Source organism: Cornus florida, unplaced genomic scaffold (assembly GCF_030987335.1).
Source record: "Cornus florida cultivar Cherokee Brave unplaced genomic scaffold, ASM3098733v1 CherokeeBrave_3.0.0_Hap2_Chr07, whole genome shotgun sequence".
Classification (NCBI taxonomy): domain Eukaryota; kingdom Viridiplantae; phylum Streptophyta; class Magnoliopsida; order Cornales; family Cornaceae; genus Cornus; species Cornus florida.
Window position 1 is genome coordinate 14,406,631 of NW_026775577.1, and position 144,179 is coordinate 14,550,809.

Genomic DNA, 144,179 nt, shown 5'->3' on the forward strand with positions numbered 1-144,179 from the left:
TTTCAGGGCAGTTTGCCACCTACGTGGCAAAATGGGGACTATTTAAACATTCTCCTTGGAATTGTTTCATACAAAGCTCTTGACTTCTTCTTTTGAGACCTAGCTATGGTGATTGAAATTACCTTCACAAAACTGATTTTCCCAACAAATTTTGCATAGGTGTACTCTTGACTCCCTTGATCTTCAAAGATAAGATTGGAACCATTCAACCTTAGAGAAATTGTGAATAACATATAATGAATAATAATTTCATATTTCATATACCGGACATATACCAAAAAAATAATAAATGTATATTCAGTATTAGTTCTATCGATAAACAATCATTTTTTTAAACTTCAAAAAAATAATCTAACGACAAAAACTCCCACCATATATTTTGAAGAGGTCAGAAGTTCGAATTCCATTAAGACAAGCACGGACCTGTTACACCCCTAAATTTATAATTTTTTGTATTTATATCCATAAATTTTTGAAATTGTCCCCACTGAAATTATAAAAAAAAACCCTCTATATAAATTTACCCCCTCGTATAAATTCCTGGATAGGTCCTTACTTTTAAACCAACACCAAAAAAATTTCTTGGTATACGTCCGTAGTTTGCATGTGTCCAATAATAAATTATACAGTGTTCTAAAAAGTTCAATTTTTTAAAAGTAAAAGAATTATAATTGTCTTATTTTCATATATATATATATATATATATATATATATCATTATCTAAGGATTCAAAACAAAAACAATATTTTAATGTTTGCAAATTATTTTAGTGGCGGCTACGCATGTAAACACATCCCTAGCTAATTTGCAAATCAAACTTAGTAAATTCGACTTTTCTCAAAAAAATTGTTGAGATTTCAAAGTCCAATTTTAATGAATCAAAAGATGGTGACGTGGCTTGACACGACACTTCCACGTGGCAACCAAAAATGCCATAAAAATAATTGAGTGTGATGAAAGATATTGAAAGTTGAAGCAGAGAACCAAACTTAGATTTTCTATTAGTAATATATTGCGCGCCAAAGTGGGTGACGAAGTTGGAGTGTTTGGACCGGTGTTTGGGATCGTCCGTTGAACTGTCCAAGTGTTGTAAACATTATTAACCTTTGAATGTCTGGCTTTTTCATCACTGACTCCAAGAATTTGACCATTGAAATTTAATGGCAGGACATTATTATTAGTTTTTTTATCTTATGCTAAAGCAATATTGCATCATGATTTTCAAGTGTTGAATTTTAAGTCACTTTTTACTTTGTTTTATTCTCTCTCTGGTTTCATTATTTTTTTGAATCTTAAAGTGTCCGAAGTCTCTTTTCAAATGATCAGAAAGGGGCAAAGAAAAAGATGAAATAGTAGAGGGAATTCAAAGATTCTATTCCACTCTGTTTTAGTATATTGTGAGATCTAAAGCTCCTTGGAATTCACATGGATTGATTCTTCTTACCAAAAACAAAAAAAACAAAACAAAAAAAACAAAAACAAAAACAACAACAACAGGTTAAGAGGTAAGAAAATTTGGTAGGTATGAAAATTTGACATTTTAGACGTCTAAACGACAGAATTTTCAATTTTGTACTTTTGAAGGCTCCTTGAATTACTTTAGGTGATTGGAATCACGTGTTAGGTTGCAAGGTTTCTTATGTGTCCGCAGGGGTGTGTGCCTCTTCATAGAGCTGGCTGCGGGTCTGGTCTTCTTGGATTAAAATGCTCCAGTCGGGTGGAAAATTAATAGTGGGATCTTTTTTGTCATTCAAAAAAATAGTTATCAAGAATTTAGAAAATAAAAAAAATAAAATGTTTATTTTTAAAAAATTATAAAAGATAGTTCTTTTAAAAACATTTTTTTTTTTTTTTTTTTACTTGCCAAACATTACTCTCTTTTTAAACATAGTTAGATTTCACCCATGTTTAGAGGCGGACAATAATATATATACATATATACGTTAAGGGTCTGTTTGGTTTGTCTCCTATGTTCAAGAAATTGTACAAAAATTTTCTTTGATTCAGTTTTTAAGAAGTGTTTGATTAATCCATAAATTACATTAAAAACTGTTTTTTTTAAAACACAATTATAAAGAAAGTATAGGTACAGTTCCCAATGGCTCAGGATGAAGCTTTGAGCATTAAATTGATGATATATACACACATACATACATGTACTTATATATTATATAAAGAAGATATCTCCCTCTTTGGTGCGTGTGTTTGGTGTGTTTTATGTGGTTTCAAACTTTCAGTTGATCATTTACCGACATCTGAAATGATTAAGAGGGAATAATCAAGTAAAGTACACGTGCTTGTTTGAGTTGTTTCTTTGAAGCTAGAATGAACAATATGAGACCTTTTTGTAAAGAATAAAGATAAAGTGAAGCTAATTAACATACTTATAAATTTGATTCTCAATCCATAAAGTTTAAATATATTTGTTCATTATTTTTTCTATATATCACTTAAGAAAAAATAACTTGGACCTGCTGAAAATTTTAAAAGTTATGAGAAATTCTTTATTACATAAGTTTTCTATTACATCTATTTTTTTTTTATATTTTCGTGTCCTATTTATTTTGGTTTTATTGGATTATTTTTTCCGACATGTTTTTTTGGGCTTCTTATGTGCTTTATTATTGAGTCTATTTAATTAGACTAAGCCCTTGGGCTTTTGCTTATCTAAGCTGATTTTTCAGCATATTATGAATGTCCTATTCTTAATTTCTTGTGTTCATTTTCTTTTCTTTTCTTTTCTTTTTTTCTCCCACTATTAACAGGTCTTTACATATTTCATAAACGGCGAGCATAGTTCGATCGCGGTGTAATAAATTCGGACGAATATCGGTGTAAACCGATTGGTTCATGAAGGTGTGTAACGATATAAAACTTTAAATAAAAATTGTGAACCGATCAATACGTCACGTAACAGCTAATACAACAAATCATGGTGGCGAAATGAATACTTGGTACATCGCATTTTTTAAACATGCTTTTAGAAGACATTTAACTCAGAGCTTGTGATTCAAGTCCTCAACCAAATAAATTGCATCAATAGATGCATTTAAGTGGGACCCAACCTACATCAATCCATGCAAGATTATCATAAGGACTTTAGTTGATTATCATAAAGAACAATTAGCAAATTTTTTTTTTTCCAGTAAATAATAAAAATTGTTAAATGGGCCGAAAATTTTAAATTATATATTTAAATTGGTCTATGTATTAGGAGTCATAATTGTTCTTTCCTATAATTAACATTATCAGTATCAGCCAAATTTTATGCAACACAAGGATAGACACAGTTTTGCCTAAAGTTGGCAATGGACTAAATTGGTTGGATAGGGTCTGAACAAAGCTACCAGTACTCAAAGCTCTTTTTTTTTTTTTTTCCTTGGCAAACGAGGGGATGGGGAGACTCAAACTACAGCTATTCGGAGAACTAAACACCTTATCAACTAAGTTTCGGTAATGTATATATATATTTTTTTTGAAGTACGAGTTGGAACACCTTATCAACTAGGCAATGCTTTTTTTTTTTTTTTTCAAGTAGGAGTTGGGTCAATTCTAACTGTTATAGATAATGGGTTGACCTCTAGGTGCATTGACATTTGGGCTTTTAGGGCTTGAAAATTTCTTTTCAAGGATTTTAGAATTTGGGGCTAGCTTTCGTGTGGATGTTAATCAATGGGCCGTTATGTTCAAAATTGTCCAGCCCATACCTAAAATCAATCCAGAACCAACTCATAGGCCTTTTAAGAAAAGTCCGAGTTTGAACCATATTGACATATACATGCAAAGGCTAGCTTTAGGACTTATTTGACTACATTTATGTGAATTTTGATATATGTGATTATATTTATGTGAGTTTCTTTTATGCAAATTAACCGAGATTTTAAAGTGACTAGCTTGTTAGTTAATTTTTTTTACTATTTTATAAAAAAAGGACTTTCTTTCAAAAACTTTCTTTTACGCATTACTTTTGAAAATGAATCTTTCTCTTTTTTAATATTTCTAAGAAATTAGAAGAGAAAATTAAAAAAAAAAAAAAAAAAAGTCTTGTTCCACCCCTTTTCAGCAAACTGTATAAAATAGAAACTTCATTTTAGATTATGAAAAGAGGAGTATTATTCACAGTCGCGCAAGTAACTATCCATTCACAATCACACCTCTTATTGGCTGAAAAATCAATTATAGAAGATATAATTAATGCGTCTTTTCCTATTTTATTGAAAATATGAAATTTCTACTTTTAGAACTAAATTACCTTTTTATATTTATTCTTTCTCTTCTATCTTTCCACGTGTACACCTATATAATCTTTGATTCTTTCGTTGCTAACATATCTTATTCTTTCCTTTTTTTTTTTTTTTTTTTTTTTTTTTTTTTTTTTGTTTTTTCAATTGTTTTTAACTATTTATATACTCGGGTTTCTCACTCTATCTCCCGTCTATTCTCTAGATCCATATTAAAGAGAGAGAGATTTTTTTTTTTTTTTTTTTTTTTTGTGTAGATTGTTTTTTTCCTTTTTTTTTTCAATTATTTTCTTTTCTTTGTTCACACACATATATAGTAATTTACTGTCAGGGGCAGAGCCAATTAAGGCCCAGAGGGGGCACGTGCCCCTCACCTTGCTCCAACTTACTATACATAGGTACATATTTTTGCTATATACATATATTTATATGAAAATTTTAAATAGTGCCCCCTCTGAAATTTTAAAATTATTCTACTTTCCTTTTGAAAAAAAAAGTTACACATATTCCTCTTCTTGAAGTATACTATATATTTTTCTTTTTCTAATTTTTGTTTTCTTTTTCAAAAAAATTCTTTTTTTCAATTATGTATAATTATGTATTTTTTTCACTTATTTCTTTTTATCGATAACAGTTGTGATTGTATTTAATTAAAATATTATTAATTAATCTTTTGATTCTTATATTCGTTACTATATTTTTTTTGCACTACAACTATTTTTTTCTTGTTTTGATTTTAAAAAATTATAATTCGTAATTATCATATTTATTGATTTATTTGTTTCACATATTAATTAAAACTCAAATTTTATAATATTACTTCAATTAAAACTCAATCTCATAATAGTATTTCAATTAAATTACATAAAACCCAATAAAAAATCCATCCAGGTGAACATATGGTTAAAATATATGTAACAAACAAAAGAAAAAAAAAGAAGAGGAAATAATATAAAAAGTTAATTTGGTCCTATAAGTTGAAATTTCATAGTTTCAATAAAATAAAAAAAGAAGCATTAATTACATCTTTTATAATTAATTTTTTAATCAATAAGAAATACAAATATGAATGAACAGTCGCTTATTGTGAATAACACTCCTCTTACGAACGAAAATAAATAAATAAATAAATAAATAAAGGGATTGGTATTGGCAATTTATTGAGAATCGATGAAGGTTGAGTCTTCCGTGGTCCACCTACCATTGGATTGCTTGATTGGGGAGACATTTCACATGCCATTACTGCCCATGATTATGACACCCTACCGACCCCCAATTACAATGTTCCAGAGGAAAAAAAAAATAATAATAATTACAATGGTCCAGCACGTTTTCTTTTTCCCCCTAAAATGAGACAACATTTTGAATGTGGTCCTAAAATTTTTGACCTTGTCTATATTATTAATTAGCGAAGGTGATGGAAATATCAGATGGCAAAATCATAGCATGGTTAAATCGGTAGTTGTGAATGGTCGGGTTGCTATTCGATTTTGGAAGTTCGTATTATTGTGGTAATACTTTAATGCAGGCGAGCGTAAGATACTGACACAATTATAAATATACAAATTTATATTAATTAGGTATAAAAAAGGCAATTGATATATGTAGATTTAAAAATATTTCTATAACACAACTTATTTTAAAATCGTGATGGCCGCAAACTCATTAAAACTTCAAAATTAAGTGTGTTTACTCTAAAGTAGTATCCGAATGGATAGTAGAATGAGGATTGTTGCATCAATAGTCATAAAACAAGTACCGTATCATCCGAATAGATGAATTATTCCTCTTTTGGGAGCTCGTATTCTAACCTTACACCCCCCTTCTCTTAAGAAATCTCAAAGGGTGCCTCATTCGTTATCCATGTCATTCAAAATAATTGCCAACATAAATCCTTTTAATTTGCTTTTATGACATATTATAGTAGGTCAGGCCTCCCACATGCAAATTTATTTCAGTGTTCGGACTACGGATCCAACAAACCCATAACACAAATCCTTTGTTATAGGTAACGTTTGCCTATATTCCACTTACACCCCCTTTACGTTTCATAATTTCGTCTACACCCCCTGTCAATAACCACAGTCTAATTTCCTAACAGAATTGTGTGATTTTACTTTTCTGCCCATAAATTATGTATTAAAATTTATAACTTAAATGAAAAGACTTAAACACCCTCTATTTCTCTCTCTCTCCAAACTATTTCTCTCTCTCTCTACACACAAACACATAGGTTTTTTTTTTTTTTTTTTCTCTCTCTCTCTCATTCATCTTCATCTCTTTATCTCTCTATAATACACATCAACATTTACTTATTATATACAGACAACAGCTACCTCTTAACAGAATAGGGGAATATATATATATATATATATATATCGTTTCATGGCCCTTCACTCTTCCTCCAAATATTGAAACAACATACACCCTGACCCTTGTATATATATATGTATGCATGTATGTATCACCAGCAAGCCCTGAGTCCGTGACTCAATAATTTCATAGTGTTTTTAATTCAAAACTGGTGAGAGGTTCTTCAATAAAATAGTGTTTTTAATTTCATACCATCGCCACCCAACAACCACCAGCGGTCCAGCACAACCATCTCCACCCCCTATAAACACCACCAAATCTTCATGTCCATGGATATTTGAAGACCCATTTGTTAAAGTGCTCAGCAATATTCAAGGACTAGTTGTTCTTATTCACTTACATATGTACATTAAACGTTCATGGTATCAGTCCATTAATCAATTGCACATACCAGTGTAATTACAAAATAATAATAATAAATAAAACAATTTCATTCCAGAGAAGGTGGGTGAGTATTGGCGTATTTGGTATATATATGTTGTGTATATGTAACGCATGTTATGTTGAAATATATATATATATATATATATATCAGCCGCTAATGGTTTGTTCTAGGGATTGCACTTGCAGCATGGAAATTGGGGGATCATTGACTAACACCCTAGTAAGAAATTGGGGGATCATTGACTAACACCCTAGTAAGAATTTAGAGCTTTGGCGATTGCGGGTTCGAGGATTTTGAGTTCCAATTGATAATAACATATGGAATTCAGTTGAGAATGACCTTCAAACCTTCTAATTTTAACCTTCAGACCTTCGATTTTCTTTATCTGATTTCAATGCTCAAGCTTTCATGGTTCATCATTCCAAAAAAAAAAAAAAAAAAACGCTTTCATGGTTCACTCCTCTGTGTTTTGATAATCCCCTTAAGTTGTCGATCAATTTTTGAAATGAAGCTCTGTATACGATCTCTATATTTGTATACCTGAAGCACAATTCAGTCAAAGCTCAGCCATGGTCACCGTCACTGAAACTGATCAGTACCTACACTTACCCGATGGATCGCTGAAGCTCTGTACTTGTCTTCATCTTTGGTTGGACTTGTTTGATCTCTAAAACTTTCCATTGCCCACGTTTTCACATTGATGGAGGGTCTGTCTCCGCCTTTTAGAGCTGATGAACAGTGTTTTTTTTTTTTGGGGGGGTTCTCTCAAGCTATGTATGCATCGGTAGAATTGCTTTTGAAGATAAAAAATAAGAAGAAAAATATAAGGGTAGATTTGTAACTATGCAATGGTCAATGAGGTTAAAAATGTCATTTCGCCATTGTGAAGGGCAAAATTGACCTTGTACCAATTTGTTCATGCTAACACCGTCAGTTGCTTAACGGCAGGGGGTAATTTGCTACATAAACCAAAACCTTAAGGTATGTAGGTGGCATATTGAAACGTAGAAAGGGTGTAAGTGGAATATAGGCAAACGTCAAGGGGTGTAGGTGGAATTAATCCTTTGTTATATTACTATGGGCAAAGTGAAAAAAAATACCTCAAATATTTTAATTTTTGGCGAATAATACCTCTATTGTTTATTTTGGATATATAATTTCGTTAAATTTGAAAAAAGATGAGTAAAGAATGACTTATGTTGTGTATATAAATCCGTTAAATTTGAAAAATGAGCAAAAAAAGGCTTGAAGTCACTGTTAAGATGTAAAATTCTGAAAACACCCTTAATGTTTACATTTTAGGTAAATAACACATATATTCTTTATTTTGAGTATATAAGTTCGTTTAATTTGAAAAAAAATGTGACAAAGAAGGGGTTTATGCCATTATTCGTTAAAAAATTATTCATATGTATTACACATGACATTTTTAAGATATAAAATTTAAAAATACCTTTATCTCTTTCGATAATGTTCTTATATATATACCTATGGGCATTGGATAGTGGTATGTAAATTTGACATTCTAGGTATCTAAATGATGGAGTTTTCAATTTTGTACCTTTGGGTTCTCGGTTTACTTTAGGTGATTGGAATCATGTGTTAGGTCGAAAGGTTTCCTATGTGTCCTCAGGGGTGTGCCTCTTCATAGAGTTGGCTGCGGGTTTGGGTCTTTTTGGATCAAAATGCTCTAGTCGGGTGGAAAATTAATTGAGGGATTTTTTTGTCATTCGGAAAAACAGTTATTAAGAATTTATCTTTTTAAAACAGACTTTTTAAACATAGTTAGTTAGATTTTATCCATGTTTAGAGGCGGATAATAATACATGTACGTTAAGGGACTTGTTTGGTTTGTCTTCTGTTTTAAGAAAATTGTACAAAAATTTTCTTTGGTTCAGTTTTTAAGAAACGTTCGAATAATCTACAAGTTACATTAAAAACTATTTTTTTTAAACCCAATTATAAAGAAAGTGTGGACTTGTTTGGTTTACAACTATAGAAACAATTTTTCGTTCTCAGAAAATTGAAAATTGTACAAAAAAACTCGTTTGATTTAGCTTTCTGAAAATTCAATTATAAAAATGTATGTTTTAAGAGAATTATAAAAGATTGTTCTCTGAAAACAATTTTATGTTATCTGAGTTTTTGAGAATTGTTTTTAGAGTTATAAACCAAGTAGACCCATGTTTTCATAGACAACTGTCTTTTATTATTTCTCTCAAAAAATAATTTTTGTTTCCTAAATTCTTTACAACTGTTTTTGGAGTGACACCTTAATGTTTAGGTATGGTTGGTTTGCAACTTTGAAAATATTTTTCAGAAACTCAGAAAATAAAGAACAGTTTTTAGAGAACTATAAAAGACCATTCTCTAAAAAGTTTTCACAAAATAATTTTCAGAAAATTGAGCCAAACATAATTTTTTTTGTACAATTTTCCATTTTTCAAGAACATAAAATTGTTTTAATTGTTAGAGCAACTTCAATGGTGTGCTATATGGGCTGCCAATTTTTAACTTTGTCTAAATCTGGTGCCAAATGTGGCACAACAAATAGCTACTGCTATTTTAGAAATAGAAAAGAACGTCTGCACACAGAGAGAGGGAGGGGGGGGGGGGGGGGGGGGGAGGGTTCAGATATATATATATATATATCTGAACCCTCCCCCCCCTATATCTATATATATATATATATCTGAACCCTCCCCCCCTATATATATATATATATATATATATATATGCCAAATGTGACACAACAAATAGCTACTGCTATTTCAGAAATAGAAGAAAACGTCTGCACAGAGAGAGAGAAGGGGGGGGGGGGGGGGGGAGGGTTCATATATATATATATATATATATGAACCCTCCCCCCCCTATATATATATATATATGCCAAATGTGGCACAACAAATAGCTACTGCTATTTCAGAAATAGAAGAAAACGTCTGCACAGAGAGAGAGAAGGGGGGGGGGGGGGGGGGTTCAGATATATATATATATTTAAAAAAGATCACCAAATAGGATTTAGTTTGCAAAACAAGAATTATAAACCTTGATTAGTTGATTTAGAAAAAAATTTAAAACAAAACCCATACATACAAGTTAGCAGTTGCAGAAAGAGCTTTTGATTCTTGTAGATTTTGTAGTTTGCAATTGCAGAGGAGAGATGGGGGGGCGGGGCGCAAGAATGAGAATAAAGATGGAGCCGATTGGGGAGGCTGAAAGGATTTACCCTATATTTTGATAGGGTTTGCTTGTTATGTAAATGTCAAGTTTACCTATTTATTTTTATATAATTTACATTCTTATCTTTTACATTGGATTTGATAATTAAGTTTTTTTTTTAAAAAAAATTAATCTGGCAAATAAGCTAAATAAAATACAAACACTCACAAAAAAAAAAATGGTTATTGAAAATTAGTAGTTGAAAATGGTATTTAGGGATGATAGGTGGAAAAAAATGATTGTTATGTCAAAAAATAACATTTTGGATGAAATGCATAATTAAAGTAGAGTTGGTAAAATATAACATTTTAACACTATAACTTCTCTCAAAATATAAATTTGAAATACAAAAATAGCATTTTGCATTGGAATTTACAAACTATATAAATGACAAGTTTACCTATTTATTTTTATATAATTTACATTCTTATCTTTTACATTGGATTTGATAATTAAGTTTTTTAAAAAAAAAATTTAATCTGGCAAATAAGTTAAATAAAATACAAACACTCACAAAAAAAAATGGTTATTGAAAATTAGTAGTTGAAAATGGTATTTAGGGATGATAGGTGGAAAAAAATGATTGTTATGTCAAAAAATAACATTTTGGATGAAATGCATAATTATAGTAGAGTTGATAAAATATAACATTTTAACACTATAACTTCTCTCAAAATATAAATTTGAAATACAAAAATAATATTTTGCATTGGAATTGGTCTTACAGACCAAACTTCATTTGAGAGAGAGAGAGAGAGTTTTGGGTACGGTTCCCAATGGCTCAGGTTGAAGCTTGAGCATTAAATTGATAATATAAACACACATACATACGTGTACTACTGTATTATATTGAGAAGATATCTCCCTGTTTTGTGCGTGTGTTTGGTGTGTTTTACGTGGTTTCAATTGATCATTTACCGACATTTGAAATGATTAAGACGGAAGAATAAAGTACACGTGCTTGTTTGAGTTGTTCCTTTGAAGCTTGTATGAACAATATGAGACCTTTTTGTAAAGAAAAAAGATGAAGTGAAGCTAATTAACACCCCAAACACACGCACAAAACAGGGAGATATCTTCTTAATATAATACAGTAGTACATGTATGTATGTGTTGTAAAGAAAAAAGATAAAGTGAAGCTAATTAACATACTTATAAATTTGATTCTCAATCCACCGAACTTACAAAGTTTAAATATATTTCTTCATTATTTTTGTTATATATCACTTCAGAAAAAATAACTTGGACCACATTGCATAATGTTGAAAATTTGAAAAGTTATGAGAAATTCTTTATTGCACAAGTGTTCTATTAGATCTATTTTTTTTTTTTTTTTTTTTTAGTGACTTATTTATTTTGGTTTTATTGGATTATTTATTCCCACATATTTATTGGGCTTCTTTTGTGCTATATTGGGTCTATTTAATTTGGCTTTGGCTTATCTAAGCTGATTTTTCAGCATATTATGATTGTCCTATTCTTAATTTCTTATGTGCTTACATAGCATGTCTTTACATATTTCATAGGCGGTGAGCATGATTCGCAGTTGCGGTGTAATTAATTCAGACGAATATCGGTGTAAATTGACTGATTCATGAAACTGTATATTAATATAATTTTTTTTTAAAAACTAGAATAACAAATCGATCAATACATTACGTATCAGCCAATACAATAAATCATAGTGACCAGATAAAGACTTAGTACACTTTTTGTGAACACGCTTTTAAGAAGACATTTAGCTGAGAGCTTGTGATTCAAGTCCTTAACAGAATAAATTGCATCAATAGATGCATTTAAATGGGACCCAACATACATCAATCAATGTAAGATTATCCGCTGAGGATTTTAGTTGAAATCATCTTGCCATTTAGCAATTTTTTTTTCCAGTAAATAATAAAAAATGTTAAATGGTGCCAAAATTTTAAATTATATATTTAAATTGGTCTATGCATCAGGAGTACTCATAATTGTTCTTTCCAATAATTATCATTATCAGTATCAGCCAAATTTTATGCCACACAAGGATAGACACAAATTTGCCTAAAGTTGGCAAAGGACTAAATAGGTTGGATACGGTCTGAACAAAGCTACCAGTACTCAAAGCTCGGTTTTTTTTTTTTTAACTCGGCAAAAAGAGGATGGAGACTCAAACATAGGTACATTTTTTTTGTAAAGCTGAACAATTTATCAATTAGGTCACTTAATGCTTCTTCTTTTTATTTGTTTATTTTTTATTATTATTATTTTTTTAATGTAGGCGTTTGGTCAATTCTAATAATTGTTATGGATAATAGGTTGACCTCTAGGTACATTGACATTTAGGCTTTTAGGGTTTGAAATTTTCGATTTTAGAATTTGGGGCTAGCTGTCGCGTGGATGTTAATCAATGGGCTGGTTATGTTAAGAACCGTCCAGCCCATACCTACAATCAATCCAGAACCAACTCATAGGCCTTTTAAGAAAGCTCCGAATTTGAACCACATTGACATAAATACCACACAAATAAACTTGGCAAAGTGAAGTGAAGAGAAGAGAAAGAATGCTTATGCAAAGACTTCACGACGTATCTGGCCGTATTTATATGAATTTGGTTATATTTATGTGAGTTTCTTTGTACAACTCAACCGAAATTTTAAAGTGACTAGTGAGTTAGTTGATTTTTTTACTATTTTATAAAAAAGGCTTTTTTTTCAAAAACGGTCTCCTTAGCATTACTTTCGAAAATGAATCTTTCTATTTTTTAATATTTCTAAGAAATAAACTTGGACGTATACACACACAAATAAACTTGGCAATGTGAAGTGAAGAGAAGAGACAGAATGCTTATGTAAAGACTCGCTTTAAGACGTATCTGATTGCATTTATGTGAATTTTGATGCATCTGCTTATATTTATGTGAGTTTCTTTATGCAACTCAACCGAAATTTTAAAGTGACTAGTGAGTTAGTTGATTTTTTTACTATTTTATAAAAAAAGGCCTTTATTTTAAAAAACTCTCTTTAACATTACTTTCGAAAATGAATCTTTCTATTTTTTAATATTTCTAAGAAATGAGAAGAGAAAATTAAAAAAAATCTTGTTCCACCCTTTTTCAGCCAAACTGTATAAAATAGAAACTTCATTTTAGATTACAGAAAAAGAAAAAAAAAAAAATGAAAAATGAAAAAGAAAGGGGTTGGTTTTTTTGTTGTTCTCTTGCCTTGAGGAAAAAAAAAAAAAAAAAAAAAAAAAAGAAAAAGAAAAAGAAAAAGAAAAAGAAAAGAAGAAAAGAAAAGAGGTTTTTTTGTTGTTCAAATAAAAGGTGTTGGCAATTTATTGAGATTCGAAGGAAGTTAAGCCTTCCCTGGTCAGGACCTTCCTATTGGTGAGACACCTTCACATGCCATTAATGATTAATGCCCATGATTATGACATCACCATACCCACCTCAAGGTCATTTTTTTTTTCCCCCTAAAATGGAAAACATTTTGAACGTGGTCCTAAAATTTCTGACCTTATTTATATTATTAATTAGTGAAGGTAATAGAAAAATCTGATGGCAACATCGTAGCATTGTTAAACCAGCAGTTGTGAAGTCAAGTCTCGTGTTGTTCGAGTAGTTGGATCGATATTTAATTTTAGAAATTTGTGTTATTGTGATAATTTATGTGAATGAGTGCGAAATACTGACAGAGTTATAAGTGTAAAATTTTACATTGATCGGTTAAAAAAAGACAAATTCTATATGTAGATTCAAAAGTATTTCTATAAAATAACACATTTTAAAAACGTAATAACTGCAAACTCATCAAAACTCTAAAATTAAACATGTTTAATCTAAAGTAATACCAAAATACGCAAGTAGAATGAGAATTGTTACATCAATAGCTATAAAACAAATACCGTGCTATTTGGGTAATTGAATTATCCCTCGTTTCATTCTAACCTTCCACACTCCTCCTCCTAAAAAATCTCAAGGGGTGCCTTTTTCGGCATTCCTGTCATTCAAAATAATTGCCAAACATAAATCCTTTTTATTTGCCTGACATTTTATAGTAGGCCAGGCCTCCCACATGCAAATTTATTTCAGTGTTTGGACTGCGTATCCAACTAACCCATAAAATACATCCTTTGTTATATTACTGTGGGTAAAGTGAATAAAAAATACCTTAAATATTTTAATTTTTGGCTCTATTATTTATTTTGGGTATATAATTTCCTCAAATTTGAAAAAAAAATAAGTAGAAAAAGGTTTAAAGTCATTGTTAAGATAAAAAATTCTAAAAACACCTTAATATTTACATTTTAGGCAAATAACACCCATATCCTTTATTTTGAGTATGTAAGTCCGTTTAGTTTGAAAAAAAAAATGTGACAAAATAGTGTTTTATATCATTGTTTCGTTAAAAAATTATTCATGTGTATTACATATGACATTTTTAAGATATAAAATTTTAAAAATACCTTTATCTCTTCCGATAATGTCCTTATATATATATACACACATCAATCATATTTAATTAGTTTTTTACTTAATTTTTATTTATTTAGTTATAGAGCGATAATTTAGTGTTTTCAGAATTGAATGTTAAAGATGTTTAGAACGTATAGGAAGTTTTATACTCTGTATGCATATTATAAGGATATTTTTTGCCTGCAACCCTATATTATATATATATAAGAGGGACAATTTAGTTATTTCACATTTAGTTAGTTTTTTACTATTTTTTTATTCAGCTATAAAAGGACACTTTAATTTTTTCAACATTCGGGTTCTTATTTGTTCCAAAATTCAATGTTAGGAACATTTTAGAATGTATAAAGAGTTATACACTCTATATATATATTATAGGGATATTTTTCGCTCATGACCCTACTATATACTCAAACTCATGGTCCAAAAAACTTGAACTTTTTAAAAAAGGAAAAATAAAAATAAAATATAAAACAATAACAATAACAATAAAAAAGTAATTTTATAATACTCCCTCAATTCCTTATTTGTCAGTTTTTGTTTAGATAGTTATAGTTACTTAGTTTGAATTTTTTTGAAAATATAAAGAATAGTATGAAAAAATAAGGTCTATTAATTTTAACTTTTTAAAGTAAACAATTAATTTAAAATATTTTAAAATAAGATAATAAACTATTAATATTGAAAAAATATATATTAATAAAGAGATGATAGCATATATGTTGATCTCACTAACTGTATATGGGGACAATCTGTATATACAGAGAGATATATACGGAGTATATGACAATCCATTTGTGGAGCAGCGAAGGTGCAAAGAAAGAGAATGACAGGTGAGCAGAAAGGACTGACAGATAAAGGCAGTTGTCAGAGTGAGTAATGATTGAAAGGTTGGTGTTTTCCACGTTAGCTCCAACACAATTGGAAGAAGAGGATCCAAGGAACTTTATTTAATTTTTAATTTTAATTTTTTTTTTTCCTTGATAACTCACACAAATTTGTTCACTTGAAAAAAACCACTAAAAATTGTAAAATTCAGTATTAATTTTATTTTAATTTTTTAAAATTTTTTAAACTCTTTCTTTTTTTTTTTTTAAGAAAAAAATAATGTCTAAGAAATTTTCATGCTTACACTAATTATGACTTAATTATATATAACTCTTATGACATGAAAGAGATTATATCATCTAAACAACTACCGTTAGTGCGTGTGTGTGTCTATATATATATATATATGTCACCGAATTACACTTGCATATAAAATTAGCGATTTCCATCTCAAATTTGACCCATTGTTGAATCTAGCTGCTTATATATATATATAATATAATATAATAAAATTTGCATGAACTGAAGTGATATTTGTCATTTCAGATTTGACAGAAAGTGGACCTACTATATTTAATAGTATTTATCTGTTTTCCTGAATGTGAGCTGGTTGTTTCTTAAGTAGTTCCTTTATCACCGACCTTTCACCTTTCAAGCACTTGTTATGTAAGTGAGCATTACCTCTTCTACTGGTTTTATTTTATTTTATTTTATTTTTTTTCAATTTTGTGTTACATTCCAATCATTTATTGACAAAGAATAATTTCAATTTTCAACAAGTTTCAGTTCTGATTTTTTTTTTTTTTTTTTTTCCATTTCTTGTATGCTCTGTTTTTTGACAACCCTTTTCAAGCTACTCTGCTACATTTCATTTTTTTTTTTTAATATAACATGGAATTTTTAATTTTTAATTTTTTTTTATGCCTCTGTAGGGTTGTGAAATTTGTGAGAATTTTGATGTTGGATTTAATGGGAATCCGGATTTTTAATATATGATCTAAATTAACAAAATCAAAGTCATGGGAGAAACATGGTACACATTGCTTTAATCTTCTTGAAAAATTAGGTGACAATGAATCAGAGTAGTTGAAGGTGCTTTTATTTTTGTTCTTGGTAAGGTGAAGATGCCTTTACCTTTTTATTCATATTCTTATTTTTAATTTGATTTTCAATGCTTTACTTTAGTGGAGAAAGACATCTGCATAAACTTTGTTGAAATTATTTTAAAACCATTTGAACGAAAAAAAAAATTATTCTTCCAAATTAATTGCTTTAAGCTTACATGGAACATAAACTTTCCAACTCAACTTTAAAGTTTGTTTCTATATATTTTCATTTTTTATTTTTTAAAATTTATTTCAGTTGTAGGAGGAATTCAGTGGCCATGTTTCAACAATGACACTTTGAGTGAAGCCTTGCACTAAGCTGGTAAGGTAACTCAAATGGATCCTTCCTCTTTAATTTGTGTGTGTGTGTGAATTTCATGGTTTTCCTTAATTTGTGTGTGTAAAACATGTCAGGTGTGTGTTTCAAAAGTGTGAACTTCTTCTTCTTGTAAGGGTGAATTTCATCACTTATATAAATACATTTCATTATTACAGTGTATATAGAGAAGTTCCAGAATGGGATTCTTCAGTTTGTTCGTCGTGGCATTGATGCCGGTCCTGGAAACACTGTTGATCACTGCTGTCGGCTTATTACTTGCACTGGAACGTTTGAACGTCTTGGGGCCAGTTGTAAGGCATAATTTGAACAATGTGCGTCATCCATCATCCCAAATCTTTCTGTTTAAGTAGTAGTAGTGTAGTGAAGTTTTAAATCTTAAATTCGGTTTTCGTTTTTCTTCTGACTATGCCATTCTCCGACAAGGGATTAGTATTTCACTCGAATCATTTTCGAATTCCATGTCAAATTTGTTAGCATTCTTTCGGTTTTCTGCAACTTTTCTAGGTAATAATAAGTTTACCTTCAACAAGAGAGAACTTTATTCGCCTTTTTGTCTCGAGGTAATGGGAGAATCAAATACTGTATATGTTTCTGCAGTTGGTGCTAGCATTGGAAGTTAAGCAAGGAATAGGTTTCACCATTCTTTTCGAGTTTTAGAACAATTTTATTAAAAAAAAAGGCCCTGCCATGGTTATGCTCTGATGGTTGATTCTAATTCTATCACTGCTATTTGTGTAATTATCTAGATTATCTCTTAATTTTTGGTTACCATGACTGGAGTTCATTCTTGGAAGCTATTTTGGTGACTATATGTATATATGTGTGTGTGTGTGTGTGTTTGTACTCTGGAGAGAGAGTCTATAAATTGTTTTTATTTTTATTTTTGAGGGGATAGATTCCCCCTGCAACTTCCTGGAAGCTACACACAGTGACCCACACACAGACTAACAAGGGTACTTCACTTCATGATTGTGAACAGCTTGTATTCTATGTGTTCACTCCTGCACTTGTGGCTGGCAACCTGGCTGATACAATTACAGCCAGCAGCATAGTTTCTTTGTGAGTTAGCTTCCTGTTAACTCTTTAATTTCTTTCAAATTTTTTTTTTTTGGGTACGTAAATCACATGCGCACACACATCCCTATATGTCCCCATTGTGGACTCGAACTCTCAATAATCTTCCATTTGGGACAAGCCCTTGGCAAAATGAACGAAAGCCGATATAATGTGATTTGGAGGGATTGTGTCAGAGTTCATCCTTGTGATTTGGAGGGCTTGTTTCAAAGTTCATCCTTGTGATTTCACTTTTATTGATCATATAGGTGGTTCATGCCAGTCAATATCCTTCTCACATTCATTATTGGTTCAGTGCTCGGATGGATTCTTGTAAAAATCACCAAAACTCCTCCACATCTACACGGCCTTGTCATCAGTTGCTGCGCTGCAGGTAAGATACAAATCTTATAAAGTTTTCCCTCCAAAAAACTAAATTCTGATTCACTTTTACCATATAAATTCACAATGACTCTTTAAGTACTAAGATAAAATGTAATGAATAAAAATGGGAGAATTACTGAGAGATGATGCGTTGTTTCTTTTCTTTTCTTTTCCCGGAAAATATAAGAGTAAATGAGTGCATTATGTAACAGCTACAGCTATTCCTCCTACTGTAAATGGAGTGAAAAGATTAACATTTTTGGGAAACAATAATTCCGAAATGAACTTGTCAACTACAACTTTGTTGTGGGGTTGATCTGGACAGGAAATTTGGGGAACTTGCTTCTCATCATCATCCCAGCAGTCTGCGACGAGGCAAATAGTCCATTTGGAGATTCATCCACATGCTCTACAGATGGAGAGGCTTATGCATCCCTCTCTATGGCGGTAAATATCTATGTTTCTGGTCATACAACTAATTCTCTAAATAAAAAGCCTCTGCTAAACCTCTCAGATTGCCTGTCACTTTGAAAAATATTTAGGAGAGAGCTTCAACCGGTGCACGAATAGATTCTTTACCAAGTCTCAATGAATCTAATGACATGGGATTCTTGTTTGTTTACTTCAGATAGGAGCTGTTTATATATGGTCTTACATATATAATATTATACGAGCATATGGAAGTAAGAGCAACACAGACACTGATATAAATGACCCAACGAATAGCATTAAGTCTTCTGTTGGAACCTCAGAAGTCTCAGAGAGCAACACTGAAGCATTACTTTCAAAGGATTCCCCAAGGTCCGAGGACTATGAAGCTCAAGCTGAACTAATGCATATTGGATCCGAGGACAAAGTAAATGCCTTTCATCTATCTTTCATATCTGTGAGAAATTTTTTCTTATTTCTGCTTTCTTCTCATTATGGCTATGAGTTTTTTTGATATAACAGATCATGATTATTTAAAAATTATGAAATAATTATTGCTGCTCTGGTTTGGTTGGGATCAAGTCTTGTAATTTTCCATCATAATATACTACAAAAATATCATAATTGTTACCAGAATAACAGTTATATCTAGTTACATATATCTATATAATATAAATATTAGAACAATCAAAGGTCATGTACCTGTTTAATGTCATTGCTGTTCTTTGTAGTGTCCTTAAAAACTCTGTTTTAATATCAAAGCAATTAAGAGGACATATTTAGGTCTGAAAGGAAGTTGTCTGAATTGTATCAGAGCAATGGAATTGTTCTTTTTTCCACTTTAATCCTTTTATAAAAGGCGAGAATAATTATATCATCTAATTTTTCATGTTTGTTGTATAGAGTATTTCCGAGATAATATGATTGAACATTCATTACTGCTGTAAACCTTTTAACAATCTTTTAACAGGTTTCAATTTTCAAGAAGATTAAGGACAACATTAAAATTTTTGCTGAAAAGATCAACTGGAAGATGATCCTTGCACCCTCTACCATTGCAACGGTATGATCATAGTGTTGCATATTATGCAATTTTTACAAGCTTTTACTGCAAATCCAGCAGTTTGTCTATTTCTTCCCTCGAAGCAACTTTATATGACTTAGAATAGAAATGATATTATTTTTTAAGCATTGGAGGGTACTATCAAAGTCATTTTGAAATCGTTTTATAGGTGACTTAGTTCAGTAAACCTTAAAAACGACTATGAACTCTATCATTAAAGAAGTTTAGATGAAAAGGTCCGAGAATATATGATGGAATAGGACCTTATCACCTATCTACATTGTGGTTTTAGTAATATGAAAATTTATCAGAACTAAAGTTTGATGCTAACCTGTTCTCTCATTACAATCTTGTTCTCTGTCACAGATTGTTGGGCTTTTTGTCGGTGTAGTCTCTCCAATACGAAAGATAATGATTGGCGATAGTGCTCCACTTCGTGTGATTGAAAGTTCTGCATCTTTTCTGGGGTATCTCAATTTAGCTGCATCTAATCTCTAATTGTTCGTTTGATTGGCATATTTGTAACCTGCATTCATGCCGAATCAATGCTATCAATTGCATATATGATATCTCAAAAATGTGAAATGATCCCAACTTTTGGAGGAGACTAAGCGTAATATAGACTATTGTCCCAAATTTAGCAGAACTACGAATTTCAAATGCTTGCAACAGACTAGTACATGGACTTCTTTTTAGATCACAAAACAGCAGATTCACATGGTGTTTCACATAGTAACAAAAGGTCAGCACACATGAAAGTAATTCTTCCTCCCTTGTAGTAGCAGTATTAGTAATATGTGTGAATTCAGATGTTACGGTTAATGGCTTATTCCTCTCCATTATTCTTAGACTCATGATATCAACTATGCTAGTGCTTCTCTCTCTTTACCGCGCTTGATCTGCTGCAGGGAGGCAGCAGTTCCATCCATGACACTTATAGTAGGAGCAAACCTTCTTAAGGGTAATTCTTGCAATCCAAATTTGTTCACGCTCACCTCTCTGGTTTTGATCTTTGAAATGCTTCTCTTATTTTTCTTTCAGGTCTAAAGAAATCAGCAGTAAGCTACTGGGTAGTTATAGGCGTTCAAGTAGTCCGGTATATCGCCCTGCCTTTGTTAGGCATTGTTGTTGTTAAAGCAGCAAGTCATTTCGGCCTGGTGGGATCAGATTCTTTGTATCAGTTCGTGCTTCTGCTTCAATATGCACTTCCATCTGCAATGACCATAGGTATGGTTAGTTTGGTTGATCTTCCATTGTCTGCTCATGGCTTTCAAAACGCGTCTACACAGTTAAAGGTGTTAGCATGTATAAATGTCAAACAACCTCTCGATGTGGGACGTCACAAAAGTGCTTCTGAATGCACAAGCCTTAATAATGGACAGTGTGTGCGCGGAACAATTCCATGAATCATGACTGATAGGCATAAAAAAAACTTTGATCATAACAATTTCATGAATGAGAGTAAAAAAAAATCTTATTTATTATTTTTTTTAATATTATTTTTCTTATGTTTTCTTGGTTATTTGGCAGGTACAATAACGCAGTTGTTTGAGGTTGGTGAGAGTGAATGCTCTGTAATTATGCTGTGGAATTACGCCGTGGCGGCGATCTTCCTCACTCTCTGGTCAACCTACTACATGTGGATTGTGTCTTGAATTTTCACATTCTTGCATTTTAGTTTTTGACAATTGGCGTTTTCATCAAATTCATTTACAATGTGTGCTTGTTGAGAGTTGTGTTCCTGTTTTGTTTTTGTTGGCGGCAAAGGGGCTTTAAAGATTGTAATATTGATATATAGAAATATACTATATTGAATGTGAAAAAACAAATATATATACATATACTGAATTGAAGCATATATATATATATATATATATAATGAATATATGTGTGTTCCTGGATTTACATTGTCTCTCCCCCTGATTATTTTCAGTTAATGGGTAATGTCAATTTGGCAATTAATATTACAAGAGAAGATTAATGTGAAATTAAATTGTCATATTTTTATTAAAATAATTTGGAAAATTCTAGATCTTTTTAAGTAGAGAATTGTACAAAGGTAAAGGAAGTTTTAATTCTAACAATTGACCTTTTCATTTTAAGGATTCAACAAGAGAACTAGCTTGTGATAATAATAGAAAAGAAAAGTTTTACTTACAAGCATAGCATATATAGGATTGCAAACGAACTGAACTGCTAAGCAGTTCGGGCTCGTTCGTTAAGCAAACTAGCCGAGCTTGAGCTCAATTTTTAGGCTCGTCTACTAAATGAGCTCGTTTACTAAACGAGCCGAGTTCGATCAATGTTAGGCTCGACTTGTGTAGGCTTGTGAGCTCGAGTTCGTGTAAACTCGTTTATGTTCATGAACTCATATAAGGCTTGTATATGTTCGTGAACAATAGGCTCATTTACATCTGCTTTTTTATTTTTTTGTTGGAATCTTTTAATTTTTTGAAGTATAAAACAAAAATGTAATGATTTACTAAATGAGCCTAGCGAGTTTGCAAACGAGCCTAAGTAAATTTTGAACATTAGTTTAATTTAATTTATTAAACAAGCTGAGCCCGAGCTCTTTAATACCATGACGAGTCCTAGCGTGAGCCCGAGTTGAGATTTTTGAACTCGTCATGAGCCCGAGGCCGAGGCCGAGTTGAGGTATAAACCAATAGAAAATTATTGCAGATACATAGTGGCAATAGAAAATTATTTTTTTCCCTCAATTACTTTAAATTTATATTTCACAATACTCATCCTTCAATTCAAATGCACATAAATATCATTACTCATTTATATATTGAAATATGTTAATCAAAGTCCGCAAATGTCGATCTTTCGCCATTGGATAGCTAGGTCCCACAATAGGGTCCATGTGGGGTCTATGCGATCCGACGGCTGAAAACCAGCAATAGAACTGCAGCAGCTCCCCTTATAATATACGGAGTATATGTATAAATATGTATATATATATATATATATAGAGAGAGAGAGAGAGAGAGAGAGAGAGAGAGAGATGGGGCCAAACTCTTAACGCTCTATGTCTACTTGTCCACACACAAGGGTGTTGTACTTGTACCCCATAAACATACTCGCATACCTTCCTTCCTACTCTGTCTTTTCTTCCGGTTTTTTCAAACGTTCAAACTTCATGACCGTTTTTTGGCGCTTCAAGCAACCATCATCCTCTACTCTAACTTAATAACTTGTTTGGTTTTGCAAAATCACTTCAATTGAAAAAAGCTCTTCTGATCAAAACAGTCCCTAGTGGTTTCTTCTCCATGGTAGCTTTTAGGCTTTGCTATTCCCAGAAGTGAAATTAACTTTTCCTTTCTCTCTCTCTCTCTCTCTCTCTTTCATGTGTTTGTTCATGCCTTGTATGTTTATATTTTCTTTGGCATTAAGGAACTATCTAATCAAGATTAGCCATCAATTATTATGCTTATAAAATGATCACAACTGTCTTAATTGAGTTGTAATTTCTTCATCAATTACCTGACTAGTGATACAGAAAGGATTCAGGTGAGATTCTTCTTCATCTTCTCCCAAATATATACATATACATGCCTGTGTATGTGTTATATACATCTCCTTGTGCCTTATGGTTCTTGGGTTCTTCCTACAAAATCATTATATTTTCTCTGCTTTCTGCGGCACATTTATTTATTTTTCGAAAGTTCAAGTAAACGCGCGCGCGCACACACACACACGATATTAGCAGACTCGAACACTCAACCTCCCATTTTGAGAAGATAGAGCATACCATTTGGGCTAATGCCCATTGGTAATTCCGCGGCACTTTTACATAACTTGCTTTAAAGTTACATGGAAAAAGTGGAAAGCTTTGCCTACTTCATGAAAAGAAATGTTATAGGATTATTGCTTTGGCTCATTGTTTGAAATTGTTTTCTGTTGAAGTAGGAGTGGAATACCTGAAATTCTGAAGGCAACTTAACAAATGGGGCTACTGGAGCTATTTTCTGTTGCCTCTATGCCTGTTTTGAAAGTACTGTTGGTGACTGCACTTGGTTCATTCCTTGCTTTAGATCATGTAGACATATTGGGAGATGATGCAAGGAAGCATTTGAATAGAGTAAGTCGTTATTTTTGGCATTTTGGCTTCTTAATCACACATTTCTTTTACGTGGGCCAACCTTGGCGCAATGGCAATGTTGCTCCATTGTGACTTGGACATCATGGTTCGAAACAAAAAATAGTCTGTTTGTACACAGAGATTAGGTTGCGTACATTTAACCCTCCCAGACCCCACAATCACGGGAGCCTCGTGAAATGGGCTAGCCCTTTAATCACATATTTCTTTTATGGTTCTATAATGCCATGGCCCATGGAGCCTAATCAAACAAATAGAGACAACAAAGTAACTAATTTTTTCCCTAGATTTTGATGAACTAATAGAAACACTTTCTTCTTTTTGATCAGGTTGTTTATTTTGTGTTCAATCCTGCACTTGTTGGTAGCAACATTGCTAGAACAATTACACTTGAAAGCATTGCCTTGTTGTGAGTTTAGTTTTTGTTTGACTCCAATTTTAGTTTATTTTTCCTTCTCTAAACTTATATATAATTCAACTCTATATGAAATGTGCAGGTGGTTTATGCCCCTCAATATTCTTATCACGTTTATAATTGGCTCAGCACTTGGATGGTTACTTGTAAAAGTCACAAGAGGTTCTCAACATCTAAAAGGCCTTATAATAGGTTCATGTGCAGCAGGTAGATTCTCTATGTTGCTAATATTAACAGAAAAGGAAACAAGAACACAAGCAAGAAAACTGATTTAAGTGATTCACCCAATTTTTGGGCTATGTCCATGGAAGGCTACATAACAAGTATAAAAATACCAAAACACCCCCGAAAATGGGGGGTAAGATGTACAGTATTGTCACGCTCCACATTTCATATAAAGTGAAGGTGACTAATTATTCTTGAAGGGCTTGTTAGATATGGTAGTGCCTAGTGCTGTAATGAGAGTGCTTGATTTCAGATCAAATTTTCATGCCCAAACAACATACCTGTATCAAACTATTGAGGATTATGCTCATGTCCTCTTGGCTCTGTCAAATCGACACTTTCCTGTAGCTCCTGTAGGTCACCTGATTGACGAGTTCCTGTATATTCGCTTCCTCTTCAGCTGTAACGTCTACTTGGCTTATTCCACTTCCATTGTCAACAGTCGGCTCTTTTGCTAAAAGGACCATGTTATTCTGCAGAGTATCATCAAATACTGCCCTTAGATCTATATATGTCTGTAAATAGAATTAATGCAGTAATAGAAGTGCCACATACTTGAATTAGGAACCATTTCATGGATCCTTTGAATACAACAATTGAGAGTTTTCTTGGTTGATGTAAACAGGAAACTTGGGACACTTGCCTATAATAATAATCTCAGCAGTATGTCGAGAGAAAGGCAGTCCATTTGGAGCACCTGAAGTTTGTTATACGTATGGAATGGCTTATGCTTCACTTTCAATGGCGGTATGTATTTAGTAGCTTCGTTTGATACTGATTTTGAAATCACTGAAGTGATGAGGAATTAAAACTTTATATACTCGATATGAATTGCTCGATCATCTATTAAAATCTTGCACCAATTGATCGCGTTATTCACCACTAAGTTCATTACCTATGCAGTCCATCAGCTGGTCATTGTTATGCAGAGTGTGAGAACTAAAAGTTTTTTGTTGATATAACTATTTCTTTATTTTCTATGCCAGATAGGAGCCATTTATATATGGACTTACGTTTATAATATCGTGCGGTTGTCCTCAATAAAGATTATTCAAGAACTGGACATTGACGACTCCACTAGCAATGATGAATCTACAGGTGAAACGTCAAAAACGTTCCATGGGAGTTGCGCAGAATTGCTTCTTCCTTCGAAAGTTACTCTGCCGGGCGCTAAAGCTGATGGAAAAGCTAAGGTCCTCCCGCCTTTTCCTTTACTAGAAACATGATGTCCTATGATTTGGAATAACTATTTCCCTTTCTTTCATTTCAGTATTCCTCTATTAATCAGAATATTTGGTCTTCAAAATTATCTACTTATAAAAAAATCCCTAAATTCAACAGTCTCAACTCCGTAAAAGAAAATAAATAAACACGACTACTAAGACCACTGAATTTCTGCTTATTACTTCTTTCTCAACTCTTATTTGAGGTAGAAAAAGCAGGAAGAAAAGAAAAATTAGTCGATGGAGATCTCGTGAGAGAATAGAGGGGTATCACATCTATATTGAGTTAAGAACTATTTTTATCAATCCAAAAATTCACATCTATTAAGAAATACATTCATATACCATGTGTATATAGAGGAAGAGTATATAATTGTTCATGCATTTATGGAACTAGTACATGCAGGAAGATACAGATTATATTTCGTAAACAATGTGACTGACATTCAGGGAATAGCTTATTTATCATAAACATTCAACATCGATTGTGAGTTAACAATTTAAAGAGATTCATGGCAGGTGCTAATCTTGGATAAGGCTAAGCAATTTATGAGGATGTTTTTGAGGAAGACTAATCTGAAGGCACTACTTGCACCTTCAACTACTGGAGCGGTACGCTTATAGTGCTTATTATTCCAATACAGTAACTTCTTTGGAAATTGAAAAGAGCATGGTCTACTGCTTTCATTTCTGTCATATATTAGTCCTACATATTCTATGCAATATCCCTTTGTGTAATGCATTGGCTATCACCTGAGTGAGGCATTGCAAGTAGGAGAATGGCCTATGGGATGTGATGACTTGCATCAGTTGGAGGGTGGGCCTTGGTGCAATGGTAAGGTTGCTCCATTGTGACCTAGAGGTCACGGTTTTGAAACTGGGAACAGACTCTCCATATGGAGGTAAGGCTATGTATATTTGACCTCCCTAGACCCCACAATGGCGGGATGCTCGTGCACTGGGCTAGCCCTTTTTAGTTTTAGCCAGTAACTCTGCACTTATTCTTATAATAAAGAACAATGCATCATGTAATGTGAAAATGTCCTGCTGATGATTCTAAGCACTAAAGATCTTGCTGTCTTCTTGTGTAGATTGTTGGGTTCATCATTGGAATTGTCCCTTATGTGCGAAAGTTGTTGATTGGTGGTACTGCTCCTTTTCATGTGGTCCAAGGCTCTGCTTCCTTGCTCGGGTATACATATATTTTACCTTTGCACTCTGCTTTTGTCTTAGCTGAGGTTATAATTTTGTAATAGTAGAAATCAGATCAGAAACCAGAAAAATTTTTCAAGTAAAATCTTTTATGTATTCAATTCTACAGCAGGTGCAGCTAGATGGTTGTAGATGTGACGGTAGGGCATATACATATACTTTCAATACAACGACCTCAAGTACACCAAATAAAGTTCTCTCTAAATGTGATAGAATTCAGAAAACACGAACTTGGCCAAATCAATAAATCAGTATTTTGCCTCTTGAGGACATTTTACCTTTCTTAAGAAGAGGATGTTTATATAACTATTAGTGTTTGGTTGGTGACTTGGTGGTGCTATATCTCCTTCTGCACGAATACTTACCTCTATCACCAACTTCTTCTTGGCGGTGGTCTATCTCCTTCCACACGAATACTTGCCTCTATCACCTATGGGGACTTAAACCCTCACCATCCACTTTGGGGTTTATCGTGTTCCTTTCTATTTTGTAGGAATGCAGCCATCCCAACTGTTACCTTGATAGTGGGAGGAAACCTTCTTAAAGGTAATTATGACATTCTATTATAAAATGTATCTTGCTTTCCTACGAAGAAGAATCTTCAGTATATGCCATTTTTATTGTTATTTTCATTTTTTCAGGTTTTAAAGGGTCAGGAATTAACCTGCCACTCATTGTTGGAATTATAGCAGTTCGGTATCTTTTCCTTCCTATGCTTGGCATTTTCATTGTTCAAGGTGCAGTTCATTTTGGCCTGGTGCACTCGGATCCATTGTATCAGTTTGTTCTTCTACTGCAGTATGCACTTCCACCAGCAATGAACTTGGGTATGAAAAGTAAATTTTGGCGGTAAATGCATTATTGGTCTGGTTTGGAAGACTCATATCATTTTTCAATATTAAGCTTGATTTCAATCATTCCTCAATTTTTTTTTGGGTAACTATCTCTATATCTATTTTAAGTCAATTCACACTATTCATTTGAAACTCTAGTTAATTTAGTACCTGCAGGGAGGAGGTCAATGTTCAGGAGTCCTTGTTAGACACTCTCCTATGCTGGAGTGAGAGAGAGAGAGTAAATGACTAAATTATTACTATGTACAAAAGATACGACAGGTCCATACTGAATTAAAATACTAAGCAAACAAAGATTTTATGCTTGCATTGGAAAAGTGCATGTAATGTTAACTCAAAGCAAAGGTTGTCATTTGCATCAATTACTGCATAATGCATGAATTTCTAATAATGTGTGGTAGGTTCTACCCCTCCACCTCCAGCTAGCTACCACAAAACTCCAAAATCTGAAATTAACCCTATTTCCTTAATTTGGCAGGTACAATTACCCAATTGTTTGGAGCCGGCGAAAGTGAATGTTCTGTTATCTTGCTGTGGGCTTATGCCTTGGCATCAATCTCACTGACTGTTTGGTCAACCTTCTTCATGTGGCTGGTAACTTGATTAGATCAGGTGATGGAGATCGTGAAGTGTTTCGCACCTATGTCAGGCATAGGGACATTTTATTAGGGATATTAGAATGTTTACTTGTTATTTTAGTAATTATTGGGTATTTTATTTTATTATTGGGTTTGCCTATAAAAGGCCTTGAGGTAACAGACTTCATTAGTATTTTTTTTTTGCTTTGGAGATTATTGAATATTGCTTCATCTGAAATCTCTGCATGTTCTCTTCTTCTTCCATTTTCTGTTTTTGCTTTTCTCACCCACTCCATCTATCCAACCTATCTATTTACTCTGTTCTAACCCTCTTCCTCTGACTCCTCGTCACCGCCTTCTAATCTCATCTCTTCTTCTATTTTCTCACCCCCTGATTTCCTTCAGGTTCGTCATCATCAAGTGCTTGGTATCACGTGGCAATGCCTCATATCCTGTGTACTATCCTTTCAGTTTAGACAGTTCACATATGAAGATTAAATTACAATATGTATCTTATGAATGGTTTATGAAGTATTAGTAACTTTGGATAGTTTCTTTTAGTAATTTTGGATCGACTCAGAAGCTGATTGAAAAATGGAGGATGTTACTTGAGCCATGCTATTTGGGAAATAAAAAGCTAGAAAGATTCATTATTTGTCTGCTGTATGCAAAAGTATCATTTGTATTGCACTACTCTTGTTCACTGTCCCCTTTCACTTCTCTCCCAGAGTATACTGCAAATCAGTCCCTGTGAACATAGAGTCAATTTTGAGCTTTCTATTTGATTCTTTCATCACATGGCATAGCACACTGTCAGTGATCTGAACTCGAGCAAGGGGTGAATTGGGAAGAGATTTTGTAAGGGCAGTTGGCAAATTTTTATTTCTTTATTTATTTGTCTCGACAAATAATTCATACATCCACTGTGCACCATGGGGACTTGAGACCTCAGTTTTACTCCTTAGATGGTGAAGAAATACCATTATGCTAACATTTTTTTAAACGAAAAAGAAAAAAACCAGATGTTCTGCTATTGAAGGTGTTCATGGCAACTGTCAATTATACTATTAATCCATGAAATAAGACAGGAATTATATAAAAACATTTTTTTAACAAACTCTGCTCAATTTCGGAGGAGACACTGAAGGAGATGGCCTACCATATCCTTAATATATATATACTAGGAAAGAGCACGTGCAAATGCGTGTGCTTAAACAACAATGAAATCTTCAAACAAGAATAATATTGTTGACACGTAATTTTACATTCACAATAATATTTTAATTTTTGCTCATTTTAATCATTAATACAACAACCAAACCTAAAATTATTAGATCAAAACTGAGGCAAAAGAGACTAACCTTTTCAAGCTCTTCGTGAGAGGTTTTCATAATTTTTGTATTGCTTCAATCTCTCTCTCATACAATTGAGCCTCTCCCAAGAATTTCCGTGAATGTCTTTTCCATTCCTAACTTCGAGAGCTGATGTATCAGTCTTTGGCTTGCTATGTAAATACCAGGAAAGATCATTCAAACTATCAGTATATAAATCAACTACGTTAAAATAAAACACTGACACACATCTACTCATAGACAACGCTGCTTTGTTGTTCAGTGTATCAAAATCAGTATTGTCATAGTAGTTATTAACCGTGTACTCAAGGTCGTCGTTCTAAAACTGCGCCAGTATCCTACTAAAAAAATAAAAAGAATTAATTTTTAGATAAATTCGTGAATTAATATAAAAATAAGATAAAACATTTCTCACGAAGAGAATCAAGACCTCCTAAGTTAAACAATAATGAATGCCAACACAGTGGTTTTCAAATGAGATTCAAGGCAACATACATGAACAGAAATGAAGATACAACCACCGAACTAATTTCTCAAATATAATTGAAATTTAAATAGTCAAGCAAACAATTGGAACTGTCACTTGGTTGTTATCTTTAAGTTTTAAAAATTGAAATCGGGAAGTTCATTTGGTGTGCCCTCTTTACATTCCCTATTAAATACTGTCTTCAAATTTCGTATTTTGATTTAAAAAATAGTAAAAAATGGATAGAAATAACAAAAAAATAAAATAAAATAAAAGCCAAAATTTGTAAAGTAACTAGTTCAACATCGAACACTGGCATATTTTTTAACCATGGAGGAACACTAGCACAACATTCCAAGGCGACAGAGGGAAATCAGATACAATAGTTGAGTGCTAATCCTGGAGTATGCTTCCCGATAGAAACATACTACATTCACATCATATAAACATATTACATTCACCCCCCAGTCTCAATTGACAATGTTGCATGCTATGGTCCCACGAGCCTATAGTATTCAACTATTTTAGCTTAAAATTTTGTCAAGAAAGATCTTACAGACCAAAAGAGGCAGCAACTCTTCTAAAAGCTCACAACCCAAAGAATTAATACTGGTGTTTTTGCAAGCTAAGATATTGGAATCAGATATTGTGTCAGTGCAATGGATAATTCAGAACAAATTAAGGGAAATGGTGCATCTGATAATTCAGAACAATTTCTTCTCGTTCTGCAAGAAAATAACCTTTAAAATATGGGGATGGTTACAATATTAACATCAAGCAATTAAGTATATAGGAAAGGAGGGCATACCTTCACTGTACAAATTGTAAACAAGAAAGGAAAATGAAGTTGATGAGGTGCCATTCTTGAAACATCATGACAAACAAAGGCAGGGCAGATAAGCACCCGCTGTTTGGTAAGTTTCGGAGCTTTGAAACTCATTTCTCTTTGGTAAATTTCACCAAGCCGCCTTCCTTATCCCATCTAGTCAACCAGTTTCATACAAAACCCTTCGGCATTCTTCTTAAGTTCCCCAACGTCATCCAACTCAGGTTCTTTCCCTCATACTTCTCATGGAACAACAATGTCACCCCCAAAACATGAAGAAGATACTGATACAATCATCAATAGGCCATACATACAACACACTGCAAGGCCAACAATATATGAAACTTCCAGCTAACATGAGAAAACCCAATGGAGATCTCAGAAACTTATCGACCATCTCCAAAACTGACTGATCCAATCCACTATTATTTGATAAATTCAATAATAGGGTTATAGTACGGGCATCAGCAGTGAATCCTTTCTCAACCATTTCTTGAAGAAGTTGCATTGCCATTGAAGTCTCATCATTTCTAAGAAGTCCCTGAACAATTTTATTGTAAGTGAAACCATCTGGTGAGCAACCACGCTCTTCCATTTTCTTGAGCAACATGTTTGCTTCACTTAACAACCCTTCCTTACAGAGTCCATCAATCATAATAGTATATGTGTGAACATTAGGTCGCAACCTCTTGGAAGAAAGACTACAAAAGGGTTCCCTTGCAGCTTTTATGTTTCAAGCTCTGCACATACCATCAATATGGATGCTGTAAGCCACAATATTAGGATGCAGTCCACTTTCTTTCATCTCTCGAAACAAGGCCCTTGCCTCAGCAAGACATTGGTTTTTACACAGTCCATCTAACAAAGTACAGTAGGTTATCAAATTAGGATGTTGGCCACGGGCTCGCATCTCATTCAGAAGTTGTTGCGCAACTAGAGGTTTTCCTGCATGGCAGAAACCACCTATAAGAGTGGTGTAAGCAACAGTATCAGGAACCAATCCCATCTGAGAAATTTCGTAAAACAGTCTTAGAGCCTCAGTCATGTTTCGCTTGTTACAATATCCATTAATCAAGATGCTATAGCTATGAACATTAGGGGCACAACCCCTACCAACCATCAAATCAATTATCTCCTTTGCCTCTTTAAATTTGCTTTGTGAACAATATCCATCCATCAGTGCATTGTAAGTGACAGTATCAGGCTCCTCACCTCCTGGGTTCATCACTTCAACTATTTCGACTGCTTCTGAAACCTTCACTTCCTTACAAAGTGCATCCATCAATATAGTGAAGGTTCTTGCATCCAGATTGACTTTTCGGTTAACCATTTCATTCAACAATCTTGTAGCCTCTTTCCACTGTTTTGAAATGCATAGGCCAAGGATTAAGGTGGAGTAAGTGATAACATCTGGAGAAATGCCTTTACGGATTATTTCTGAAAAGAAGTTAAAAGCCTCAGCTATCTGTCTGTCCGTACAAAGACTGTCAATGATCATGTTATAAACATAAACACCAGTTACCTGATTTCTTTCTTCCATCTCCTTGATCAATTCAATTGCGGCGCCAGTGTTCCCTGTTCTGCACAACCCATTTATAATCGATCCACAAGTAACTGTATCAGGTTGAAATCCTTTGGCCACATGTCATTATAAAACTTTACTGCTTCACCTATTTTATCCAAAATACAGAGTCCCCTGATCAAAGTGGTGAGCTTTGCATGCTCCACTTCGTAACCAAGCTTCAAAGTTCTCCCCAAAACAGAGAGACCCAAATCGACCCGACTCAAATGGCAGTAACAATTCATTAAGATGCCCAGAGTATAAGCGTCTGGCTCTACCATTCCTGATGATTCCATTTGATTAAGTAACGGAATTGCAGTGGTGTAATGTTTCATTCTCACAATGGCCATTATCAATTTAGGAAACTGCACAATTGAAGGAAGAGGTCGCCTTTGAGACATTTGATCAAACAATGCCCGTGCATTGTGGAGGTTACTGAATTCAAATCCGCATTGGTTGCTAACAAACTTCACAAACCGGGCTCGACCACTCATACTGTGAGGTTTTTTTTTTTATCTTTACCACTTTGGGAAAGAAACGAAACCCTTAAATTGTCGCTGGCAATTGGAATCAATGAAGAAAATAAGACAATATAGAAGAGAGAGTTTTAGACTTACAAGGTGAAGCAGTAAAGTTGGATAAATAAGCGTCATTAGTATATAAAAGCAACTCTATATGCCTTAAATTGTCCACATGACTTTAATTACTTTTATAACTTCGGTATGGTGGATAAATTAAAAATATTTTAAAAATTAGTATATTAGATTTTGAATTGGGATTTTAAATTTTTTATTATCCCAATTCAAAAATAGAATGCTGGGCGTAATTTTTTGAGGGATTAAGGGAGTAATTTTTTGTTTAGATTTTTTATTTTGGAAAATTTTGTAATTTTTAGACAATTGTTAAGTATAATGTTAATTATTATTATTATTTTTCAAGACAATAAATGTTAAAAGTTAAATTAATAGATGTAGAGAGTCGGCACTCCAAAATCTATCGAAAGTGTAATGTTCATAAAATATATTAAATGTGTTGATAGTATTTGTGTACTTGTCGCTGCTAATTTTACAAAATATATTAAATGTGTTGATAGTATTTGTGTACTTGTCGCTGCTAATTTTACAGAGAGGGATGCCCGTGACTGTAGAATCTTAGTCGCTAATTGAGGGGTTAACGCATATGTTTTCATTCTCAATAATTAATTACTATTTTTCTGCTAACTTCCTTTTAGGTCTCTCATTATATATAATTACTATACTAGTCTCCTAAACTTCATAAACCTCCACGATTTCATCTCTTTAAAATTTTATTTTTTGCAAAATTCCATATCTAAATGTTTGAAGTTCCAACACTAAAATTTTATTTTTTACAAAAGTACATATCTAAATGTTTGAAGTTCAAATCTAAATTTTTTCAGATCCGTATTCTTTGTATTCGAAGTATTGCTCTAATTTTTCAAATTAAAAAAATAAAATAAAAAATTTATCATAAGATAAAAAGAAAAAAGTACTATAATTTTTTTTAGATTGTACTTTTTTTTTAATTTGATTTGATTTTTTATTTATTTGAAAAACAACCCAATACTTCGAAACAGAGAATAATGATCTGATAGTACGTTTTTTACAGATTTTTTTTTTATTTTTTTAATCTGAAACCTTCACGGTTCCATCTCACTTTAAAATTTTATTTTATACAAAATTCCATATCTAAATGTTTGAAGTTTCAACACTAAAATTTTCTTTATACAAAAGTCTATATCTTAATGTTTGAAGTTCAAATCTGAATTTTTTCAGATTCATATTCTTTGTATTCGTAGTATTGCTTTGATTTTTCAAATTAAAAAAACAAAAAAAAAAATTATCATAAAATAAAAAGAAAAAAGTACTATAAAATTTTTTTAGATTATACTTTCTTTTTTTTTTTCATCTGATTTTATTTTTTTTATTTGAAAAACAACCGAATACTTAAAAACAGAGAATATGGATATGAAAAAATCAGATAATTTTAGAGAGAGAACCAAATTATATACTTTTTTCATTGGTTTTTGGAGACTAGTATAGTAATTATATATAATAAGAGATCCAAAAGGAAGTTAGTATAAAAAATAGTAATTAATTATTGGAATTTTGTAAAAAATAAAATTTTAAAACGAGATAGAACCGTGAAGGTTTTTGAAGTTTCTTAATTAGGAGGCTAGTATAGTAATTATATATAATGAGAGGCCCAAAATGAAGTTAGTAGAAAAATAATAATTAATTATTAGAAAAGAAAACACAGGCAGTCGGGGTGACTGTGATTAACATCTCTCTTTTATAGATGTCTCAATGTTGATCTTATTGAAAAATATAACTTTTTAATACCAAAAAAATGTAAATAAGACTAATAAATAAAGTCACCACTTAACATCCAGTTTGGTTCAACCAAAAAATATAATCTTGAATTGATTGCAACGTTCATATAGAAGCTACTATAGATTGACCTACTGAAGTATGACCTCAGATATTTTAGCTTGTCGCATGGGAGGACAAACATGTGTGGTTATAAAATTCAAAAGCGGCAATTTCCAGTTAAGTCAGCATACCAAGATGCTTTGAAATTAAAGGCGGCGACTTTAGTCGCAGAAAATTCAATGAGAGGGGAGTGTAGGAAAGCTATGGGAAGGAAGAGATTGTGGACTATGGGAAGTGGATGTCAAAATGAATATATTCAAACCATATCATCACTCTCAACCATGTTAGTTCAAAAAATGAATAAAATACAATATTCACACTCACATTAGCAACAATATTACACATATATAAGTTTTTGAAGAAAATAACGGCCAGAGAATGCTCATGTCCCAATTTAAATCTGTTCATCGTCATTATAATTCTAAAATTATTATTAAGTGTGGAGTTGTCGATAACATTACCGTCCTACTTAGGTATGTTATGGTGCCATAATAGAGTCAGTTTTTTTTTTTTAATGAATCTGGTGGGTGATTAGATGCTTCCACGTCATCTGATGAAAGTGAAATTTTCACAACAATAATTACCGAAAAGCAAGCAAATCTTCATCTGATCATCATTAAAAAAAAAATAATTACATCCAACGATCAATAGTGACCCATCTGCTCTGGTAGGGTCAAAAACCAGATCATTGCCCTAAAACCCACCGCACAACACACTCTCACCGAGCCCTCTCCTCCCTCTCCTTCTCTTCCCAATTCTTCGTCTCCTTCCCCGTACTCCGTACAAGACCAAGATTTGATTCCTCATACAAAAACCCAAAACCAAACCCAATTGCTCCCCTCTCTCTCTCCATATATGTTTGCATATACATATATATACCAACAGTTTGTGAATTTGTGTTCTTAGGTCTATGTCATCTTCATCAGCGTTTATCTACAAATAATCTACGGTCAGTTATACTCTTTCTCGCTCTATCAATGATTTATATGCAGATACATATGATTGATGATTACTATAATCCCAATTTTCTTCTGAAATTTTGTATAATATAAGCAGAGACAGTGAATAGTGTTAATTTTATCATCTTCCCGGGAAATTTGTTGTTAAACACAAGTAATTAGCCCTAGAATGGAGTTCGAACCATTAGGCTTGGGGGGTGAGGTGATTGAATTCGACATGATAGGACTTGGAGATGATGCCGTTGATATTGAGCATCATCTCGTGGATGATGATGATGAAAAGAACCTCATCGAAAGTTGTTACGGTGGTGATGGTGGCGGTGTTGGTGAAATTTATATTCCTGAAGGGGATACTAATCTTGAGCCTTATGAGGGCATGGAATTTGAATCGGAGGAGGCTGCTAAGGCTTTCTATAATTCTTATGCTCGGCGGGTTGGGTTCAGCACCCGTGTCAGCATGTCCAGGAGGTCCAGGCGTGACGGAGCCATCATTCAGAGATCTTTCGTTTGTGCCAAAGAGGGGTTTCGTGTCGAGAAGGAGAAACCTGGGCGTGAGGCTGCCAGGGTTAAGCGGCCCCGAGCTGAGACTAGAGTGGGCTGCAAGGCCATGTTAGTAGTTAAGATTCAGGATTCCGGTAGGTGGGTTGTTTCCGGATTTGTCAAGGAGCATAACCATGAGCTTGTCCCGCCTGACAAGGTGCATTGCCTCCGCTCTCACCGCCATGTTTCTGGTGCAGCAAAGTCCTTGATTGATACTTTGCAGGGAGCTGGCATTGGTCCCAGTGGCATAATGTCAGCTCTGATTAAGGAATATGGTGGAATTAGCAATGTTGGGTTTACGGAGCGTGACTGTAGGAATTATATGAGGAGCAGTAGGCAGAGGACTCTTGGAGGTGACACGCAGATCCTATTGGACTATTTGAGGCACAAGCATTCTGAGGACCCTTCATTTTTCTATGCTGTGCAGGGAGATGAGGATCAGTGCATGAGCAATATCTTTTGGGCTGATTCTAAGGCGAGAACCAACTATACCTACTTTGGTGATACAGTTACATTTGACACCACTTACAGGTCGAACAGGTATCGATTGCCCTTTGCACCCTTCACAGGAGTGAACCATCATGGACAGCCTGTATTGTTTGGTTGTGCCCTGTTGATAAATGAATCAGAGGCATCCTTTGTGTGGCTGTTTAGAGCGTGGCTCGAGGCAATGTCTGGCAGGCCTCCAGTTTCGATAACCACTGATCATGATCGGGTAATTCGTTTGGCCATTACACAGGTCTTTCCCCAGACTCGTCACCGCTTTTGCAAGTGGCACATCTTTAAAGAATGCCAAGAGAAGTTGTCTCACATTCTTTCTGAACATTTGAATTTTGAATCAGAGCTCCATAAATGTGTAAACCTTACTGAATCAACCGGGGAGTTTGAGTCTTGTTGGTTGTCCCTTATTGATAAATATGATCTTGGGGAAAATGAATGGCTACATACAATTTATGCTGATCGCTGGCAGTGGGTCCCCGTATACTTGAGGGATACATTCTTTGCTGAGATGTCTATAACACAACGTAGCGATAGTATGAACTCTTACTTTGATGGATACGTAAATGCGTCAACGACTCTACAGTTGTTTGTGAAGCATTACGAGAAGGCTCTGGAGAGTCGCTATGAGAAAGAAGTTAAGGCAGATTATGATACCATGAACACTGCCCCAGTTCTAAAGACCCCTTCTCCCATGGAGAAACAAGCAGCCGAGGCTTACACACGGAAACTTTTTATGAAGTTTCAAGAAGAGTTGGTGGAGACACTTACTTTCTTGGCTACCAAAGTTCAGGATGAGGAGGCAACCACCATGTATCAAGTTGCTAAATTTGGGGAAAGTCATAAAACTTATTTTGTTAAATTAAATATTAGAGAGATGAAAGCAACTTGTAGCTGCCAGATGTTTGAGTTTTCTGGCCTTCTATGTAGACATATATTATCAGTCTTTAGAGTCACAAATGTTCTTACTCTGCCATTTTGCTACATCTTAAAACGATGGACAAGAAACGCCAAGAGTGGTGTCATGTTGGAGGAACGTACCAGTGATTTGTTGAATAGTTGTCGAGAGTCTCTTACAGTTAGATACAATAATCTTCGTCACGAGGCCCTCAAGTATGTAGATGAAGGTGTGAATACTGCTGACATTTACAATGTGGCAATGGATGCTCTAAGAGAAGCCACAAATAAAGTTGCTAATGCAAAAAAGAATGATGGGAGAATTGCTAATGGCAATGGGTCTAGCAAAGAATACCGTGCCGCTCATGAAAGTAATGCAAATGATACTCATGGGGCTCATCAATGGAGTGTGGAACAACCTCTATCTACAGTGAGTTGTTTGTTGTTTCAATTGTTCAATTAGTTGCTTCTTTATTCTATTTTTTCTTTTTAAAGGTTTTTTAGCAATATTACTTAATTCTTATTTATGTTGTTCTAATAGCATCTGATATGCTTTTAGATTTTTGTACATATTTCAAATTAAATTCACTGAATAAAAATTTCCTAAATGAGTCCAAAGTGATAAAAGCTAGACTTCCATTTGTCAGCAACTGTGCAGTGAATAATTATACTGTGATTGGTCATAGGAGTCAATATATATTTTTCTGAACTATGGCGGAATTATTATTGCCTTTTTGTGCGAAATGATTTTTAATGACGAGTTCATGTTCTTTTCTTTTCATATATATATAGATATAATATAATCTCTAAAGGTTAGGTTTGTCTATGCGTGTAGGTAGAACATACGCTAGGCAATGTCTTTTCAAATCATATAAATGTGTCCTGAATTTTGTTTTTTTGTAGGAGCTTTCACCAAAGAAAAAAAGAAAAAAAAGGAAAGAAAACCCAGTATCCCACCAATATAATTTTTAAATTTTATTATTTATTTATCCATCTATTATTTTTTTTGTAGGACCTTTCACCTAAATGGATGCTTTCTCACTCATTAACAAATTTTGCTGCAGAAAACCAAAATTCTGTCTAACTTGCAAGCTTTTCTCCTTCGGCAGTGCATAAAGTGCTTAAGCTAAATAAATAAAGGGGTCGGGTTGGGCAGTAGTATTCTACACATGTGGACATACTAATAGCTGAACATTATATTGGATGGTTCAAATAGCAAGTGATGAATAAAAAATAGTTTGGAGAATACTTCCCTTTCCCTCTTATTTTTACTCCATTTTATTATAATTCTAAGTTTAACAGTCCTAAAGTTGACGAGATGATTAAAGAACACTAAATTGAGAAAATAAAATGGCAGTCATTTCTCCCATTACTTCTTTTGGTCAAGTTGCACTACCTAAACTGGTGGTGATGTGGCATGGAATCTGGAGAATTTTCTGCCTCAAATGTCACTTTATAGTGAATTGGAAAGCAACTTATCTTATCTGATCAAGACAAACTCTTGTAACTTTACTGCTCTCTTATTACTCTCATGTGCTAAAATTTAGTTGCTCAAATCTTCTTAAAGGTGCTAGTGATCTAACGATCCAATTTTTATTTTTATAATTACTTTGAATTAGTAAAATGCTCTGCAACCAATATCGACTGTGACTAATTAGGTTATTATTGCAGTGACCAAGTTTGCTAATGCAGCATTATTTATTGTGCGGCAGAAATAAATTATCCAGATTCTTTTATAGATCATTGTCCAATCAGTTTATACTAATTTCAAGTGTCCTCAGTCTCAGTGAAGCTTTTTTATACCTGACAAAAATTCCCTAGTAAGTGGAAAAAATGAGGACATCTTCTTGTACCTGTGGAAGATGACTGCAGTACTTCCTTTAACAACCCCCCTCACCCTCAAGTTGGAGAACATGAACTCTACTTGTATCATTGTAGATCCCTGTTTGACAGACAAGTCTTTTGTTCTTGCATCATTAGTAAAATGTTCCCACTCCTACCGTGATTAGTAGTGATATTTTTCCTCTCTTTTTCCCCCTTTGTTTTGGTCTATCGTGTAAGATTTCTTATAACATCAAGATGGCACTTTGGAGCACTAGATGCATGTGATGTAGAGAGGTCGGTTCTAGTGCTTGGTTTCTTCATAATCTTGCATTCTTTGTTGTTGTTGTTGTTGTTTTTGTTTTCAGTGTAGATTATATGTACTTGTAAAAATGTGATCTCTGTTGTGTTGCTGATGGTGTATGAGTCATTTTTGTTACGTACTATGGTTATGTGATTCTGTTATTTCATCATTGTTTCTTAATAACATATTAAACATATTTCCAGGATGACCAGGACCGTAAAATACAGAAACTATCCCGTCAGCTGGAACGTTCACAACGAAAATGTGAAGTATATCGTGCCAACTTACTCTCAGTTTTGAAAGATATCGAGCAGCAGAAGCTACAGCTGACAGTTAAAGTTCAGAACATCAAGTTAGGCATGAAAGAGTAATAAGCCTCTAAATGAAAATGATTGTATCGACTCTCGTTCTCTCTCCCTTTGCTTTTCCAAGGGTTCTCAAAGCTCCAGTCACTTGGGCATTGATGAGAATTGTAATTTGTTGGGTATAAATGAAAAAAAAAATTATTCCACTCCTCAGAAGGGTTCCCCGCATATGGTGTGTCAAAAGTTTTCTAGTAACTAGGACCAGTAGGTTGAGCTATTTTGAGTTTTGGTTTATTCTAGATCTGAGTTTGCAATAACGTAAGAGTGCTGGAGTTCTGATTTACACTGCTTTATTTCAATGGACATAATTGGCCGAAGCAGTTTTGATTTTGATTTACAGGTATGTTCTCATCGAACTAGAGAAGTTAGCTAAAGGTCTGTACTTTTTTCTAACTTTAGCCTTCGTAAAATAAAAGGTCAACCTTGAAAATATCATTCATATTTTATACTATGTACACAAGAAGTTTCTGTCAGGTGAATAAACTTCAACAAGTATCTCCCCAATTTATCATTTTATGAATCAACAGTATGTCTTCACCTTCAGCAGTACATAAAAGACATCAAAAATCTTGTTTATACTTGCATGGTAGCATTAATCACTATTGATAATACTTATAAAGTCACAATGACCTGCTTATGCTGAAACTTTGTTTTGGACCACCAAAATCGGTGCTCCAAATGCAACATGACAGAATTGTGTTCACACATGTATGGTAGCATTAATCTGTGTGAGAATTCTTTTCGCCCTTATCTATAAGCTTGAGCAACCCATAAGCGAGGGCCATTGAAAGCCACCCTCCAACCAGAAGTCTCACTGCAGATACCCTAATTGATGAGCCACCGAGATAAGCTCCAATTCCTCCGAAAAGCACCAGAGCTATCGTTGTTACTACCACGATGACTGCGATCCTAGTGGTGCTCTCATTAACAAACATAGCTGCTAACAGAGGAACAAGCGACCCACAAAGAAACGCCAAGGCTGATGCAATTGCAGCCTTGTATGGGTTTGGCAGTACTCTATCTTCATCCTCCTCCTCTTTTGCCTCTTGTATAGTAATAATTTTCTTTGCAGCATCTCCTGCTATCACTTTCATCACCGGAGACCTTGCAGGAGAAGAAAGAACATGGGGAAACTTCCGGCCAGGTGTCATTTTATCCGAAGATGGCTCACCTTCACATTCCGACTTTCTCAGTGCAGGTGACACTGCAACGTTAGTCTCGAATGGTGGCTTAGTTCCATTGGCAGTGTCAGTGATATGAAGCTTGATCTCACCGGCACCATGATCTTGACTGCATGCCTCGGTTCTTGAACTAGAATTGCCAACAGCTGCTTCTCTCTCGATGTCCCTCTGTGTTGACACAGAGACGAACTCCCCAACAGCCATGCTACAAGCCCCTGCAAAAGCACCAGCAAGTCCGGATACAATCATGGACTCTTTGCTCTCTTTTGCCGCGCCTACACCAAGCATAAGCAATGTAACGGAAAGCAACCCATCATTTGCTCCCAGAATGGCTGCTCGGAGCCACTGAGCTCGTTGCAGGCGGTTGATCCTCTCCTCCTTTTTATCAGCAACATCAAGCTTGTGTTCGGCACTAGTCTCGAGTGTGTGAGGAGAATGCATGATGCTTAGTTAAACGAGAATTGAAGTGGTGGGAGTGTGGCTTTCAGGTGGAGGCACACTTATGGTGCGTGGAAGGAACATACAAGAGGACATTAGTCCTAGAAGATGGGGATCCTAGGAAGCAGAGAATCGATCATAGGTGGTGTCGTGGAAGATTACAAAACAGGTACGTTGAGTCCTAGGAGTGTATTTTTTTTCTTTCTGAATAGCGTATACCTGTTTTTATCCGAAGGTTTGTCCTCACTTATTCTCTTCAAAGTCTGTGTCATGAATGTTAATTTAATAACAATAATAACAAGAACAATAAAACATTGATGACTTGAATAATGTATATTGGAAATCGATTGATATATTCCCTCTCTGATTGTCTTGTTCTATCAAAAGCTGGCACCTGTTCTTTTTAGCCTTTGATTAAAATTGTTTTGAATTCCAGATTTACAAATTAAATAAATAAATAAATAAATAAATCTTTACAATAAATTGTAATGGATTTCATTGATTTATATCCTGACGAGTTTTAGCATATGCTTATATGCTATGCAATGTCCCTTATAAGCCCAGCTAATGACAAATCATGCATTGTTTTGCTTTATATATGTGTGTGTGTATATATATATACTATGCATTGCATTGTTTTGCTTTATATATGTGTGTGTGTATATATATATAGGAATCAAAATACTCTCGAATGACCTGGACTCCACGGCCTCACAATGAGTTAATCTTATGAAAAAAATCATCTCCGATCTCGTCTTACCATTAATTAATTGTAACGAACATCACTCACTGGAGGCTAGTAATGATGCGAGAGATGGTGTCAATACAATCATATGTAAATATATGATTTAGTTTGAATAATTACACTATCCTCCGTTCTCAAAAAAAATTAGATGCCTTTTGAAGAACTCGTCATTTTACAAATTTGCTATTAACTTATTTTAATACATTTTAATTTAAAAATTAAAACTGATATTTATATGGACAAAATTAGAATTTTGAAATTCTAAGTTTTTATTTTATTTTTTTAACATTTGAGAGAAATATATTACAAAATTATGTTTGACAGAAAAGTTGAATAAGTTTAGTTTATGCGGTAAATAACTAAATACTATGCAGTCTATGCAGAAGCATTATGAATGCATAGTGCAAGCATTGCTTCACATCAGAAGTGATGGGCTGTGAATAAAGAAAGAAGAAAAAGAATTGAAAATCAGATCAATTTTTTCTAACATTATTTTTCATTCTATACTTCTCGTGTTCTATATATCTTCTATAATATAAGTTTGCTTAATTATGATAAGGGTAAAGTGCAAAAATCCAATTGCTATATAAAAAAATATGCAAAAAAAATATTTTTGCTATTGAATATCTGCATATAAATTCATAACATTTGAAATTATGTGCAAATTGTCCCTTAATATCTGTTGACAGTTGACAATTAATTTCAATCATTTTTTTTTTTTATATATATAATTACTCTAAAATATGAAAAATTATTAGATAGTCATATACAATTTGACAATTGGTGGCCTAATCCAATGAAAAGTAATGTTGATGTTGAGATTTCTTTGTAATATATTAATATCCTCTTGTAAAGCTATTTTCTCAATTCAAGAATCTGGATTGAAATCAATGTTTTTGTATTTTTATATTGTTATCAGGCATTTTAAGTATTTTTTTTCTTTAAATTGACAAAAAAGTGTCCTTATTTGCTTAAATTGAAAACTGTAGAGTTTTCTTAAATACCAAAAAGGTATTTGTCCAAACTAGAGTTAAATTTGGAGGGCTTTGATATTTGGGCCAAGGCCGTATTGTATTTGCAAAATTGGCCCAGTTTGGTTTCTTTCTTTCATCCTAGTTGTGACCCAATAGCCTTGAGGAAATGTGGTCACATGGGTTGACCTACTATGGTGGTCAAAAGCCTATTCACGTGTTTAAGTCCAAATAATTGAAAAGTCCTGATTTCCAAATGCTAGGGTAGGGTTGTCCACAAATTTGACTTAGATTGTTTATTTTATAAATATATGTTTTGGAAAAATTAAAACAAATGTCAATCTATCCGACATTGACGAAGGAAAAAGCAACGAAGAAGATCCAAATCCCTCGATATTAATTTCAAATTCAACAATCTTTCGTACTTTTAGAAATAACAAAATAATTTTCAGCATAGATTGAAAAATACAGAAAAAAATATCCAAAAAAAATATTTAAGCCAAATTTAATAATTTTTCATACTTTTAGAAATAACATAATAGTTCGTGCTCTAAATAATAATAATAATTTAACGAAAAAAAAAAAGAAACAAGATCCAAATCCCTCAATATTAACTCCAAATTTAATAATCTTCAAAATAAAACAATAGTTTTTGACATAGTAACGTATAGAGGAATTTGGATTGAAAAATATAGGAAAGAAAAAAGGAAGGAAGAAGATTCGAATCCCTCAATACTTACTTAATTTTAATGATATTTAGTACTCTCGGTTTTTCACAATTCTTTTCTTCCTTCCACATAATGTGACAAATGCAAGTATCTACTGTAAGCAAATTAGTAGTCTATCAATAATTAATTAAATATATTATTTATATATGCATATAAGAGAAGTTGCACCCTTAAAATGAATAGTCACATATAAAGAGTTGTGTCGGTTAATGGAACCAACACATCTTCATGTATGAATTGAAACGGTTTCAACTCTCACTATCACTATATATATGCGTAAAAGGGCTGGAGTCCAGTAGAGGGTTTGTTGTAATCTCTTCAAACTGAGTTTCTATATCTGGTATGTCTTCTTATCAAGTTTATATATTGAATGCATGAATCCTATTTATATCAAAATTTTCTTACATGTGGTGTCAGAGCCTACATGGACTCTAATACATATAAATTTATTTTACGTATGAAATTTCCCTGCAAAAAATATATATATATATATATTGGAGAAGACAGGATGCTTATTAATTAGGACACTATTGTGTCTTTAGGTTTATAGACAGTGAAATTAGAATTCTTATATAAAGAAATTAAAGATAATGACATGTGTCTAGTTTTGGTAAAAGTGTACGGCATGTGCTTGTATATTATTATTATTATTTGAATCTATATTATATATTGTAACCAAAAGATTAGAAAACTTTTACAGTTCTCATGATAGACACGGGATAAACTTTGTGACAAAGAAACTGATATATATATATATATATATATATAAAGAAGCCCAACACGGTCGGTAATCAATTAGGATTTTCTCCTAGTGGTGTCAGTTTACGAATGATACTCACTAACCATCACGCTATATATATAATATATGTGCACATGCATGTACTGAAATATGATATATATATATATATATATATATATATATATATATATATATATGAGATAGAAAACAACGTGAATGTCATTCGGTGTTCATGGGACAACAACGTCTTTGGTGTTTATGACAACGTGAATATTTCCTATTTAATTAATTTATGTTAACATGCTGATTGTGATTGTGGAGGGTATGCACTATTGACATGCTGATGGCAACAATCTGAATATTTTCCATGTATGGTTAACGTGCTGATGGTTGTGAAAAGCTTATAGCAATTCTATCTTTACTGTTATAATGGTTGTTTTAAAAGAAACTGCATGTTCTGATTCAATTATATTTTTAACCATTTGCATCGTTTAAGTGAATGGTTATTTTATAGAATCATGTATGTATCCATATAATGTTATACAGTAACGTGAATTTTCATACATATTACGTTAGATACATAACGTGAATCTGGATTCTTTGATATCATACATATCACGTTAGATAGGAACATAAATCTTTGACATTAATGTACTAGTGTTACTGTCAATAATATCCATATGAATAACTAATATTCATGTACGACTGTTTATGATAGTTGTAAGGGATACAACGTACCATGACATGTTTTATTTTGGGTCACAAATGTTGATTCGATATATATATATATATATATATATATATATATATATATATATATATATATATATGTTGTAAGAAATTTTAATAATAAATAAACTCACGGATCTAAATGCATAAACTTGATAAGAAGACATACCAGATACATAAACTCTTTTTGAAGAGAATTATCACATACCAAATATGGAAACTCAGTTTGGAGAGAACTATAGTGGAAACGATCTTCAACCTTCTCCTGCAAAACTGGATGATGGACTCTAGGATTTCATTTGCTTATATAGTGAGGGTTGGGACCGTTTCAATATTTACTCGAAGAGATGTGTTGGTTCCATCAACCGACACAACTCTTTATATACATACGTGACACAACTCTCTATATACATACGTGACTATTCATTCAAATTTGTAGCACCTTTAATGATTAATATGGTGTGTAACACCTATATTAAATACATAGATAACTGTATATTAATTAATTGTAGTTAGACTATTATTTTTGCTTACATTCTCCTACTTAGCCTAACAATAATTAATTCCATCACTTCAATATCAAAATGATCATAAGTGTACTCCAGAAGTAAATCCATATATATTTATAAGAAACACCTCTATCATTTAATTTGAAGTACCTTCGAGTATACTAATATTGGAATCAAGGGCGTCATTTTTCAGTAGTGATATAAGACACTAATGGTCACTGATACTAACAAACTCAACTCCAAAGTCACATATATATCGTATGTGCATATATTCAACTTAATATTCATGTCATGCATTGGTCCTTCCGTCTCAAAACTGGACACTTGAGTCATAAATTTTTCCTACACATATGCACTAATATGGAAAATCTAATAAATGAGGATAATAATTGTGATCACAAAATAAAATTGTCTTTACCTGAACCAAATATAACCTCCCACTAATTAAATAAATTAATGTTGTCAAAGAGAAATATGCATGCTTACTATACAACATTAGCGGCAAACCCTTAGTCATGAGATCAACAATCTTTGTTGTATACTAATGTGCTCAACAAACATTAACTAGTTCTAAATCTTCTATTTCACAATAAGGTATTAAAGTTCATATTTTAGACCAACTTGAACTTTTGTTGTTTCTTTAATACAAAATTGTAGCGGAATTATTGACCTGAAGTCCAAAACTAATATTTTATAATGCATGAAACGTGGCCTTATAACATACAAATAAAATCCGCTTCTATCACTTATCATAATAGTAAAACAATACTTGAAGTGGATTTGTATACTGTCCTAACAACTAGCAAAGTCAATTTTTCCACCACCCCAAAACTGTCAGTCTTATTATAAAACATATGGTTCTTAATCCTTTGCAGATACCTTATAAATTTCTTTGCCGCTTACTATAGATCCAAACTAGGATCACTACGATATCTGCTTAGTAAATACTATATTATAATTAACTATATGCAAAACCTGAGCATATATTAGGTTTCCAAAGCTATCTGAAATGCTTTTTATCTAATCTTGCTCTAGGTATTTCTCGACCATTGAAATATCAAATTATCAAATTTACAATGAGTGTAATTTCACCTTTATAGTGTTATATATCAAGTACTTTTAGAACTCTATCTAAGTAGGTTTTTTGTGACTATTCAAGAATTTCACAAGATTTATTTAGGTGAAACTTAATGTCAATAAAGAGGCTTCACCAACACATTCATCTCAAATGTTTGAGACAAATTGTTTAATTTTATGAAAAATAATGATAGGGGTGCACAAAAGAACCGTGGAATCGGGACCGAAACCGTAAGAACCGGAACTGAATTTCTGGTTCTCACAATTCCGGTTCCTAAAATGAGGAACCGTTAAGATTCGGTTCGGTTCTCGTTCTGGTTTTACGGTTCAGTTCCGGAATCGAACGAACCATAATATATATATATATATATATATATATATATATATATATATTATATTATATACAATTATACTTGTGGGCTGTGGGCCGTGGCTGCTAGCCTGCTCGTTGTAAGTTTGTAACTTAAACCACTGACCACATATTCAGATTATCAGATATTCTCATCTTTCTCAAATCTTGATAAAATATTAAAAATTAAAATCACAAAACTATCAAAACTCAAAACCTAAACCTAAGTTTTACGTTTACCACTTTGCCTAACCTCTCAAACTCACTCCGCCTCCCCTCCTCTCCTTTCAACTTCTCAACCTTCTCATTATCTCAACTCACTAGTCTCTATCTTCTCAGAAGTCTCTTCGGACTGGTCTCTATCTTCTTAGATCACAGTCTCGTGACTCTCGCGGCGCCGACTCGCCTCTGATTCAGTGATTCGTGGATTCGGTCAGATCTTCGGCTTCCGATCTCAGTTTAGCAGGTATTTTGTAGCTCTCTTATCTTCTCAGATCTTTTGCTTTTAGATTACCAAATGTATCATGATCTATTACGGTATTACCAAATGTTTTTCATTGATTTTTTTGATTTTTGAAAATGGATTGTGGAACATTTCTATATAATAACTTGAAATTTTGTTTCGATAAATAATATTGCAACTCTAAAACACAAAAAAATAATAATAATAAATAAAATAGAACAATTTTAGGGCACAAAACTACAAATAAAAAGTAACCTATGCAGAGAAAGATAGATATATGAATAAGAAAAAAGGGACATGTTTATATCAAATTATCATGTGAAGTCCTAAGGTGAGTAAATCTGAAACAAGCTTTCAATTGATCAGAAAATGGCAATACCTTTTTATCAAGACCATCCAATATTAACATGAATATATATAAAAATACAGATCCTAAGTAAGTACCCTGAGAATACACACATTTTCTTACACAATGAGGTGGGAGTGTGGGACGTATAGGTAAAAAACATTTTCCAAGTTTAACATATATTTTTTGATAAGTTTAATATTAAGTTCCTTTAACTTGTAAAAAAAAGGCCAAGTTAAATAAATATAAGACAATATATCCAAAACCCTTTGTAATTGTTTAGTCATATCATTTTTATTCTTTTTGAGTAAAGAAAGAATTAATGTGGTCATATTTGGTTTTTGTAGTATTAATGCCCTTTTTATGTTTCAGTAATCTGATTACTATTATTTATTTATTTATTAATTTCATATGCACTATGCAGATAGCTTTTATTGAATTAAATGATGGATTTTGGTATTTTCTATTTCAGTGACTTTCAACTTTCAAATGTCTACCGGCTTTCTCATCACCTTCCTCAGTCAATGTAATTTTTCTTTTTCTTTTTCCTATTTCTTTTTCTTGCTAGAGGCCGCAATTAAATTTCAAAAAGCATTTGAAAGGCTAAGATATGAAGAGCAATTCAAATTTGAACTTACTAATAATGATGGAATTCCTACGGCTAAGGATTGGGATGATGCTCGTTTTTTTATTCAAATATTGCAAAAATTCTATGATGCCACTGTGCGTTTGTCTGGTTCAATGTATATCACTTATAATTTGTTCTTCCGTGAAATTTGTGGCATTGAAGGTAGCTTGGTTGAATGGTCCAAAAGTTTGGATCCTTGAATATGTGCCATAGCTAGAAAAATGAAGATTAATTTTGATAAGTATTGGGGAATTGAAAAATTGAATGTAATGCTATTCATTGCAAATGTGTTAGATCCTCGTTGTAAATTGAAGTATTTAAGGTTTTGTTTCTCCAAAATTCATGATCCAACCAAGGTAAATGTGCTAATGAAAAGTATTTTGCTTTTATTGAAATATTTATAAAAGTTGTCTTTGCCTTTTGCAGATGAGAATGTAGTAGCTGGTTAGCACTTGGCACTTGGCAGTAGCATGCAGCCATGCATGATGTAGCATAATGTCCTCACTAAGTCACTTGTTACTTGGTTAGCACTTGGCAGCACACTATCAGTATTTTTTGGTTACTTGGTTAGCACTTGAAACAAACTATCACTATGATGTTGAATGTTGATTCACTTTTTTGTAATAATAATGGACTATCAGAATTTCATGTCAGCTATTAGTGAATGATGTTGAATTGTTGATTCAGTTTTTTAACTTTTTGTAATTCTCATGGAGTAACATAATTTCTATCATGGGATGTAATATTTTTATATTGACAATCAGGTGTATTTATTTATGTTTTTATTTTTGTTATTGTATTTGTATTTTGTTTTAAGGAAAATTAAAATAATTTTGAAAAAGTCAACTTGGTCAACGGTTCCATGGAACCGAACCGTAATGACGGTTCAGTTCCAATTCCGGTTCCATTTTTAAGGAACCATTAAGATTGGTTCCGGTTCTAGCAGGAACCGTACCGAACCAAACCTTCTGCAACCCTAAATAATGCCATAACTATCATTTACATTTAACACAAAGATAAATTTTACACCCACTGACTTTGAGAATAACTAAAGCCATACATTTATAGTTTAATTGATTGGAAGGTCAACTAAACTTTCCAGAATTAATTAAATAATGCCTCAAAACAATTAACTCTAAATGGGATCAACATAACATATAATAATCTTTCATTTGGTCCAAAATTATCATATGTTAGTCTCCCACTGGTGAAATAATTTTCACCTTTGAGGCTAATTAATTATAGAAACACAACAATAACTTATACTCCTTTAAGCGCAGTGAGTCATTAGTTATGTCTTCTATATTAATTACCTCAATCCGCTTAGTTGGACAAACTCAATGACCCACCTTTGAGCTTGATCATAGCTCATCTATACTAAACGCCAACACAATCCTTTAATTTTAACAAAATAATAATTTTGTCACTAGCTAAATACAAATATTATTAAAATTTCATGAGTTTGACACTTTTGTGACTAAACACTCAATCAAATTTAATGATACTTGTGTTTAAAATTGCAAAATATGATTCAATTTTCCCGAATGAATTAAGATAATACATACATATATATACATAGATATATATATTATGCAACAATTTGTAATAATTTATAATATGAGGCACTCGCATAATTATATATATAATTTTAATAGCATGTATAATTTTATAAATTTATATGCTATGAAACTTTAAATTAATCATTGACTATGCCATATATATCATCAAAGATATAAAACATTCAACTAGTGATGATAACTTTAAAAAAATGACATATATATGAAAATTATTAAAGCACTAAATCAGATCTTAAGCCTTAAAATTTATACATGCTATAAAATAAAGAATTTCGGGACAAAAATAAATTATGAATCTTATGTCTGTCATGTAATTATTTCTAGTAGAATTGTGCACACTCTAATTGAGTTTATAATAAAACACCTCTAGAATACCATGCTTATAACTCTTGGTGCATAGACCATAAAGCCTACGTACCAGTGCATGAACATGCATGACTTTGTAGGTACAGAAACATGTCTGTTGGTTCAAATCCAAAAAAACATGTCTGTTGGTTCAAATCCAAAAAGACATGTCTGTTGATTTAAACCAAAAAGAGACATGTTTAAAACCAAAACGACATGATTATTAATTTGAACTCCAAAAGTTATGACTTTTGAAAATATTTGTAACCCAAAAAGAAAGCATGCCATGGTACGTTGAATGGGTGGTATGTTTCAACCTACAATTATCATAAATAATCATACATGACTCTGCATGTGATTAACAACCTACAACTGTCATAAACAATCCTACATGACTCTGCATGTGATTAACAGATAACCTTTCACATGGGTTCATGCATAAATTTCACGAATGAGAAATATTCATTTTGGCCGATATAAACACACATAAATCAAAACGTTGGTGTGCCATGAACACCCAAAAATTTATTGTCCCATAAATATTAATGACATTCATGTTGTTGTCCAACACATTCACGTTAAAATATTCTTCTAAAGACTGGTTTATATATATTATATTTCAGTACATCCATATGCATGCATATTATATATAGCGTGATACGTGTCTATCTTCTTTATATATATATATATATAAGAATTTCGATATAAATATAAAGACACAATAGTAACAGTGTCCTAATTAATAAATATTTCTGTCTTCTCCAATATATATATATAAGAATTCTGTATATAAACATAAAGACACAACAGTAACAGTGTCCTAATTAATAAATATCCATGTCTTCTCCAATATATATATATAGAAAAACCCTTTACATCTTCTTGTAGAGTCCATGTAGGCTCTGATGCCACATGTAAGAAATTTCTAATACATAAATAAATTCATGAATCTAAATGCATAAACATGATAAGAAGATATACTAGATATAGAAACTCATTTTGAAGAGAACTATCACATACCAAATACAGAAACTCAGTTCGGAGAGAACTATAGCGGAAGCGATCTTCAACCCTCTCTTATGCCTGCAAAACTGGATGATGGACTCCAGGATTTCATCTGCTTATATAGTGAGGTTTGGGACCGTTTCAATATTTACGTGAACAGATGTGTTGGTTCCATCAATCGACACAACTCTTTATATATACATATGTGACTATTCATTCAAATTAGTAGCACCTTTAAGGATTAATATGGTGTAACAACTATATTAAATACATGGATAACTGTATATTAATTAATTGTAGTTAGACTATTATTTTTGCTTACATATGTCAGACTGTTTATGATAGTTGTAAAGGATACAATGTACCGTGGCATGTTTTAGTTTGGGTCACAAATGTTCATTCGGTGTGTGTGTATATATATATATATATATATATATATATATGTCATGTCTTATGGAGTTGGAATTAACCAAAAGACATGTCTTTGGATTTGAACGAATAGGTGTGTCTCTAAAACTGCTGTTCATGCGTGTTGGATGCACCTATATGTAGGTTGGTTTTGTGGTTTATGCATTAAGAGTTATGCGCGTGGTATTCTAGAAGTGTTTTGCTATATACCAATAACAAACTCAATTAGAGTATGCACGATTCTACTAGAAATAATTACATGACAAAGATTAGATTCATAATTCATTTTTTTGTCCTAAAATTCTTTATTTTATAGCATGTATAAATTTTAAGCATGGGATTTGATTTAGTGCTTTAATAATTTTCATATATATGCCATTTTTCTTAAAGTTGAATGTTTTATATCTTTGATGATATACATGGTATAGTCAATGATTAATTTAAAATTTCATTGCATATAAGTTTATGAAATTCTGCATGTTATTGAAATTATATACTTAATTTTGCATGTACCTCATGTTATAAATTGTTACATAATATGTATATGTATATATTTGATTCATTCAAAAAAATTAAATCATATTTTGCAATTCTAAACACAAGTGTCATTAAGTTTGATTGAGTGTTTAGTCACCAAAGTGGCACACTCGTGAAAATTTTAATGGTCTTTGTAGTTGGTGGCAAAATTGTTAATACCCTCTTGTGAGGCTATTTTCTCAATTCAAGAGTCTGGATTGAAATCAATATTTTTTATTTTTATATATTTTTGTCTTTAAATTGACAAAAAAATGTCCTTATTTACTTAATTTGAAAAATGTAGCAGTTTTTTTAAATACCAAAATGATATTTGTCCAAACTAGATTGAAATTTGGATATGGGCTTTGATATTTGGGCCAAGGCCTTTTTGTATTTGCAAAATGGGCCCAGTTTGGTTTCTTTCTTTCATTCCCGGTAGTTGTGACCCAATAGCCTTGAGGAAATTTGTTCACATGGGTTGACCTACTATGGTGGTCAAAGAATTGAAAGTCCTGATTTCCAAATGCTAGGGTAGGATTGTCCACAAATTTGACTTAGATTATATATATTTTATAAATACGTTACACTATGCTTTGGAAAAATTAAAACAAATGTCAGTCAACCAACACAGAGTGCTCTCAACGTCCTATCTCACATCGAAAAATATACAAAGGAAAAAGCAAGGAAGAAGATCCAAATCCCTCAATATTAATTTCAAATTCAATAATCTTTCGTACTTTCAGAAATAACACTATAATTTTTAGCATAGATTGAAAAGTATAAAATAAAAAAAATTACCCAGAAAAAGGAAGAAGATCCAAATCCCTCAGTATTTAAGCCAAATTTAATAATCTTTCACACTCACAATAGTTCGTACTCTAAATAATAATAATAATAATAATTTCCCCAAAAAAAGGAAAAAATCCAAATCCCTCAATATTAACTCCAAATTTAATAATCTTCCATACTCTTCAAAATAAAACAATAGTACTCAACATAGTAACGTATTGAGAGATTTGGATTGAAAAATATAAGAAAGAAAAAGCAATGAAGAAGATTCAAATTCTTCGATACTTACTCCAATCTTAATAATATTTTGTGTACTCTTTTTGACAAATAGGAGTGCCTACTTGACACACACACATATATATATTCACTAAAAAGGAGAAGGAAAAAAAAAAAATGAGAAAGAAAGAAAAAGTCTTCAAATCTCTTCTCTTTTTCCCAAAATTTATCAGCAATGAAATATTTTATATAAACACCTATTGTAGCCATACCCATTCCTTAATTACTTGACTTTATTGCTAGACTGTGAATGCTTGCATGGTTGAAATTGATTATTAATAAATTGTAAAAAAATTAAACATAGACTTTTGGGTATTGACATTGATCACCCCCTATTTTGAAAAAAATTTAAAATAAGGCCTCGAGTATCATAAAATATTCAAAAGGTTATCTCCCATTAGTGATTCATATGGCTTCTTTGGTATCATACATCCTTAGATGGAAACATAAATCTCTGACATTAATGTACCAGTGTTATTGTCAATAATATTCATATGAATCACTAACATTCATGTACGACTGTTTATGATAGCGGTAAGGGATACAAGTACCATAGTTTTAATGATATTTGTAGTTAGTGGCAAAATTATTAATACCCTCTTGTGAGTTGTGATGCCAGGATTGAAATCAATATATATATATATATATATACATATATATATATTTGTCTTTAAATTGAAAAATGTAGGAGTTTTTTTAAATACCAAAAAGGTATTTGTCCAAACTAGATTGAAATTTGGATCTGGGCTTTGATATTTGGGCCAAGGCTGCTTTGTATTTGAAAAATGGGCCCAGTTTGGTTACTTTCTTTCATCCCCGGTTAATCCTCTCCTCCTCCTTATAAGCAACATCAAGCTTGTGTTCGGCACGAGGCTCAAGTGTCTGAGGAGAATGCATGATGCTTAGCTAAAATAGAATCGAAGTGGTGGGAGTGTGGCTTTCAGGTGGAGGCACACTTATGGTGCGTGGAAGGAACATACAAGAGGACATTAGTCCTAGAAGATGGGGATCCTAGGAAGCAAGAGTCGATCATAGGTGGTGTCGTGGAAGATTACAAAACAGGTACGTTGAGTCCTAAGAGTGTTGTTTTTTTTTTTTTTTTTTTTTTTTTTTTTTCTGAATAGCGTATACCTGTTTTTATCCGAAGGTTTGTCCTCATTTATTCTCTTCAAAGTCTGTGACACGAATGTTAATTTAATTCAATAATAACAAGAGCAATAAAACATTGATGACTTGAATAATGTATATTGGAAATCGATTGATATGTAAAGATATATACATACGCCTGGTAAAAATAAATAAATCTTTACAATATATTGTAATGGATTTCATTGATTTATATTCACAATACTGTTATTGCTGAAACACTCAACCTTCCTTTCGAAAAAGAGAGAGCATATCGAGACTAATGTTAATTGATTTTCGTAGTGCTTAACAAATTGATCTAGAGTTTTAACTTTAAAAGTGAAGTCTTATATATATATATATATATATATATATATTATTATTATTTTTTGGATGTGAATATTTTATAAAATTGTGAATTATATAACAGAATTGAACTTGGAATCGATGTATATGTTTTGGTCCAATTGTATTTTCACATTAAACCTTTTTAGATTCCTTGTGTTGCTTAATAGCTACTACTCTTTACACTCAAAACAAACTAAAATCATGTCATGACGAGGTCTAGCATATGCTTATATGCTATGCAATGTCCCTTATAAGCCTAGCTAATGACAAATCATGCATTGTTTTGCTTTTTATTATTTATTTATATATATGTGTGTATACAAATATCTGATTTAGTTTGAATAATTACACTATCCACCATTATAAAAAATTTTAGATGCCTTTTGTCGAACTTGTCATTTTATAAATTTTCTATTAACTTATTTTAATACATTTTAATTAAAAAATTAAAACTGATATTTATATGGACAAAATTAGAATTTTTGAAATTCTAATTTTTTTTTTGACATTTGAGATAAATCTATTACAAAATTATGTTTGACAGATAAAAGTCAATAAGTTTACTTTATGCAGTAAATACTATCAGATCAACTTTTTCTAACATTATTTTGCATTCTATAATTCTGTGTTCTATATCTCTTCTATATTTACAATAAGTTCGTATAATAATGATAAGGGTAAAGTGAAAAAATTCCATTGTTATATAAAAAAATGTGCAAAAAAAACATTAGTGTTATTGAATATGTGCACATATAAATTCATATCATTTGAAAATATGTGCAAATTGCCTCTAATATCTGTTGACTATTAATTTTAATCAATTTTTTTAATATAATAACTCCAGAATACAAGATATTATTAGATAGTTATGAACCATTTGAGAATTGATGGATTAATCCAATAAAAACTAATGCTAAGATTTTTTTATAATATATTAATACCTACTTTTGAGACTATTTTCTCAATCCGAGAGTATGGATTGAAATCAATATTTTTTAATTTTTATATTGTTTTAAGGGCATTTTAAGTATTTTTTCAATCCTAGTTTCCTATTATGCCCATGCCACTTTCTCCACAAACTTCGTTAATAGGTCAGTTCCGTTCTATTGTAAATTGCTTATATATTAATGTAATACAATTTTAATTGTATATAGTTTTATAAGTGTTTACAAAATTAAAATTTTATTATATTTTTTTCTTCCATAATTAATAATAATTTAGAGTGATATATATATATATATATATATATATATATATAAGTAGAGTGTTGGGTGAAAAATTAAGATTATTGTCTCTACCCATACAATTTACAATTTAATTCGTACATATACTTTTTTATACATAGATTTCTCTCAACTTTAGGATTCTAAGTGATTAGATGTATCAAACTAATTTAATTTTAATTCTAGATATATTAGATGTATCAAACTAATTTAGTTGAAGCATTGTATTTCGTTTAGGCTCAACTTTATTTTATTTTATTTTATTTATTTTTATGACTAAAAGTATATATATTAACTTCAATCTTTTTTCCTAAATATTTTTCGGAACAAATTTTTTTATTAATTACACTTGTACCTATAATCACATATATAAAATTATTAAATATCTTTCATTTTGAACTTAAAATTTTAATTTTCTTCATAATTCAGAAGATAAAGCAATGCCTCACAAGAGTACAAAGTAATCTTATAACTAAAAAGGTAATTTTGGTAACTACAATCACTTTCTTTTCACTTTAATACTTTTCAAACTCACAAAATAGTATTTTTACACAACTTTCTTGAATTTTTTTTTTTTCCTTTCTTTTACTTTCCATCATAATTTTTTCACTTTGATTTCCTTTTCCTTTCTTTTACTTTCCGTCATAATTTTTCGTCAGGTAAAGTACAGTCACACCCCTTGAGGTTTGGCAAAATGACACTCTTTTTTGGACAAAGACACCCCTAAAGGTTCAAAAATGAACAAAGACACCCTTTACATGAGAAATTGACCAAATTATCCTTTGACAATTTAGGAGACTTTTTTAACTTTACAATTTAATAAATTGGGCAATCTACCTTCATGAACAATTTATGCATAAAAAAACGTAACCAAAAAAAAAAAAAACTTTATATTGTTCACCTTTTTTTATTTAATTTATAAATGTCCCAACTTCTTAAAAATGTAGACGTCTAAAATGATTTTTTGATCCAAAACATATATTTCAAATAAATTATATTTTGTTATTACTTCTTTTCTTTTTCTTTTTTATTTTTAAATTAAGATGCTTAATTCTTTCATTTAAAAAAATTAAACCAATCTCTTTTCCTTAAAAATAAAAAATATGGTACCAGTATAACTTTATGCATCTTAAATTATATATCAAATATTATGCATTTCTCAACATAAAAGGGAAAAAAATAATAATAAAACAAAGGGAAAAAAAAAATAATAAAACAAAGGAATGCATAAAGTTATACTAGTTCTTATTTTATTTTATGTTGGGAAATGCATAATATTTTATATATAATTTAAGATACATAAAGTGTAACGACCCAACTCCTCATGGATCTGGATCATTAAACGGGTCCTTTCCCGACCCAAAATCATCCAAGGGTAATACGGTAATTTCACGTTAAATTTAAATATCATGGTCCAAAAAGGTCAAAATGGTAAATTGCCATAATTCAATAATTTGAGACTCAAAGTGGTATAATGGTCATTAACTTGGGTCACATAATAAATAAAATAAAGTTAACATTTATTGGGTGCCAAAGTGTAATTTGGGAAACTAAAATTTAGTTTAATTAAAAGGCAGAAACCGGTCGACGTATGTACACTATACGTCGATTGGTTTGGGTTATGAACAGTGAAAATACCCACGGCCGAGATACCGGTTGACGTATGGGAAGCCATACGTCGACTGGTTTGGGACATGATACCGGTTCACGTATGAGAAGCCATACGTCTACTGGTTTGCCATGTGAGCCACAATGACTCACACTGTGAAGATATCGGTTGACGTATGGGAAGCCACAGGTCGACCGGTTTTGGGAAACTCTCATTTCTTTTCCCACGGTCCAGTGATAATCCAAATACACCAACATTGTTAATTCAACCATCCACGCCACTACACTTACGTACACTTACGTGTAATTTTAAATACATTTCAACACTAAATTGCAATAATAACAACCACGTTGTTAACGTAATTTACCACACGTACTTAAAATATACAAACTGATTTTGAGTGAGTAAAACTTAATTACATTATCTCAAATAACCATGTACATAATGAACCTCAATACATCACACATTGCAAAATAATACACGTTGAGTTAATATTTTACAAAATTAGGTTCATTTACAAAAGATATGAAAAAGGGCATTTCTCTACTCCAAGCTAAGGCTAAGTTAGATTACCGTCGGCTACTTCTTTTCCATGACCTGAAAAATGTAAAATATGATGGGGTGAGCAATATGCTCAGTAGGTGACACTTAAGACACGTCTCTTGTGTCCCCGTGAATCCAAACAAAGAATATAGTGATAGGAATCGGGGTTATACAAAATCGGGAAAATACAACATCATATCCGAGCTCAACATTTACAATATAATGCAATGGAATGTAATGCATGTCAATGTCACTCCCCATTTTCAAAACCGTTCATCCATCACTTTCCAAATTGTTAATGTAACCCCATTTGGTGACTCCGCAGCGCTAAGAGAAGGATTGGCTACTGTCCCTGACCTTTGGTGACTCCGCAACGTCATTATGAGACCCAGATAGCTCAACCACGCTAGAGCAATCTCCCTAGTTCCCTCTAGGTTACATTAACCTACTGGCCCGTTGGTGATTCCGCAACGACCGGGTTTTATCAAAACACTTTCATCAATATACTTTCCCAAAACTCCCCTTTTTCATTTCAAAATCAATTCTTCCCATTTCTTGCCCAATGTAAATGCATAGATGCATTTATAACATGCTAATATACTCATCATTACACAACCAACTCAATTCAAGTAAGTAAGGCATAATTTCACAAGAATTTCTCAAGAAATTTCAACATGCTCTTATACAACAATACATCTAACATAACAAACCTATATAAATCATCACATAGGCAAATTTTTCACATAAAACATTAATTACAAGCTCTCACATACCCACATACACATGTTCTAACTACTTTTAAACTACAACTAGTGCAAATAAGCATGTCTTGCAACAATTTAGAAGATGTAATTCACATAGGAGCAAGAAAATTGTGGATTAAGAGCCCCTACCTTGATTTAGAGCAAAACCCTTAAAATGGGTTCAAATTTTCGAAGGCCAAGGGGAGGCTCAAAGCTGAAATTGTTGATATTAATGCGTAGAGCTCGCCGTGCTCTCCGTTTCGCCTCAAACGGCACTCAAAATCACTAAGTGTGGAGAGAGAAATCAAAGATCAAAAATTGAAACCAAAAGAGAAGAAAATGAAGAGGAAATGAGAAAGAGAGAGAAATGGACGGGAGGAAAGAAATGAGAGACTAAAAAAAATGGTCTCTAGCCACATATAGGATTAGTGGCGGGCCCCACAAAATTTTCTTTTATTATATTTTTTTTTCTTTATGTCTCCATTTTACACCTCATACACATTAATGCACCACTTATAAATACTACTTGATCCACATAAATAAAAATGTACAATATGCAATTGGATCCAACCACAATCTTGTACGTAAAACGTGATAAGACGGAAATGTCCTTGTGGCAACAATTTTTTTCGAAAAAAAAGAAAAACAACGAAAATCAGAAACGTCACAAAAAGTTATACTGATACCATATTTTTTATTTTTAAGGAAAATAGATTGGTTTAATTTTTTTAGATGAAAGAATTAAGCATCTTAATTTAAAAATAAAAAAGAAAAAGAAAAGAAGTAATAACAAAATATAATTTATTTGAAATATATTTATTGAATCAAAAAATCATTTTAAACTTCTACATTTTTAAGAAGTTGGGACATTTTATAAAGTAAATAACCAAAAAAAATATATATATATATATATTTTTTTACTTTTTTTGTATGCATAAATTATTCATGAGGGTAGATTGGTCCAATTTATTAAATTGTAAAGTTAAAAATTATTCATGAGGGTAGATTGGTCCAATTCATTAAATTGTAAAGTTAAAAAAGTCTCATAAATGGTCAAAGAGTAATTTGGTCAATTTTTCATGTAAAAGGGTATTTTTGTCCATTTTTTAAACGTCAAGGGGTCTCTTTGTCCAAAAAAAAGGTAAGTTTCCTGTGAGTATCATTTTTTCAAACCTTAAGGGGTGTGACTGTATTTTATCCCTTTTCGTCTAACCAAACAGACCCATAGTATTTTCTTAAATACCAAAAAGGTATTTGTCCAAACTAGATTGAAATTTGGAGCTGGGCTTTGATATTTGGGCCAAGGCCGTTTTGTATTTGCAAAATGGGCCCAGTTTGGTTTTCTTTCTTTCATCCCCGGTAGTTGTGACGCAATAGCCTTGAGGAAATTTAGTCACATGGGTTGACCTACTGTGGTGGTCAAAAGCCTAATCAAATCACGTCTCCAAGTCTAAAGAATTGAAAGTCCTGATTTCCAAATGGTAGGGTAGGATTGTCCACAAATTTGACTTGGATTATATATTTTATAAATACGTTCGTTACACTATGTTTTGGAAAAATTAAAACGAATGTCAATCTATCTGACATTGACGAAGGAAATAGCACGGAAGAAGATCCAAATCCCTCAATATTAATTTCAAATTCAATAATCTTTCGTACTCTCAGAAATAACACAATAATTTTCAGCATAAATTGAAAAATATAGAAAAAAAAACCCCCAAAAAATAAAAAATACCAAAAATTGGAAGGAGATCCAAATCCTTCAATATTTAAGCCAAATTTGGTAATCTTAGAAATATCACAATAGTTCGTGCTCTAAATAATAATAATAATTTAGCGAAAAAGAAGTTATTAGATCCAAATCCCTCAATATTAACTCCAAATAAAACAATAGTTTTCAACATTAGTAACGTATTGAGGGATTTGGATTGAAAAATATAGGAAAGAAAAAAGCGAGGAAGAAGATTCAAATCCCTCGATACTTTACTTCAATCTTAATGATATTTGGTACTCTTGATTTTTCACAATTCCTTTCTTCCTTCCACATAATGTGACAAATGTAAGTGCCTACTGTAACTAAATTAGTAGTCTATCAATAATTAATTAAAGAGAAATGATAGATTTTTCGAATTCAATTGCCGACTCTTCTTCTGAATACAACATGGGTGAATCACATTGGAACTCTTAAAAAAAAATCTCGAAAACATCTCTTTGTCTTCGACTCATTCCCAATTACGTTGTAATCGAAGGTCGAAACAGAAATTGAGGTCGGAAGACCTATAATTTTTCTTAATTAAATATATTATTTATATATGCGTATAAGAGATATTGCACCTTTAAATGAATAGTCACATATAAAGAGTTGTGTCAGTTGATGGAACCAATACATTTCTTGATGTATGAATCGAAACGGTCCAAACCCTCACTATATATATATGCGTAAAACGCTTGGAGTCCATCATCCAGTTTTGCAAAAGTAGAAGAGGGTTGTTATAATCTCTTCAAACCGTGTTTCTATATCTGGTATGTCTTCTTACCAAGTTTGTGTATTGGATTCATGAATCCTATTTATATTAAAAAAAAATTTACATGTGATATCAGAGCCTACATGGACTCTAATGCATAAATTATTTTACATATAAAATTTCTCTGCTTATATGAAAAAATTAGAATTCTTGTATGAAAAAATTAGAGATAATGATATGTGTCCAGTTTTGGTAAAAGTGTACAACATGTGCTTGTATATAATTGATTAAATTTTTTTTTATTTTTCGTATATTTTATATATTGTAACCAAAGAGATCAGAAAGCTTTTACACATACACATAGATAGACTTTGTGACAAAGAAACTGAAATAGTTAAATTGAACCATCATAATTGTTCATTGAAATTCCTATCATATATTTGGAAATCATATCACTCGGGATGCGATATATGTATATAAAGAAGTAGATTCGGTTGGTAATCAATTAGGATTTTCTCTTAGTGGTGTCAGTTTATGAATTATTCACTAATCATCACGTATCACGTTATATATATATATATATATATATATATATATATATAAATGAAATGGAAAACAAGAATGTCATTCGGTGTTCATGGGACAACAATGTTTTTTGGGTGTTTATGACAGGAACATGAATATTTCCCATTTAATTAATTTATGTTAACATGCTGATTGTATAGAGTATGCACTATTGACATGCTGATGGCAACAACTTGAATATTTTTTATGAACGGTTAAAGTGCTGATGGTTGTGAAAAGGTTATAGCAATTCTATATATACTGTAATAATGGTTGTTTTAAAAGAAACTGATGTTTTGATTCAATTATATTTTTAACCATTTGCATCATTTAAGTAAATGATTATTTTATAGAATTATGTATGCAACGCATGCAGTTATTTATTGTAACGTGGATTCTTATTAGTTCATATACTATTCGATTTGGTATTTGAATATATTAAGCCAGCCAAGTTTAACAGCAATTTGGGTGTCCATATAATGTTACACAGTAACGTGAATCTGGCTTTTTTGGTACCATACATCGTTAGACAGAAACATAAACCTCTGACATTAATGTACCAGTGTTACTGTTAATAATATCCATATGAATCACTAACATTCATGTACCATTTAACCAAAAAAAAAACATTCATGTACCACTGTTTATGATAGTTGTAAGGGATACAATAACGTACCATAGTTTAATATTATTTGTAGTTAGTGGCAACTAACATTCATGTACCATTTAACCAAAAAAAATAAAAAAAACATTCATGTACTACTGTTTATAATAGTTGCAAGGGATACAACGTACCATAATTTTAATAATATTTGTAGTTAGTGGCAAAATTATTAATTCCCTCTTGTGAGTTGTGACGCTATTTTCTCAATCCGAGAGTCAGGATTGAAATCAATATTTTTTATTTTTATATATTTTTGTCTTTAAATTGACAAAAAAAATATCTTTATTTGCTTAATTTGAAAAATGTAGGAGTTTTTTTAAATACCAAAAAGGTATTTGTCCAAACTAGATTGAAATTTGGATTTGGGCTTTGATATTTGGGCCAAGGCCGTTTTGTATTTGAAAAATGGGCCTAGTTTGGTTACTTTCTTTCATCCCCGGTAGTTGTGACTAGGGATGGCAAATTCCCCATCCCCGTCGGGGCCTCGCCCCGCCTCGTTTATAGCTGGGATGAGGATCCTTTTAGTTAAACGAGGATGGGGATGGGGACAAATTATGAATCCTTGCCGGGGGCAGGGATAGGGTAAACCCGTCCCGCCCCGCCCCCGATTAAGTGTGAAGTTACTAATATACCCTTACATATAATAATTTATTACTAAATTAGATTTATTATATATATGAAAATAAGAAAAAATGTGTTTTTTTTTAATAAAAAAAATTATGAAGCCGGGGCTAGGGGCGGAGCGGGTCGGGGACGAGGATAAGGTATCGGGGGCGGGGGCGAGTATGAGGATTCTGGCAAAATTATAAGCGGGGATGAGGACAGGGATGGGGAATGAAAAATGCATCGAGAATAGAGATGGGGAATGGAATCCTTACCCCACCCCGTTCCGTTGCCATCCCTAGTTGTGACCCAATAGCCTTGAGGAAATTTGTTCACATGGGTTGACCTAAAATGGTGGTCAAAGAATTGAAAGTCCTGATTTCTAAATGGTAGGGTAGGATTGTCCACAAATTTGAATTAGATTATATATTTTATAAATAAGTGTCCTGATTTCTAAATGGTAGGGTAGGATTGTCCACAAATTTGAATTAGATTATATATTTTATAAATAAGTTCGTTACACTATGTTTCGGAAAAATTAAAACAAATGTCAATCAACTAACACAGAGTGTTCTCAACGTCCCTATCTCACATTGAAAAATATACGAAGGAAAAAGCAAGGAAGAGATCCAAATCCCTTGATATTAATTTCAAATTCAATAATCTTTCGTACTTTCGGAAATAACACAATAATTTTTAGCATAGACTGAAAAATATAGAAAAAGAAAAAAAAAATTACCCAAAAAAAGAAGGAAGATCCAAATCCCTCAATATTTAAGCCAAATTTAATAATCTTTCGTACTCTCAAAAAATAACACAATAGTTCGTACTCTAAAAAATAATAATAATAATTTACCCAAAAAAAAAGAAAAAGATCCAAATTTAATAATCTTCCATACTCTCCAAAATAACACAATAATTTTCAACATAGTAACGTAGTGAGAAATTTGGCTTGAAAAATATAAGAAAGAAAAAACAAGGAAGAAGATTTAAATCCTTCAATACTTAGATTTTAATGATATTCAGTATTCTTGGTTATCAACAATTCTTTTATTCCTTCCACGTAATGTGACAAATGGCGAGTGCCTACTTGTCATATATATATATATTCTTTTCACTAAAAATGAGAAAAAAAAAAAAAAAAATGTCTTCAAATCCGTATTGTAACCAAACCCATTCCTTAACGTAACAAGGGTCATTTTGTCCCACATCGGAATCGAATGATTTTGTCCCACATCGGAATCGGATGGGAAAGAGATTGGGTATAAATGGGTGGGTATGCAGCTTTACCTAACAGTTCAAACTTTTGGGTAATTGGGTAAGCGCCCACCCGTTACACTTAATCACTTGACTTTATTGCTAGACTGAATTCTTCCATGGTTAATAAATTATAAAAAATTAATCATAGACTTTGTGTATTGACATTGATCACCCCCTATTTTGATTTTTTTAAAATTAAGGCCTCGAGTACCATACACGTTATTACAAAATACCTTCACGAACCATATATACGTCAAGAATAAATTAGTAATATTGCTTTATATATACAAACAGTATTTAAATGTGTTTCATGAGTCAGCAAAAGGAGGAGTTAACATTTGTTCTAATATTTTTGAGTAATCATCCCCATCTAGTGGAGACTTTATTTATATTTTATAAATTAAAATAGGTTAAGATTATGTCTTTGCTAGTGTAGCAGTTGTCTACATCAAGTTGTGGAACTTTTCCACATATATATATATATATATATATAAATTAATCTTCCAAGTGGGTGATACATATGCACGGTCAAATATGTAATTTTAGTCAAAGATTTATGTTATTATAACTTGTGCTGTTAGGTAGGAAGAACATCCACCCCTTCTTATTCCGAAGGAGCATAGCTTGAAAAAGTCTACCCAAAATAAGAACAAATCTAATGTGATGGGATTTTATTTGACCGTGTTGAACGAATTTTATCACTTATACATATGCATTCCATGTAATACGACACACATGAGATGTTGAGTTTTTAAAAAAAGTGTAAAATGAATAATATGATGAAATAAATGAGAGTTGAGTTCTATTGTGGCCAAATATAAATAATTTACCTCTATCAGGATTCTAATTTATGTAACAGATTTTGATCACTTTTATTAGACATCGATCCAAATATTAGAATTTGTTGATGTCAATAATATAATATTAATAAAAAGTCAATTTTACTCTTTTAATAATTGAAATGACAGCAAATATTTTACGTTTAAAATGATAAAATAAACATTTATATTTATTATACATATAAAAGAATATAACCACCGCGCGTTCCACAATGTAAATTATTGCGAAATTTCCTAAAGAAACCACGTGGGATGCCGAATGGATGTGAGTTCTTAGCTTCTGTAAGGAAGAAAAGTCATGAGAGAGAAAAAGTGGGCTGGTTAATACTTAATATAATATATTATAGTTAGCTTTATTTTCTGCTTTATAGGTGGGTTTTTCGTCCTTCACAAAATAAAGGATTATTTTAGATGAAAATAATAATAATAATGTTTTTTTTTTTTTTTTTCTTTTTTTTCCTTCAATAATGTTAGTTCATAAAGCTTGAAAAACAGAGTATGAATCTGCAGACTGTCATACGCAACGTCAAGTTGGACGCTTCTGGCAGCTTTTTAAATTTATTATTATTATTAATTGTTCTTGCCTTCTCTCACATAAATAAATAATTATATGTGACAATAATTCACTCCCTGAGCAAAAAAGAGAATACTGGGCCATGCATCAAATGTTATAAGAAAATGGTATTCACATGACCACAATATTCTGTTAGTTTTTGTGGCTCGAATTCGATTTTGCACCGAATTTAACTAATTATGTTATGTCTTTTTAGTTATAACAAAGATATATAAATTTAAAAATGTTTAGCAAAAATTAAACAAATTAATATTGAGATAAAAGTTGCATCAATTTGTCCTATATATATATATATTTTAAATTCTTTCCTCCAAATTAATAAGTAAGAGCCTCCTTTAAATAAATGATTTTCATAATCTCCTTGAATTTTAAAGATATATGTATATTTTTTAAAAAAATAATAAATAGAAATAAGCCATACAAATTACATTTCTCTTTCATAGATTTACTATAAAAGAGTTTAATCATTAGTGTCAAGAATTATTGTTTTTATTTTTGGCAAAGATGTAGTTGGATTTAAAAACAAAATAAAAATAAGTACATGGCAAATGGAGGCAAGGGAGGGGACTCCAACCCCAACCCTCCAAAGTAATTTATTAAATGAGAGTAGCCGGGATTGGGGTTAGAAGAGTACTTTCGTACTTGTATTATGAAAAATATCAATAAAGAAATGAAGAGAGATGCAAAAAGAAGTGGGTTGATGTTACAAAGGGTACTTGTCTCATATCAGATTCGAATGGGAAGTGAAATAAGTATAAATGAATAGGTATATAATACTATCTAATAATTTAAACTTTTGAGTAAATAGGTAAGCGCCCATCCATTACAGTCAGGGGCGGAGCTAAGTTTGTAAAGTAAGGAGGGCTAAAGATAAGAAAATTTGAAGATGAATATAATAAAAGTTGTGAAATACTAGACAACCTTCTTATAGAAGTGAGATATGGTAAAGGGCATACTGTGTTCAATATGGTCTTAGTTTCATATCCAAATAATTAGACCTAAAAACCTAATTTACTAAGTTTAAATCTCAATTAGAGTCCGGTATAAAAATATGTTTATTATCCATCAAAGTATCCATTGGAATTGGTTTCCCGGTAAAAATAAAATAAAACATTATCCAATTTAATTTTTAACATCCATTTAACTATTAATTAATAAATTATTCAGATTTTGAAATAAGATTACTCATGTTCTAAGGAATATGGAAAAGTTGGATATTTATAAACACAGGAACAATTGGGTTGATAGGAAGGAGAATAGTAGTACTAAAAATTGATTACATATGGACTGGGCTTATAGGAACAGTAATACTTTATTTTTTATTAGACCTGGGCTATAGCCCAGATTAGTCCATTAATAATTCCGCCCCTGGTTACAGTTAGTATTAGAGTCATAACTAGTCATTGATCTGGTGTCACGTCTAGTCCTGAAGGCATTCGGGTAAGCCACCCGGATAGGCAGGGTGACACTACCACAACGAGAGCATTACGAGTTTAGGTAAAGAAGAATGTTACAAGGAATACTTGTCTCACATCAAATCTAAATGAAAAATGACATGAGTATAATAGATGAATAATACAGCACTAGTTAATAACTTAACCTTTCGAATAAATACAAAGTCGTTACATAATAATTCGCTAAGGATACGTACATCAAACCTACCCCCCACAATGACACACGGACTTACTCATGCATGATATGATCAACCCAACAAGTCTGTTTCATGAATAAGGTTAATTAGAGAAGCCAACTAACGTTGAATAAACTTGGGAAACGCAAAAACAATATCCTAAAAAGAAATGACAACACACACATGTTGCATATATGGTCCAACTAATGCAGAAGTGCCACTTCCGAGCAATGAGACAGCGGCATCAGACCAATAACCTATTCAAACTTCCAATTCAAACCCATCCACTCTCTCCCTCTCTAAATATTCTAATGGACTAACAAAAAAAAAAACACTCCCCCACCCACTCATCTCTCTCTTTTCCATCTCCATTTTCGATTCGAGTGAATGCTCAATACATGGGCCTGACCGCGAATCCCGTCACAATCCTCCTCTTCCTCCTATGTTTCTCGGCCGAGACGGTTTTGGGTTCACAAAACATCGAAACTTTTGAAGCTCAATACAGTTCGTTCAACGATTCCAACAAGGGCAATTTCACCATCCAGTACCCTGCGGCCATCAACAACGACGCTTTTCAAGTCACTCCGGACACGGCCAGCAGCAATACTTTCACTCTCTACAATCGGTCAGGAAGAGTGCTTCTCAATCGGCATTTCAAGCTCTGGGACGATCATGAAGTCCACTCGTCCAATTCGTCCCAAGTTGCGTCCTTCAACTCCTCCTTCCTCATCAACATCTATCAGTTGAATTCCACCACCGGTGAAGGTCTTGCCTTCGGGATTTTCCCGGACAAGGCCATACCTCCTGGGAGCGAGGGCCAGTACATGGGCTTGACAAACTCCACAACCGATGGCAACACCACCAACCAATTGGTCGCGGTCGAGTTCGACACGTTCAAACAGGACTTCGACCCGGACGCTAACCACATCGGCCTAAACATCAACAGCATCCGATCTATCAAGAACGTGTCGTTATCGCCACTTGGCATTAAGCTCGTTCCTCCAAATCCAGAAGCCAAGTTTTACAATGTTTGGGTCCAGTACGACGGAATCGCCAAGACGATTGAGGTGTACATGATAGAGCAAGCTTCAAAGGATGGTCCCACACCAGCCAGACCATCCTCTCCGGTGCTGAAATCGGATCTGGACCTCAGACATCTGGTAGCCCAGTATTCTTATTTCGGATTTGCAGCTTCAACCGGCAACGCCACCCAGCAGTTGAACTGCGTGCTGAGGTGGAACCTGACCGTTCAGTACTATCCTGAAAATGATGACGATTCGTGGTTGAAAATCGTCCTCGGAGTTGGAGTGCCCGGAGTGGCGTTATTAGTGATTGGATCGATGGCTTTGTGCTATTACTTCTATAGGAGGAGGTCGGCGAGATCGGACCCGAACATCCTCGGGGCTCTGAAGAGCTTGCCCGGGATGCCCAGGGAGTTCCATTTTAAGGATTTAAATAAAGCCACCAACAATTTTCACGAGAAGAACAAGTTGGGTGAAGGTGGTTTCGGTGTGGTGTATAAAGGGTTGTTACCGGGTGAGAATTTGGAGGTGGCCGTGAAGTGGTTCTCCAGGGAGAGCATGAAGGGGCAGGATGATTTCTTGGCCGAGCTTACCATCATCAATCGTCTCCGGCATAGACACCTAGTCCGATTACTCGGTAAGTCCTCAATCCATGGTTACATTTGTTGCTTTTTTTTACTGTCAATATCTGTTCCATCTTCTACTATTACTGTGAACTTCTTAATTCGAAATATGGATTCATCAAAATGTGAAGTAAAAATAGATTTAGTTCTTTCTCCTGCTCTAATTTAGATTAAGTTTTAAAAATATTTTCTTCACGGATCAACCTGGCGTTCGGATATTGATATTGGTGAGCAGCCCATGCTACATCATTATTATACCCACCTAATCAGGATGTTCATTTATCATTTTAATTTGTTGAGAGCTATTTTATGCAAGTGAGATAGATCTAAATAAATAGAGCATGTTGATTGGGTATAGTATGCTTGATTCACTTCTAGAAGAGGAATTCTATGCACATGTCTTGTAATGCATAATTTAATGCAGACACTGTTTTGGGAGTCGATTTTATTTATTGTTTATTATTTAAATTTAAAAAAACACACATCCACACACGTAGAGTAATGATAAGTCTTCCGACTTCAATTGTCGACTCCTTCTCCAAATACAACTTGGTTGGAAATAAGTCGAAGAGAAAGAGATGTTTACGAAATTTTTTTTAAGAATTTCAACGTGATCCAACCACGTTGTATTCGTAAGAAGAATCGGTAATTGAGATCGGAAGAGTTATCATTTCTCATATATATATATATATAGAGAGAAAGAGAGAGAGTTTGATAACGTAAAAATATTTGTCTTATTTTAAAAATAATATATAAAAAAATATATTTGTTTAACTTAAATTATTTTTTAAAAATTCAACATCAATTTTAAACAAATAATAAAAGTATTTATGAAGTGTCCAATTACTCTCTAACAAGGTTGTTCACAACCTTAGTAAATTGGGTGCTTGTCAAAAAATTATTGATCTTCAGTGAAATGTGACCTTCTTGGTTATCTAAAACCAGGGTTAATTTTTTGGAATTTTTTTTAGTATAGATAAAAATATAATAGTATATAATATATGGTATAAAATCTATACCTGGCCCCCTAAGAATTTTTTTTAATTAGCATTTAACAAAAGATAGTATATATATAATTTAAAAGAAAGTGATTTAATTGACGACTATAAAACCAGATAAAAATTTAATGTGGCTATCTTAAAATTTCAACTCAAACACCATTCTTTCCATAATGTGACTATTTTAAAATTCTTCAAACTCAAGCATAATTTTTTTCATAACTTTATTATCCTAAATATCCATCTCATACATGATTCGTTCCATCACTTTTTTTTTTCTTTTTCTTTTTATTTATTTTTATTGGAATGCTTTTATAAAAATTCTATAATAAATTAATTTTTACAAAATCTAGAACAAAAATTTCATTTGAAATTTTGAATATCAACAAAAATTGATGATTTAAGAATCTAAATTCTTATTTTATTAATTTGTTTGTGTGTTATTTATTTATTTATTTATCATTGTTATTGTTTTGTTAAATTTTCAATTTTTTTCTTTTTTTTTTTTAAAATTATTATTATTATTATTTTTCTTTTCGGTAAATAAAGAGAGTTATTTAATTGAATTTATTTTTATAATTTTGGCATAAATCTTATTTGTGTTTGATCAGAAAGTTTGATAAACAATTTATTTAAATAACTAGTTTTTTTTAAAAAATATATATTTTTGTATGAATATAATAAATAGTAATATATTTTTACCTACGTAATATATAATTTTTTCAAAAGTTTTAACTATGTAATATTGTTTATAATTTTGGCCTCACCAACATTAAGATCCTGGCTAGAATGAATATTTTGCTTTTTTATTATCTGTTTTCTTACTAAAAAAAAAAAAAATTATAGACATAAACGCATAATCATATAAACGTCCTTCTCACGTTTAAAAAAATTAACCTATGTGGGCAGTAATATAAGTGAATTTATATAATCAAAAAATATAAACAATATTAACAAACATATTTTTCTTTAAAATTTGTTTATAAAAATAATAAATTATAAACATAAATGGTTACCTACTAAAACCGTAATTATTATTGCATAAGGTAAAAACAAAAGACACACCATAAATGAAAACGACATAAGAAAATGATAATAGTTCTTCCTTGTGACCATACATACTACTATTAATGATTGGACTATAATAGAATTATTATCATTCTATCCGATTTTCTTTTACTCGAATTTTATTTCTGTGAGCATTAATTAATCTTGGAAGTATAGATTGCTATTGTAACTCGACAAGGCTAATGAATGGACTTTGAAACATGCCTTATTTATGATACCTATCGACTATGGGGACCTTCATTTATTGCGTGTACTAGACATTTAACCTTTTGCTGTCAACTTGAGAAACTGTCGACAACATGATTCACAAGCAGGTGGTATTATTTTTGTAATTCTATTTAATTGAGTATTCTTTTCTTCTCAAATTAAGTGTCACATTTTGTAATTTTGATTCACACTGTTGTGAGTCATAATTATCAGAGATGAGACTTAATTTGAGAAATAGGGAGTGCAATTTTTCAAAATTATCTAAATAAGATAATATTAGGTAAAAATTAGTGGTATATTATTTTTGTAATTCCATTTAATTGAGTACACTTTTCAGAATTAGCTAAATAAGAGAATACTTCTCCTTCATTAAAAACTTACAACACTTGTAAGAAATTAAGTGCTTAAATTAAATCATTATAGTAACATCTTAAATAATCTCATAACTTGTTTTATTTTTCATCAGTCCTCCACTGAAATTTGAATTCCTGACTTCCCTTTAAAAAGTAGGATTCTTTTTACCGTTAGGCACAGGCACAGGCCTGTTGATATATATATATATATATATATTTTTAATAAGAGAAAATAATTATTTTCTTATCATTTCAAATATTAGTGACGTTTTTAGGACTCAATTATCTCAAAAATTAAAATACATATCCTAATTACTCATAAGATATTTTAGTACATGATAACAGTATCACATCTTTACTTTTCATATGAAGACACATGGATGTGTGAGTATCTAATGAAAATTTTGTTTTTCTTTCTCAAATTTGGAATTCAGCAACACATATCCTTTTTAGTCAAAAAAAGCAAAAAAAAAAAAAAAAAATGATGTTATATTCCTTTCACTTGTCACAATTCAGACTTCTTTTCTTATATTATTTCTTTTTCTAGGTATCCATTGGGTTACGGGTTTGGACCCACCACATGTGGTGGGTCCAAAATCCATTAAAAATATGACAACTTTGATTAATCTATACAAAACTTGGACCAAATAAACCTTGCTGACAATGAAATTTGCGTAAGTAGACACCGTCATTGCCATAGCTGTCTTCCGCATCATGAAAGCAACTTCATGTCACACACGACAAGCACGTTTGAATTTTATTCAAAAGCAAAAGATAAGACTCAAATTTGTTAAACCTAAAAAAAAAAAAAAAAAAATGACTTTAAGACTTTGTCCGTGACAGTGACTTTGTGTCTTCCTCACGTTTGGTTTTTTGTTAGGAAGGTTCATAGTTTTTTGTTTTTTTCTATAATTTTTTTTTTTGACTTTTGACTTTAGATATATTGATGTGTGTATTGTATAATTTTGCAAGCTGTAACATGCACTGCAAGTTCCTACTTCCTATTTGTACTCATTGAAGGACCCCATTAGAGTTGACAAATTAGAAGAAGTGAAGTGGACCCCATCGTGTCCTTTACTAATCCCGTTTGAGGCATGTTGGTTACATTAATATCATGCTCAAATATTAGGTTTGATGGCTTTTGACCTAGTAGATGTTAGAAGGAAACAAATGGAGTTATATATTATCCCATAGGGCCATATGGTCACTTTAAAATGTTAAATTTATGATGTATACACTTGAATTTTCGTAGATTAAACAGTTAAACTCGAAGTTGATTGCAAAGTTTATTCCAATTCACATAACTATATCTATATGATTTGATAAAACTATATGGACCCAAAAATTAATAATATGATGACACCTATAAATATATCAAAACTTTTTCATGAGTTGCAGGCTTTGCATAAAGTCAATGTATAAAAATTGCTTCATCCGCATGCATCTTGTGATTTTTAATAAGTTTGAGTGATCACAGTTCTTCGTATAATACGATGCTGTTATGACAGAGAATCTCAATTCATAAATGTTATATATCTGCATACATATAGAGTAACATAAATATGTGTTTCTGTCACATGCAGGATGGTGCCACAAGAATGGGAAGCTGCTCTTGGTGTATGAATACATGCCTAATGGCAGCCTGGACAAGCACCTCTTCGGCACCACCGCCGACGAGCAACCCTTGAGCTGGAACCTCCGCTACAAGATCATCTCCGGACTGGCCTCAGCTCTTCACTACATCCACAACGAGTTTGACCAAAAGGTGGTTCACCGCGACCTCAAGGCCAGCAACATCATGCTCGACTCCAACTTCAATTCCCGGCTAGGCGACTTCGGCCTAGCTCGCGCCCTCGACCACGAGAAGAACTCGTACACCGAGGCCGCAGGCGTGCTCGGAACCCCCGGCTACATTGCCCCGGAGTACTTCCACACGGCCAAAGCCACGCAGCAAAGTGATGTGTACGCGTTTGGTGCAGTGTTGCTTGAGGTAGTGTCTGGCCAAAGGCCTGGCACTAGGATAGGTGCGTTTCAGTACTTGGTGGATTGGGTGTGGTTCTTGCACCGTGAGGGGCGGTTGCGGGAGGCGGTGGACGAGCGGCTCCGGGAGGATTACGTGGCGGAGGAGGCGGAGAGGGTTCTGCTTGTAGGGTTGTCATGCTGCCATCCAATAGCCAGTGAGAGGTTGGACGCCAAGGAGATTCTTCAGATTGTGTCCGGGATGATGGCCGTGCCGCATGTGCCACCGTTCAAGCCGCCTTTCGTGTGGCCGTCGGTGGCGGGGCTGGAGGGAGAAGATATTAGTTCTGCCACTACATTGGACACTACGTATGCAACCTCCCATTTTGAGTCGGGGTGGTCTCCACAACTCCACAGCAGAGACAGTTATGTTACATACACTAGTGACAACTCTTTGGTGTAGTTGCTTTGGTTAATTTATTTTTTGTTCGGATTAGAAAATCTGAAGATTTCATATTTTTTCTTTTTCTTTTCTCTTCAATGTTTGTAGTTAAATTTGTTCATTGTGAGGTGGGGAGGGAGGCTATTTTGTATATTTTGATGGGTGGTGTTATATTATAAGACTTGTATTTGTAACTTGTAATTTTTGCATATTAGGTGCTAATTTGACCATCTGGTTATAGAATGTGAAATATCAATGTTTGATGCATTCATTAACCAAATGGTTTAATCATGATAAGTGTAAGTTAGAATACGGGTCTCTTTGAAGATTTTTCTTTCGATGCATTTAAGTGGAGATTCACTTAAGTATATCTGAGGGTCGAAAAACTAGCTCAATATTAGTTGAGGCCTAAGGCAAACCTCGAACGTGTTTATTGGCCAATTATTTTTTCGCCAATTAATGGTTAAATGAAACATAAAGTATAATATAAGGAATGTGATTTTGGGAATAATAATGCAAATAGTTAAAGGAAGAAAGTCTAGAAGAAGAAGAAATGTAATAAAAAGTGAGAATCAATTATAAGACACAATAATAAGGAATTAAAGAAGAGAAGTAATAAGAATAATTGTACACCTCAAAATATTGAAGAGCATCATTTTAAATATATTCTAAGTAGGTCTGTATCAAACAATTACACAGGGTGTAAAACGCATTTTAGATGTAAAGTTCGTCTTTAGTTTAGAAATCAGAATGGGCAAAACTAAGGCAAACTTGAAGTCGGGATGGGCTGGTCCAAATGGGCCAAAACTAAAGCAAATTATGGGCTCAATCCAAGTATTTGGGCCTACATATCCAATATTGAAAAGTGGGTCCATAATTTTTGGTGCTCTGGGTTCTTTTAGGCCGACCCGGAGACAATTGCTGTCCCAGTTCAAGAGGGCCATTTGAATAAGGAATTCTAGTACCCATATTCTGTACTATAACTTTGGGCCTAAACTCAAGTCCATATACTTCAATTAAGCATAAGTTTTGTTTTGGAATAATGTTAAATTTGCTGCTAAATAAATTGTTTACAATTTTTTTAAGTCTTACTTAAAAAGTCAATATACTATTTTTGTAATATTATTAATTTAACCTATAAAAATAAAACAATTACATTACTATGGACAGATAAATTTAATAATCCATTCACTATTATACATTAAAATAATAATAAAAATTATTCTGTTAAAAATATTAAATTCTTAAAAATCAAAGCCGTGTGATTCCTCGCCTTGACTTTGATGTTTTGACATATCGCCATTCAATTAATTAATTAATATGTGAAATTTTATGGGTATATTCTTATTTTCTTGAAGGCAGGTCCTGTCAGCCAAAGACTATATACTACTGTACAATCAATTGCATTACCAGGAATGACTCTAAAATCATATCATCCCCTTATATACGCTCTTACGATTGGCTTGATAGTTGACACACAGATTGTTATACACCATTATTAGCTATAGTCCTCATTAAATAATAATGCAAATATTAAATAAGAAAATTTAATAATCCCACAATTAACTTTAGAGTAACTTGAGATTTTTGTAGAAGTTTGTTGGAGAGTGTTGTTCTTAAGACAGAAATGAGTAGGGTTGTGAAACCCTAAGTTCTATTTGTTTACGCAAAATAATTTAAAAATTAATTAATTCACTTTGATATGAATTAATTTGTTTAGGGAATAATTAAATATATAATGGGCAAAACTCTTATCTCACATCCAATTTAATGTGAAAAGTAAAATGGTATATGGTTTGGAAGTACTATCAAATACAACAACTTTGAACTTTCTCCTGATTGCGCCAAATTCTTTTCCACGGGTTTTGTTAACATAGTCCGAACTATTGCAAAAGTGCAAGTTCCGAGCAATGTTGAAGCATGAGACCAAGAACCTTCAAACCTCAATTCAAAACCAAATCTCTCTATATATTCTCTTGAGTACTCGTCAATCTCCATTTCCGATTTCGTTGGGTGTTCAATACATCATGGGCCTGACTGCGAAGCTTTTCACAATCCTCCCCCTCCTCTGTTTGTCCGCAGAGATAGTTTTCGGATCACAAAACTTTCAAGTCAAATTCGATTCGTTCAACGATTCCAACAAGCACAATTTCGCGATCCAACCCCCTGCGGCCATCAACCAGGGCGCCCTTCAAGTCACCCCTGACTCGGCCGGCAATGTCAACCTCTTCAATCGGTCAGGTAGAGTGCTTCTCAATCGATCTTTCAAGCTCTGGGACGATCAAGAAGTCCACTCGTCCAATTCGTCCCGAGTTGCGTCCTTCAACTCCTCCTTTCTCATCAACATCTATCGGCTGAATAATTCGACCTCCCCGGGCGAAGGTCTAGCCTTCGGGATTTTCCCGGACAAGGCCATACCTCCCGGGAGCGAGGGCCAGTACATGGGCTTGACAAACTCCACCACAGATGGCAACTCCACCAACCATTTGGTCGCGGTCGAGTTCGACACGTTCAAGCAGGACTTCGATCCGGATGATAACCACATCGGCCTAAACATCAACAGCATCCGATCCATCAAGAACGTGTTGTTATCATCACTTGACATTGAGCTCGTTCCTCCAGGAGCCAAGTTTTACAATGTTTGGGTCCAGTACGACGGCATCAACAAGACCATTGAGGTTTTCATAGAGCAAGCTTCGGAGAAGGGTCCGACACCAGCCAGACCATCCTCTCCGGTGCTGGTGAAATCCAATCTCGACCTCAGAGATGTGGTAGCCCAGAATTCTTATTTCGGATTTGCAGCTTCAACTGGCAAAACCACCCAGTTGAACTGCGTGCTCAGGTGGAACCTGACTGTTCAGTACTATCCTGACAAGGATCCGTGGTTGAAAATCGTCCTCGGAGTTGGAGTGCCCGGAGTGGCGTTATTAGTGAGTGGATCGATGGCTTTGTGCTATTACTTCTATAGGAGGAGGTTGGCGAGATCGGACCCGAACATCCTCAGGGCTCTGAAGAGCTTGCCCGGGATGCCTAGGGAGTTCCATTTTAAGGATTTGAAGAAAGCCACCGACAATTTTCACGTGAAGAATAAGTTGGGTGAAGGTGGTTTCGGTGTGGTGTATAAAGGGTTGTTACCGGCTGAGAATTTGGAGGTGGCCGTGAAGTGGTTCTCCAGGGAGAGCATTAAGGGACAGGATGATTTCTTGGCCGAGCTTACCATCATTAATCGTCTCCGACATAGACACCTCGTTCCATTACTCGGTAAGTCCTTGATCCATCTGTCTCATATGTTGCTTTCTAAACAATTATTGCTATCTACTCCTCCTTAATATCATTGCCATGAACATATGTTTGTTTGTTTATTTATTTATTTATTTGGTATTTAGAATTCTTTTGCTAGTAAATTCAAAGTTGATTTATTGTTCTTTGGTAGAGTTCATAACTTCCGCTCAGTCAGATTTATAGTTTTGATTGGTTGCCCTGGTGTGTCCATAATTGGTATTTATGCATGTTGGCCATATTAATTAATATCATGCTCAGATATTAGATTTGATTGCTTTTGAGCCATTAGATTAATAACAAAATTAAGCAATGGGTTATTATCCTATATGATCACTTTAAAATGTTAAATTTATGATCTATACACTAAAATTTAGATAGATTAAATAGCTAAACTGGAAGTTTCTTGTTAAAATATATATATATATATATATATATATACATACATATATATATATACATACTAGGAAAAGACACGTGCGATGCACGTATTTAATGTTTTGTAGATAATGTGATAGAGTTTTATAGAAAATAAAACACCTAATTTGTGGTAGATTTTATAAAAATTATTTTATTTTCTTTATAAATATTCTTGTTCAATTATATTTTCTTTTATTAAAAAAAACTCATAATAAATAGATAATATGTGTTAGAATTTTATAGAAACTTTTTTTATATCAATTAATAAATATTTTTTAAATTAATAATTCTTGTCTAATTAGATTTCAATAAATAAATAAATAGGTAATTTGTGTTAGAGTTTTATAGAAACTCTTTTAAAACCTCTTTTTATATCAATTAATAAATTTTTTTTATATTAACAATACTTGTGTAATTAGATTTCCTTTTATTAAAAAACTCAAAATAAATTGAGAAATAGGTAATTTCGATTAGAGTTTTTATAGAAAATCTTAAAATATATCTTTGCCTAATGTATTATAATTTTATTGAAAATACAATAGGCAATTTGTGGTAGAGGTTTTCTAGTCTAACTAGATTTTCTTTTATTAAAAAATTTATAATAAATAAATAAATAGGTAATTTGTGTTAGAGTTTAATAGAAACTCTTTTAAAAACTCTTTTTATATCAATTAATAAATATTTTTAAATTTTAATAATTCTTGTCAAATTAGATTAGCTTTTATTAAAAAAAGAAAAAAAAACTCATAATAAAATGTAGTTTGTGATAGAGTTTTAGAAAAATTATTTTATTTTTTATATCAATTAAAAAAATATTTTTTATATTAATAATTCTTGTGTAATTAGAATTTCTTTTATTAAAAAACTTATAGTAAATAAATAAATAGGTAATTTGTATTAGAGTTTAACTTAAAATCTTTTAAAAATTATTTTTATATCAATTAATAAATATTTTTATTTTAATAATTATTGTCTAATTAGATTTACTTTTATTAAAAAATTCATAATAAATAGATAAATTGGTTATTTGTGTTAGAGTTTTTTTTATAGAAACTCTTTTGAACTGCTTTTTATATCAATTAATAAATAATTTTTTATATTAGTAATACTTGTCTAATTATATTTCATTTTATTAAAAAACTCACCATAAATAGTTAAATAGGTAATTTGTGTTAGAGTTTTATAGAAACTCTTTATTATGTAGATTTTAGTGTTTATATATTTTTTTTATATAAATAAAAAAATATTGAAACTCTTTACACATATAATAATACTATAGATAAAAACTCTTTTTAATAAATACTGAAACTCTTTGGCAGAGCTTCTCTATTTTGCTATGTAATTCTAAATTTTTAGAATTTTTAATTTCTGTACCCCTTCCTCTATGTCTCTATTTATAACCTTCTTGGATTAATAGAATTATGACATGTGTCCTTTTATGATAATGACATAATCATAACTGAGTGGGCCGGTTATATTGTGATAATTATTCATAAAAACTAACTATTCTCTTTATATTGAACTAAAAATAAGAGCTTTATATAGAATGTGATTCATATTATTAGGTACTTTTGCAATTAATAAATATTTTTTATTTTAATAATTCTTGTCTAATTAGATTTACTTTTATTAAAAAAAAACTCATAATAAATAGATAAATAGGTAATTTGTATTAGAGATTTATAGAAACTCTTTTAAAATCTCTTTTTATATCAATTAATAAATAATATTTAATATTAATAATACTTGTCTAATTAGATTTCCTTTTATTAAAAAACTCATAATAAATAGATAAATAGGTAATTTGAGTTAGAGTTTTATATAAACTCTTTAAATATATCTTTGTTTAGTGTAATAGAGTTTTATTGAAAATAAAATAGGTAATTTGTGATAGATTTTTATAAAAATTATTTTATTTTCTTTAAATATATCATTGTCTAATTAGATTTAATTTTATTAAGAAACTCATACAAAAAGCTAATTTGTGGTAGACTTTTAGAAAAATTATTTTATTTTATATATCAATTAATAAATATTTTTTTATATTAATAATTATCGTCCAATTAGATTTTCTTTTATTAAAAAATTCACAATAATAAATAGATAAATAGGTTAATTTAAATTTTATTATCTAGATTTTAGTTTTTTAAATAATTTTTTATATAAATAAATAAATGCTTAAATACTTAAATTCTTTGCACATTTAATAATAGTATAGATAAAAACTCTTTTTATATTAATTAATAAATATTTTTTTATATGAATAAATAAATATTGAAATACTGAAATTCTTTGGAAAGTTTTTGTATTTTACTCTAGAATTCTGGATTTCTAGAATTTTCAATTTCTGTACCCTTTTCTCATTCCTCCATGCCTCTATTTATTGACTTCTTGGATTAGTAGGATGATGACATGTGTTCTTTTCTGATAATTACATAATCATAACTGACATGGTGTTATATAGAATGTGATTGATTTTATTAGTTAATTTTTCAAATATTATAGAAACTATTTTTACAAAAATTATTGTTATATCAATTAATAAATATTTTTTTTATATAAATAAATAAATACTGAAATACGTTGCATTATTTTATTAGGTAATTTTTAATTAATAAATATTTTTTATTTTAATAATTATTGTCTAATTAGATTTATTTTTATTAAAAAAACTCATAATCTATAGATAAATAAGTAATTTGTGTTAGAGTTTTAAAGAAACTCTTTAAAAACCTCTTTTTATATCAATTAATAAATAATTTTTTATATAATAAATAATTTGTACTTAAATACTGAAACTCTTTGCACATCTAATAATAGTGTAGATAAAATCTCTTTTTATATCAAATAGTAAATATTTTTGTATATAATTAAATAAAACTCTTTAAATAGGAATTTCTAGTTGTACCTCGTAAAAAAAGACTTCTTTCTTTTGTGGAATTAACCATTTTCTTTCTTTTCGAAAGAAATTATGTTTCTGTTCAAGTAAGCAAATAGCAAATATGTCATGGTTACAGGAGTCTATCCATCGCATATAGGCTTTAAAGACATCGTGGCATAACTGTCGAGGTGAAGTCGGGACCTAAAAGATCGAATGGAACGAGAAACTCTTTAAATATATCTTTGTCTAGTGTGATATAGTTTTATTGAAAATAAAATAGGTAATTTGTGATAGAGTTTTATAGAAATTATTTTATTTTCTTTAAATATATCCTTGTCTAATTAGATTTAATTTTACTAAGAACTCATAATAAAAGCTAATTTATGGTAGAGTTTTAGAAAAATTATTTTGTTTTATATATCAATTAATAAATATTTTTATATTAATAATTATTGTCTAATTAGATTTTCTTTTATTAAAAATTTCATAATAATAAATAGATAAATATGTTAATTTCAATTTTATTATGTTGATTTTAGTGTTTTAAATATTTTTTATATAAATAAATAAATACTTAAATACTGAAACTCTTTGCACATCTAATAATAGTATAGATAAAACTCTTTTTATATCAATTAATAAATATTTTTTTTTATAAATAAATTTCCAAGATATCATTTTTAGTGTGGGTTACAGTAATAAACTCACGACTCATTTACATCAAGGATTTTATTAAATTAAAAATATGAAAATTGACAAATAATTTAATATATGAACCATTTGGTCAAGCATAATTGATTATAGATTGAATTTTAATTTTATTAGGTAATTTTGAGTTTTATAGAATTTATATCATGGGATATAATAATTAATGAGAGTTCTTTATTGTGAATTAAACTCTTTTTATATTTTGTTAATTGGAATTAATTTGAATTTTATTAGGTAATTTTGAGTTTTATAGAATTTATATCAATTAATAAATAAATATTGAAACTCTTTGCACAAAGGTCGAGAAAGTAGTACTACACTTGATCTTAACCAAAAGACCAAAAAAGGTTAGCCAAAAGGCCGACCCAAAAAAAATTAGTACTGCACTTGATCTTAACCAAAAGGCCGAGAAGGTGTGATTATTATTTCTTTAGCTCTATAATTTTATAAGAGGCTTTCATGTAATTCTTTTTATTTAAAATCAATGTGGGACTTTGTAAATTGAATTAAACTCTTTTTATATTTTGTTAATTTGAATTAATTTTAATTTTATTAGGTAATTCTGAGTGTTATAGACTATATATCAATTAATAAATAAATACTGAAGTACTGAAACACTGAAACACTTTACACATTTAATAAATACGGAAACTCTTTACACGAAGGTCGAGAAAGTAGTACTACACTCGATCTTAACCAAAAGATCAAGAAAGATTAGCCAAAAGGCCGACCCAAAAAAATTTATATTAATTAAGAAATAAATACTGAAATACTGAAACGCTGAAACACTTTGTACATTTAATATATATATATATATATATATATATATATATATATATATATATATATATATATAAAACTATTTATCTTATTTTTTATTCACCAAATTTTAAATCTTTATTTATATATAGATATAGATTTTTTTTGATAATGTTCGATTAAGAAATTTAAAACAGTAAAAAAAAAAAAAAAATGGTTTTATTGATACTAAAATGAGAAATGTGAATTTGCAATACAACCATCAGATTATATAAACCAAAGGTCGTTGTCCTTGGTCAGAAGAGATCCAAAGATACCGTGTGACTACAATGAAAATACTGACATTGCACTTAGCTTTTAAATAAGACAATTTGATGCATGGGAAGTGAAAGATTAAACCTATATTATCATTTAGTCAGTATACGATTACATTTTGAATATGAAAACAATTGTGAGAGAGATGTGACAAATTTAAGTCATACATTTTTTTTAAATAGGTGTTAAACATGTTCCTACTCTCGCATTTCACGCACTTTCTTGTTCCTGATTTTACTATGTGTGACTTAAATTTTATCACTTCTACGATAACTCATAAGAATTTGAGAATACGGAGGGAGGACTCAAAGGGCTTTCTGATCTACCCTTTTCCTTCCAATTTAGGCAGTGAATCAAGCTGGGAAATCAATATCCCGTTTGGTCAGATTTGTTGACCGGTAGAAGTGGATGTTGACTCATAGATATACAAACAAAATCTCTATGCAGAAAATTTTTAATGCGTATAGACATCTCCTAATTAATCACGGACATGTAATAATATGACTCATTAAAGTATCTACTATGCTTCCTTTGGAATCGGATTCACACACAAATATAACTTAGAATCTCAAAAGGTAAAAACTCAGAATCTCAAAAGGTGAAGAATATTAATTAATGAAAACAATAGTAATGTACCTTATGTAAGAAAAAACATAAGAAGTAATTTGAGTTCAAAAATTATGGCAGTTTATAGAACATTTGAAAAGAAATAATCCAAATGAAAATAATGCACATATATTAATAGATTAACTTGAACTCATAAAATTTATGGGATTACTATTTAGGACTTTAGAAAAGAAATACAACATACGAACAGAAATATTAAAAAGACAGTCTTCGTTACTTTTTTAGTTCAGGATTGGTAGAATGTTTTGTCACATCTAAAATTTTCAATGTTATATTAAAAAAAGAAAAAAAGGAAAAAGCGTTAGCATCATGGTCTTTGTGAACGTGGATTTCTCGTTCAAACTGTTGCTTGGATCCAGAAACCTAATAAGACTGTTTTATATAGAATGTGATTGATTTTATTAGGTAATTTTTAGAGTATTATAGAAACTATTTTTACAAAAATTATTTTTATATCAATTAATAAATATTTTTCTATATAAATAAATAAATACTAAAATACAGAAACACTTTGTATGATTTTATTAGGTAATTTTCAATTAATAAATATTTTTTATTTTAATAATTGTTGTCTAATTAGATTTACTTTTATTAAAAAACTCATAATAAATAGATAAATAGGTAATTTGTACTTAAATACTGAAACTCTTTGCACATCTAATCTAATAATAGTATAGATAAAAACTCTTTTTATATCAATTAATAAATATATTTTTTATATAAATAAATAAATACTAAAACTCTTTGGCAGAGTTTCTGTATTTTACTCTGGAATTCTGGATTTCTAGAATTCTCAATTTCTATACCCCTTCCTCCTTCCTCCATGCCTCTATTTATAGGCTTCTTGGATTAATAGAATGTGATTGATTTTATTAAGTAATTTTTAGAGTTTTATAGAAACTATTTTTACAAAAACTATTTTTATATCAATTAATAAATATTTTTTTATATAGATAAATAAATACTGAAACACTTTGCATGATTTTATTAGGTAATTTTTAATGAGAGTTCTTTATTGGGAATTAAACTCTCTTCATATTTTGTTAATTTGAATTTTATTAGGTAATTTTGAATTTTATAGAATTTATATCAATTAATAAATAAAAACTAAAACTCCTTGCCCAAAGGCCGAGAAAGTAGTACTACACTTGATCTTAGCCAAAATATCAAGAAAGGTTAGCCAAAAGGCCGACCCAAAAAAATTTAGTACTATATTTGATCTTAGACAAAAGGCCGAGAAGGTGTGATTATTTTTTATTTAGCTCTATAGCTTTATAAGAGGCTTTCATGTAATCCTTTTTATTTAAAACTGATGCGGGACTTTGTAATTTGAATTAAACTCTTTTTATATTTTGTTAATTTGAATTTTATTAGGTAATTTTGAGTGTTATAGAATTTATATCAATTAATAAATAAATACTGAAATACTGAAACACTTTGCACATTTAATAATAGTATAGATATAGGGATAAGTATAAAAAATACCCTAATGTATACTTGGTGTAATATTTTTATTTTCTAGTTTAACAACTGTGTAAAAAGCATCTCTGTTTTTTCACATGGTGCGGAAATATCCCTCAATTAAAAAATTGAAATAAATTAGTGTAGTAATACCCATTTTGTCCTTTTATTCTTTCGAAAATGCCTAAGGAGGTATATATGTTACTAATTTCATAATAGAGGGATGTTATGTGAACATGAAATGCAATATATGTATATATTTTTGGAATTATTGAATTCTGAATTATTACTAAATTATTCCACATGAAATGCAATAATTAATTTTTTATTTATTCCGGGTATAAAATTGTCGAAAATTTTCTATGATATATATTTTTAAATTCAATCTCATTTGAAATTCTTTTTTAGTTCAATATAAAGAGTCCTAGCTTAAATACAAAAATCGTGCCAAAATAAATAAATAAATAAATAAATAAATAAATATATATATATATATATATATATATATATATATATATATATATATATATTGAGGGTATAAATAAAAAATAATTTATTTATTATTGCATTTCATGTGTAATAATTTTGGTAAAGAATCAGAATTCAATAATTCCAAAAGTAACAATTATAAAGAATTCAATAATTCCAATATATATATATATATATATTGCATTTCATGTGAACATAATACCCCCCTCTACTATGAGATTAGTAGCATATTAACCTTTTGTGGTTGGTTGCACAAAGTCCTTTAAGTCATTTTACAAAATAATATTTTTTTAATATTTTTTTATAAAATGTCAAAGTAAGGGCATTTTAGTTTAACTCTACTTTAAATACGTTGGTACTATTTGCACAAATTTGATAATATTTTTTGCACGCGAAAGATGCGATATGCAATGTGAACATAGTACCTAGGTGTTTTCTATACTTGACCCATATATATATATATATATTATAAAATCGGTACTAACAAAACCTAATCTGCCTAGTGTTGTTGCATAATTAAATAATGCAGAATTTGGGTGTCGTTAGCTTCCTAGTGATTATTTCTATATCAAGTTTGCCTTTGGCCAAGTCATACATGCAGTGCATAGATAGAGTAATAATGTGTGTTTATGTCACGCAGGATGGTGCCACAAGAACGGGAAGCTCCTCTTGCTATATGAATACATGCCTAATGGCAGCCTGGACAAGCACCTCTTCGGCAACAGTGCCAACGACCAGCCCTTAAGCTGGAACCTCCGCTACAAGATCATCTCGGGACTGGCCTCAGCTCTGCATTACCTCCACAACGATTTTAATCAGAAGGTGGTCCACCGCGACCTCAAGGCCAGCAACATCATGCTTGACTCCAACTTCAATGCCCGGCTAGGTGACTTTGGCCTAGCTCGTGCCCTCGACCACGAGAAGAATTCATACACCGATGCTGCAGGCGTGATTGGAACAGCAGGCTACATTGCCCCCGAGTGCTTTCTCACGGCCAAAGCAACACAACAATCGGATGTGTATGCATTTGGAGCAGTGTTGCTTGAAGTAGTGTCTGGCCTAAGGCCTGGCACTAGGATAGGTGCATTTCAATACTTGGTTGATTGGGTGTGGTACTTGCACCGTGATGGCCGCCTACTAGAGGCGGTGGATAAGAGGCTTGGGGTAAATTATGTGGCGGAGGCAGCCGAGAGGGTTCTGCTTTTAGGGCTGTCATGTTGCCATCCGATGGCGAATGAGAGGTTGGATATGAAGGAGATTGTTAAGATTTTGTCGGAGTCTGTCCAGGTGCCTTATGTGCCGCCATTCAAACCACCTTTCGTTTGGCCAGCAGTGGTGGGGATGGGAGGAGAAGATATTAGTTCCGCCATTATGATCCATGAAACCATTACAACCTCTCACTTGGGGTCTGGTTGGTCTCGACAACTCTATCCATAACCGAGAGAGTTGTGACTTGTGTAGTCTACAATACCCTAGAGGTATATTATACATGTAATGTCCCCGTCATTGAATAGTTATAGAAACTCTCAATTTATTTTGATACATCAAAGATTGAGAGGTTTATATATGTTTATTGGTTAGAGATGACATATGTAAATACTACAGAATATTGTAGAGCAAGTAATTTACTTTGGATTTTTTTTTGGGAACATTTTAAGGCAACGATGCAATTCTTGTCAATATGACATCATGATAATTGTCACGGTAATAATAACCAAAATAAATATCACTATATATATCTCATTCTTTTAGTATTGTTGTCATCAATAATTTGGTAAATTAATAAAATAAAATTTCGAAATGGCTGAGCCCGAGAGAACACAATCACTCTGTAGCTGAAAAAAAAAAAACACTTTAGACCTTTACAGAATATGATTCCTTGCAGTGACCTTGATGTGATGACACAGGGGACACTCAATTAATTATTATGTGACATTTTTATAAGCAGATTCTTAGTTTCTTGAAGACTGGTCCTGTTTGCCAACGACAAGTCATAGTACAATCAATTACCAGAATTACTCTAAAATCATGTAATCCATTCTTGGCTTGAATATATATTCTAACACATTCCCTTGTACTCATTGCTTTCACAGTTGACGCTATGGACTGTGTTATACACCATACATTTATTAAAAGATTTTTTTTTTCCATGACAAGAAATTAACACAGGGGAATATACTTTTTCTCAGACTACAACTCATTCTTTTCTCAGTGAGAATGAAGAGATTATATCATCGGATTAGATGTCATTCTGGTTAAAAAATGAGCAAGGTAAAAATACGGGAGTTTAGACTCTACTTCTCCCCACCATAGCCTCATTATTAGCTATGGCAAACAAGCTGCCCAAAAATTAGGTAGTGCTATGTGGGACGCGATTTCCTTGTAACATTCTCCCAAACTTGATTTCGCAATGAGAGTGTTGCAGTAGGGCCACCCAACTTACTTAGGTGAATGCTTCACAGTCAAACCTAAAAGCTTAATTAAGTAAGTAGATGGTGTTGTGGAAATTCCATATCTTTTATAAATAATACAAATAGTAATACATGAACTTTATTCAAAACACAATGAATTAAACAAGGAACAATTACATTAATAAAAAAAATGAAATAACATGCTTTCATTAAACTGAATAATACATCATTTGAACAATATGAATATAACAATAAATATGAATTTAACAAGATAAATAATTCGGTAATATAATATTAATATTAACTTATTAATATAATAATAAAGCTAAGAATGGATAAAACATAAGTAATGAAATACATAACAAGAATTAATCAATAGATAAAATAGAGGTTAAGAAAGGATTGGCTTGATTGTTGAGGCAATGTGTAAATAATACAAATAGCAATACATCAACTTTATTCATAACACAATGAATTAAAACAAGGAACAATTACATTAGTATAAAATGAAATAACATGCTTTCATTACACTAAATGATACATCATTTGAACAATATGAATTTAACTAAACATGAATTTAACAAGATAATAATTCAATAATATTAATATTAACTTAAATAATATAATAATAAAGCTAAGAATGGATAAAACATAAGTAATGAAATACATAACAAGAATTAATCAATAGAGAAAATAGAGATTAAGAAAGGGTTGGCTTGATTGTTGAGGCATGTATAAAGACATTGATATGAATTAAAGTTGATCATCCGCTAAGATAAACTTGAAGTCGGGATGGGCTCGTCCAAATGGGCCAAAACAAAAGCAAATTATGGGCTCAATCCACGTATTTGGGCCTGCGTATCCAATATTGAAAAGTGGGTCCATAATTTTTGGTTCTCTGGGTTCTTTTAGGGCAGCCGGAGACAATTGCTGACCCAGTTGAAGTGCCCATTTGAATAAGAGAATTCTAGTACCCATATTCTGTACTATAACTTTGGGCCTGAACTCAAGTCCATATACTTCTATTAAGCATAAGTTTTGTTTTGGAATAATGTTAAATTTGCTACTAAATAAATTCTTTACAATTTTCTTAATTAGTCAACATACTATTTTTGTAATATTTCTAATTTAACTTAGAAATATGAAACAATCACATTATTACATACAAATAAATTTGATAATTCATTCACTATTAATATATTAAAATAATAATAAAAATTATTCTCTTAAAAATATTAGATTCTTAAAAATCAAAGCATGTGATTCCTATGTGACTTTGATGTTTTGACATATTAATTAATTGACCTATGACATTTTAGGGATATATTCTTATTTTCTCGAAGGCAGGTCCTGTCAGCCAAAGACTAGTCATATATATATATATATATATATACTACTGTACAATCAATTGCATTACCCGGAATGACTCTAAAATCATATCATCCCCTTATATATACCCTCACCATTGGCTTGATAGTTGACACACAGATTGTTATACACCATTATTAGCTATAGTCCTCATTAAATAATAATGCAAAAATTAAATAAGAAAATCTAATAATCCCACAATTAACTTTAGGGTAACTTGAGATTTTTGTAAAAGTTTGTTGGAGAGAGTTGTTCGCAAGACAGAAATGAGTAGGGTTGTGAAACCCTAAGTTCTATTTGTTTACGCAAAATAATTTAAAAAACACTCTTAATTAATCACTTTGATATGATATATAAGTCGAATTAATTTGCCTGAACATAATTTTCTTTCGTTTACGGAATAATTTAATATATAATGGGCGAGAATCTTATCTTACGCCAAATTTGAATGCTAAACATAATCTTGGTATATGATTTGGAAGTACTATCAAATACTCTTTCTCCGAATGGCGCGAAATTCTTTTCCATGGGTTTTGTTGACGGAGTCCAAACTATCGCAAGAGCGCGAGTTCCGAGTAATGTTGAAGCATGAAACCTCAATTCAAAACCAACTCTCTCTATGTATTCTCTTGAGTACTCGTCAATCTCCATTTCCGATTTCGCTGGGTGTTCAATACATCATGGGCCTGACTACGAAGGTTGTCACAATCCTCCCCCTCCTCCTCTGTTTCTCGGCAGAGATAGTTTTCAGATCACAAAATTTTCAAGTCCAATTCGATTCGTTTAACGATTCCAACAAGCACAATTTCGCGATCCAACCCCCTGCGGCCATCCACCACGATGCCCTTCAAGTCACCCCCGACTCGGCCGGCAATGGCATTGTCAGCCTCTTCAATCGGTCAGGTAGAGTGCTTCTCAATCGAACTTTCAAGCTCTAGGACGATCATGAAGTTCACTCGTCCAATTCGTCCCGAGTTGCATCCTTCAACTCCTCCTTTCTCATCAACACCCATTGGCTGAATAATTCGCCCACCCCGGGCGAAGGTCTGGCCTTCGGGATTTTCCCGGAGAAGGCCATACCTCTCGGAAGCGAGGGCCAGCACATGGGCTTGACAAACTCCACTACCGATGGCAACTCCACCAACCATTTGGTGGCAGGACGACTTCGACCCGGATGATAACCATATCGGCCTAAACATCAACAGTGTGCGGTCTAACAAGACCGTGTCTTTACATGACATTCAACTCGTTCCTTCAGAACCAGTAGCCAAGTTTTACAATGTTTGGGTCCAGTACGACGGCATCGACAAGACCATTGAGGTGTACATAGAGCAAGCTTCACAGGATGGTCCCACACCTGCTAGGCCATCCTCTCCGATGCTGAAATCGGATCTCGACCTCAGAGATTGGGTAGCCCAGTCTTCTTATTTCGGATTTACAGCTTCAACTGGCAACACCACCCAGTTGAACTGCGTGCGCAGATGGAACCTGACGGTGGTTGACTACTATCCTGAAAATGAGGACAACAATGAGCGTTTGACAATCGTCCTCGCGGCTGGGGTCCCCGGTGTGGCGCTTTCATTGATTGCAGCCATGGGTTTGAGCTTTTACTTTTATAGGAGGAGGTTGGCGCGAACCGACCTAGACATCCTCGAGGCTATGAAGAGCTTGCCCGGGATGCCTAGGGAGTTTCAGTTTAAGGATTTGAAGAAAGTCACCAACGATTTTCATGAAAAGAATAAATTGGGTGAAGGTGGTTTTGGTGTGGTGTATAAAGGTTTGTTACCGGGTGAAAATTTGGAGGTGGCCATGAAGTGGTTCTCCAGGGAGAGCATTAAGGGAGATGATTTCTTAGCCGAGACCATCATCAATCGTCTCCGACATAGACACCTCGTCCCATTACTCAGTGAGTTATTTGTCACATATATTGCTATCTAAACTATTGTTTTTTTTTTTTTTTTTTTTGATGACTCAGGAACTCCCCCACGCAGGGCCCCTTAGGGACCCACCGTGGGGTACAAACCTGGGGGTGGAGCCCTGCCCAAGGACACCTTCGGGTGAGTCCGGGAACGCAGAGGTTAGGAGTCGAACTCGAGCCTCGAATGTGAAAGCCCAAGCTCTAACCATCATTACTATGCCCCCGGGGGTCTCTCTAAACTATTGTTGCATTCTACCCGTTTCTAATTCCATTGCCATCAACATATGATGTTATTTTTAATTTTTGCTAGTGCCAAGCAAAATATGTTTTTTATTCTTTTCATGAATATCATATGCATTGAGGGACAGGATGATTTCTTAGCTGTCTGTCACATATGTTGCTTTCTAAATTATTGTTGCGGTCAACTCGTTTCTAATTACATTGCTACGGACATATGATGTTATTTTTTATTTTTTTTGGATAGTGCCAAGCAAAATACAACTTCATTAAGGGTATATTCGGTTGCATGGAGTTGGAGTTTTGTAATTGAAATTTGTGAAATTAGAGAAAAACAACTGATAAAATTGAATCAAATTTTTTTTTCTTTCCAATTTTACAAATTTCAATTTCAAAACTCCAATTCCATACAAATGTACAAAGTCAAATAATATTTTAGAATTCTTTTGCTAATGAATTCAAAGTTGATTTATTATTCTTTCGTAGAATTCATAACTTCCACCAACGTTCAGATTTAACGTTTTGAATAATTTCCCTTCAAATAGATTGACTAAAGAAAATTTTAGCTATTCAGACTTTAAATAACAAATAAGTTTCCTCCGTAGTATGTGGTTTGAACCAATCACAAATACATTACACGGAATAGATGAAAAACTTGGACTTACACCACCCCCTTGTTTGATTATAAGAAAGATTGGACTCAGTCCTGCGAGTGGCATTTATATATATAGCTAACGGTCAACTCGTTTCTAATTACATTGCTATGAACATATGATGGTATTAAAGCTAGAATAGCTGCATTGCATCCTAATGGTCCTATTTCTAGTAGATTTCTTGCTAAAAACTTGACTGTTCTAGTTGTTGGTGAATCTGTGTTTGTTTATGGAGGGCTTTTACCAAAACAATGTTCTTTACGGGTTGGACCGAAATGACGAAGAGGTTAGGGATTGGATTTCTGATTGAAAGAGAAGATTTCGTCGCAATTAGTTAGAGGGAGGAATTCAGTTGTTTGGTTGAGGGAATTCTCTAATGAATTGCCAAATAACTGTGATTGCTCTGCTCTTGAACATGTTCTTTCCACAATTCCTGGTACAAAAAGGATAATAATGGTGAATGGTAGTTTAGGAATATAAGAAGGGCAATTTTGGGTTTAAGGTTTTAAAATGGTCATGTGCATGGCACATGACCAACTTAGGCCATTTTCTACCGAAATTTTGACCCAAGGGGGTTATTTGCAACATTTTCATATCTAGTATGGATTTATATAAGCAAAAAAAAAAAAAACTATAAGGGTGTAATTCACACGAATTTAAAAACTGTAGGGGTGTTTTTTAAACTTTTCCCTATGTAAAATAAACTTTATATTTTTTTAAAAGAGCCCCCTTTTTTTTTTAATTTTTTTTTGAGACAGAGGAAATAATATACTGTACATGTAAGCAACAATTGATACTTTTTTTTATTTTTTTTTACACAATACTAATTGATTCACTAAGGTGGAGTAAACACTCAACGCAACACTGTATATAATTCAAACTGAAAAAACCAAACGGCCATATTTATTTGAAAGCAAATAATTAAAAATATGATCCTATTCATATATATAATACATTCCATTATTCTATCTTAATTTCTACAAAGCAAAAACCCTATAAATATGGCCGGTTTGATTGATGATTAAATCCCCAAAATATATTTAGATTGTGAAAAAGATTCTTAGAGAGTCAGGTTTTGAAACCCCTATATATAACAAAATAGGAACGGCTAAATAGAGAATATAAACATACAAGAAACAAACATATCTAAGTTTCTTTTCTTATCATTAAAAACTTAGATATCAATAGTTAGAATAAAATCACACCAAATAAGTTCAAAAACCATAATTCTAATAATATAAACCATACTCACAATTAAATACCAAATTAAAAATTTACAACCCAATTCATCAAGTATTAATAATCATATTACAATTTTACTTTAGAAACCATAATTCATAATAATACAAAATAATTTTTATTCTGCAATAAATATATGTATATATATTTATGTAGAGAGAGTAATAATGAGTGAGAGCTTAGAGAGAGAGAAAGTAAGAGAGAGAAAGTGGAAAAGCCTTTTTATTAAGCTATGTACACAGCATCAGAAGACATGGCCTTTTATAGGCTCCAAAATATGGTTTCTTCAATACGCCACAGTAAGTTTCCTCCCTACACCAACCAAAAGATGTCCTCATTGATGACATCATCAATTGCTTTAATTACATGTGGACCCTACACAAAACACATACATACATATATAACACTCCCTCTTGGGGTCCACAAAACTACACTAAAAATATGCCTCATTAAAACCTTGCTAAGGAAAACCCAGTGGGACAAAACCCTACCGAAGGAAAAAGAGTACAGTATTCTTGTGTATCTAAAAATGGTATTGTATAGATTAAAAACTGTCTCATTAAAACCTTGCCAGGAAAATCCAGTGGGACAAAAGTTGGACGAAGGAAAAAGATTACAGCATGCTAATACCTCTTTGATTAATTGCTCCCCCTTATTAGTTTAACCCTGAAGATCCTTTAGTTGACGCATTCTAATGTTGTGCACCAGCTTCTTAAATGTTGTAGTTGGAAGCATTTTAGTGAATAGATCTGCTAGATTTTCACATGAACGTATCTTCTGAATATCAATATCACCCATTTTCTGGAGTTCATGTGCATAAAAGAATTTTGGTGAGATGTGCTTGGTCATGTCACTTTTAATATACCCTTCTTTCATCTATGCAATGCATGCCGCATTATCTTTATATAATACTGTTGGGCTATCTTTTATTGATGAAAGACCACATGTTGTTCGAATATGTTGGATCATTGACCTCAACCAAATGTATTCTGTGCTTGCCTCATGAATTGCGAGTATATCAGAATGATTTGAAGAAGTTGCAATCATTGTCTGTTTCATAGATCGCCATGATATAGCAGTGCCGCCATAGGTAAACACATATGCTGTTTGTGAATAAGTTTTATATGGGTCAGAGAGATAGCCAGCACCTGCATATCTAACTAATTGAGAACTTCATGCTTTTGAATAAAATAATCCCATATCAGTTGTGCCACGAAGATATCACAATATGTGTTTGATTCCATTCCAATGTCTGTAAGTTGGTGCAGAACTGTACCGTGTTAATAAATTGACTGAAAAATTATATCAGGTATTGTGTAATTTGCAAGATATAAAAGAGCACCAATCGCACTGAGATAGGGCATTTCAGGATCAAGGAGTTCTTCATCATCCTCTCGAGGACAAAAATGATCTTTTTTGATATCAAGTGATCGGACAACCATTGGAGAGCTCAATGGATAGGCTTTATCCATATGAAAACGTTTCAGAATCTTTTCTGTATATTTTGATTAATGGATGAGAATATCGCTCGAAAAATGTTCAACTTGCAGCCCAAGACAGAATTTTGTCTTTTCGAAATCTTTTATTTCGAATTCTTTCTTTAAATAACTGGTCGTCTTTTCGATATCGTCCAATGTTCCCACAAGATTCAGATCATCAACATATACTGCAACAATAACAAAACCAGATTTTGATTTGTTAATAAAAAAACATGGACAAATATGATTGTTTACATACCCTTCTTTGAGTAAGTAATCGCTAAGGCGATTGTACCACATTCGTCCAGATTGCTTCAATCCATATAAAGATCGTTGTAATTTTATCGAGTACATACTACGTGGTTTTGTTTCAAGCATTTTAAATCTTTCTGGGATTTTCATATAAATATCATTATCTAGTGATCCATATAAATATGCTGTAACCACGTCCACTTAATGCATATGCAATTTTTCTGTGACTGCCAAATGTATTATGAATCTAAATGTGGGTGCATCAATCACATGGGAGTATGTTTCCTCATAATCAATACCAGGTCTCTGTGAGAAACCTTGAGCTACCAGTCGGGCTTTGTATCTCACAATTTCATTTTTCTCATTACGCTTTCATACAAACACCCATTTGTATCTAACAGGATTAACACCCTCAGGTGTCTGGACAATTGTTCCAAATACTTCACGTTTAGCTAATGAATTTAGCTCTGTTTGTATCGCTTCTTTCCATTTTAGCCAATCATTTCTTCATCGACATTCTTCGACATTTTGAGGTTCCAAATCCTCATTATCAATATCAAGAGCAACGACATATGAAAATATGTTATCGACAATAATTTCATTTCTATTCCATCTCGTTTCGTAATTTAGTGAGATCTCATCATTTTTAGGTACATTTGTCTCATCAAGAGCATGTGCCTCATTAGTGGCTATATTATCATCTGTTACTTTTACCTCATCAATATTTATTATTTCATCATTTTTAGGTACCTGAGACTCATCAAGAGCCTGTGCCTTATTAAAAGCTATTATCTCAGATTGATCAATAATAACTGTTGCTCCTTTTGTGGCCTCTTCAGGAGTGCCATCTTTTTTTTTTTTTTTTTTTTGTGATTTCTTCTTACGAGGAACAATATCTTTTGCACTAACTGGTCTACCACGCTTCAGGCGTGTTTTAGATGCATTTGCTGCATTACCGACAGAAGGTCCCTCAGGGACAACAATTTGTGCTTGCACATTTGCAGCTGGTATATGCAATTTTATTACGTTCTTTGTATCAGTAAATGCATCAGGTAATTGATTTGCAACATTTTGCAAGTGAATGATCCTCTGAACTTTTCGTTACATTGATTTGTACGAGGATCAAAATGAGACAATTCTAGGGCATTCCAAGTAAGATCACGTTGCTGCTGTGCCTTTTCTCCCCCTAATGGTGGGAAAACAGTCTCATCAAAATGACAGTCAGCAAATCGTGCTTTAAAGACATCACCTGTCAGGGGTTCAAGATATCTAATAATAGATGGAGAATAAAAACCAATATAAATTCCACGTCTACGTTGAGGACCCATTTTAGTGCGTTGGGGTGGTGCAATTGGAACATATACAGCACAACCAAAAACTCGTATGTGCGAGATATATTTGGTTATTGACCAAAAACAAGTTGAAGAGGTAAGTACTTATGATAAGCAGTTGGTCGTATACGAACTAATGATGCAGCATGTAATATGGCATGACCCCTGACAGAAACAGGTAATTTTGTTCGCATAAGCAAATGACGATCAATTAACTGAAGTCTTTTAATAAAAGATTCAGCCATACCATTTTGAGTATGAGTGTGTGTAACAGGATATTCAACATTAATTCCAATTGACATACAATAATCATCAAAAGTTTGAGAAGAAAATTCAACGGCATTATCAAGACGGATTGTCTTAATTGGTAATCAGGAACATGTACCCGTAATTTGATGATTTGAGCAAGAAGTCTAGCAAATGCAACATTACGAGTAGAAAGTAGACAAACATGTGACCATCGTGTTGAGGCATCAATTAAGACCATAAAATAGCGAAATAATCCACAAGGTGGAAGAATTGGCCCACATATTTCCCCGTGAATTCGTTATAAAAATGGGGGAGATTCAACAATGACTTTTGAAGGTGATGGTCTGATAATCAACTTACCTTGTGAGCAGGTAGTGCATAGATGTATTTGGTAAGATAATTTTTTGATCCTTTAGTAGGTGTCCACGTGAATTTTCAATAATTTGACGCATCATTGTACTCCCTGGGTGACCAAGTCGATCATATCAAAACATAAAAAATTTTGGGTCACAAGATTTTTTATGTATCACAATATTGGACTCAATTGTCCTAATGGTTGTATAGTATAATCCAGAAGAGAAAATAGGGAGTTTTTCTAAAATCTGCTTCTTGCATGAGGTAATGGAAGTAATGTAGAGATATTCCATATTTCTTTCATTTGCGGTCTCAATATGATACCCATTATGACGCAAGTCTTTAAAACTCAACAGATTTCTCTGAGATCCTGTAGAATATAAGGCATCATTGATTTGTAATCTTGTTCCATGTGGTAAAATGATGTTGGCTTGTCCGGAGCCTTTAATAAAGTCGGTGGGACCTGATATTGTACTGACACTAGCGTCTGTCAGAGTTAAGCGGGAAAAATATTTTTGATCTCGAAGGATTGTATGTGTTGTTCCACTATCTGCAAGACACATGTCTTCATCATTTATTTTGGAACTAGTCAGATCCATTCCTATTCATGTAAATTTCTTTATCAGAAAAGAAATATTTATAACAAAAGAAACTTTAATACAAATTAGAAGATAAAAATTTTAATACAAGGAAAACAAAAACATAGTAGACATAACATGAAAAGAAAATAGGATTAATTGGTGTGAACATTTCCATCACCAATCAGGAAGTCTATCTTTCCATCACGGTCCTAAAAAAAAATCTGATAAATTCAAATTTGTGATATCAACTGGCTCATCATGATTAATGAAATTCATTTCTAAATTTGTGATGTCAACTGACTCATTATGATCAATAAAATTCATTTCCTATTGTTTCCCCTTTTCTTTAGTTGAGACTTGGTAAAGTTCAGCCAGATGTTTAGGTGTACGACAAATGCTTTGCCAATGACATGTCATGCCACACCGATAACAAGTATTATTATGTGCCTTGGGAGGTTGAGCCATATCCTGTGATACCCTTGATTTACGAATGCGGGTTGGCCAGGCCCACGCCCGAATACTCGGGGATATAAATAATAAATCGGTAATAAACGAACATATAGTACAAAAGAATAAATAGAAATAAATAATTTGCTGAAAGAAAACTAAAATAACAATCCAATAACTCCTCAGAATAAATTATTATTAATAATAAAAATATTCTGATACAATTAATCCTCCATTAATACAACTGGGAATCCATACTGTGTGGACCCCTAGAAAAAATCCAAAATAGAACAAGTGACAGCAATAACTGTCTACATCAGAAAACTGAAATGTAAAAGAAACTCCTATGTAGACTCCGAAAGAGTGAAGTAGACTGATCCTTGCTCAGCACGACTAACCTCTACTCCTGACAAACACCTGAAAAATAATAGTGGGTCAGGCCCACAAACAAGTTCTACTATACTACAGTCCAAAAAGAAATTTGATACACGTCTACATCCTAATCAATCCAACAATAACTAATAATCCGTATATATATATACACACACTAAAGGAACCTCACTAGACTATAGGATTGTCTCAACCTGAATAGTAGGTAACATGCAAAACGCACATATAGTGGGCATGAGTACCTAGACCTACCAGGGTACACAACTACACTATATCTAACTACACATCCCTGGCGATATACATGCCTTAACCACTGATCCTGAGACTCAAGCTCATATCATGGCACCATACTTATATATATAAAATCTAGTAACCATCCTATCCAGTATAAATTAATCCTCCATAAGTTATTCAACTTGTTTAGCTGACCTGACTTAAATATAAATAGGATTTAACATTTTAGTTAATCCATTCCCTTATATAATAAATTAATCCTCCATAAGTCATTCAACTTATTCAACTGACCTGACTTGAATATAAGTAGGACTTAATATTTTAGTTAATCCATTCCCTTATATAAAATAGGTAGGACTTAATTGATAAGTTAATCCATCCCTAGAATACCACCGTCCCATACCGGTGCATTAAACCACACAATCCAACAATTGTTGTAACAATTAAGGAAATACATCAAACATTCTAGAAATAACTATGATAATATGATATCAAGTTATCGCATAATAGGAATGACTTATTATTTATTTAAGCTTCCTATATCATATGTCCTACACAAACTGAATCTTATACATGATGATATTTTATTATACCGTTAAATAAGCATTCTCCATATCCAATTCATCCTACACATTTAATCTCAATTATTAAAACATTTTAAAAGATTAAATCCATTTGTTTGTTTAAAACATTCAAATAGTAAGCATCATTATGATTGAATCTATTTAAATTTATTTAAACCCAAACCTAGTCCCTATTTAATGTTCAGGAATTCTAGGCATGTTTCTACGTTCCATCATTCCACAGATATGGAAAATACATAATTTAAACATGTAAAAATTCACACCAGAAATCAAATCAAAATCATGCATTTATCAATTCATAACACAAGAACAGTTATGAACCAATTTCATAAAACCTATATTCTAATCCAATTAAACATGCATAATTATTTAATTTTATGTGTTTAATAAATCCTGAAATTTCCTAGGCATGTATAGAAACACGAATTAAAGGGAAAGAGATAGAAGAAGAACTTGCCTTAAACTTTTGGATCGAAAGTCAAACTTCTTCTTCTTTGATCTTCTCTCTATAGGGTTTTTCTCCTCATTCCTTCTTTAATTTTCCTCCTTCCCTCTCTAACTCTCTCTCTCTAGAATATATCACGTGAATATTTCTAACCCCCTTTTACAACATATAGCTATATATTTATAGGCTAAATAAACTAACCCTAACCTTTTTCCCAATCCAAGTCAACTTAAAAAATAAAAAATAAAATATTAAAAAGGTAAGTAAAATATGTTACGTATATAATTTATGTATATCTTTATTAAATAAATAAATTATACCCATCCCATTATTTATTAATGGATTATCTAATAACACCTAAGTTACCATAATATTATAAAGTAACTTAAAACATAAAACGTATCAAATCTATGTATATTTTTATTATTTAAATATAAAACATATACATCAGATTAAATATTACTATCCAAGTTACCATAAAAGCAATTAATAAATTACCCATTATTTATTAATAGATTATCCAATAATAATTAAGTTACCATAATATTATAAAGTAACTTAAAACATAATACGTATCAAATCTATGTATATTTTTATTATTTAAATATAAAAGATTAAATATTACTACCCAAGTTACCATAAAAGTAATTAATTAATTATCCATTATTTATTAACGGATTATCCAATAATACTTAAGTTACCATAATATTATAAAGTAACTTAAAACATAACACGTATCAAATCTATTTATATTTTTATTATTTAAATATAAAACATATACATCAGATTAAATATTAGTACCCAAGTTACCATAAAAGTAATTAATAAATTACTTTCCCTTTTATATATGTATATAATATATATATTTATATATATATATACACACACACACACACAACTATCCATAGGTAATAATCCATACCCATCCAACCTCCCATCCAAGTAGTCCATGAGACCCAATTGGTTGGTCCATTACTACTAACCATAACCATAAAAGAAAACATTTAATTTACAATTAATCAAAATACCATATAAGCACATAATCTAATTAAACAATTAACACATAGACAAATACAAATAATACATAGACACATAATCAAATACTCAAGTAACACTTAATTCAATTCAACCCATAAGCAATCAGTCAAATAATCAATTAAATAAATATTAATACAATTAAAATAAATAAATAAATACCGAGACTATCTTTTTAAAATTAGGGGTATTACATTCTTCCCCCCTAACAAAAGGAATTCCGTCCTCGGAATTTGCCCTTACTTTCTTCCATTATGCTTGGAAACTGTGAGCGAAAAATATCCTCCTATTCCCAAGTAGATGCAACCTTACTATGAGGGCTCCACTTAACTCCAATATACCAAGTGGTATACAGGGTTCGTATATTTTAAGAAACACAATAATCAAACAATGTATAGAGTGTATCAAATAACAACATAATCCTCCTATTTCGACAAGGGAATGATCTACATACCTCCAAGTGCTATAGAATATACGCACAAACTCCTATGCACCCAGCGCTAATAATTTGGTAACGTTAATCCAGAGGCGACTGCTTCAATTGCAAAACACAATCCTCTAAAGGTCAATGTAATAAGTAAAATTGACCGTTCTCAAAAAATCGCCTTTCTTCCTACATGAAAAACAGAATGAGCAAACTACTCCCTGATAGAAAAACTCTAGTATACGAGTTCAACTATTTATAACATCCCACTGCCGCTTCCCAACCGCGCGCAGTTCAATACAAAGGGAAGTATCTCTTTCTGACATATTTTTAAATGGAGTCAAGGTCTGATTGTACAACCCTTACTTCCATTTCCAACCAACAAATGAGAGGTATACATTGTGAAAGATGCAAAACCTCCAAAGTTGTCACACTAACCTTCTTGTGCCAATAATATCACAGACAAAATTCTGACAAGTGAAGTAAACACTTCCAACTATCCATGAAAATCTAGGATATACGCCTTAAACATATCCTTTATAGTCTAATTTAATCTCCCAATTAATTCCTCTGTCTATAGATATGAAGTAGAGCTGCTGCTCCAAAAATTTCATAAAGCTCCTTCGAAATAGTACTTTGCATCTACTAATATGGACATCCATATGCTATAACACCACTATCACTAAACTATAGAACTACTATGAAGTTCTAAAATAAGTATCACTTAAATTTATGTCCTCAAACAATTTTTCTTAATCTACCACTCGGATTGCATATGGAAAATTGAAATTCCAAATCAATGTCAATCTTTCCCACCAACCGTCACTCCTGTTTAGTTCAACTTCCATATTTGTTATAGGAAGTGGCTAAAGATTCCTATGATATCTGATGATCAACTTTCCACCTTTGTAATAGGTTTTACACTTAGGGTAATTATATACACGTCCCTATCCGTACCTGTTCACCAAAACCGATATTTGATGTCGTGATGCACCTTCTAACCGTTTGGGTGTATCAAGAAAAATTATAAATTTCCATCTCAGTTGCCCGACCGTCATATCACTATTTACAGAAACTACTAACTCCTCCTCCAGTAACTTAAACTCCATCTGAGTAAGGTAACACCTTCTCTAGGGTCAGCTTCGATATTCAAAATTGACCTCCTGAACTACCTTGGTAATAATAAGTGTTATTATTACACTTGTTATACATTCAACTGATAATTCATCAACGAACTGAAAGATTTAAATATCCTATCAGTTGTTGAGAGCATCCACTTCCATCTTCGCTTCTAACAGACGAAACTTGATGATTCACACTTTGCATCTATCTAAACCGTCTCGCGATCTGTTCTATTCGTATGAAATAGACAAAATGAAACTGATTTAATTTTATCAGTCAACCAATATCCCATCCAGAATCTAGACCCGTGTGTAAAATCAGAAATCCCTCAACTAAATCCATAAAATGCTCTCTCATTTCCATTTCAGTATAGGAAATGGCTGCAAGGATCTGGTGATCTCTTAGGGTCCATCTCTACTATCTAATAAATATTAGACTTTAAGACAAAATCACTATGTCCCTCCTCCTACCTGTCCTCCAAACATCTGCTTCATACCATGAAGCATCATGTCTCCACCTCGATAAAATAGAGAACGAAGAATTGTGAATCTCAATCCCTCCATCCAATTTGTCTGTAGAAAGTACCGTTAGTCCGGTACCACCAGCCTTCATCTGTACCCAAAAGTGAACTCTGTAACCGAATCCATGCATCATTGATCTGTGATAGACCTACCAATAACGAAAGTCAACCGGTAATTATATTCATCAAAAGTCAACTATCCTATTAACTCTACAAAAGTCAACACATTACGACCTTTCCAAACATACCATGTACCTCTTCTTTATATAGGTGGTTGGTCTCACCATCTTGTCTTTGACACACCCTGCTTCTTAAAGACAAGTTAGTGTCAATCCAACATCTTTGTCTAACTTCAAAAGAATATGAAATATCTCTATCCTCCAAATAAGTCATCAATTTCCTAGTAACAGTTAATTGTTGCAAATTGTGACCTAAATTTTTTTTTTCATATTATTTATGCAAGTGAATAAGACTTAGTTTCCTCCTCTATATACAACACCGGCAACTCCTCCTAATGACACGCCCTCACGAATAAAATTCTTGATTAAGAATAGACTGATGAATATTTATTCAGTCTACTATCCATAATTGGTGTCATTCTAATAAGTACCTAAACCAGTACTAAATCCTCCTTCCGACTTGGTAACAACTTCTGGAATTTTCCAAGAAGATGTTCAGCAAATCCGGCACCTCAGATAAATCATCGTGGCGTTACAGTGATCTTTATTTACCACCATCTCACGCATCCCAAAATATTAACAACCACCATTATCATGGCATTGTAATATGACACGAATCCATACCTAGAGTAAAGTAAATCATACTAGATTATTTGACTCACAGTGATGGTTTAACTATCCCATCCCAAACAATATACTAGTATGACACATGTCCAAGTCTAATAGATTGGCTAGAATTATGTGTATCTACCATATCCTACGACCGCATGCTCACAAATCTAGCGTAAATAGCGCTATTACTCCATATTATTAAAAACAATAGTTAGCTGATCACATACTTGTGTCCCCAACTAAACTACATACCATTAACCGGAATAATCAACGAAAATAAAACACGTATGACAAACACACTAGCACAAAATATACTCCTACTTAGGACATCGTTCTTTCTAGAAAAGAAAGTCTCCTTTGAAATCAACCTTACCAGATTGTTTCACAATTTCCTTTTATAGTTTCGTAGGTAATCATCCAACCTCGAAACATATCCTTTAAACATAGCTTAAAAGAAACATATGTTTGCCTAAGCAAATACTAAGGGCTTAACCCTCATCCTTCCTATACGCGGAATGTAAACTATCTAACTTGGCTTTGTAAAGTGAATTAGAACGTCACAACATAATACCAATACCTTCCTGAATGTGATACAAAATCATACGTTTCGTTCTGATAAGAACTCAATCAAATCCCCAATCTTCTGAAGAATACTTCTTATATATCTCTTTTAGAGATGATAAGACAGTTTAATTATGTGTAGATTGATCAATACCAATTCTAGAAATAACATTCGCTATACAACCAGCAAATAAAATCACCCTCGCGCGATCATCCATCTTCCAGATGTAGTACCCTCTCTCTTGGATACGCTGAAATCTCCTCCATTAGGATCCTCTTTGGACTCAAATCCCCGCTTGTCCCCTTTTGAGATCAACTGAAGTCGTGTTTGCCCCGATATGCAGTGACCTATCATGTACATCTAAATCCTTCCTTGGCTTATACTTTAAAGTAGCTTCAAACGAACCTAAACCTTCGATCCCTAATTCTGCCTTCGGGCAATGAAATCAATAACATACTCCTTTACTCCTTTGGGTCTTTATCACTGTCGCTTTGGACCCCATCCTTTTCCTAGTGGCAACCATTCTGTAACTATAGAATATAATTGACATCAGCTCCTCTTAACGAACCATAAATAGAGTACAATGAATCCTAATACAGGCTCTAAGTTTTAAGAGACGCAACGCGGAAGTCACGTAACGGAAGACACTCCTAAGGACACTTGAATCTGAAGTGCTCTGATACCAACTATGATAACCCTGATTTACGAATGCGGGTTGGCCAGGCCCACGCCTGAATACTCGGGGATATCAAAAATAAATCGGTAATAAACGAACACATAGTACAAAAGAATAAATAAAAATAAATTTGCTGAAAGAAAACTAAAATAACAATCCAATAACTCCTCAGAATAAATTCTTATTAATAATAATAATATTCTGATACAATTAATCCTCTATTAATACAACTTGGGAATCCATACTGTGTGGACCCCTAGAAAAAATCCAAAATAGAACAAGTGATAGCAACAACTGTCTACATCAGAAAACTGAAACATAAAAGAAACTCCTATGTAGACTCTGAAAGAGTGAAGTAGACTGATCCCTGCTCAGCACGACTAACCTCTACTCCTGATGAACACTTGAAAAATAATGGTGGGTCAGGCCCACAAATAAGTTCTACTATACTACAGTCCAAACAGAGATTCGATACACGTATACATCCTAATCAACCTAACAATAACTAATAGTCCGTATATATATATATATATATACACACACACACACACACACACACTAAAGGAACCTCACTAGACTATAGGGTTGTCTCAACCTGAATAGTAGGCAACATGCAAAACGCACATATAGTGAGAATGAGTACCTAGACCTACCAGGGTACACAACTACACTATATCTAGCTACACGTCCCTGGTGATATACGCGCCCTAACCACTGATCCTGAGACTCAAGCTCATATCATGACTTAAATATAAGTAACACTTAACATTTTAGTTAATCCATTCCCTTATATAATAAATTAATCCTCCATAAGTCATTCAACTTATTCAGCTGACCTGACTTGAATATAAGTACGACTTAACATTTTAGTTACTCCATTCCTTTATATAAAATAGGTAGGACTTAACTGATAAGTTAATCCATCCCTAGAATGCCACCGTCCCATACCGGTGCATTAAACCACACAATCCAACAATTGATGTAACAATTAAGGAAATACATCAAACATTTTAGAAATAACTATGATAATATGATATCAAGTTATCACATAATAGGAATGACTTATTATTTATTTAAGCTTCTGTGGAGGGAAAAATTTCCCTCCAATAAGAATGAGACACGTCACCATTATACAAATCTGCATTTAGGAGATCTCAGAAGCCTATCCGGATCAAGCCCAAGTTACGTTGTGCTTTATCCCATTATCATTTATGTTGGGCCTCCAAAGCCAGACAAAAGTACCGATCAGCCCAACATCACCGCTGTTGAAGTTCTGATGCATTAGTCAAGTCATTTACACCAAACCACATCCGGCCCAAGTATAATTAAATATGGCTCAGTCCTATTTAACAAAGGAGTCAACCCGGAAGGAAAGGTTTTATACATAGGAAATATCATACAATGGAAAAAACTCGATTTGTAAATAAAGTCATATATGGAAAGAATTGGAGGACAAGTAACGCGAGTCCTACCATAATTCTACTTACTTTTGTGTATAAATAGAGGCCTAAACCTCCAATAAAGGGGCAAGCAATTCAATTCTTTTACAGATACTGTTCTTGTTTATTCTTATTATCTGTTGAGTGTGTTGTATTATTTTCTCTCGATCGGAATTGGTTGAGTGAAATTTTGCACCTACACTTTGGCGCCGTCTGTGGGAACGTGTGCAAATATTTTCCCACTCTTGTTTCACAGGTGAATCCTACAACTACCATCCAGAATGTCGAATGGAGGATCTTCAACAGATCAACAAACAGAGTGGATGCAGAAGATGCGGGAAGAGTTTCTACACCAGTTTGACGTACTTCGTCAGGCAAACGAAGCAAGTGTGGCTCAGATCACCTTGCTTCAACAGCAGAATAACACTCTGCAAATGGTGATGGCTCAGTTGGCACCCCCGCCACCAATGGGTGACACAGCAGCACCCCCTAATCAGAATATTCCTCCGATTACCGGGCTTCCACCTAATGGGGCATGACCCAATAAGGCTCAGCCGAATGAGGTTCAGCAACAACAGAGGGCAAGATCCCAGGCTGTGGCTTCAGACAACGTCCCTCGTCGCATGCAGGACGAGCAAGTCGAATCCAGCCATAAGCTCACGGTGTGGTCCAACGGAATTCCAGATGGTGCAGGTGTTCAGGATGCCTTTAATGAGAAAAAACTCCTGAAGATTTAGACACCTGCTGAGATGGCTAGAGAACACAAAAATTCCTTGGTCAAAACTCCTTTTACTGACGATGTGTATCTGGTTGAGAGGCCCAAGAAATTTACCATGCCTTCTTTCACCCAGTTTGATGGAACGGGGGATCCTTCTAGGCACCTAGATTATTACGCTCAAAAGATGGCTTTGGATGATCGTAATGACCCTTGGATGTGCAGAGTTTTTCCTACCAGCTTGACAGGAGCAGCACTAGAGTGGTTCAGGAACAGACCGCATAAGTCCATCCCAGATTACGTAACTCTGTGCACCATGTTCCTGGCACAGTATTGCGGAAATAAGAAGCAAAAGAAGAGCATTGCTAGCCTCTTCACCGTAAGGCAAAAAAAAGGGGGAAACATTGCAGGATTTCTTATCAAGATTCAACATGGAAGCCTCAGAAATAGTAGATTGTCATCCCGCGACTGCTATAGAGACATTTAAACTTGCGATGATTCAGGGGACGAAGTTCCACACTTCCTTGGTCAAATATTCTCCTCCCGACATGCAGACTTTCAATGCTAGGGCCCAGATTTAGATTCGGCTCGAGGAAAATATAGCCCACCGAGCATAGCACGCCACTCTCGTGACGGTGGAGAACAAGCCTCGAGAAAGAATTCCAAATTCAAAGATTCAGAAAATCCAATGTACCTCAACGCCGATCAGCCAGGCACTGGAGAAGATGCAAAGGGTAGAGGAAGGATTTACACCTCTCCGAACTACCTTGGCTCGGTTCTTCCAATAGAATAAGATGAAGTTCACAACCCCGTAGCCAATAAAGCAACCCCTGGAGCAAAGGGACAAAAGCAAGCATTGCGCTTATCATCGAGATTATGGGCATTCAACAAATGATTGCAGATCCCTTAGGCGACAGGTGGAGAATATGATCGCCAGAAGTGAGTTGGCGGATTACCTCATGACCAAGGAGTATGCAAAGCCCCGCGAGGTTTATCCCCGCAAGGTAGAAGGTACGCAAGTAAAAGTCATTCATACAATACATGGCAGGTTTGAAGATGATCAAGAGTCCGAGGGGGTATACAGATCCAGATTGAGGGCAGCCCATAAGCTCAAGAAGATATCCTCGGTCAATGCTTTCGCTTCGGGTAGCATCAGTATTGGATTCGGAGATGGCGACCTATCCAGAGTTCAACTCCCCCACGAGGATCCATTGGTTATTAGTCTTTTAGTGGCCAATTATATGATCAAGAGGGTTTTAATAGATCTAGGAAGTGGCGCCAACATCATCACAAAGATGGTCTTTGAGCAGCTAGAGATCCCGTCATCATCTGTTCAACCTACCTCCAGCTCGTTGATGGGATTCGATGGCACAAGAGTAGATCCCCTTGGAGTAATAGGCTTGTCCATAATTGCGGCGAAGAGGACTCTGAAGGAGAACTTTGTTTTTAACAGAAATCCATCCTTCTTATAATTTCATCATGGGAAGAGGCTAGATACACCGGATGAGAGGAGTTCCGTCCACCCTTCACTAGGTGATGCGGTGCTTATCTCCGGACGAAAAAGAAGTGATTAATCTATGGGGTTATCAAGTCGCTGCGAAGGAATGCTATATGTTGACACAGGTTGAAGCAAATAAGGTGTCTACTCAGCAGCAACCGGGTGTGGCTTCCAAAAATATACCCAAAGCAATTATAGAGCCCTCTGCCCAAGTATCTTAAGGTAGAGGAGGAAAAAGAAATTGCGAAGCCCACCGAAGAGACCCTTGAAGCCGTGGAAGTTATCCTCGGCGACCCTCAGAAGGTCACTTATTTAGGCTATTCCTCCACGTTCAAAGAAAATGAGCAATGCAGATGCTTTTGCATGGGATCACTCGGATATGGTAGGAATCGATCCTTTAGTTTCCTGCCAAAGCCTGAAGGTGGATCTGGAGTTCAAACTGGTTAAGCAGAAACACCGAACGTTTGCCCCCAAACGCAATCGCATTATAGCTGAAGAAGTGAACAAGTTATTGCAAGCAGGTTTCATTCGAGAAGTGTAATATCCACAGTGGCTGTCAAATATGGTGGTCGTACAAAGAAGAATGGAAAGTGGAGGGTTTGTGTAAACTATACCAACCTTAACAAAGCCTGCCTTAAAAATAACTTCCCTCTGCCCAAGATAGATCGGATGGTTGATGCTACCACCGGCTATGAGAGGTTAACATTCCTTGATGCATACTCGGGATACAATCAAATTCCAATGAACCCTGAAGATGAAGAAAAAACGGCTTTCATTACAAAAAAGGGGACTTATTGTTATAGGGTCATGCCCTTCGGATTGAAGAATGCTGGGGTTACTTATCAACGTCTTGTTAATAAGATCTTTGATAATCTATTGGGAAAGACAGTTGAAGCATATATAGATGACATGGTGGTCGAAAGTGTGAAGAAGGAAGACCATCCGAAGCATCTCCAGGAAGTTTTTAATACCTTGAAGAAGTACAACATGAAGCTGAATCCATCCAAGTGCTCCTTTGCGGTATCATCAGGTCAATTCCTCGGCCACAAAGTGAATAAAGAGGGATAGAGGTAAGTCCAGCTCAGGCTAAGGCCCTTATCCAGAATCAGGAACCAAAAAATCGTAGGGAGGTACAGGTTCTTACTAGTCGGATTGTAGCCCTCAGCCGGTTTATATCCCGATTGTCAGATAAGTGCAAATCATTCTTCGATGCTATAAGATCTAAGAATAAAGATATATGGGGACCTCAGCAGCAGGAGGCCCTCAATCAGTTGAAAGGTTATATGGCCAAACCACCAATTCTATCCGCTCCAAAACCCGGGGAGGTTCTTATTATGTATTTAGCGATTTCTAGTATAGCGACAAGTGCAACATTGATTGGAAAGGAAGGAAAGAGGCAATATCCAGTCTTCTACACAAGTAAGACAATGACAGATACGGAGACACGATATATCAAAGCAGAGAAAATCATCTTAGCCTTGGTCTATGCCAAGAGGAATCTTCGGCATTATTTTGAATCTCACAGCATTGTGGTACTCACCAACTATCCTATACGGGGTATACTGTCTAAACCCGATCTATCTGGGAGAATTACCAAGTGGGCTATCGAGCTCAGTTCCTTCGACATAACTTATGAGCCGAAGGTGTCGCACAAGGGACAAGCCGTAGTAGACTTTCTTCTCGGATATGAAGACACTCCCGAAGAGCCGGAACCCCCTGAACCACAGTGGGAGCTTCGGGTCGATGGTTCCTCGAATCAAACAAGTGCAGGGGTAGGGGTTGTTATGTCAACACCCGAAGGCACCAAGTTGCAGCAGTCTATCTGCTTGAAATTCCCTGCTACGAACAATGAAGCCGAGTATGAGGCGTTACTTGCTGGTCTTCGATTGGCCAACAGCCTCCAGGTACGTTGTTTAAAGGTTTTTATTGATTCACAGCTTGTTATAAATCAAGTGACAGGTCAGTACCATCCCAAAGAGGAAAGAATGAAGGCATATAAAGAAGCTGTAGAGAATGTTACACGGGGATTTGATCAAATTGAATTTTGTCAGGAACCTCGTGTTGAGAATGCCGAAGCAGATCAATTGGCCCCAGTAGCGTCATCCTCAAATGAAGATCTAACTCAGATTGTGCTGATCGACGTCTTGGATGAGCCCAGCATTAAACCTCAGTAAGAAGTGATGGTGATTCCAGTTATTCCTCGAGAGCCATGCTGGATTGATCCACTGGAAGCCTACTTCAAACATGGAATTCTTCCAAACCAGAAGCCCGAGGCATGGAAGCTCCGACTCATCGCGACTAAATATGCCATCATTAATAACCAGTTATACCGGAAGTCATTTTCAGGTCCTTACCTGAAATGTTTAAGCCCTACTGAGGCTCTTGTGGTGTTGAAACAAATCCATGATGGAGATTGCCGCAGCCATTCTGGGGGTAGATCCCTTGCACATAAAGTTCTAACTCAAGGCTACTTCTGGCCGTACTTGGCTCGGAATGCAGAAGAGTATACTCGGAGATGTGACAAATGTCAACGCCACGGTCCCATGAAGCATCAACCTGCTGAAGATTTGCATGCTATGGCAAATCTATGGCCATTCGCACAATGGGGGATTGATATGGTGGGCCCTTTACCCAAGACCGTGGAACAAAAAGAGTATGTGCTACTAGCTACAGATTATTTTACTAAATGGGTAGAAGCCGAGGATTACTCAAGTGTGACCCATGGTAAAAAGTTTCCTTTGGAACAACATCATTTGCCGGTTTGGGGTCCCAATAGTCATTATGATGGACAATGGTAAGAACCTCGACAATAAAAGTACAAGAAAATTCTTCGCTGAGCATGGAATTGTACAAAAGCTAGCTGTAGTCAGTCATCCACAAAGGAATGGACAGGCTGAAATAACTAACCGAACCATTTTCAGTTGTTTAAAGAAGAAGCTGGAGAAACTCAAAACAAAATGGTACGAGAATCTCCCTCAGGTGCTTTGGGCATACCGAACCACGCCACGTCGGCCCACGGGGGAGAGTCCCTTTGCCATGGCTTATGGATTCGAAGCTGTGATCCCAACCGAAGCGGCAGTTCCAACCCTTCGGACATTTTTGTTGCTTGAAGGAAACAATAGTCAGCAGCTCGAACATAGTCTCGATCTCCTGGATGAAAAAAGGGATACTGCAGCAATTAGGCTTGCTTCATATCAGTAACAGCTGCGTAACAGTTATAACAAACGTGTCAGATTCAGGAGCTTTGTGGTAGGCGATTGGGTTCTGAAGCAAGAGACAGCTTATGTAAAGAAACTGGAACCTAATTGGACCGGACCCTACAGGGTTACCAAAGTAGTGGGGAAGGGAGCATATCGTTTGGCCGAAGCTGACGGACGTCCCATTGCGCGTCCTTGGAATGCAATACACCTTAAAAGGTATTTCCATTAGATAAGTTTGTCAATTTTGTTAAGAATTCTTCATAAATAAGGCTGCGTATGCCCACAGTTAGCCAAGCTTTTCTTTATTTTGCTTCTATCATATTCAGTACAATTCTACTCCATTTGTTTCTTTCCATAAAAATGGGGGCCATATCACTCTATGATTATGCAATTTTGCGTCTCATTATGCATTATGCAATTTTTGTGCAAAGAAATTTTCATACTACACTGTGATTATGCAATTTTATGCTTTTATGCAAAGCAATGTTGGAAGCAAGTTATTAAAAAGCATGTGTTTTGGCCTATGGTTAAAACTCTCTGTCCCACATCGACAAAAAGGTATGAGTTACATTCTGTTATATATCAAAATATTTAAATAGTTGATTGCGGTGTAAGGAGGGCCCACTGGTATTAAAGGCTGTCAAGCTCAATACCAGAGGCATTCCTTACACCGACCTTTTTGACAAAATTTAGTTTATGTCCTACATCAGATAAAAATAGAAAAGAAATGTGGTTAATATATGCGTAGTCCATTACATTTGGTTGCCAAGAAGGGAGTATCAATGGAGGAAAGTCTTCAATGTAAACAAATAGGAAACTTCCTAGCCACTGTTACTCACTTTCTTGGCCTCCTATCATTTTTGAGTCCTCGGCTTCATGATAAGTTGTTTGAAAGAGAAAAAAAAATATATATATGAAAACTTCTCCTCAGGCTCAACGCCGAGGAGGAACCAACTCGCCTCGAACCCTAAGTGTCCAGCTCGGCAAATCTCCCCTCAGGCTCAGCGCCGGGGAGTAATTCATTCGCCTCGGACCCTAAGTGTCCAGCTCGGCAAAACTCCCCCCAGGCTCAGCGCCGGGGGGTATTCGCCTCGGACCCTAAGTGTTCAGCTCGGCAAAACTCCCTTCAGGCTCAGCGCCGGGGAGTAATTCATTCACCTCGGACCCTAAGTCCAGCTCGGCAAAACTCCCCCCAGGCTCAGCGCCGGGGAGTAATTCATTCGCCTCGGACCCTAAGTCCAGCTCGGCAAAACTCCCCCCAGGCTCAGCGCCGGGGAGTAATTCATTTGCCTTGGACCCTAAGTGTTCAGCTCGGCAAAACTCCCCCTAGGCTTAGCATCGGGAAGTAATTCATTCGCCTCGGACCTTAAGTGTTCGGCTCGGCAAAACTCCCCTCAGGCTCAGCGCCGGGGAGTAATTCATTCGCCTCGGACCCTAAGTGTTCGGCTCGGCAAAACTCCCCTCAGGCTTAACGCCGGGGAGTAATTCATTCGCCTCAAACCCAAAGGGTCCAGCTCGGCAAAACTCCCCTCAGGCTCAGCGCTGGGGAGTAAATCATTTGCCTCGGACCCTAAGGGTCCAGCTCAGCAAAACTCCCATCAGGCTCAGCGCCGGGGACTAATTCATTCTCCTCGGACCCTAAGTGTTTGGCTCCGCAAACCTCCCCTCAGGCACAGCGCCGGGGAGTAATTTATTCGCCTTGGATCCTAAGTGTCTGGCTCAGCAAACCTCCCCTCAGGCTCGGCGCCGGGGAGTAATTCATTCGCCTCGGACCCAAAGTGCCCGGCTTGGCGAAACTCCCCTCAGGCTCAGCACCGGGGAGTAATTCATTCGCCTCAGACCCTAAGTGTCTGGCTCAGCAAACCTTCCCTCAGGCTCAGCGCCGGGGAGTAATCTATTCGGCTCGGACCCTAAGTGTCCGGCTCAGCAAACCTCCCCTCAGGCTCGGCGCCGGGGAGTAATTCATTCTCCTCGGACCCTAAGTGTCCGGCTCGGCGAAACTCCCCTCAAGCTCAGCGCCGGGGAGTAATTCATTCACCTCAGATCCAAAGTATCCGGCTCAACAAACCTTACTCTCATGCTCATATTCACTGATTCTAAGTTCGGTGATATAAGCCATGAGATTGTCCCACATCGAAAAACTACAAGAAGAAACAAGTATAAATATACTTGCTTCACACAAATCCATTTCAAGAAGGGTTCCCTTGACAGTTAAGTCACCAAAGGAAAAAACAATCCTCTATTATCAGATAAACCGTTAGAGGAGATCTCTTCTTCACATTTTATTTATTTTGCTTCGGACTAAAACAGATAAGGAACCCTCAGGCAGGGCACTTCCCTTAAAAAAAAAAAAAAAAAAAAAAAAAAAAAAAAAAAAAAGAATCTCATCCAACAGAGTGTGTGCAATATTAAAAGCATACAAGTATACTCAGTCGAAGCAGAATAAAAGTGACACAGCTTAAGAAACAAGGTTATATCATTCATGTTTATCATTCCCAATGTTGTTTCATTACAAAAGAAAAAAGGAAAAAAAGTTACTTGATCTTACTTCTTCTTCGGATCAAACGGGGCAGATTCGAAAGCATCTATCCTAGCTGGACTTGTAGGTGGAGGATTTGATGGGCCAGTTGCAGGAGTGGAGACATTTGGAGCTGAAGGGACCTCAAGATGAGCTTTCACCATCTCAGCAAAAAGAACTTCAGCTTTCTAAGCCTTCGGACCCTCATCATAAGGGAAAGACACTCCCATATGAGTATCAAAAGCCTCGAGATCTGTTGTTTTTTCCCCTGAACCTTGATTGAAGCCGGACCTAAAGGCCTTGGCGCTAGATAAGCGCACCAAACTGGAGTAACGACCTTGTATCTACCTCCCTGCAATGATACAGGTGCTAAGGGCATCATTCAAACGCTGGACTTCAGCCTCCAGCGATTCCACTTTTGCATCAGAAGTAACCAGATGTTTCTTATAAATATCCCGAGCCTCATATGCAATTTGTGCATTTGCAATGGCATGGGATGCTTTTTTCTCAGAATTGCTGAGATCTTTCTTCAGCTTCGGAATGGAGAGAGATTAAGCCTCAGTAGTGACACAAAGAGCCATGGTGTGACACAGGCCCTGCGTTATCAAGAAAGAGACAATAACAATGTAAGAAAATTTGTAAGATAATTATGACAATGGAAAAGAAGGAAAGAACAAACCTCTATGGCTCGAATAAGGGCAGATGGGAGTAGTTGTTCCAATCCTATTCTACCAATAATTTCTTCATCCTTGGGAAGCCACATTCCTCGAGCAACGGCCAGCGTTGCAGATGGGTCAGTGATCATAGAATCACCAACATGGAGGATGGACTTGTCAACCCTCGAGAAAGAAGGAGTCCAAGGTGCCCCAGCCTCAGCAAGGACATAAGCACTGTAATGACCCGGTCATTTTCATTCCTTTCCTTTTCTTGGATTTTCACAGATATTTTTTTCCGTTGATCTTTTCCTTTCTGAGTTCAGTTTCTCGTCACTTAGTGTCATCTTGAGTACTCGGGAATGGTTTTTGAGACCCTTTTCGGTGGATTGACGACTTCCTTTGAGGACCGAGTCATTTTCACATTTTCACTTTTGTGACACTATTCACTTTTGTCTTTTTCTCAGTTGTCACTTTCTTGGCATAACCTCACTTTTTGTATTCGGATTTCATTCCGGTTTTGCATGCATCCACGATATTTAAATTTCATACTATGTGTATTTTCACTTTTGTAGAAAAGTATGCTAAGTACTTACTTTTTTTGTAAAGGGTATAAATGCATGACTTTTTTGTAATTTTCTAAACTTTAGGGGTTTTTGTGTAATTACTGTAAAGTAATTATTTTTCGTCTTAGGGACTATTTTGCAATTTAATTTGGAAGATATTTTCAGAAAGGATTTTTTTTGTAATTTTTGGAAAGTGTGACAAGTGTCACTCTCATTGGTCCACTTGTTGTGATGTGTGTGGAAACACTTTGAGGCCTTGGATGTGGACATGTGGAGGGTGGAGATTTAACCACTTGTTGGTCTAGGATTGGTGCACTTGTTGGCTTGGATGGTTGACAAGTGTAGGCTTGAGATTTAGCCTAGGATGTAGCCTTGGATTTGTGACAAGTGTAGGCTCACAATTTGATCTTGCATTAGTGTGTGTATGAGAGGTAGTGTAAGAGCACATAGTGAGTGGAGGATCTCTATTCCCTCCACTCACATTTCATCTTCATTATTTTCCAATTCCTCCCTCTCTTGTAAAGAAAACCCTAGCCTCCATGGATGGAGCCTAAAACCTTAAGCTTTGACCTTGATTTTTGAGAGCCTTCCATTGATTTCCAAGCTTGAACTTGGGAATACATTTTGTTCCCCTCATCTTCCTCTTCATAACACTAGAAGGGTTTGCAATTTTGTGTTGATTTTGCCTTGGATTCTATAGAGACACTCCTCTAGTGAGGTAGGGAATGTTATAGGGTTATATGTTTGTTGTCTTGCATGTTTTTTATTCTTATACAACTTGTATGCATGTAGCGTATTAATTTGAGAAATTATGATTAATGGTAGTTTGCTTATAACTCATTTTAGACTTGGTAAATGGCATGGCCATGAGTTGATCTTTGATATATATTAATTTGGGTTGATTTAGATGAGTTTTCAAATCTAGAGATTAAATGAATTTAATTTGGTTTAAATTCTAGTAAATTGTGTTTTGTTTGTAATCCATCTTAGACTAGATATATGGTATGACCATGACTTAGTGCTTGATATAAATTAATTTGAGATCATTTGGACAACTTTTGAAATCTAGAGATTTAATGGATTTAAATTAATTAAATTATATTTGATGATATCTTGCTTATCTTGCACTTTTGATTTGATATATGTAAAGACCATGATATGCTGCTTAACATATATTAATTTGAGGTTATTTGAAATTTAGAGAATTTAATCACCTTGTTTAATTAAATTCTATCTAACGGCTCCATGGATCTATTGGTATTTTAGAAGTTGTTTTTATATTCAAATCATGGACTGGAACTTGTTATGTATTCACTTGATTGTGTTTTGAGCATTGGACAACTTTGTTGTTATATTTATATTCATGAGAACATGTTTTCTTTATAGAATATATTGATGCCATGTGTAGTGAATTGCACACTTTGTAATTGACATTATGTATGTCGTTTTAGAATTGAAACTCTAAGGCATGGATTGTGTGGTTTCAACCTACTTGTGCATGGAAGGTGTTTTCATGCATTATATAAGTTATGTATAAGTTGTGAACTTATTTGGTTTAATTTTGGAATCTTGGAACATTGTTGAGTTGAGATGGCTAGGGTTTGGCTCTAGTACGGGGACGTGAGTCCTCTAAGTCATTGAGATAATGCGCACTTAGGGTGGTCTTCCCTGCGGATTAGTGCCCGGAATAACCATTGAGGTCTCGGTAGAATTCCGAGCGTAGATGTCCAAGTCTTCCATTATTTGTTTTCGCATTCAATTCTAAGTTAACAATCATGTTTATATTGTAACTTGTGGTTTTAGTTATTGGCGATTTTGATGTTGTTAAGTACATCCATACTAAATTGATATATTTAGTTGATTTCACACTTTTAGATTTCTAGTTGATAACCTAGAGAACCTATGTCTTGATGTGTGGTATTAGATATTCTAATTATGCTAAATTGTTATATTTAGTTGATGTTGCATTTTAGTCTTCAAGTTGATTACCTTGAGAATCTATATGTTGTTGCTTTGTGTAAGCATGCTCCTATGTAGTTGCTTTGTGTAAGCATGGCCCTATGTTGCTAACATTGCATGAATGAGGTGATTGATGCTAGAAATGATCCTAGGTAGCTAGGATGCTCATTGAGTCTCACCTTTGTCATAGACGTTAGTTGGAATGAACCACAATAATTAAATCATGCAAACTTGTAAAACGTAGGTCGATACATGCTCATTTCCTACGAGTAGCTTTATGTTACTCACCCCTAAGGTACTGGGGCATATTTCAGGTACAAGAATCAAGGTTGCGATTCTCGTCATGCTTGGATGATTGGTGGACTTGAAGATTTCCATTTCTTGTAAAGGTTGGCTTGAAAAGCCATTTGTAGCCTTATAAGTCAAAATATGTATATTTGAATTTAAACATGTAGTGTGTACGCGAGTACACTCTTTACAATATATTTGACATGTATGAGATGAGGCCGGAGGCCAATGACATGTATTTGTATTCTATGTAGTTTTGACTTCATGAAATATCATGAGAATATTGAAAAAAATGTTAAGTTTTGTCTCACTATGTTTGCATCGGGTGTGGGAGTTCCATTTTGATTCTTCCATAGGATCTCATTAATAATGCATGAAGTGTGGCCAAGGGCCAAATGGTAATTTCCAACCATTTGCTAATTTTGGTTTTCAAAATTTCCACTTCAAATTCATTTACGCCTTTTTGGCCGTCAGGGGGTCGGATTTTGCATCGGTCATTTCCAGGAGCAGCGGACGATTCCCGCACGCTCAAAATAACTTATTACGTTTGTGTTCAAATTTGTTTCATCCTAGAAGTGTATTTGGGGTCAAAAGTATGTTTGGTGTAAACTTACATTTTTTTGCCGTTTTCAGCCTAAACTGAGCATAAGGGCATTTTGGGATTTTCACTTAAAAAATAAAGTTTTCTTTTGGCATGGTTGGCTAGAAAACATGATTTTGAGGGTAGTTTCTTCTTTGTGTTTTTCTCAAAAAGGCCCAGAAAGTCCTCAAAATTGCATTTCAAGTCAGCATTTTAGGAGCAGCCTACAGGAGTTCGAGCACTCTAAATGGGGAGGTCGAGCGCTCGAACTTTGGGCAGATTTCTTAGAGCAATTTTTGAGCACTCGAAGTCCTTGTTCGAGTGCTTGAAGTACTGTTCACGGGGGTGTGTGTCTTGGTTCAGCACTACACCTCCGACTTTAAATCATCATAACTTCTTCGTTTTAACTCCGAATTGGTCCGTTCTTGAGTCTAAATTGATCGCGTCGAAATAAGCTTTCCAGTAGTACTAATTAGAGCTTCAGATTCTTCTTGTAGCTCAAGATATTCAAGTTTTAGTAAGGTAGTGTCTGTTTTTGGTTCGAACCGGGATAGGGTTTCCCTTCCTTTGACTTTAGAACTTGATATCTTTGTCATCCGGACTTCGAATCAAGTGATTCTTGAGTTTATCCTTATTAATTTTTCATTGTCTTTCCAATGGTGTGCACGGTGGTACCCATTTCAGTATGGAATGACCATTTTGCCCCTAGGTTCATTCTTTTCCATTTTTAAAATGTTGCTTCCGTATTTTTTTCCTTTGGGTTTCGTGACCTCATCGAGGGTCATATTGGTGTCTTAGAGGAGTGTTATATCTCTAAATACCATTGTTCCATCTTTTGCTTCCACATTTTGGATCCGTTTTGGGTCATCACAGGACACACTGGGTTGAAAAATCTAGGGTCGTCACAGGTGGTATCCGAGCTCCTAGGTTTGAATACCTTAGACGACGGGTTTGGGTGCATATCATGCTTATGTTGCCATGCTCTATATGTTTATATGCTTCATCATAACATGTTTTGGTTTGATTATATGTTTATATGCTTATGTGCTTATGTGGTATATATAGTATGCCGTTTGTTTAAGCATGATTTTATTCTTATGTAAAGAGCATGACATGTGAAGTGTGCTAGATTAGAATTGTATATGCATTGTTGTGTTGCATATTTGGCAGGACTTGGGATTAGTCATTGGATGTTTGAGTTGAGATTGAGTCGTTTGGTGAGTTTTCACTTAGTACGATGGTTGGTGAAATTGGTTTCATTTTGGCATTCTTCCTTGAGGTTGTTGGTGATTGTCCACATGGTTTTATGGTAGTATAGGTTATTGTCGACCTAGCATTGGTTTGAGGTAGGTGGTGAGACACCTTTTGTTTAGGCTCTCGTGAGGTGAGTCCTTTGGCGTTGCCATGGTGCTGGATTATTGGTTTTGGACCACGATGAGGTCATGGACCTCTTAGGATCCTTAATTTTTTTGGAAGGTTCCTCTGATATTGCAATTTCCGTGGGCAGGTATGTTGTGGGCAGGTGCATGGCACTGTCATGCTACCGTACTGGCTAGCTACAAGTGTAATTCGGATGGAATCAATGTTGGTTTTGTTGTGATAGGCTTTGTCCTTTTGGTTGGTGATGATGTGAGTTTTGTTTTGGGCGTCCGGTGTTGAAACGGTGATTGATGGTCATTTTGAGGACGATTTTGGAGATTGAATTGGTTGTCTGATTGTACGGCTAAAGTAGCCATTTTTTTTGAGTTCTCTTTGTGTGATGATGCTTTTGGGATCGAGTTGATTGATCAATGTTTTGGGTTGGTGAGAGCATTGCATTGTTAGTGTCATATATAGCTTCACATCTAGATTCGGAATTGGATTGTTGGAGTCTTACCATTGTGGTAAAGGCTCATGTTTGTTTTGAGACAGGTTGTTGTCGCATTGGTTTTTAGAGATAGTTATGACTAAGACTGGTCTTTCCTTTTTCCTAGACACTCTTGGAAACGATGTCCATGGGGTTCGTTGTTGCATCATTTTATTTTCTGCAGTTTCATTTACTACCATGTTAGTAGTATGATTTCTGATGTTGTGATGCATGAGTAGGTGGAAGTGTATCCACATTTGTTTCCTCGTTGTGTGGCATTAGCATGCCTTCTTTATATGCTTAGAGATGCCATGTTGTTATTGCGCTTTAGTGACATACTTTTGTGCTTACGTGGAGACGTGTTGCGTGAACCTTTGATTTTTATCTATGTGAGTAGATTTATTTCTTGGTAGTTGCATTTCTTTGTCATATGCATAACTTCCTAGTTTGGTTTTCCCCATTCGTTTCCCTCGGTCGCACGTAGTGTGTATGCGGGTTTCCACGAGGGTTTTGTGTTGGTTCGTGTTAGGGACTTCACAAGGAGTGAGTCTCTTCTCTTCGTTGCAGTGTGCACAACTTTGGGGTTGGGTGGTCCGTGAGGATCACTATCGTTGTCTTGAGTCCTTGGTGAGAATTTGATGGATTTTGGTCGACTTACTTCCATGTAGGGGGTGAAGTCTTTGACCTTGCTGTCTTTCATTTCAGAGATGGAGTCGTGGTGTTGTCCTTCTTAGGACTGGTGGTTCCATTTTTTTCATGTCTTCCCTTGGGGAGGTTTTGCCGAGGTTATTGATGGGTTGTGGTGCTCAGAGTAAGTGGATTGGTGTGAGATCATTTTAAGGGGACTTGTGTCCATTTGATTGGGGATATGGTTGACTCGTTGTGCGAGTTTGACGCTGTTTAGGGATGTCTTTTGGAGACTTGTTTCAGTTTTGGAGACCTTGATGTGGTTGACTCTTAGAAGAGTTTTGAAAGATCGTTGTTGGATATGGCTTGTCTGTGGAGTTTTCTCATCCTAGTTACGGCTAGGCGTAGCTTTGAGGAATCGTAGTTCTGATGATTGGTTGTGGATCAAAAATTGAGAAATTTTGATTCAACTTGGTGTTTCCAAGTACGGTTTTGAGAGATTCATTTTGTGACCTTAGTTGTTGGCATTCTGATGTTTGTGCCACTTGGTGGATTTGTATTTGGAGGATTTAGTTATCCATGATAGGGATGCGGATCTAATGTTTGATTACGGTGTAGTCTTGTAGTTGATCTGTTTCAGGAAGATATGAAGGAGATATGAAAGACTTTCAATGAAATGTCTTATTGTGAGGTTTGTTCTGATTTCTGTAGGCATTGACTTGTTTGTCAGGTTTTGGATTCCTGATTAATATTATTAATAGGGGTATTTTGAGACAATGGAGATGTTGGTTTTGCTGTGTTGAGGATTTGGGGCCTTTAGCATAGCAGTACCTATAGTATTGTTATCAGAGTTTTGGGATTGGCCAGGATGGTCCGGCCGGACATCTTTGGACCATATCTCAACTCTCACAAAATGTTGGTCCCCATAGTGCTTTTGTTAATGATTATTTTTGACATTGATGTCATTGGTATCGAGAGGTTTCATGGGTAGACCTAGTGGGGGGCAGGTTATGAACTAGTGCCTTATACTGTCATGCTACCGTACAAAGTTGTGTGTTGTGGGCGAGTACTAGTTGCCGTCGATGCTACTTTACTGACGAGTAAGTGTGGGCGGGCACTAGGTACTGTCATTGCTACCACACATTTGAGTGCGTCGTGGGCGGGTTTTGGTCACTATTCGTACTGCCATGTTGTGTTTGTTCTGTACCCTAATTTGATACGTGATTATTTTGGAGTCTTTTTTGGTGGATGTGTTTTGGATCCGTTTGATGGTTGTCAGGAGGGATGCTTTCGGTTGTTGTCTTCCGTTCCCTTGTCTGACCTTGGGTTCTGTGTGTGAGTTCTGACTTGTTGTATGGCCGCATGGTCATTTTCCTTTTTAGAGGTTGTCTTGTCATGAGCATGTGGGTGCAAATGACTCTAGGTTGTGGGGTTCCTTTCAACTTTGAGGTCGCTGGTGTAGCGTGTTGTGTGGGATACTCGGAAATGTACTCTGTGGTGTTCCTTGTTTCGCCTTTTGTTGGTTGGGGCTGGATTTCAGGGACGAAATCCTTTTTAGGTGGGAAGGTTGTAATGACCAGGTCATTTTCATTCCTTTCCTTTTCTCGGATTTTCACGGATATTTTTTTCTGTTGATCTTTTCCTTTCTGAGTTCAGTTTCTCGTCACTTAGTGTCATCTTGAGTACTCGGGAATGGTTTCTGAGACTCTTTTCGGTGGATTGACGACTTCCTTTGAGGACCGAGTAATTTTCACATTTTCACTTTTGTGACACTATTCACTTTCGTCTTTTCCTCGGTTGTCACTTTGTTGGCATAACCTCACTTTTCGTGTTTGGATTTGATTCCGGTTTTGCATGCATCTACGATATTTAAATTCCATACTATGTGTATTTTCACTTTTGTAGAAAAGCATGCTAAGTGCTTACTTTTCTTGTAAAGGGTATAGATGCTTGACTTTTTTGTAATTTTCTAAACTTTAGGCGTTTTTGTGTAATTGCTGTAAAGTAATTATTTTTCGTCTTAGGGACCATTTTGCAATTTAAGTTGGAAGATATTTTCAAAAGGGATTTTTTTTGCAATTTTCGGAAAGTGTGACAAGTGTCACGCTCTCATTGGTTCACTTGTTGTGATGTGTGTGGAAACACTTTGAGGCCTTAGATGTGGACATGTGGAGGGTGGAGATTTAACCACTTGTTGGCCTAGGATTGGTGCACTTGTTGGCTTGGATGGTTGACAAGTGTAGGCTTGAGATTTAGCCTAGGATGTAGCCTTAGATTTGTGACAAGTGTAGGCTCACAATTTGATCTTGCATTAGTGTGTGTGTGAGAGGTAGTATAAGAGCACATAGTGAATGGAGGATCTCTATTCCCTCGACTCACATTTCATCTTCATTATTTTCCAATTCCTTCCTCTCTTGTAAAGAAAACTGTGATACCCCTCGGATCTGAGACACGGGTTGATCAGGCCCAGGCCCAAACCCGAGGGAATATCAAACAATTAAAGTATTTTAAAACGAACACAGATGACAAAAAGAAACATTAATCATAAAATCCTCCATGTACAACTGAAAATTGAAACTCCAATCCTCCAAAACTTCAAAGTTACAACTTGGGAATCCACTGATGGACCCCTAACTAAAAGTTCAACTGAGAATGAAACTGAAAATAGATAATACTAGAAACATCAAGAGAAGTCCTACGTAATCAGATGAAAGTGAGACTGTCCTCGATAAGCACGATCAAGCTCTAAGGCTGGAACCGTCCTGTACCTGAAAAGAATAATAAAGGAGTGGGTTAGACCCACGAGCAAGTTCTAATCTAACTGCAATCCATACAGTGACCCGATACGCAGATACACCGTAGACACCTCACAATATCTATCTAGTCCATACGTATAAATATATCCACACTAAGGGACATTCACTAGTCTATAATAGGGGTCTCAACCTAAATAGAAGGTAACATACGAATACGCACCCAAAGGTGGGCATGAATACCTAGACCTAACAGGGTACACCTTAACCTATTATAACCAGCTACGCATCCCCTGCATATACGCACCCTAACCAACGAGTCTGAGACTCAAGCTCAACTCGTGGTACCATAAACATATATATAAAGTCTGTCCAAATCCAGGGTAAGCAGTTCAACTATTTATTAAACTGACCTACAATAAACCAACTAGTTAGTCACTCAACTTATTCAGTGGATATGACTTAACTACCATCCGTTAATCCAGGAAGTCATCTAACTTGGTTACAGCTGATCTGACTTAGCCACAATTAGGATTCGATATCTTTCAATCCATTCCATTAATCCATTAGGTTAGGTTTATGCGTTTTGAGCTAAACCGTCCCTAGTATGTCATCGTCCCATACCGGTACATACAATCCTCCATATCCATGTAAATTACAACATATATAACAGTTCAATAATTTACAGTCCAAAAACCACCATCCAATACTTGCAGAAGGAATCTTAACAATCTAGCAAATAAAATCCAGTAATAATCCATGTAATTGCATCGGAGAATAAACTATTCTAACAATTAACATCCAACACATGCATAGTTCAAATTTAATAAAAACAATGACCCTATCATGTATTTAAAATTAGTTCTATAATAATATTATAGTCCAATAAATCGCTAAATTAAACTAAGCGATCTAGTTCCCTCCATCCTGTAACAGAATACTAAGTTATATACTTATACTGTGTTGTAACCTTTAGCACAGAGCCCCCACTATGCCACAAGTCCAATATATTACTTTAAAAGACTTCATCGTGCATCAAAAATAAATTTAAAATCATTTTATAGCACCCTAAACCATCAGATTAAAATTAATCAACAAATCTCCTTCTAGCCATTAACTGTACGCAAAGTTGTCAAATAGCGTACTGTTAATTCCATTTAAACTAAGGGGTAAATTTATGCAATTCAAAACCTTAGTTACAAGTTAAAATTATTATTTAACACCCAACTAAAATTTTAAAACTGATTAATAACCCAGATTGCCTAAACAGTGAACATAGTACGTAGAAAAATTTAAAAAAAATTAAAAAAAACCAAAAATAACAAGGGAGCCTGCTCCAGAATTTAGAGCAGGCTCTTTTCCAGACTAGAGCCGGCTCTAGGACTTCTTAGAGCCGGCTCTACTTTGTTGTGGGAGCCGGCTCTCACCTCCTTTGAGAGCCTTGTCCCCGTTGCTTCGTTTCAGTCCGTTCGCTCCTTCTCTAATCAAATCCAACCACTATGTTGGTCTCTAAAACTAATCTTAGGACTCGTAATTTAGTCTAGAAGCATTCCCCAAGATTGTTTACAATAGTTTTGCAAATAATTATAGAGTTTAATCAAGCCATTTAAACTAGCATAGTTGAAGAACAATACTGAAACTAAATTGCGACATCAGTTTTATCCCAACCCCTCTGTTCTTCCTCCAATTTTAAATTTGAAGTCTTAAATTACATCTAGTATCCAATCAGACCTCGGTTGATTTCAGTAAGATTCAAAATAAAAATTAAATCAGTGAGACGTTACGCCAAAACAGAGTCAAGAAAACATATGTGCTATAATTGTTTTGTAAATAAATTTCACAGATAAAACGATCAAGTAAAACATATATAAAACATGCATGGTTCAGTTTAAGGCCAATTAATCTCCTAGAGATGTCCAGGTGCACAAAACCCAAATCAAAGGGAAGGAGGAAGATAAGAACTTTCCTTTGAGTTTCAGACTTGAAACTCTAAATTCCCAGTTCTGTATTACCCGTTCAATTTCCCCACTGCTGTTCCACAAACCCACGTTCCTTCTACCTTGCTTCCACCTACCCTTCCTCTCCTATCTCTCTCTATTCTCCCTCTGTATCCCACGGTCTCTGTTGTGTTTACAGAAATTACGTTTAATTCTTTTCAAACCCTAAACCACCGTGACACACATACTTATAGGCTTAGTGATTAAACCATAATCCATGTAACCTTAAAGCCAGAGCCCATCTCGGCCCACAAACCGACCTAAGATAAATACCTACGTCGGCCACCTTATGTAAAATTGCAACCCTAAATTCACGTAAAGAACCAAAAAACTAAATTCCCTTAAATTTAAATTTCCATTAAATAAAATTGATTAAACAATTAAATAAACACAATTAAATAAATAAATAAAATTATATAAACAGTTACCAAAAACATATTAAGTAACATGACTGATTAAACAAATAAACCATTAAGCAATTAATTAAACCAAATAATGCACATACAACCAATTTAAACAAATGAAATAAAATAAATAAAAATGCGATTAAGACAATAAAATAAAGAAAAATGCAATACAATAAATATTAAAAATGCTGAGACTATCCTTTTAAAATTAGGGGTATTACATTCTTCCCCTCTAACAAAAGGAATTCTGTCCTCGGAATTCGCTCTTACCTTCTTCCAATATTTCAGGAAACTACGAGTGAATGACATCCTCCTGTTCCCAAGTGGACTCAGCCGCATTGTGATGACTCCACTACAAACGAACCAAAGGGATAACCTTATTGCGAAGGATTTGATCCCGACGGTCAACAATACAACATGGTGGCTCCAAATAAGTTGCATCCGGCTGCAACTCAATCTCCTCAACATCGATATGCTGATACCGATCTTCATCTCGCGGAAATTTCCGCAACATAGACACATGGAATACGTTGTGTACGCGGTCCAAATTATCCGGCAGCGCCAACTGATAAGCAACAGCTCCAACTCGATCCGTAATCATGAATGGACCGACAAACCGCGGAGACAACTTCCCTTTCTTCCCAAAGCGCATAACACCCTTCATAGGAGATACTTTGAGAAGAACCTGATCCCCAACCCGAAACTCCAAAGCATGAGTGCGACGATCAGCATAGCTCTTCTGCCTACTTTGGGCAGTACGCATGCGATCTCGAATAAGAGCAATCTTTTCAGAGGTATCCTTGATGAACTCAGGACCTAAGAATCGATTCTCTCCAACCTCCATCCAACGAACAGGTGATCGACACGGTCGACTGTATAACGCCTCAAAAGGTGCCATCCCAATAGTCTTCTGGAAACTATTGTTATAAGCAAACTCCACAAGTGGCAAATATTCCTCCCAGTGGCCCTTGAAATCCAGAACACACGACCGAAGCATATCTTCCATAATCTGATTCACCCTCTCAGTCTGTCCGTCAGTCTGGGGATGATAAGCAGTACTAAGGTGTAACTCCGTACCTAAAGCCTGCTGAAAACTCTTCCAAAATCCAGATACAAAGCTCGAATCCCCGTCCGATATAATAGACAATGGAATGCCATGTAGCTTCACAATCTCCGAAATGTAAAGCCTCGCCAACTGCTTTGAAGTGTAGTCAGTGCAAATAGGCAAGAAATGAGCTGACTTGGTCAACCTATCCACAATGACCCATATGGAATTATGCCCCTTGAAAGAATTTGGCAACCCTTCCACAAAAAATGACATGTATGTTGAGTGACTAACATGTATTTGTATTCAATGCAGTTTTAACTTCATGAAATATCATGAGAATATTGAAAAAAATGTTAAGTTTTGTCTCACTATGTTTGCATCGGGTGTGGGAGTTCCATTTTGATTCTTCCGTAGGATCTCATTAATCATGCATGAAGTGTGGCCAAGGGCCAAATGGTAATTTCCAACCATTTGCTAATTTTGGTTTTCAAAATTTCCACTTCAAATTCATTTACGCCTTTTTGGCTGTCAGGGGGTCAGATTTTGCATCGGTCATTTCCGGGAGCCGCGGACCATTCCCGCATGCTCAAAATCACTTATTACATTTGTGTGCATATTCATTTCATCCTAGAAGTGTGTTTGGGGTCAAAAGTATGTTTGGTGTAAACTTACATTTTTTTGCCGTTTTGAGCCTAAACTGAGCATAATGGCATTTTGGGATTTTCACTTGAAAAATTAAGTTTTCTTTTGGCATGGTTGGCTAGAAAACATGATTTTGAGGGTAGTTTCTTCTTTGTGTTTTTCTCAAAAAGGCCCAGAAAGTCCTCAAAATTGCATTTCAAGTCAGCATTTTAGGAGCAGCCTACAGGAGTTCGAGCACTCTAAATGGGGAGTTCGAGCGCTCGAACTTTGGGCAGATTTCTTAGGGCAATTTTTGAGCACTCGAAGTCCTTGTTCGAGTGCTCAAAGTACTGTTCACGGGGGTGTGTGTCTTGGTTCAACACTACACCTCCGACTTCAAATCATCATAACTTCTTCGTTTTAACCACGCATTTTTCCGTTCTTGAGTCTAAATTGATCGCGTTGAAATAAGCTTCCCAGTGGTACTAATTAGAGCTTCAGATTCTTCTTGTAGCTCAAGATATTCAAGTTTTAGTAATGTAGTGTCTGTTTTTGGTTCGAACCGGGATAGGGTTTCCCTTCCTTTGACTTCAGAACTTGATATATTTGTCATCCGGACTCCGAATCAAGTGATTCTTGAGTTTATCCTTATTAATTTTTTATTGTCTTTCCAATGGTGTGCACGGTGGTACCCATTTTACTGTGGAATGACCATTTTACCCCTAGGTTCATTCTTTTCCGTTTTTGAAATATTACTTCCGTATTTTCTTCCTTTGGGTTTCGTGACCTCGTCGAGGGTCACATTGGTGTCTTAGAGGAGTGTTGTATCTCTAAAGACCATTGTTCTATCTTTTGCTTCCGCATTTTGGATCCGTTTTGGGTCATCACAGGACACACTGGGTTGAAAAATCTAGGGTCGTCATAGGTGGTATCAGAGCTCCTAGGTTTGAATACCTTGGACGACGGGTTTGGGTGCATATCATGCTTATGTTGCCATGCTCTATATGTTTATATGCTTCATCATAACATGTTTTGGTTTGATTACATGTTTATACGCTTAATTACTTATGTGGTAAATGTTGTATGCCGTTTGTTTAAGCATGATTTTATTCTTATGTAAAGAGCATGACATGTGATGTGTGCTAGATTAGAATTGTATATGCATTGTTGTGTTGCATATTTGGCAGGACTTGGGATTAGTCATTGGATGTTTGAGTTGAGATTGAGTCGTTTGGTGAGTTTTCACTTAGTACGATGGTTGGTGAAATTGGTTTCATTTTGGCATTCTTCCTTGAGGTTATTGGTGATTGTCCACATGGTTTTATGGTAGTATAGGTTGTTGTCGACCTAGCATTGGTTTGAGGTAGGTGGTGAGACACCTTTTGTTTAGGCTTTCGTGAGGTGAGTCCTTTGGCATTGCCATGGTGCTGGATTATTGGTTTTTGGCTATGATAAGGTCATGGACCTCTTAGGATCCTTAATTGTTTTGGAAGGTTCCTCTGATATTGCAATTTCCGTGGGCAGGTACGTTGTGGGTAGGTGCATGGCACAGTCATGCTACCATACTGGCTAGCTACAAGTGCAGTTCGGATGGAATCAATTTTGGTTTTGTTGTGATAGGCGTTGTCCTTTTGGTTGGTGATGATGTGAGTTTTGTTTTGGGCGTTTGGTGTTGAGACGGTGATTGATGGTCATTTTGAGGACGATTTCGGAGATTGAATTGGTTGTCTAATTGTACGGCTAAAGTAGCCATTTTGTTTGAGTTCTCTTTGTGTGATGATGCTTTTGGGATCGAGTCGATTGATCGATATTTTGGGTTGGTGAGAGCATTGCATTGTTAGTGTCATGTATAGCGTCACCTCTAGATTCGGCATTGGATTGTTGGAGTCTTACCATTGTGGTAAAGGCTCGCGTTTGTTTTGAGACAGGTTGTTATCGCATTGGTTTTTGGAGATAGTTATGACTAGGACTGGTCTTTCCTTTTTCCTAGACACTCTAGGACACGATGTCCATGGGGTTCGTTGTTGCATCATTTTATTTTCTGCAGTTTCATTTACTACCATTTTAGTAGTATGATTTCTGATGTTGTGATGCATGAGTAGGTGGAAGTGTATCCACATTTGTTTCCTCGTTGTGTGGCATTAGCATGCCTTCTTTATATGCTTAGAGATGCCATGTTGTTATTGCGCTTTAGTGACATGCCTTTGTGCTTACGTGGAGACGTGTTGCATGTACTTTTGATTTTTATCTATGTGAGTAGATTTATTTCTTGGTAATTGCATTTCCTTGTCATATGCATAACTTCTAGGTTTGGTTTTCCCCATTTGTTTCCCTCGGTCGTACGTAGTGTGTATGCGGGTTTCCACGAGGGTTTTGTGTTGGTTCGTGTTAGGGACTTCACAAGGAGTGAGTCTCTTCTCTTCGTTGCAGTGTACACAGCTTTGGGGTTGGTTGGTCCGTGAGGATCACTATCGTTGTCTTGAGTCCTTGGTGAGGATTTGATGGATTTTGGTCGACTTACTTCCATGTAGGGGGTGAAGTCTTTGACCTTGCTGTCTTTCATTTCAGAGATGGAGTCGTGGTGTTGTCCTTCTTCGGACTAGTGGTTCCCTTTCTTTCATGTCTTCCCTTGGGGTGTTTTTGCCGTGGTTATTGACGGGTTGTGGTGCTCAGAGTAAGTGGATTGGTGTGAGATCATTTTAAGGGGACTTGTGTCCATTTGATTGGGGATATGGTTGACTCGTTGTGTGAGTTTGACGCTGTTTAGGGATGTCTTTTGGAGACTTGTTTCAGTTTTGGAGACCTTGATGTGGTTGACTCTTAGAAGAGTTTTGAAAGATCGTTGTTGGATATGGCTTGTCTGTGGAGTTTTCTCGTCCTAGTTACGGCTAGGCGTAGCTTTGAGGAATCGTAGTTCTGATGATTGGTTGTGGATCAAAAATTGAGGAATTTTGATTTAACTTGATGTTTCCAAGTACGGTTTTGAGAGATTCATTTTGTGACCTTGGTTGTTGGCATTCTGATATATGTGCCACTTGGTGGATTTGTATTTGGAGGATTTAGTTATCCATGATAGGGATGCGGATCTAATGTTTGATTACGGTGTAGTCTTGTAGTTGATCTGTTTCAGGGAGATATGGAGGACTTTCGATGAAATGTCTTATTGTGAGGTTTGTTATGATTTCTGTAGGCATTGACTTGCTTGTCAGGTTTAGGATTCCTGATTAATGTTATTAATAGGGGTATTTTTGTGATATTGGAGATGTTGGTTTTGCTGTGTTGAGGATTTGGGGCCTTAAGCATAGCGGTACCTATAGTATTGTTGTCAAAGTTTTAGGATTGGCCAGGATGGTCCGGCCGGACATCTTTGGACCATATCTCAACTCTCACAAAATGTTGGTCCCCGTAGTGCTTTTGGTAATGATCATTTTTGATATTGATGTCATAGGTATCGAGAGGTTTCATGGATAGACCTAGTGGGGGGCAGGTTATGAACTAGTGCCTTATACTATCATGTTACCGTACAAAGTTGTGTGTTGTGGGCGAGTACTAGTTGCCGTCGATGCTACCTTCTGAAGAGTAAGTGTAGGCGGGCACAAGGTACTGTCATTGCTACCACACATTTGAGTGCGTCGTGGGTGGGTTTTGGTCACTATTCGTACTACCACGTTGTGTTTGTTCTGTACCCTGATTTGATACGTGATTATTTTGGAGTCCTTTTTGGTGGATGTGTTTTGGATCCATTTGATGGTTGTTAGGAGGGATGCTTTCGGTTGTTGTCTTCCGTTCCCTTGTCTAACCTTGGGTTCTGTGTGTGAGTTCTGACTTGTTGTATGGCCGCGTGGTCATTTTCCTTTTGAGAGGTTGTCTTGTCATGAGCACGTGGGTGCAAATGACACTGGGTTGTGGGGTTTCTTTCAACTTTGAGGTCGCTGGTGTAGCGTGTTGTGTGGGATACTCGGAAATCTACTCTGTGGTGTTCCTTGTTTCGCCTTTTGTTGGTTGGGGATGGATTTCGGGGACGAAATCCTTTTTAGGTGGGAAGGTTGTAATGTCCCGGTCATTTTCATTCCTTTCATTTTCTCGGATTTTCACGGATATTTTTTTCCGTTGATCTTTTCCTTTCTGAGTTCAGTTTCTCATCACTTAGTGTCATCTTGTGTACTCAAGAATGGTTTCTGAGACTCTTTTCGGTGGATTGACGACTTCCTTTGAGGACCGAGTCATTTTCACATTTTCACTTTTGTGACACTGTTCACTTTCGTCTTTTTCTCGGTTGTCACTTTGTTGGCATAACCTCACTTTTCGTGTTCAGATTTGATTCTGGTTTTGCATGCATCTACGATATTTAAATTCCATACTATATGTATTTTCACTTTTTTAGAAAAGCATGCTAAGTGCTTACTTTTCTTGTAAAGGGTATAGATGCATGACTTTTTTGTAATTTGCTAAACTTTAAGGGTTTTTGTTTAGTTATTGTAAAGTGATTATTTTTCATCTTAGGGACCATTTTGCAATTTAATTTGGAAGTTATTTTCAAAAGGGATTTTTTTTGCAATTTTCGAAAAGTGTGACAAGTGTCACAGTCTCATTGGTCCACTTGTTGTGATGTGTGTGGAAACACTTTGAGGCCTTAGATGTGGACATGTGGAGGGTGGAGATTTAACCACTTGTTGGCCTAGGATTGGTGCACTTGTTGGCTTGGATGGTTGACAAGTGTAGGCTTGAGATTTAGCCTAGGATGTAGCCTTGGATTTGTGACAAGTGTAGGCTCACAATTTGATCTTGCATTAGTGTGTGTGTGAGAGGTAGTGTAAGAGCACATAGTGAGTGAAGGATCTCTATTCCCTCCACTCACATTTCATCTTCATTATTTTCCAATTCCCCCCTCTCTTGTAAAGAAAACCCTAGCTTCCATGGATGGAGCCTAAAACCTTATGCTTTGACCTTGATTTTTGAGAGTCTTGCATTGATTTCCAAGCCTGAACTTGGGAATACATTTTGTTCCCCTCATCTTCTTCTTCATAACCCTAGAAGGGTTTGCCATTTTGTGTTGATTTTGTCTTGGATTCTAGTGAGACACTCCTCTAGTGAGGTAGGGAATGTTATAGGGTTATATGTTTGTTGTCTTGCATGTTTTTTATGCTTTTACAACTTGTATGCATGTAGTGTATTAATTTGAGAAATTATGATTAATGGTAGTTTGCTTATAACTCATTTTAGACTTGGTAAATGGCATGGCCATGAGTTGATCTTTGATATATATTAATTTGGGTTGATTTAGATGAGTTTTCAAATCTAGAGATTAAATGAATTTAATTTGGTTTAAATTCTAGTAAATTGTGTTTTGCTTGTAATCCATCTTAGACTAGATATATGGTATGACCATGACTTAGTTCTTGATATAAATTAATTTGAGATCATTTGGACAACTTTTGAAATCTAGAGATTTAATTGATTTAAATTAATTAAATTCTATTTGATGATATCTTGCTTATCTTGCACTTTTGATTTGATATATGTAAAGACCATGATATGTTGCTTAACATATATTAATTTGAGGTTATTTGAAATCTAGATAATTTAATCACCTTGTTTAATTAAATTCTGTCTAATGGCTCCATGGATCTATTGGTATTTTAGAAGTTGTTTTTACATTCAAATCATGGACTGGAACTTGTTATGTATTCACTTGATTGTGTTTTGAGTATTGGACAACTTTGTTGTTATATTTATATTCATGAGAACATGTTTTCTTTATAGAATATATTGATGCCATGTGTAGTGAATTGCACACTTTGTAATTGACATTATGTATGTCATTTTAGAATTGAAACTCTAAGGCATGGATTGTGTGGTTTCAACCGACTTGTGCATGGAAGGTGTTTTCATGCATTTTATAAGTTATGTATAAGTTGTGAACTTATTTGGTTTAATTTTGGAATCTTGGAACATTGTTGAGTTGAGATGGCTAGAGTTTGGCTCTAGTACGGGGACGTGAGTCCTCTAAGTCATTGAGATAGTGCGCACTTAGGGTGGTTTTCCCTACGGGTTAGTGCCCGGAATAACTATTGAGGTCTCGGCAGAATTCCGGGCGTAGATGTCCAAGTCTTCCATTATTTGTTTTCGCATTCAATTCCAAGTTAACAATCATGTTTATATTGTAACTTGTGGTTTTAGTTATTGGTGATTTTGATGTTGTTAAGTACATCTATACTAAATTGATATATTTAGTTGACTTCACACTTTTAGATTTCTAGTTGATAACCTAGAGAACCTATGTCTTGATGTGTGGTATTAGATATTCTAATTATGCTAAATTGTTATATTTAGTTGATGTTGCATTTTAGACTTCAAGTTGATTACCTTGAGAATCTATATGTTGTTGCTTTGTGTAAGCATGCTCCTATGTAGTTGCTTAATGTAAGCATGAACCTATGTTGCTAACATTGCATGAATGAGATGATTGATGTTAGAAATGATCCTAGGTAGCTAGGATGCTCCTTGAGTCTTACCTTTGACATAGACGTTAGGTGGAATGAACCACAATAATGAAATCATGCAAACTTGTAAAACGTAGGTCGATGCATGCTCATTTCCTACAAGTAGCTTTATGTTACTCACCCCTACGGTACTGGGGCATATTTCAGGTACAAGAATCAAGGTTGCGATTCTCGTCATGCTTGGATGATTGATGGACTTGAAGATTTCCATTTCTTGTAAAGGTTGGCTTGAAAAGCCATTTGTAGCCTTATATGTCAAAATATATATATTTGAATTTAAACATGTAGTATGTACGTGAGTACACTCTTTACAATATATTTGACATGTATGAGATGAGGCCGGAGGCCAATGACATGTATTTGTATTCTATGTAGTTTTGACTTCATGAAATATCATGAGAATATTGAAAAAAATGTTAAGTTTTGTCTCACTACGTTTGCATCGGGTGTGGGAGTTCCATTTTGATTCTTCCGTAGGATCTCATTAATCATGCATGAAGTGTGGCCAAGGGCCAAATGGTAATTTCCAACCATTTGCTAATTTTGGTTTTCAAAATTTCCATTTCAAATTCATTAACGTCTTTTTGGCCGTCAGGGGGTCGAATTTTGCATCGGTCATTTTCGGGAGCCGCGGACCATTCCCGCATGCTCAAAATCACTTATTACGTTTGCATGCATATTCGTTTCAGCCTAGAAGTGTATTTGGGGTCAAAAGTATGTTTGGTGTAAACTTACATTTTTTTTGCCTTTTTGAGCCTAAACTGAGCATAAGGGCATTTTGGGGTTTTCACTTGAAAAATAAAGTTTTCTTTTGGCATTGTTGGATAGAAAACATGATTTTGAGTTTAGTTTCTTCTTTGTGTTTCTCTCAAAAAGGCCCAGAAAGACCTCAAAATTGCATTTCAAGTCAGCATTTCAGGAGCAGCCTACAGGAGTTCGAGCACTCTAAATGGGGAGTTCGAGTGCTTGAACTTTGGGCAGATTTCTTAGGGCAATTTTCGAGCACTCAAAGTCCTTGTTCGAGTGCTCGAAGTACTGTTCACGAGGGTGTGTGTCTTGGTTCAGCACTGCACCTCCAACTTCAAATCATCATAACTTTTTCGTTTTAACTCCGAATTGGTCCGCTCTTGAGTCTAAATTGATCATGTCGAAATAAGCTTTACAGTGGTACTAATTAGAGCTTCAGATTCTTATTGTACCTCAAGATATTCAAGTTTTAGTAAGGTAGTGTCTGTTTTTGGTTCGAACAGGGATAGGGTTTCCCTTCCTTTGACTTCAGAACTTGATATCTTTGTCGTCCGGACTCCAAATCAAGTGATTCTTGAGTCTATCCTTATTAATTTTTCATTGTCTTTCCAATGGTGTGCACGGTGGTACCCATTTTACTATGGAATGACCATTTTGCCCCTAGGTTCATTCTTTTTTGTTTTTGAAATGTTGCTTCCGTATTTTCTTCCTTTGGGTTTCGTGACCTCGTCGAGGGTCACATTGGTGTCTTAGAGGAGTGTTGTATCTTTAAATACCATTGTTCTATCTTTTGCTTCCGCATTTTGGATCCGTTTTGGGTCATCACAGGACACACTGGGTTGAAAAATCTAGGGTCGTCACAGGTGGTATCAGAGCTCCTAGGTTTGAATACCTTGGACGATGGGTTTGGGTGCATATCATGCTTATGTTGCCATGCTCTATATGTTTATATGCTTCATCATAACATGTTTTGGTTTGATTACATGTTTATACGCTTAATTGCTTATGTGGTAAATGTAGTATGCCGTTTGTTTAAGCATGATTTTATTCTTATGTAAAGAGCATGACATGTGATGTGTGCTAGATTAGAATTGTATATGCATTGTTGTGTTGCATATTTGGCAGGACTTGGGATTAGTCATTGGATGTTTGAGTTGAGATTGAGTCGTTTGGTGAGTTTTCACTTAGTACGATGGTTGGTGAAATTGGTTTCATTTTGGCATTCTTCCTTGAGGTTGTTGGTGATTGTCCACATGGTTTTATGGTAGTATAGGTTGTTGTCGACCTAGCATTGGTTTGAGGTAGGTGGTGAGACACCTTTTGTTTAGGCTTTCGTGAGGTGAATCCTTTGGCATTGCCATGGTGCTGGATTATTGGTTTTTGGCCACGATGAGGTCATGGACCTCTTAGGATCCTTAATTGTTTTGGAAGGTTCCTCTGATATTGCAATTTTCGTGGGCAGGTACGTTATGGGCAGGTGCATGGCACTGTCATGCTACCATACTGGCTAGCTACAAGTGCAGTTCGGATGGAATCAATGTTGGTTTTGTTGTGATAGGCGTTGTCCTTTTGGTTGGTGATGATGTGAGTTTTGTTTTGGGCGTCCGGTGTTGAGACGGTGATTGATGGTCATTTTGAGGACGATTTTGGAGATTGAATTGGTTGTTTGATTGTACGGCTAAAGTAGCCATTTTGTTTGAGTTCTCTTTGTGTGATGATGCTTTTGGGATCGAGTCAATTGATCGATATTTTGGGTTGGTGAGAGCATTGCATTGTTAGTGTCATGTATAGCGTCACCTCTAGATTCGGCATTGGATTGTTGGAGTCTTACCATTGTGGTAAAGGCTCACGTTTGTTTTGAGACTGGTTGTTGTCGCATTGGTTTTTGGAGATAGTTATAACTAGGACTGGTCTTTCCTTTTTCCTAGACAGTCTAGGATACGATGTCCATGGGGTTCGATGTTGTATCATTTTATTTTCTGCAGTTTCATTTACTACCATGTTAGTAGTATGATTTCTGATGTTGTGATGCATGAGTAGGTGGAAGTGTATCCACATTTGTTTCCTCGTTATGTGGCATTAGCATGCCTTCTTTATATGCTTAGAGATGCCATGTTGTTATTGCGCTTTAGTGACATGCTTTTGTGCTTACGTGGAGACGTGTTGCATGTACCTTTGATTTTTATCTATGTGAGTAGATTTATTTCTCGGTAGTTGTATTTCCTTGTCATATGCATAACTTCTAGGTTTGGTTTTCCCCATTTGTTTCCCTCAGTCGCACGTAGTGTGTATGCGGGTTTTCACGAGGGTTTTGTGTTGGTTCGTGTTAGGGATTTCACAAGGAGTGAGTCTTTTCTCTTCGTTGCAGTGTACACAGCTTTGGGGTTGGTTGGTCCGTGAGGATCACTATCGTTGTCTTGAGTCCTTGGTGAGTATTTGATGGATTTTGGTCGACTTACTTCCATGTAGGGGGTGAAGTCTTTGACCTTGCTGTCTTTCATTTCAGAGATGGAGTCGTGGTGTTGTCCTTCTTCGGACTGGTGGTTCCCTTTCTTTTATATCTTCCCTTGGGGAGTTTTTGCCGTGGTTATTGACGGGTTGTGGTGCTCAGAGTAAGTGGATTGGTGTGAGATCATTTTAAGGGGACTTGTGTCTATTTGATTGGGGATATTGACTCGTTGTGTGAGTTTGACGCTGTTTAGGGATGTCTTTTGGAGACTTATTTCAGTTTTGGAGACCTTGATGTGGTTGACTCTTAGAAGAGTTTTGAAAGATCGTTGTTGGATATGGCTTGTCTGTGGAGTTTTCTCGTCCTAGTTACGGCTAGGCGTAGCTTTGAGGAATCGTAGTTCTGATGATTGGTTGTGGATCAAAAATTGAGGAATTTTGATTTAACTTGGTGTTTCCAAGTACGGTTTTGAGAGATTCATTTTGTGACCTTGGTTGTTGGCATTCTGATATATGTGCCACTTGGTGGATTTGTATTTGGAGGATTTAGTTATCCATGATAGGGATGCGGATCTAATGTTTGATTACGGTGTAATCTTGTAGTTGATCTATTTCAGGGAGATATGGAGGACTTTCGATGAAATGTCTTATTGTGAGGTTTGTTATGATTTCTGTAGGCATTGACTTGCTTGTCAGGTTTTGGATTCCTGATTAATGTTATTAATAGGGGTATTTTGAGACATTGGAGATGTTGGTTTTGCTGTGTTGAGGATTTGGGGCCTTAAGCATTGCGGTACCTATAGTATTGTTGTCAAAGTTTTAAGATTGGCCAGGATGGTCCAGCGGGACATCTTTGGACCATATCTCAACTCTCACAAAATGTTGGTCCCCGTAGTGTTTTTGGTAATGATCATTTTTGACATTGATGTCATAGGTATCGAGAGGTTTCATGGGTAGACCTAGTGGGGGGCAGGTTATGAACTAGTGCCTTATACTGTCATGTTACCGTACAAAGTTGTGTGTTGTGGGCGAGTACTAGCTGCAGTCGATGCTACCTTACTGACGAGTAAGTGTAGGCGGGCACTAGGTACTGTCATTACTACCACACATTTGAGTGCGTTGTGGGCGGGTTTTGGTCATTATTCGTATTACCCCGTTGTGTTTGTTCTGTACCCTGATTTGATACGGGATTATTTTGGAGTCCTTTTTGGTGTATGTGTTTTGGATTCGTTTGATGGTTGTTAGGAGGGATGCTTTCGGTTGTTGTCTTCCGTTCCCTTGTCTGACCTTGGGTTCTGTGTGTGAGTTCTGACTTGTTGTATGGTCGCGTGGTCATTTTCCTTTTGAGAGGTTGTTTTGTCATGAGCACGTGGGTGCAAATGACACTGGGTTGTGGGGTTTTTTTCAACTTTGAGGTCGCTGGTGTAGCGTGTTGTGTGGGATACTCGGAAATCTACTCTGTGGTGTTCCTTGTTTCGCATTTTGTTGGTTGGGGCTGGATTTCGGGGACGAAATCCTTTTTAGGTGGGAAGGTTGTAATGACCCAGTCATTTTCATTCCTTTCCTTTTCTCGGATTTTCACGGATATTTTTTTTCCGTTGATCTTTTCCTTTCTGAGTTCAGTTTCTCGTCACTTAGTGTCATCTTGAGTACTCAGGAATGGTTTCTGAGACTCTTTTCGGTGGATTGACGACTTCCTTTGAGGACCGAGTCATTTTCACATTTTCACTTTTGTGACACTATTCACTTTCGTCTTTTTCTCGGTTGTCACTTTGTTAGCATAACCTCACTTTTCGTGTTCGGATTTGATTCCGGTTTTGCATGCATCTACGATATTTAAATTCCATACTATGTGTATTTTCACTTTTGTAGAAAAGCATGCTAAGTGCTTACTTTTCTTGTAAAGGGTATAGATGCATGACTTTTTTGTAATTTTCTAAACTTTAGGGGTTTTTGTTTAATTATTGTAAAGTGATTATTTTTCATCTTAGGGACCATTTTGCAATTTAATTTGGAAGATATTTTCAAAAAGATTTTTTTTTGCAATTTTCGGAAAGTGTGACAAGTGTCACAGTCTCATTGGTCCACTTGTTGTGATGTGTGTGGAAACACTTTGAGGCCTTAGATGTGGACATGTGGAGGGTGGAGATTTAACCACTCGTTGGCCTAGGATTGGTGCACTTGTTGGCTTGTATGGTTGACAAGTGTAGGCTTGATATTTAGCCTAGGATGTAGCCTTGGATTTGTGACAAGTGTAGGCTCACAATTTGATCTTGCTTTAATGTGTTGAGAAGTAGTGTAAGAGCACATAGTGAGTGAAGGATCTCTATTCCCTCCACTCACATTTCATCTTCATTATTTTCCAATTCCTCCCTCTCTTGTAAAGAAAACCCTAGCTTCCATGGATGGAGCCTAAAACCTTAAACTTTGACCTTGATTTTTGAGAGTCTTCCATTGATTTCCAAGCTTGAACTTGGGAATACATTTTGTTCCCCTCATCTTCCTCTTCATAACCCTAGAAGGGTTTGCCATTTTGTGTTGATTTTGTCTTGGATTCTAGTGAGACACTCCTCTAGTGAGGTAGGGAATGTTATAGGGTTATATGTTTGTTGTCTTGCATGTTTTTTATGCTTTTACAACTTGTATGCATGTAGTGTATTAATTTGAGAAATTATGATTAATGGTAATTTGCTTATAACTCATTTTAGACTTGGTAAATGGCATGGCCATGAGTTGATCTTTGATATATATTAATTTGGGTTGATTTAGATGAGTTTTCAAATCTAGAGATTAAATGAATTTAATTTGGTTTAAATTCTAGTAAATTGTGTTTTGTTTGTAATCCATCTTAGACTAGATATATGGTATGACCATGACTTAGTTTTTGATATAAATTAATTTGAGATCATTTAGACAACTTTTGAAATCTAGAGATTTAATTGATTTAAATTAATTAAATTCTATTTGATGATATCTTGCTTATCTTGCACTTTTGATTTGATATATGTAAAGACCATGATATGTTGCTTAACATATATTAATTTGAGGTTATTTGAAATCTAGATAATTTAATCACCTTGTTTAATTAAATTCTATCTAATGGCTCCATGGATCTATTGGTATTTTAGAAGTTGTTTTTATATTCAAATCATGGACTGGAACTTGTTATGTATTCACTTGATTGTGTTTTGAGCATTGGACAACTTTGTTGTTATATTTATATTCATGAGAACATGTTTTCTTTATAGAATATATTGATGCCATGTGTAGTGAATTGCACACTTTGTAATTGACATTATGTATGTCATTTTAGAATTGAAACTCTAAGGCATGGATTGTGTGGTTTCAACCTACTTGTGCATGGAAGGTGTTTTCATGCATTTTATAAGTTATGTATAAGTTGTGAACTTATTTGGTTTAATTTTGGAATTTTGGAACATTGTTGAGTTGAGATGGCTAGGGTTTGGCTCTAGTACGGGGACGTGAGTCCTCTAAGTCATTGAGATAGTGCGCACTTAGGGTGGTCTTCCCTGCGGGTTAGTGCCCGGAATAACTATTGAGGTCTCGGCAGAATTCCGAGCGTAGATGTCCAAGTCTTCCATGAGACCCAATTTGTTGGTCCATTACTACTAACCATAACCATAAAAGAAAAATAAAATAAATTAATAAAAGAAAAGAAAACATTTAATTTATAATTAATCAAAATATCATTTAAGAACATAATCTAATTAAACAATTAACACATAGACAAATACAAATAATACATAGACACATAATCAAATACTCAAGTAACATTTAATTCAATTCAACTCATAAGCAATTAGTCAAACAATCAATTAAATAATTAAAAATACAATTAAAATAAATAAATAAATACCAAGACTATCTTTTTAAAATTAGGGGTATTACACATCCTCCCCTCTTACTTGTTTCATTTCATTATAATCTCTTGTGATACCCCTCGGATCAGAGACACGGGTTGATCAAGCCCAGGCCCAAACCCGAGAGAATATCAAACAATTAAAGTATTTTTAAGCGAACACAGAATATAAAGATTTACGAATTTAAATTATAAAGCTGAAATAATTAAGAAAAATAAAATCCTCCAAATAAAGCTGAATAATAATATTCCAATTCTCCAAAATCTCCAATAGTACAACTTGGGAATTTATCTAATGGATCCTTAAATAAAAATCCCAACTAAACGAAATAACTGAAATAAATGAAACTAAAACATCGAGAGAAGTCCTACGTATGCAGATGACTGAGAGACTGTCCTCGACAAGCACGATCAAGCTCTAAGGCTGGAACTGTCCTGAACCTAAAAAGAATAGAAGAGTGGGTCAGGCCCACGAACAAGTTCTAATTTAATTGCAATCTACATAGTGACCCGATACGCAGATACACTCTAGATACCTCACAATAGCTATTTAGTCTATACATAAATATATCCACACTAAGGGGCATTCATTGGACTATAATAGGGGTCTCAACCTGAATAGAAGGCAACATGCGAAAATGCACCCGAAGGTGGGAAGAATGTAATACCCCCTAATTTTAAAAAGGATATTCCTGGTATTTAATTTATTATTTAAGTGCATTTTATTTGATTATGTATCATTATTTTTTTATTAGGTGCTTAATTGTTTTCTTTTGTGGTGATTTAATTTATTTAAATGATATTTATTTTTAGTTATTTGATTGAAATTACTTGTTAGTGTTTTAATTATTTAATTGGCATTAATGGTTTAAGTGTAATTGGTTTAGTTATTTGATTGGAATTACTTGTTAGTATTTTAATTATTTAATTGGCATTAATGGTTTAAGTGTAATTGGTTTAATTATTTTATGTGTGTCTTATTTTATGTGTGTCTTATTTGGTTTAATTGGGTTTACTAATTATTATTTTATTCAATTAGATTATTTGTTAAGTATTTAATGGTGAATAGGGTAATTAGGTAAATACATCTAACTAGGGTTTTAATTACAGTATAAATTAGGGTTTTATATTATAGCCGTCGTAGGTTTCTACGTTAATTGGATGGGCCGGTTAGGATTGTGAGTTGGACTTAAATGAACCTAGGGTTTAGGAAAACTCTATAAGTATAAGGTAGACGTCTGTGTAGGGTTTTTTTTAAACAAAGCACACGTTTTGTGGAAGTGGAGAAGGAAAAACGCAGTTTTTCACATTCTGCCAAGGTTTGATCAAACATCCGATCCCACTTCGTCCGTGATCCGATCGAGCTGAATTTTGGAGGAGAGGTTCACGACTCAGTGACACACAATATGAATGGTGAAGATCAGAGTTTGACCTCGGGAACAGTGATTCGTACTAGTGAACAATAACCAAGTCGCACATGTTTTTTTCCATTCTGCCCAGATTTCATCAAACATCCGATCCTGCTTCATCCGTGGTCCGATTGAGCTGAAATTTGGAGGAGAGGTTCACGACTCTGTGACGCATAATCTGAACGGTGAAGATTTGAGTTTGACCACGGGAATAGTGATTTGTACTCGTGAACAGTAACCGGGTCGCACAAGTTTTTTTTCCATTCTGCCCAGATTTCATCAAACATCCGATTCCGCTTCATCCGTGGTCCGATTGAGCTGAAATTTGGAGGATAGGTTCATGACTCAGTGTTACACAATCTGAACGGTGAGATCAGATTTTGAGTTCGGGATTAGTGTTTCGTACCCGTGAACAATAACTGGGTTTTGGAACTCGCCGGGATTTTTTAAGAAGACGACGTTGAAACTTTGAACAAAAGTTTTTGAGGCAAGATTCTATCCTTACTCTTTCCCTTAGGCTTCATACTCTTTGCACTCTTAAATGATTCCAGGATTAATGAAGATTAAACCAAACTAAAATGATATCTGTTTTGCTATGAAACTGGTAGTTACAGTAGTGTTGTATGCTTGTTCAACCTAGACTAAGCATGTTTGTGGATGCATTGTGGTTCTGTGGTTCACGTTTTTCCTTACCACTGCTAGTATAAATTATTGGAAGGATGGGTCTAGATGATAGCTATCTTAACTTCTGTAATAGCAACTGTTGGAACTTAAATACTAGGAGGATTTGAGTTTAACACTAGATCGGTTTTGTGGAACACTATAATTTGAGCATGTCTACATACATACTGTGAATATTGTTTTGATGCTTACATTATCATAGTTAGTATCAACTGTGGAGGTTAGGATTTTGTGATACATACCCTACATATCTGTATGTCATTTGTAAGGTGTTAAATGGAAGTTTTAATTAATTCTGTCTTTATATTAGACTAAAGGGAACAACTTAAATTGGGCATGTATAT

The 144,179-nt window shown here is 34.2% G+C and overlaps 7 protein-coding genes and 1 pseudogene across 14 annotated transcripts; 6 read left to right on the forward strand and 2 right to left on the reverse strand.

Annotated features, from left to right (window-relative positions):
* Positions 1–16,029: 16,029 nt before the first annotated feature.
* On the forward strand, positions 16,030–21,709 carry LOC132266504 (protein PIN-LIKES 3-like). 8 transcript variants are annotated; one of them, XM_059767388.1, is made up of 12 exons: positions 16,030–16,171; positions 16,868–16,938; positions 17,107–17,262; positions 17,931–18,010; positions 18,274–18,398; positions 18,714–18,835; positions 19,017–19,244; positions 19,788–19,880; positions 20,247–20,347; positions 20,789–20,841; positions 20,922–21,107; positions 21,411–21,709. In XM_059767388.1, exons 3-12 carry the CDS (start codon positions 17,128–17,130, stop codon positions 21,533–21,535), a joined length of 1,248 nt encoding a protein of 415 aa, XP_059623371.1. In that variant the 5' UTR covers positions 16,030–16,171; positions 16,868–16,938; positions 17,107–17,127; the 3' UTR covers positions 21,536–21,709. The 8 variants fall into 8 exon arrangements, with proteins under 8 accessions (XP_059623371.1, XP_059623373.1, XP_059623378.1 ...); XM_059767390.1 differs by having other exon boundaries at positions 16,868–16,933; XM_059767395.1 differs by lacking the exon at positions 16,030–16,171 and adding an exon at positions 16,331–16,623 and having other exon boundaries at positions 16,868–16,933.
* A 1,293-nt stretch (positions 21,710–23,002) lies between these two features.
* On the forward strand, positions 23,003–29,113 carry LOC132266505 (protein PIN-LIKES 1-like). The gene is made up of 11 exons (XM_059767397.1): positions 23,003–23,396; positions 23,796–23,967; positions 24,315–24,394; positions 24,483–24,607; positions 25,251–25,372; positions 25,612–25,818; positions 26,368–26,460; positions 26,940–27,040; positions 27,554–27,606; positions 27,702–27,887; positions 28,393–29,113. The coding sequence occupies exons 2-11, from the start codon at positions 23,833–23,835 to the stop codon at positions 28,515–28,517; spliced, it is 1,227 nt and encodes a 408-aa protein (XP_059623380.1). The 5' UTR covers positions 23,003–23,396; positions 23,796–23,832; the 3' UTR covers positions 28,518–29,113.
* Positions 24,606–33,605, reverse strand: LOC132266506 (pentatricopeptide repeat-containing protein At3g22470, mitochondrial-like). The gene is made up of 3 exons (XM_059767398.1): positions 31,119–33,605; positions 29,854–29,996; positions 24,606–25,098 (listed from the first exon to the last, which is right to left on the reverse strand). Exon 1 carries the CDS (start codon positions 32,674–32,676, stop codon positions 31,870–31,872), a length of 807 nt encoding a protein of 268 aa, XP_059623381.1. The 5' UTR covers positions 32,677–33,605; the 3' UTR covers positions 24,606–25,098; positions 29,854–29,996; positions 31,119–31,869.
* Positions 33,606–35,839: 2,234 nt separating this feature from the next.
* Positions 35,840–40,677, forward strand: LOC132266508 (protein FAR1-RELATED SEQUENCE 5-like). Its single transcript, XM_059767399.1, has 3 exons — positions 35,840–36,096; positions 36,204–38,471; positions 40,370–40,677. The coding sequence occupies exons 2-3, from the start codon at positions 36,276–36,278 to the stop codon at positions 40,535–40,537; spliced, it is 2,364 nt and encodes a 787-aa protein (XP_059623382.1). The 5' UTR covers positions 35,840–36,096; positions 36,204–36,275; the 3' UTR covers positions 40,538–40,677.
* A 264-nt stretch (positions 40,678–40,941) lies between these two features.
* On the reverse strand, positions 40,942–42,329 carry LOC132266509 (vacuolar iron transporter homolog 3-like). Its single transcript, XM_059767400.1, has one exon. It carries the CDS (start codon positions 42,151–42,153, stop codon positions 41,251–41,253), a length of 903 nt encoding a protein of 300 aa, XP_059623383.1. The 5' UTR covers positions 42,154–42,329; the 3' UTR covers positions 40,942–41,250.
* Positions 42,330–68,608: 26,279 nt separating this feature from the next.
* On the forward strand, positions 68,609–75,506 carry LOC132266510 (probable L-type lectin-domain containing receptor kinase S.5). Its single transcript, XM_059767401.1, has 2 exons — positions 68,609–70,199; positions 74,395–75,506. The coding sequence occupies exons 1-2, from the start codon at positions 68,939–68,941 to the stop codon at positions 75,231–75,233; spliced, it is 2,100 nt and encodes a 699-aa protein (XP_059623384.1). The 5' UTR covers positions 68,609–68,938; the 3' UTR covers positions 75,234–75,506.
* Positions 75,507–77,239: 1,733 nt separating this feature from the next.
* LOC132316291 (probable L-type lectin-domain containing receptor kinase S.5) lies at positions 77,240–88,189 on the forward strand. Its single transcript, XM_059814798.1, has 2 exons — positions 77,240–78,473; positions 86,792–88,189. Exons 1-2 carry the CDS (start codon positions 77,240–77,242, stop codon positions 87,586–87,588), a joined length of 2,031 nt encoding a protein of 676 aa, XP_059670781.1. The 3' UTR covers positions 87,589–88,189.
* A 2,247-nt stretch (positions 88,190–90,436) lies between these two features.
* On the forward strand, positions 90,437–92,041 carry LOC132316292 (probable L-type lectin-domain containing receptor kinase S.5; annotated as a pseudogene).
* The last annotated feature ends 52,138 nt before the right edge of the window (positions 92,042–144,179 follow it).

Bases quoted from the DNA above. Each gene is read 5' to 3' on its own strand.
- LOC132266504 (XM_059767388.1), top strand. From the start codon at position 17,128: ATGGGATTCTTCAGTTTGTTCGTCGTGGCATTGATGCCGGTCCTGGAA. The intron at 18,399-18,713 runs GTAAGATACAAA...TGATCTGGACAG, and splicing joins CATCAGTTGCTGCGCTGCAG to GAAATTTGGGGAACTTGCTT. The intron at 19,881-20,246 runs GTATGATCATAG...TCTCTGTCACAG, and splicing joins CACCCTCTACCATTGCAACG to ATTGTTGGGCTTTTTGTCGG.
- LOC132266505 (XM_059767397.1), top strand. From the start codon at position 23,833: ATGGGGCTACTGGAGCTATTTTCTGTTGCCTCTATGCCTGTTTTGAAA. The intron at 25,819-26,367 runs GTCCTCCCGCCT...GATTCATGGCAG, and splicing joins AAGCTGATGGAAAAGCTAAG to GTGCTAATCTTGGATAAGGC. The intron at 27,607-27,701 runs GTAATTATGACA...TCATTTTTTCAG, and splicing joins GGGAGGAAACCTTCTTAAAG to GTTTTAAAGGGTCAGGAATT.
- LOC132266506 (XM_059767398.1), bottom strand. From the start codon at position 32,676: ATGGAAGAAAGAAATCAGGTAACTGGTGTTTATGTTTATAACATGATC.
- LOC132266508 (XM_059767399.1), top strand. From the start codon at position 36,276: ATGGAGTTCGAACCATTAGGCTTGGGGGGTGAGGTGATTGAATTCGAC. The intron at 38,472-40,369 runs GTGAGTTGTTTG...ACATATTTCCAG, and splicing joins TGGAACAACCTCTATCTACA to GATGACCAGGACCGTAAAAT.
- LOC132266509 (XM_059767400.1), bottom strand. From the start codon at position 42,153: ATGCATTCTCCTCACACACTCGAGACTAGTGCCGAACACAAGCTTGAT.
- LOC132266510 (XM_059767401.1), top strand. From the start codon at position 68,939: ATGGGCCTGACCGCGAATCCCGTCACAATCCTCCTCTTCCTCCTATGT. The intron at 70,200-74,394 runs GTAAGTCCTCAA...TGTCACATGCAG, and splicing joins ACACCTAGTCCGATTACTCG to GATGGTGCCACAAGAATGGG.
- LOC132316291 (XM_059814798.1), top strand. From the start codon at position 77,240: ATGGGCCTGACTGCGAAGCTTTTCACAATCCTCCCCCTCCTCTGTTTG. The intron at 78,474-86,791 runs GTAAGTCCTTGA...TATGTCACGCAG, and splicing joins ACACCTCGTTCCATTACTCG to GATGGTGCCACAAGAACGGG.